This window comes from Hemiscyllium ocellatum, chromosome 1, assembly GCF_020745735.1.
Source record: "Hemiscyllium ocellatum isolate sHemOce1 chromosome 1, sHemOce1.pat.X.cur, whole genome shotgun sequence".
NCBI lineage: Eukaryota > Metazoa > Chordata > Chondrichthyes > Orectolobiformes > Hemiscylliidae > Hemiscyllium > Hemiscyllium ocellatum.
Genome location: NC_083401.1, coordinates 121238490 through 121366824, shown reverse-complemented (window position 1 = coordinate 121366824; position 128335 = coordinate 121238490). Strand labels below are relative to the sequence as shown.

Here is a 128335-nt window from a genome sequence, read left to right as displayed (position 1 = left end):
CAAGATTGGGTATTCCTTATACAATGCAGGCAAGACAGAAAGTACACCAAGACGTATGAAAGGGAATCATCAGATAGAGGATTGGGAAATGTACACACTTGTTTAAAAAAGGCTTTAAAGCTAAGCCCAGTTGTGGCCCTGTCAGTTTAACATTGGTAGTGGGGGAAGTTCTGAAAATGATCATTCAGCACTTAATAATACTGTACCTGGGTAAATAATAAATTCATGCTGACTTTCCTTATGAGCAGAATGGGTTGAACTAAGTTGCTTGGAGATTTTTTTTGTTTGCAGAAATTCAACACAGCAAGTGTTAATGTGATGTACATGGACAGTTGAAGTGCTGGACAACAGGCTTATAGACAAAGTTAGAGTTCAGGAGAAAGCATAGGTAATTGTGGATAATGGTTAATTTTTTTTGATCTAGAGAAAGGTTTGTAATGCTTATAGGATTGTGAATGAGAGAGAGACAGAGATTTAAAGTAATTGCAAAAGCAGCAATGTGACAAAGGAAAACTCCGAAGCAGCAAATGATTAAGATCATGAATGGAAATGTGGAGGAGGCATTTGAGAGGAAATTGGATTATCTGAAAAGGAAGAAAATTCAGGGCAACAGAGAAAAATAGAATGGCACAAGGTGAATTGTTCTCTTAAACAGCCAACAGACATGACCTTCTTTTACACTTTGTGATTCTGTAAATACCATTTAGGAATCTGCTTCCTGTATCTAAATTGGCTTGCAGAAATGGCTTCACCACAGTCCCAATAGTTGCAAAAATGTTAATATCCATAAAGTTGAAAAACCTTCCCTCAACACCGACCTGCTCAAGTCCTTCTATCTTATCCACCATTACATCAGCCAAAGCAAGGCTCCATATTCTCAACTCTCACTTCTTCTCATCCGAAACTCATCTCTTGGCTAACATCTTGTAAGCTGATTCTTTGGCTCAGTATTTCTGTGGAATGTCTTACTACATTGAAGGGGCTATACAAACCATTGGTAAATGCAAGCATGCAACCTAAGTTTTTCAAAGACTGTTTGCTATGCTAGAATATAGCTTGATGAATAAAAAATATGAATTAGTTGTTGAAGACTTTCACAAGTCAATGAAGCATATTTATGGAATAGTCGTTCATAAACTAAGGCTGAATGGAATGGCAGTTTTAAAGAAAATTAGCTGTATTCATACAGGCAGAGTTTTTGCTGCAGTTTGCATCATTTATATTTTATGTAAATAGACATTTGAGCACTTATACTTGGCATTAATGTCATGTTGGTAGAAAACCAGGTTGCTGTTTAGTTACTAAATTATGTGTAATGTTTTGCAAAAACGTACTAAAATCTCATGCAGAATATTCCTCTGCTTTTGTCCGGGTTTAGCAGCTGTTTTTCTTCTGTTTATTCTTTCACAGGCCATGCCCTTCAACATTAAATCTAGCATTTATCATCAATCACTAGCTGCTCTTCAAATGAGTGGCTTGCTAGACCATTTCAGACAGCAGTTAGGAGTCAACCACAATGCTGTCTTTCTGGTTTATATACAAGCCAGACCAGGGAAGGACAGGAAATTTGCTTCCCTAAATGGTGCTAATTAACCAGACAGGTTCTTACAGCATTTGGCGACAGTTCCCATGGTGACCATAACGGAGACTAGTTTTTAGTTCCAGATTTATTAATTGATTTTCATTCCAACACGGACATGGTGAAAGTTGAACCCACATTACCAGTGTTTAGCTGGGCCTTTGGATTACTAACCCAGTGACATGACCTGGGAACCATTAACTGAGGGATGGAAGAGGGGGAAAAGAATGGAAGTTTATTTGTTCTTTTGAGAGTTTTGCTTAAGTTTCAGTGAGAGATTGGAGAATGTTACAGAAATTGATATCTGTACTTTAACACAAATGACAATAAAATAGATCTTCTGGTTTTAGGCAGATTGAAACCAATGTCTCAAATACACATAGCTGGTTCATTTGCAAATGAAAGGTATTGAATAATCAAAGTACCTTGAAAATAATGTTTTTGCACATCTATCACAGATGGTGGCACCCTTCTCAAAAGCTCATACTCTTGTGCCTTAATTGCACTTGAAATAGCAAAAAGGGAGTGCGGCAAACTAAAACTGGTCATCAGAATTTTAATGGATCGAAGTGAAATAAAATGTGTTAATCCATGGACTCTCAAGCGGGGATGCATGAAGTTCTATATAAAAGCCTGGTTACCCCCAAAAATCCAGGAATGAATATAACCGATTATTTCAGGAAATCAGGGAAGTGCAAACCTAATTTTGTGGTATTGTGTATGTGAAATTAAACAAAGAAAAATTAGTTGCAGACAAACATATAAATAAAATCTGATGTACTGGCACTATTTGGTTAGCAAAAATTAAGGAAAAGTGCATGCAAAATTGCTGATTGACAACTGCACCAAAAGTTACCCTGGAGAAGCTTAGGAAAGGACAAATAAATGAACCATCATTAAAAACAGCTAAAATTAAGATCACTGAGCTGTAATTTATTTGACTTCAAGCGGGATTATTCTGATCAAAACTTGCGCGGCCCAGTGGTTAACCCTGCTGCTCACAACACCAGGGACCTGCGTTTGATTCCCGCCTTGGGTGACTATCTGTGTGGTGCTTGCACATTCTCCTTGTGTCTGTGTGGGTTTCTTCCAGGTGCTCTGGTTTCCTTCCACAGTCCAAAGATGTGCAGGTCTGGTGAACTGGCCATGCTAAATTGCTGATAGTGTTAGATGCATTAAATCAGGGGTAAATATAGGGTAAGGGAATAGGTCTGGGTGGTTTACGCTTTGGAGGGTTGGTATGGACTTGTTGGGCCGAAGGGCCCGTTTTCATAGTGTAGGGAATCTAATCTCTAATTTGGCATTAAGAGGTGGATGGATGTTAAATGGTAGTAATGTAAGCCACAAAAACATTAGTTCTGACAGTTGGAATGATAATGTGAAAACTATCCACAGTGAAGATGGCTTATACAAAATGCTCCTCCTTAAACATTAGACAGTCAATTTAAAAAAGGTTTCAGGCTTGTTTTATTTCATCAGATATTACTTACAGAATCAAACATCTTAGAAAATGACATTTAAAATAAGATACTTGCTAAAATATATAAAAATATTTTGCAGTGCACACAAATATTCATCAAATATTTCACTTCAGGAATTTATTTTGGTAAAAGTATTAAGTACACTGAAAGTAGCACCAAGATAAAACAAGATAGCAGATTTTCTTCAGAAGCTTTCACAGTTTAAAGGTGTACCCAAGTGGCCCAAAAAGAGAAAATCAGTTCGTAAAAAGCACAGCACAGCACAGCTTCCATGTCAAGTAAAACGATTGTTATTTTCTTGCCCTAGAAAAATTAACACTCCTTTCATAAGCACAAGAAAATTAAATAAGTGATACAAGAAAGATAAAGTCAACCTTTCTTCACTTTGAGTCTATTTTCATCATTTGAGTCAATTTATATTTTCCTGAAACTCTGTTCCAATAATGATAGTTAATGAAATTAAGGTGATAATGTCTGTTAAAATACAGATGAAGCTCTTTAGAATTTAAATTTGCCATTATTAGTTTTCACATAACAACCTATGCGTGATAAAAACTAAAAATAAAGTCATTGATTTTAAATGTTAACACCACCTCACTCCACAGATGCTGCCAAACCACCTGACTATTTTCAACATGTTATTTTTATTTTGGATTTCCAGCAGCTACAGTATTTTGCTTTCCTGGTTATGGTACATAATCTTACATCATATATGCTACCATCAATTATGCAATTTTAACAAATTACAATAATAAGCCAAAATTATGAATCTATATGGGTTGAAATACTGAGTATTGTTAGTAAAACATCCAATGTTTGACATTAGGGAGATATGACAGTTAACGTGGTATTTCTAGTGGGGAAATTCTAGCTTTAAAATTTTGTAACCACCATCTAATCAGAATAAAGGAAACAAATCACACCCATAATGGGTTTAACTCACATTATCTTGATGGCCTCACCATTCCAATTCTCAAACTCTGCTGTCTTTGCATGCAATCTTTTTCAGGAAGAAATTCTTGATCCTAACAACTCTAGAAAAAACTAATTTCTGTCACCTTACAATTTAAAAACTCTCAGGAGGAGTAATTCTTTCTCTATCAATTTTACCAAAATGCACACTCAAGAACTTTTATTAGGTCATCTTCAAACTTTTATGTTCTGAGGAGAACAATCCTAACTTGTCCATTTTCTCAGCATAATTGAATTTCTTAGTCTTTGGCCTATAAATATTTCCTGAATCCTGATGCCCAGAATTGGCCGCAGTATTCCAAATAAGAATACATCAGCGATTTATAAATCTTTTCCCTTGGCCTTTATATTTTATTCTTGTAGTCATAAATCCAAATAATCCATTTGCTTTATTAGCCATTTTAACTTTATCTTCCTCACCTTTATGATTTACAAAGTACATGTATCTGAGTGGCAATGGCGTAGTGATATTATCACTGGACTGTTAAATTAATGTTCTGGGGACCTGGGTTTGAATCCAGTCACTGAACTCAACTAAAGAAAGAGAATCTGGAATGAAGTCTAATGGTGACCATGAGTCCATTATCAAATGTTGGAAAAAAGCATCTGATTCACTTATGTCATTTAGGAAAGGAAACTGCCATCCTTACCTGGTCTGGCCTACATGTGACTCCAAACCTACTGCAACATGGTTGACTCTTAACTGCCCTCAGGGCAATTAGGGACAAGCAATAGATGCTGGCCTAGCAATGCCCTCATCCTGTAGATGAATTTAAAAAATGCACGCAAACATCTGAGCTCATCTACATGTGACAAATTGCTGAATTGATAGAAATTTAGCTAGAAAAATGGCTAAGAAAAGAAAAAAAAGGGCAGGGTTATAAAATAATTATATTGGAGCTATGTAGAAAGCAGTATTCCAAAGACCAGTGCTGCAGCCACTGTAATTCACATTTTACATTAATACATTGGCATTAAAATATTAAAACTAAGATTATATCAAACAGGTATTACTTTTTTTTCCCCATATATAATCCAAGACATCAGAAGATTTATGAATGGACAGTTAAGTGGCAAATGAACATTAACAATGATAAATACAAGATGCACACTGGTAAAAGTAGAATTAACAACCACACGTTGAAGTGCATGGGGTTGAACAATGAAGGAATCTAGGGGTGTTGATGAATGAATTCTTAAAAGCAACATGGGTGAACTAAGAGGAAAAGATTACTCTAGCACTTCTGGCTTCAGATGTTTTGAATTTTAATTTAAATATGCTAAAATGTGTATAGAACCCAAGTAAGGCCTTTCTTGAAGTACTATGCAGAATTCTGATCTCCATTTGACCAGAGTGCCAGAGAAAGTGCAAAAACGAATGATAAGGTTGGCACCAGAATGCAATGGCAGCCCTGGAGAAAAATTGAACAGGTCAGGGCTTTAGAAAATACTGAGGTGATCTGGCAGACAGCTTTAAAATTTTGACTGGATTAGACAAGGTAGACTGGAGGGAATATTTCTAATTGTGGGAGAATCCAAAGCTAAGGTAAAATTACAAAACTGTAACTGTTATATGGAGTAATAAGACAACATTTCTTTACTCAATAGTTAGAAAGTGAAACTTGGTCCTACAAGTAATTATGGGAAATAGCTTTTAAAAGGAAATGGAGATGAGGATGAATTTCATGAGGGTGGTGAATCTGTGGAATCATTACCAAAGAAGGCTGTAGTGGCCAAAACATAGAGTGCCTTTAAGGCAGAGATGGATGGATTCTTCATTAGTAAGGGGTATCAGGGCTACAGGGAGAAGGCAATGGAATGGGCTGAAAAACACATTCATGACTGAATAGCACAGCAGACCCAGTGAGCTTAATGGCCTATATCTGCTCCTACATTTTATGGCCTTATTAGGCTTGATTCCCGGGATGGCAGGATTGATGTATGGAGAGACTGAATCAATTAGGACTAGATTTACTGCAGTTTAGAAGAATGAGGGACCATCTCATGAAAACCAATGAAATGCTAACAGGTCTGGACAGGATAAACACAGCAAAGATCTTCCCAACGATCAGAGAGTCCAAAACCAAAGGTCATAATCTAGGGACCATTTCAGACTGAGATGAGAAGTTTCTTTATCTAGAATGGTAAGCCTATAGACTTATCAGACACAAAGCGGCTGAGGCCAAAATGTTGAATGTTTTCAAAGGGTTAGAAGTGATTCTCGAGTCCAAAAGGATCAAAGGGTAAGGGGAGAAAGCAGGAACAAAGGACAGTGACAAAAAGATCAGCCATGATTATATTAAGTTGCAGCGCTAACTTGAAGGACCAAATGGCCTTCCTGCTCTTATCCTCATATATACAAGTACGGAGGATATCAACAACTTGTTAGGAAGTAATAAAATGATTTCATATATCCCATATTTTCAGAAACCAAGTGTCCCTATTGACACAAGCAGGTTCATCATTAATTAATTGACCTGTAAGATACCATTCATTTTGGATTTACAGACCAATTGGATGGTTGATTGGTCACAAATACAAAGGACCTACAGTCATGAGTATGCCACTAAACTCAATAATCGTAACACAGGTCAGAATAATCCAATTTTCATGTGTGTTTAAATACTATTACAACTGACCTAAATCATCCTGGGATTTGGGAGAAGGGGTAAATATCATCTGATTATCTTCAGTGACTTTGATGTTAAGGAATAGATTCATATTGCTTTGCACAACCCACATCTTGATCGTGATCATGCTTTACCATTCAATCAAAACTTAAACAGACAAGGCACTTGAGAGAACGTGAACTGTATCCTTACAGGGGTTTCAATATCCTCAAAAGGAGAGATGATCAAGAGGAATGAGGATAAGATCTCTCAGAAGACCTCTTAAAAAGAAAAATATTGACGGCATTAAGGATATTCATGCTAGTGAAATTTGTAGGAGAAAAAGATTGATTAAATATTAATGGGAGTTGAATTTGGGAAGCTTAACCAGTTAAGCTCGTCATCAAACACTCTTGCATTCTGAATGTTCATAATCAATAAAAGAGTGTGCAAGTGGAATATCCAGTTTTCTGGGAACATTAACTGAATAAGAAATCAAAATGACCTGTAGAAAGTGACAATTCAGAAAAGCATTCAGAATTTTACAAAATCAAGCAATTAAACAAATACATGACAAACTGCATTTAAAGCAAAGCGGGTGACTAGCAGATTTTTTGATATTTGACCAAAATATTTGGATATATTAAACACTAACATTTTTCAGATTGGGTGTCAGATCATTTGTTGCATTGGATAGACAAATTTATTATGGCTTCTATATAAAGCACAAATGAAATAGTGTGCGCGTTGTGAGTAGCTTTCAGGATCTGAAACCACAATGAAGATAGCTCCAAGTCTAAATAAAAACATTTATGAGCCCCATTCGTTTTTATCTGGGATGGGCATGGCATTTACGTAAGTGTAGAGGAAATTGTAAGTGCAATTGTAAGAATGGAGGATTTAACTTGCCAAAATTATATCTTCCTGTTAGTGATTTATTTGATATCACATGGAAGCTGGAGATCTCCAAGAGGGCAGTGAGAGAGAATGGAAATTTTATATACACGATTAAGAATTACAAAAAGAAATACTTAAAGTCTTAACTAAAAGTGTAGAATTGGTTTCACATTGTGGAAGGAGGCAAACTACTTGGGTCGTCGGGATAGACCTAAACAACTGTACTCTGGATAGTTTTGTTTGGTGTACAATACAGCTGGCCTTTTTTAAAAAAGGATTTATTCTCTGTCATAGAAGTGTACAGTAGCTCACAAAAATGAAGCATATAGAATATATGAGTGCATAAATATATCACAGTAAATATACTTGCCAAAGAGGGAGTGCAAAGGTTCAGACTGATTCCTGGGTGGCAGGTTAGTTGATGGAGGAGAGATTGAGTTAACTAGATTCATATTCGAAGGAATTCAGAAGAATATGATGGGACCCATTGAAATAAATAAAATTCTGTCAGGGCTGCACAAGCTGAATACAGTAATGTTTGCCCTTTTTCTTTGATGGTGGGATATAGAACAAGGGGTCACAACCTCAGGATATGGGATAGACCATTTAAAACTGAAGAGGAGAAATTTGTTTACTCAAACTGCTGAACCTGTGGAATTCTCCATTAGCCTATTGAGGCTAAGTCACTGAATATATTTAAGAAAGAAGTAGGTAGATTTCTAGATATTTGACAAGGAGGGGTATGGGGAGATTGTTGAATCACATTGAGATAGTCAGCTATGATCATATTAAATGGCAGATAGAATGGCTGATTCTGCTCCTTTATCTTTTCAGAAATTAGATCAAGAAACCTATAATTTAATTTCACAAAGATACAAGATTATAGAAAGTTGTGAACAGAAAAAAAGATAATGCAACAAGTTTTTTTTTCATTTTACAACCCAAAAAATGCATTATAGTTAAGATAATGTTGTACAACAATTTAGGATTTCAAAACATAATTAGTTGACAGGGCAGCAAATAAGCAAGATGCACATGGCTGTAAAAATAGAAATTCTACTAGACACATGCTGCACTCCAAGTAATCACATTCAAAATAGTAACACATTAGCACAGGGCACTTCTATCCAGACTTGGTAATCTGGAAGCAAAAACACAAGTTTTATTTTCCCTGAGTTAAATGTCACTGAGGAAGTGTGCTTGGAAAAATATGCTGTACGTTGTATTTGGATCACGATACTATAATTGCCAGTTTCTCAGGTCCATGACCAAATAATTACTGACAACTTGCAACCAAAGTCTACACTTATTATATGAATGGACACCTCCATTCCCAAAAATGTTTAGACTTGACCATCGCTTAAATGTTTGAGGTAGTTTTTACTCCTGTTTCAATAGCTGTTTCCATGAAAGCACAATTTAAACGGTTTAAAATTTTGAAAGTTCACCAAATCATACTAAGGATACAAAAAAATTACAATGTAATATACATCGAAAGTGAATAAAGTATAAAGTGAGTACAATAACTGAAGTGCCTTGGTTTTCAAAAGCATGGACAATGAAAATACGTCATGCTCCATTTCTCTTCCAAAAACATCATATAAACCCTTACTGCATTGTAACCTTCAAATGTGCTGTGCTTGGTGCAAATAAACTTCAAACAGAGAAGCTCTTAAAAAAAAAAGATGAATACTTAGACAATTAATGCTTTTGTTGTAAAGTACATCGAGATCTAGTAGCAACCTAAGAGGAATGTTAAATTGTAGATTTAACAGATTCTTACAAAACAAAATAAGAGTAAGAATTTTTTCTCTAAAAATGTATTAGTGCAACCTCTGATATCTACAACATTGTTCACACAGCTTCAGGTTTTGGCTACAAAGCAGCAAATACAAATGTTATTGCTACATACATTCAACCTGAATCAATAGGCTGAATATTAAGGCACTAATGTGATGCTGAGTGAGATAAGAAAGCCTTCTTAAAATTCTCAATTTATAAGATGTGCCAAGTCTTGGTAGAAACTGATGCATTGTTTTATTGTGATCCATTGTTACGGTCTAATCCTGCATCAACTTGAGTTTCCTATATGAAAAAATTGAAAAAAATTAACTTTCAATATATCTGCACATAAATCTTCCTATGCTATTTAACATTTCAAGCCTAACAAAGAGAATTTTATTCTTTAAACAGGGTTGACATTAACATGGTTAATCAAGAACCTCAGATGGGAAATAAGGATTTTTAAATAATAAATTGTACCATGATTTCACCATACTCAGCAACTCAGTACAAATAATTATCCATTTGCTTAATCTGACTAGAAAACCAAAAAGATGTGACAAAACGCAAAGAATTAGATTTTCTCTGACAACAAATTACTTTCTTTAAAAAAAGTTTTCAAATGCTTGATTTGTTAACTCGCTTAGTGATACTGTTTAATGAACCTGACAATTGATTTCTTTTGTTATACACTCTCAATTAGTTTCCAATTAAACTACAGAGAGGATGTATGTTTGTCACCTTAATGGATATCAACCATTAAACACCATCATTGTTAAGCTGGTCTAAGCATAAGGACCTGATAGGTACCTATTTATAAAGTTAAGAATCACATATCTGTTTTCAGAGTCTTCACAAATTGTTCTGCCTGCTGCCTTTAAGGACTTGTGTATGCAGAATCCAGCTCTGTTATTATAGCCAATTAAAATACTTGTACTACTTAAAACGTTAATTTCTGTGCCCCAGTATAAGGAAAAGCTAATAGGAATAAAGGTTGAAAAGACACCTGGACATGATGGTCTGCTTCCCATGGTCTTAATATAAGTTGCTACATCTTTTGCAATCTTCCAGAATTCCCTAAAATATGGAAAGGTTCCAACGGACTGGCAAATTGAAAATGTAACACCACTTCCAAAGACGTGCAGGTCAGGTGAACTGGTCACACTAAATTGTCCATAGTTGTTAGGAGCATTAGGCAGAAGGGGGGGGGGGGGGTTACTCTTTGGAGGGTCGGTGTGGACTTGTTGGGCCGAAGAGCCTGTTTCCACACTGTAGGGAATCTAATTTAATCTAATCTATCACAGAATGCGGGGACAGAAAACATGGAAGTATAGGCCAGTTAGTTTAAATCTAACACTGGGAAAATGGTGGAATCCAATATTTAAGGAACTAGTAGCAGAACACTGAGAAATACATCAAACCATAATGACTCTGCCTAGTTTTATGAAAAGGAAAGCAGATTTGACAAATTTCAGGATGTCAGCAGGATGAATAAGGGAAAATTAGTAGGTTATGTCTTTGGATTTCCAAAAGGCATTTGGTAAGGTGTCATTTAAAAGCTTACTGCTCAAGGATAGAACCCATGGCATTGGGGGATAATGTGAGCATAAACTGAGGATTGGCTAATTCACAGAAAAATATTCAGATTCACTGGACTCATTCCTTGTTGAGCCTTTATTCATTGGAGTTAAGAATGAGAGATGACCTTATTGAAACAAAATTTTGAGGGGACTTTTGGACGTCTGCACAATGTTTGCTCATGTGAGGGACACTAAAACTAGGACACAGTTTAAGAAAAGTCTTACTTTTAAAGTCAGAGACAAGCAGCTCTCTCCAGGAAGTCTACTAGTTTGTGGAATTTTCAGGCTCACAAACCATAAGCAGTGGTGTGAAATATGGATTAGTCCTGGAACTCCAACTAAATACAATCTAAATTTATAACTTGAATAAAGCAACCAAGTATATTGCAGCCAAAGTTTGTTAACAATGTAAAGATAGTAAGGAAAACAGGCTGTGAGGCAGAGTCGAAATACTAGTTGCTCCTTATTCACATCAATCACTCCCTACGATGGATTCACATTAAAACTCCTGAGGTAAAAAAGGTTAATTTAAACTCTTATTTGATTTTGTGCTTACATTGATACAACTAGTATACGCAGTTCTCATATAAAGTACGTTTCAGCAGCGCGATTTGGTTATGATGTTGTTGAAGAATTAGGGAACGGTATTCGAGAATGCCTCTAATCGCAATAGTGAGCTTCCAACGGTGATCGTTTCTCATGCTTCGTTCTGCACATGCCGATGTCAGTTGCCATTAGAGCATGAGAGAGGTACAGTACTATACATTTAGCTTGCTTTTTGAGATCAAGTTGCTCAATGATTGTTCACTGCTCTTCCCTTGAGACAAGAACATTTTTTCATAAATCCTGGCTGACTACATTACACTTATACATACCATTTGCCTCTCTAATTTGTTTTTGAACCTTTATATCACACAATCTATTCCTTGATTATCTTTTTTTGCAAAAATGGAGGGGCACAGTGACAAGAATGTTAGCAAGTGTCCTGGTGATAAAATTGAGAGTGGTGAATGCAAAAGAAAGGTTATAATACTGAAAGAGAAGCGTGCTTTGAGCATAAGGAGAACATGCGATATAGCTTGCTTAACAGGAATGAGGGGTCTTCCTTATGCACCATTTGAGGCAACGCTGAAAAGATTAAAACAAGCTGCATTGCTGGAACAAATCTGAGTGCCAGCAAATTTGAGAGATCATGACCAAAGGAACTTGGAGATGGAGAGGTACTTTGCGTCAGTCTTCACAGTGGAAGACATGAGTAATATCCCAACAATTAAAGGGAGTCAGGGGGCTGAGTTGAGTATGGTTGCCATTACAAAAAAGAAAGTGCTAGAAAAGCTAAAAAGGTCTAAAAATTGATAAATCTCCTGGCCCCAATGGGATACACCCTAGAGTTCTGAGAGAGGTGACTGAGGAAATAGCAGAGGCATTGGTTGAGATCTTTCAAAAGTCACTGGAGTCAGGAAAAGTTCCATGATTGAAAGATCGCTGTTGTAACCTCCTTGTTCAAGAAAGGATCAAGACAAAAGACTCGGTTGCTTGTAAAATTCTAGAATCCATCATTAAGGACGAGGTTTCTAAATTCTTGGAAGAGCAGAGTCTGATTAGAACAAGTCAACATGGATTTAGTAAGAGGAGGTCATGTCTGACAAACCTGTTGGAATTCTTTGAAGTGGTGACAAGTAGGTTAGACCAGGGAAACCCAGTGGATGTGGTCTATCTAGACTTCCAAAAGGCCTTTGATAAGGTGCCACACAGGAGACTGCTGAGCAAGGTGAGGGCCCATGGTGTTCGAGGTGAGCTACTGGTATGGATTGAGGATTGGCTGTCTGACAGAAGGCAGAGAGTTGGGATAAAAGGTTCTTTTTTGGAATGGCAGCCGGTGACAAGCGGTGCCCCGCAGGGTTCAGTGTTGGGGCCGCAGCTGTTCACATTATATATCAATGATCTGGATGAAGGGACTGGGGGCAGTCTAGTGAAGTTTGTCGATGATACGAAGTTCGGTGGACAGGCAGGTAGTACTGAGGAAGTGGGGAGGCTGCAGAAGGTTCTAGACAGTTTGGGAGAGTGGTCCAGGAAATGGCTGGTGGAATTCAACGTGAGCAAATGCGAGGTCTTGCACTTTGGAAAAAAGAATGAAAGCATAGACTACTTTCTAAACGGTGAGAAAATTCATAAAGCCAAAGTACAAAGGGATCTGGGAGTGCTAGTCAAGGATTCTCTGAAAGTAAACATGCAGGTTGAGTCCGTGATTAAGAAAGCGAATGCAATGTTGTCACTTATCTCAAGAGGGTTGGAATATAAAAGCACCATTGTGCTACTGAGACTTTATAAAGCTCTGGTTAGGTCCCATTTGGAGTAGTGTGTCCAGTTTTGGTCCCCACACCTCAGGAAGGACATACTGGCATTGGAACTTGTCCAGCGGAGATTCACACGGATGATCCCTGGAATGGTTGGTCTAACATACAAGGAACGGATGAGCATCCTGGGATTGTATTCATTGGAGTTTAGAAGATTAAGGGGAGACTTAATAGAAACTTACAAGATAATACATGGCTTGGAAAGGGTGGACGCCAGGAAATTGTTTCCGTTAGGCGAGGAGAGTAGGACCTGTGGACACAGCCTTTAGAATTAGAGGGGGTCAATTCAGAACAGAAATGCGGAGACATTTCTTCAGCCAGAGAGTGGTGGGCCTGTGGAATTCATTGCCGCAGAATGCAGTGGAGGCCGGGACGCTGAACGTCTTCAACGCAGAGATTGATAGATTCTTGATGTCATGAGGAATTAAGGGCTATGGGGAGAATGCTGGTAAGTGGAGTTGAAATGCCCATCAGCCATGATTGAATGGCGGAGTGGACTCGATGGGCTGAATGGCCTTACTTCCACGCATGTCTTATGGTTTAGGTTTTTAAGTGTCTGGATAGAAAATCAAACAAAAGTGATCTGGGTCAACCTTTCTTATCATAAAAGAGAAAGCCTTACCCTTTTATGAAGATCTAAAGAAAAACACTCGAAATCGTGCAGATACGTGTGGTTTGCTGGTTTTAAGAACTGTGATGCATCCCATATGTAAAGTTAATTGGTCAACCTGCCTGTGCAGACAAGGTGCATGTGCTGGCATTTCGACCCATAGTTAAAACAAAACTGTTGAAGGTGGCTACACCTTAGATCAAATCTTCAATCTGGATGAGACAGGTTGATACTGGAAGCAAATGCCAGCAAGAACCTACATTTCTGACAATGAAGCACATCCTCCAGATTTCAAGGTGGCAAAGGATCATATGACTGTGCTGGTGGTGCCAATGTCAGTCGAGAATTGAAGCTTAAGCCTGTGGTGGCGTACCAATTGGAGAGTCTCGAAGGGATACCTTAAGTCTACTCTAGGCGTCTACTTCAGGTCAAGTAAAAAAAGGTTGGATGAGGAGGCAAATTTTTTCTGACCATACTGTTGATGTTTTTGAAGATGGTTTTAGACAGTACTGCAAGCAAAAAAAAAAATTGGATTTCAAGGCTCTCCTCATCCTGGATAATGTGCCAAACCATCCTGCCACTACTGGTGAACTTTCTGAAAACATCAAAGTGCTATTTCTATCTCCAAACACAACCTCCAAACATTGGACCAGGGTGCAATATCAGCTTTTAAAGTTTATTATTTAAGGTGCACATTCAAGAGGCTTATTGCAGCTGACGGGGATAATATGGTCAGTGTTCTTCAATTTTGGATGAGCTTTAACATTAAGGATATAACTGACATTGTGGAGACTTGGAGTGAAGCCAGTAAGGACTGCTAGCATGCAGCTTGGAGACAGCTTCTCCTGGATTTTTTTTCAAGATTTTAAAAGAAGTGAATGGTCAGAGGAGCTCCCAAAAATCAAACAGCAAAGCATTGCCCTTTCAAAGCAAGTTGGCTTTGAAGAAGTGGAAAGGGAGGATATTGGAGAGCTGCTAGAGTACCACTGTGAAGACTGTTGCTGACAGGGGTGGAGTGGAAGCTGGAGATGAAGACAATGAAATCCAGGATGCAGCACCACAAGAGCTTTCCACTTCTCTTTTGTCTTATATCCGGAGGGAAATTGAGAGGCAGTTGCAGCTCTTAGAAGATAATGATTACAAAGCAGAACACTGCACGGTAGCAGTTCATTCAATAAAATATCATTTGGCATCCTATGAACACAGGGGAGGTGATGGCCTGGTAGTATTATCACTCGCCTATTAATCCAGAAACCCAGAATAATGTTCTGGGGGCCTGTGTTCAAATCTTGCCACGGCAGATGTTGAAATTTGAATTCAATATATTTAAAAAATCTGGAATTCAAAGGTCAACTGATGACCATGAAACCATTGTCATTGTTGGAAAAACCCATCTGGTTCACTTCTGGCCTTCGGGGAAAGAAATCTGCCATCCTTACCTGGTCTGGCCTACATGCGACTCCAGAGCTACAGCAATATAGTTGACTCTCAACAGACCTCTGAAATAGCCTAGCAAGCCACTCAGCTGTATCAAATCACTAAAAAGTCACAAAGAAATGAAACCAGACAGAGTACCTGGCATCGACCTTGGAACGGGAAAAGACAATGGCACAAACAACCCTGTCAACCATGCAAAGTCCTCTTTACCAATATCTGGGGGTTAGTGCCGAAATTGGGAGAGCTCTCTTACAGACTAGTCAAGCAACAGCCTGACAGTCATTCTTACAGAATCATACCTTACAGATAATGCCCCAGACACCACCAAATATGCCTGGATATGTCCTGAACCACTGGCAGGACAGACCCAGCAGAGGTGGCAACAGTGATATACAGTCAGGAGGGAGTAGCCCTCGAGGTCTTTGATATCGACTCTGTCCCCATGAAGTCTCACAGCTTCAGGTTAAACATGGGCAAGAAAACCTCTTAATGGTTACCATGTACCATGCTCCTTCGGATGAATCAGTACTCCTCCATGTTGAGCAACACTTGGAGGAAGCACCGAGTGTGGCAAGGGTACAAAATGTACTCTGTGTGGGGGATTTCAATGTCCACTACCAAGAGTGGCTTGGGAGCAGCATTACTATCAAGCTGGTCAGGTCCTAACTGCTAAACTGGGTCTGCGGCAGGTGATGAAGGAACCAAGAGGAAAAAACATACTTGACCTCATCCTTACTGATCTGCTGGCTGAAGAAGCATCTGTCCTTATGGAGACAAAGTCCCACCATCACATTTAGAATAACCTCTATTGTGTTGTATGGCACCTTCACAGTGCTAAATGGACAGACCTCGAACCAATGAAGCAGCTCAAGATATCCATGAAGTGCTGTGGGCCATCAAAAGCAGAAATGTACTCCAGCACAATCTGTAACCTCATGGCCTGGCATATCCCCCATTCAACCATTACCATCAAGCCAGGGGATCAACCTTGGTTCAATGGAGAGTGCAGGAGGGCAAGCCACAAGCAGCATCAGGCATCCCCTAAAAATGAGGTGTCAACCTAGTAAAGCTACCAAACAGGAAGACTTGTGTGCCAAATGGCATAAACAGCAAGTGATAGACAGAGCTAAGCAATAGCACAACCAACCGATCAGATCTAAGTTCAATGGTCTTTCCACATCCAGTCGTGAATGGTAGAGGACAATTAAACAGCTCATGAGAGGAGGCAGCTCCACAAATATCTCCATCCTCAAAAATGGAGGAGCCCAGCACATCAGTGCAAAAGATAAGACTGATGCATTTGCAACAATCTTTAGTCAGAAATGCTGAGTGGATGATCCATCTCAGCATAAAGAAAGATGGTTGCGGAAGGTCAGTCATCTCCGCTCCAGGACCTCTCCACAGGAGTCCCTTGGGGTAGTGTCCTAGGCCCAACAATCTTCAGCTGCTTTGTCAATGACCTTCCCTCTGTCTTAAGGTTAGAGGTGGGGATGTTCACTGATGACTGCAGTGTTCAGCATCATTCGCGACTGCTCAGATACTGAAGCAGTCCGTGCTCAAATGCAACAAGATCTGAACAATAGCCAGGCTTGGGCTGACAACTGGCAAGTAACATTTGTGCCACAAATGCCAGACAATGACCATCAGTAAGAGATACTCTAATCACTACCCCTTGATATTCAACAGTTTTACCACCATTAAACCCAGACTGTCAACATCCTTGGGGTTACTATTGACCAGAAACTCAACTGGACTCACCACAAACACAGTGGCTACAAGATCAGGTCAGAGACTAGGGATACTGCGGCGAGTAACAACTTCTGATACTCCAAAGTCTATCCAGCTTTTGGGTGACTTTTGAACGATCGTAAGTGGCCTGCCCCTAATTGTCCCAGTAATTTTGCTTTCCATATTCTCTACTACCTTCATTTAAAAAAAACGAAAATAGCAGAGGGTTGGAAAACTAAGCGGGCAGACAGAAGAGAGAGAATCAAGGGCAAAAAAGACAATGAGAATGGGAAAGAAGTGAGGGGCAGAGAATTCAAGGACAACAATCAAACAGGACCACGGTTCAAAATAACATGGCTCAGAATGTTAAAAAGATTAACTTTGGTGCATTTGCAATAAAGTGGATTAATCAAGTTGCACAAATGAATAAAAACACATATGATATAGCTGAGTATATGCAGATGTAGTGAGGGAGACCAGAGATGGAAACCGAATAATCAAGGACGTTAATACTTTTTTTTTAGGAAGGACAACAGAGGGGTTGTGGTGGTAGAATGTCATTAAGGCAATAGTGAGGAAGCATATTAGCACTGGTGAAGTGGAATTTATATGGAGAGAAATTAGAAGCACCAAGGGGTAGAAAATGATAGTGAGAGATGCTTATAGACACCACATTTGTGGTAATGTTGGGGTAGGCATGAAACAGTAACTTCGAAATATAAGCAAATTAACAACTGTAATGGGCAACTTCAATCTGCATTTATACTGAGCAAATAAAATCAGTAACAATTTCTCACAGGAGGAATTCCTATAGTGCATATAGGATGATTTTCTGGATCGATATGTTGAGGAACTTACTAGACAACGGTTATCTTGGATTGGGTAGCGTCAAAGGAATAGTTGGTAATCTGAGAGAGGACCCTTGGGGAACAATGACCATAATAGGATAGAATTCTTCATTAAGATGGATTCTGATACTAGGTTTCTGAATCTAAATAAAGGAAACTACAATGGTTTGAGGTGCAAGCTGGCTATGATAAATTGGGAAAGTCATTGAAAGGGGGGACCAGTGGCTGGACAATGGCAAACATTTGAACAGTGCATGGAGGAACTGCAACAATTGTTCATTCCTATTTGGCATAAAATAGAAGGGAAAGGTGGCCCAACTACAGCTAACAAGGGATATTAGAGACAGGATTAGACCCAAAGAAAATAGGAGATCTGAGGATTGGGAGCAATTCATATTTCAAAGGGATTGATTAAAAAGGGGAAAATAGAGTAAAGAACAAGCTACTGGGGAACATATAGAAGATTTTACAATCATTTTGTAAGTATGTGAAGAGAAAAATATTAGTTAAAATGGATGTAGGTCCCTTAGAGGCAAAGGAATATAATGGGGAAACAAAGATGCAGATGAATTGAATACATATATTGGTACGGTCTTCATAAAACATAGCATCACAGTTGCTCAGTGGTTAACACTGCTCATAGTGCCAGGGACTTGGGTTTAATTCTATCCTCGAGAAACTGTCTGTGTGGAGCTTGCACATTCTCCCAGTGTCTGTGTGGGTTTCCTCAGTGCTCCTGTTTCCTCCCACAGTCCAAAGATGTGCAGGTTAGGTGGATTGGTCATGCTACGTTGCCGAAGTGTCAAGGGATGTGCAAGTTAGGTGCATTAGCCATGAGAAATGCAGGATTAGGGTATAGGGTTAGCAGAGGTGGGTTTGGATGGGATGCTCTTCGATGGGCTGAACAGCCTGCTTCTGCACTTTAGAGATTCTATAATTCTGAGACATAAAAAAATGTTGGTGAATGCAGGGTCTAGCGACAGGGAAGAATCAGTTTGGATCAGTATCAGGAGGAAAAATGTTGGGTAAATTGAATTAATTAAATCCCTAGGGCCCAATAATCTATACTTCAGAAAGCTTAAGGAAGTGGACTCCAAAATAGTGGATGTATGGTAGTCATCCTTCAAGATGCGAAAGACTTTCTAACAGTTCCTATGGATTGGCAGGTAAGCCCACTATTTCAGAAGTTTAAAAACACTATTCTGGAATTCTTAGACTGATTAGCCTGACAATGGTAGCAGGGTAGTGCTAGAATCCATTATAAAATATTTATGAGCAGGGCACATGGAAAACAGCTACAGTATTGAACAGGACAATAATTTATGGAAAGGGAAATCATGCTTGACCAATCTCCTGCAAATTTTCAAGGATGTCAAGTTGATAAAGGGGAGTGAGTGAATATGGTTTGCTTAGACTTTCAGAAGTCTTTGATGAGGTCCCATACGAGAGATTAACATATGGGAATCGTGATAATGTACTGACATGGATACAGAATTAGTTGGCAGACAGGTAATAAGAATAAATGGATTATTTTCTGAGTTGTAGTCAGTGAGTAGAGGATACTGCAGAGAACAGTGCTTGGCCCCCAGCTATTCACGATGTAGGTTAACAATTTAGATGAGGGAACTAAATGTAATACCTCCAGGTTTGCAGATGACACAAAACTAACTGAAAGGGTGAACTGTTGAGAAGGATGTAGAGATGCTTTAGTGCGATTGGGACAAGTTGGGTGAGTAGGTAAGTGCACTGGAGGTGAAGTAGAACATGAACAAATATTTATCCACATGGTAATAAAAACAAGACAACAGATTATCCAATTAACCATAAACTGAGAGGGAAATGTGCAATGAGACCCAGGTGTCCTTGTACATTAGTTGCTGAAAGTAAGCACGCAGATGCAGCAGGCAGAGAAGGCACATGGTATATTGGCCTTTGTAGCAAGAAGGATTTCAGTACAGGAGGATTGACTTGCTAGAAAATTTCATAGGCCTTGGTGTGCCCACACAGAGTGCAGTTTTGGTCTCCTTACCTGGGGAAGGATGCTCTAGCTACAGAGGGACTAAGTCCTGAGATGGCAGGACTGACTTACACAGAGGAGGACTGGATTGGTTTGATTGTTGGCAAAAACAAATCCTTAATTTTGAAGTGTCAATTGCATCAAATATACATTTCAAGACACCTTTTCCATGAAATTGAGAGTTGATTTAAGACCTCTCTTTTACATAAAAAAGTATCTCAATGACTGAGTAGCTGGGAGCCGAGCACTTATTTCTGCAGTAACCTCTCATCACTGGCTGCAACTCACAAAAGCCTCATGCATTGCAAATTATATTTTATGATCTTGTCTCAGTATAATTTTCTGTAGATATAAAACCACACCAACTAACCAAGTGTAACCATTTAAAATTTAACAATTTGAGACCCCAATGAAGTTACACAAATACATTATCATGCTGTAGAGGAATATTGACACTAAATGCCAGCGCCCCCACCCCCATTGGTTTTCCAACAAGTTCATTATTGTTTCATTTCTTTTAATAAGTTTTGATCAAGGGCTGTTCATCTTGGGACTAGAAAACAATAAAAGGCCATTTAGCACTAGCAGGTCACCAATCAATATCATTTGGGATTTAAAGCTACCTCTGCTAATGGCTTTGACAGATTTCTGTACTCAATTTCAATTATAAAATTAAGCAATAATTGCCATTCATGGAAAATACAAATTTAATACTGAATAAAGTATTATGTCCTAATTTCACTCCTGCAGGGCCTTCCTTTAATTTTTAGAACTCAACTCCTCTGTCTAGATTCTCCTACTTGGAAGAAATAGTTCCTTTCAATCTACCCTACTAGTCGCTCATAATAACTTGAAAAATTTGATCAAATCAGCCCTTACATTTTTAATTAATTGAATAAAACCTTAGTTTGTTGAATCTCACTTTGCAGCATGACGCCTAGCATCCAGGTATCATTCCATAACATTCAATTCCCATATCAATACATTTCTAAGATGCGGTGCTGGACTTGTTGCGACCTCCAGGTCAGATTTAATAAGTGCTGAGATATATATTAGGGGCAGGTTACAATTTAATACAGCCAAATGCAGAGTAAAATTGACTTTGCTTATTCAAAAAAAAGTGTGCGCAATATCTACATAGGACCAGGGTGATTTTTTTTTGCTTCCGTGTTTCCCATGACAGCTAACCTATGGTCTTAGAGATATCACAAAGTACTGCCAGTTTTGGCTCTATGTTCACTAAAAACTGTCTTAAGACTGTTCATTGCTATTGAATTAGAAGTCAGAAGATTTTCATCACATCCTGAACAGGATTTTAAAATCCAGAAGTCAAGTCATATCTAACCCACTCCAGCCCATACTATACAGAAACTTACAACTTTAGCCATCTACTCTGACAGGAAATTTCAAACAAGTGAATAATGTTTGCTGAGATTATTTAATATAAATAGACATGGCTTCATTGGCCTCACTGGCCATACAGAAAAATGCATGTGCACAGAATAATGGCAAAGTGCCAGTGGATAAAAAAAATTACATCTTTAGATACAATAGTTTTATTGAACTAGCTTTTCATTTTACTCCACTGAATCAGAGTCATAACTTCAGACTTCAATAAATAACAAAAAAGCAGAGGGAGAATGGCCGAGGTTTTAATCTTTCTGCAACACTGAATTATTGAAAAATGGATTAACCTTACCTATTTGAAATGGTAATTGATTATATGGTAGTCTTTGTTTAACAGACGACCGTCTCAACCTCTTCACTGTCGCGGCAGTTGTGCTCACACCTTGGCATCTTTTCCTTTTTCCAGCATTACTCCTCATGATGTCTGCATTTTCCTTTTGTGAATTATTTTCATTGACTAGATTACTGTTGCTAATCAATGAAGGGAAGTGATCGCTGTCAACTTGACAGGGCTTTGACCACTTGCTAGAAAAGTGCTGAACTTTTTTAGATGGCGAACCGTCTAATCCATTCTCATTACTTGTCCTTTCTTTGTGCTTTCTCTTTCCTTTCAGTTCACATAAATTAGGACCTGTAGAGTTTAAGCTTTGCGTTTCAAATGCATTAACTTCATGAACATTTAGTTGACTGCATGATTCATTTTTTTCTTCAGTGTACCTCTGAAGGTTACTTGCGCCTTTAGTATCAGATGATCTATTTTTGGACTGCTGCCAGACATTGTAATTTCTTAAATGGCTGTGTTCCAGAGAGTTTATCTTCCTTAGAAACACTCTACACTCTTTAAAATTCCCCAGTTTCCAGTTTACATTTTGGCAAGTGTTTGTTTGCATTCCTTCCAGAAAAGATTCTTCTTGTTCTGAATGTTTTGCTATGGATTCAAATTTTTCAGTTAGTTTGCATTTGGAACAGTTTGTTGAATTTATGTTCTGTATGGTGGCACAGTCAGATAAACCAACATCGATGCTATTTCTAGGTTTAAGTTTATCTTTGTTTTCGTTTTCCTTTCCACTGGACAGTAATACTGGCTCTCCTTCAGGTGGAAAGCTATTGATTTCAAGCTCAGTTTTTTTGCTATTGTTGCTGACTGTTTTCGTAGAGTTTGGTTTTAGATTTTGGCATTGTGGATTTCCATTTACACATTTCCATTGTTCATACTGAACTCTATGATGGTGTGACAATTCTTTGTGACTTGAATATTGTGATTTACAAAGTCGTAAAAGCTTTCTTCTGGCTTTACAGACTTTTAAATTGGACATTCTGCTTGACAGAGTGAAGTGCGTTCTTAGTCTTACAGGAGATTCTAGTGCAAATTTTTTAAGGTGCTTTTTTAAATGCTCTGCCTGAGGACTTGGACAAGCATCAACTTGACTTCCTGCTGTTAAAATTCCTTGAGCATTCAGAACTTCAATAGGATCACGTGCATTTTCTTTTCTTACAATAGATAAGGAATGAGTTTCTGTTGTTTGCATAAACCATGTACAAATTTTATCCATATTACAATTTTCTTGAAACAACATTTGGATTGGAGAAACTTGAACATGCTTATTATCACCCACAATCACCACAGATTTGGTTGTTCTTTCTAACTGAATTGGATATTTTCTTTTGTCAGAAGCATTCAATTCTGCAGGATCAACAGGAAGCCAACCACGGTTTACCTGTTCAAATTGCATGTCAAGTTCCTCTTGCAAAGTTTGTTTTGAAGTGGAGGTGTGCCACCATTTCAGTGAAGTGTTCGGTAAAAAAATTGGATCTGCTGATAGTTCCGAACTACAGCCAAATTCAGCTACTTCATTTGTAGTTTCCTCTTTTTTATTCCCTAATGTAACATTTGAGATGGCGTTTTCAGATACCATAGTAACATCCAAATTTCTGATTTTAGCAAGTTCATTCCCTGCTTTGTTTAAAAGCAGTTTCCGAGATTTGTGTACCAAAGCACTACTTTGAGAAAACGAACTGGAGCTTGCAAAGGAATGCAGGAAGTGTAGAGATGGTTTTCTGAGTCTCACAGATTGCCTCAAGGGTAGGACAGATTTTGCTTTCTTGTCACCAAGGCTTTCCTTTGAACTTGTTTCACAATCATTTTGGATTCTTGCAGATGATTCACCATCTTTGGTTGATGCATCTACAAATAATTTATTTGAAGGTGAAGGCTCTTGGACCAATGGAGGTAACACACAATTAATACTAACTTTTCTTTCCTGAGGTGATACTGTATCAACAGTTACTGATATACCTGAAATTTTCACTTTTGCAGGGCGCCCAGGCTTTCGCTGTCCACTATTAAAGGTTTTAACAGTAGTCAACTTACTGCTTGGACAAATAGCATTGCCACTGGTATGAAGTGAAACAGTTTTATCTTTAATGGGTCTCACTAAATCAAACTGATTTTCACCTTGGATCAAAGATGATGCAGAACTAGGAGGTTTATCGTCAAATCCCTCTGCAGGATCCTGCACCATTTCTTCTATTTGTTTCTCATAAGTTTGTTTTAAATCACTTTCAGTAGCATTAACTACAATTTTATCATTCTCAGACACAAATCTTTTGAACCGTCTTGATCTTCCATAGACAACAGTAATTCTAATATTGCGGTTATCATCTGTGGAAGATAAATGTACTGTACTGTCTTTTTCACTATCTGGAGCTTCAGCTGTACATTCAACAGGTTCTGACAGTTCTACTTTAGGTTTAGGTGGTCTGCCCTTTGGCCTTTTTATCTGTTTTTCCACAGGTGGCCCGAGTTTTTTGGGACGACCAGGTTTACGTTTTAGAATAGATTCATCCATTTCCTTTGAAGTCACTGACATTTCTATTACTTGATCGGTAATTTCAACTTCAGCATTTCTTATATAACTATTTGAATAAAAAGCAGAACTATTACAACTATAGGTATCCATTTCAAGATTGCAATTTACTTCCTCACAGGCTGAAGAACTTTCTGAACAACTCTGCAAACATTCTGCTGCATTACCACTTTCAGCTGCTGAATTTGGGAAACATTCCACTATATCATCATTTTTTGGACAAGGATTCTGAAAATATTCTGCCGTATTACTACTTTCAGCAGCTGACAAATTACTTTCCTCTGGTGTCTTAAGGAAAACATTCTCAAGATCAAGGTTTGAAATACAGCTGGTTGTATCGAGCTTAGAAGAGTCTACAGATGTCAGTGTATATTTAATTCCTTTTTCACTGCTTATCTTAGAGAGAAACATTAGTTTTATGGGACTGCTGTAGCTACTTGGACAAATATGGCCAGTTTTGTTCACAGAACCAGTATTCTCAAGAACTGAGCATTCACATGTTGCATGCTGTAGATTATCAGGCTTGCCAAATTCCTCTGCAGAGTCTTTTTGCTGCAATGGAGAAATTACACTTAGGTAGTCACTGCCAAGTGATTTAGACTCTAGTATATTTGTGGCTGCAGATTGAGGTGAACTGGACAGTAAATTGTTAACTGCATTCTCCAAAATTCCATGCTTGTCCACAAATTTGGAATTATCCTTAGTGCAAAAGTTAATACAAATATCAGATTGTGCAGGGCCATTACATTCCATGGAACAAACTGCTTCCACTGGGTCAGCATTCAACACAGTAGTTGTCTTTTGCTTTTCATTATTGCATTGATCCACAAGTTCATTTGGTTGTTGTGATGCATGATGTACCACCTCAGGTAAATTAGGTTCATTTCCATGATTTTCATTGCTTATGCTATTTATGCCTTTCAGAAGTTCAGGTTGACTAGAAGTTGATAGTTCTAAACTTTCAGTCACTTCATACACAATTATATTGCCCTGTCCATTAAGTAGCTCTTGCGTCATGGGGCTGTCAGCGTTAGACATCGTACAAGGGTTACTCGCACAGTCCAGATCAGGTTTTTTTGTCTTAATAGGTTTACGCTGGGGATTTTCTGAAAAACAAGCAGCATAAAACATTTTTCTAGGCTCAGTAATGTATATAGAAAACCTTTCTGGAGGCAGAATATTTCGTTTGGCCCTGCCAATATTTGACCTACAATCTATCTTCTCAGAATTTTGTAAGACCAGAGGCACATCTGTACAACCAGGTCCAACCATTGAGTTGTCAGTGCTATCCCTGGGAGTCTCGACATCCATTTCAGTTACCTCAAGAATGTTTAACATATCTAAGTCTGAACTCTCTGATGAATTTAAGCATTCTACCACATCTCTCGATTCACCCAAAACACTATTTTCAGATAAGTTCTTAACTTCAGTTTTGTACTGATCAGGCAAACTACTAGGATGTTTATTTATGTTGTTCGCATTTTGCGAATCTTCACTAATGGATGAATATTCTCTGGCTAGTGAATTTGCATCTCTAATGCTGCTCTTTGCCAGCCGCTTTCCAAATTTTTCAGGTGATTTCTTACTTGAAAAAAGCTGGTCAAAATTTGCAAGGTCTCTCTTTATTTGCACTGTTTGACGTCGAGATAATGCAGAATCTGGAGAGTTATGCAGAGCAATTAATGTTTCTTGACGTTTCCGAAAACGGGTTTGAATTATTCTGTTTTCCTCATGCTGTCTAAGTAATTCCATTAGGCTATAATCACTGACCTTTGCTTTGTGTAGTAAAGTGGTGGCAATTTCTCTCAACTTAAAACTACCATTACTGCCTTGATAAGAGTCATTGTTGAAAAGATTGGCCAAAATCTGGCCATCATCAGTTGCTTCTATTGTTTTCAATTTTTCATTTATTCGTTCCATTACCTCCTGAAACGAAGCAGAATTTCCACCTTTTTCCAGATCATTCTCAGAGTCTGGTGATCTACTAATTTCACTAGCTGCCACAAATTCATCCTTTCTTTCCTCGATTGTTTCTGCAAATTTTAGCTTCGCTGGAGTTTGGCTTGAGACTGCTGAGTCACAATCATTTTCCTCTTCTGGTGAAAGAGAGGGTGGGTGAGTAATAATAAGTTCAATACTGTTAGCATCCAAAGCTGAAGCAGTTTTGCACATTTCATCAATTTCAAACTCATCAGTTCTTACTGGTGATAAAGGTGGAGGGGATGGGCTTCGTGGCTTACTATAATCCGTGACATTACTTGGGAGGGTTGAAGACTCTATTGTTTCTATGTTGCAAGTCTCTCCATCTGGAGGCTCACTGCAAGCTTGAATGGTAGTTCCTTCAGCATAAGTGCATCCAGACAAATGTTTATAAGACCCAGTACAAATCTTGTAGATATTGCTTCTGTTACACTGTTTGCAAACTCCATTACTTATTATTGTGAGATAGCCATGAGTATCTTTTTTGCATGATAAACAATGTAGGTTTTTCAAGCAGCAAGAAACCCATGGAAAAGGAACTTGCTGTACAGTTCGCAAGGTGCAATTTTCACACCATCTGAATCTGTTACAATTACATAATCCCTCACTACTTTTATTTTCATTGAACTCAGATGAGGAATTTTTAAACTCTGCAATTCTTTGATCTCTGTATTGCACATTGGAAGTGTCTTTCTCTTGGATTAGACACTTAAGCATTGTAGTAAGAAGTTTCCGATGATTAGGGCATAAAGTAGATAAAATTTCATTTAATGTTCCATGATTTATGCAACCAGTTTTCTCAGTAGAGTTGGACACCACTCCTGCATCAGTTTCCTTCTTAAAACTGCAAAAATAAATAAAACACATGATTACAATATTTCTTCTAGCAAGGTTACAATTAATAATGACGACTAAGCTGTTTAAATACATCACTAAAAACATTACACTGGAACCTCAAATGTTCAATATTAGCTCCTTGAAGTAGACATGCCCATTCGTAAAAAGAAAGTTTGTATTTGACATGATACTATGCCAAAATCTTTACATATACAGATAGACACATCCTGCAAAAAAAAAACAAATATCACAACTATAGCATTTTTCACAGATATTAGTTATTTGCACACAAAGGGGACATTATTGCCAGTTATATGAAGTTGTCATGCATAATTAGATTTAAGAACAAGGTCAAACTGGACAAATTCTCAGAATAGGTTCATTGGTTGAGTTATTTAACGAACAAAAATACACTACTGAATTATTGAGTAAGCGTTTCTCAACATGATACCTGACATGCATTACGCATGACTACTGGACATGAAATTAAGTTACTAGATCATTCTAAACAAATTTACAATATTACATTAATTTTCAAGGTTATAATGATTTGCCAGACCTGCTTCCATTTTTGCGTATGTTTGTACAAAGATGTGATCCGTGCAAATTGTTAACCAAGTTATTCTGCAGCATAGTAAAGATTAAAAAAAGATGAAACTCGAAAAATGCCTGACAAATACCAACGCAGATTAAAGTAGTACTCAATTTTCAGGCAAATTAGATCACATCCTTTCTGGAAACAAAGCATTATTTTTAAATAACTTTTAGCCTTTATAAAATAGATATTTGAGAGCAATGATGAACATAGGTGACCGGCATCTTTGTGTAAATTTTCTTGGACTTAATCTGTTAGAATTTACTGAACTGTACCTGAGATTAGTAAAAACAAGAGTTTTATATCTCAGAGAAGCCAACAAACTTCTGTTTCTATGATCTGACTGGTAACAGTTTATATTAGCCAATTCATCTCACTGTTGACTGCTGATGGAATTACCACGAGACAATAGAGAATTTCTTTTCAAACAACTGTCTTCTAGGATGTTCAACATGATTCTTCTGAGAACTGTAGTATTAAATTACAATTAATTCAATGTATGCTGGGAAATAGATTTTTTAAAAAATTCCTACTTAACATCAGTGCAGCTGAAACAATGACCTGGATAAACTTATAGCTTTAATTCCCAGTACACCTTAATCAACCTCAGAAAAATTCATGTCGCCTTCTGACCCGTCCATTAAATGTGACATTTCTGTTCTCAGCCCCATTTCTTCACGTTTAACTTGCATTCCTAATTTAGATCCAAGCTATGAGCAGATGGACAGTAGCAGTTCAAGGTAGCAGTTCACCACCACCTTCTCAAGGACAACTAGAGATGGGCAATAAATGCTGGCTTACCAGCGAGACCCATGTCTCATGAGTGAGTTTTAAAAAAAGTATCAAAATATAAAATTTATTATAAATAAAACTATTAAACTTTCAATTTGCAGCCTTGCGGTTTGACGGAAGGAGATCGATAGAAGTACCTCAGTCGCGTGCTATTTTGAAAGACAAAGCTATGTATTACACAATTCTAATGTGACCTAACTCCATATCTTTAATACTTTACACAAACACACACATGCAACAATGCATCTCTATGAATGGTTTAATCTACCTGCATGCAAATATGTGCACTGAGATAAATCTATTAGTGTTAGTTAATTGGCAATAAATCAGAACCATTGCCTGTTAAAAACAATTACTATAATACATTAATATACCCTTTCAAGAATCAGGTCAAAATTATGGGGGAAAATGGTCTAGAGTGATACCTTTTGGCATGTTGTACTGAATAAAAATCATACTTTATTTGAGATTGTAATACATGATTGGAAACCCCAAAGAAAGTTTAATCAGAAACACAACAGCTTCTCATTGTTCTGAACCACCAGTTGTGTGGACATTTATTCAATAGATTCAAGCAACTTTCATAATTATTTCACAGTAGAAGAAAATTAGAAGATACATTTGGCTCAGTAAAACAATTATTACTGTTTATAATGTTTGTAATGTAACTGAATACTTCTGAAATGCAGAAATTACTTTCTCCTAAGAATTCTGGTTGGAAAAGTTGCAATGCAATTGGAATCTTATCTTTCAATTTGATATATATTATCCATCCATCTTATTTCTCCACTTGGCTTTGAAGATTCCAACTGCAGTCAGTGGGCTACGTTCAAATTACTTTTTGATTTTGAGAAGCAAAGTTTAATGATTTAAAAATTTGATTTGATTCACTGCTCAATAACTTACTGTGATTAACCATTCAAAATATAGTCATTGACGCTACTTGGAATTTTCAAACTTATTGCTAAGACATTAATAAAGCAATATAAAAGCCACCCTTGTCACTGAAACACACCAATTTCACAGATTTACAAAACTCATTATACAAATACTTCCCGTTAAGCTATTCAATATTAAATATATTTCAAAAGTCAGAATCACAATTGGTGTTGCTGCTCCTATGTATCTGCTGCCCTGGTCCTTCTAGATGGTAGTGCATCTCGAAGATGGTACGTATTGCTACTACTCTGTCAACAAACAAACAAATAATCAAGCAGGCTGGTTTGCCCTGAATGACGTCAAACTTTGAATGTTATTGGAATTGTCCCCATCCAAGTAAGGGGAGGGGGGGGGAACATTCCATCACTGGCCTTACAAATGGTAACATGACAAAGAGTCAGGAGAGGAGTTACTTGCTGCAGGATTCTTTGACTTATTTTTGTAGCCATACTACTTATAGGCATAGTCCAGTTCAATTTCTACCCAGTGGTAGCCCCCAATACATTAATCATGGGGGTACAGTGACAGTAACGGCAACTGAATGTCATTTGATAATGACTCTTGTTGGAGATGATCATTGCCTGGTACCTTTGTGACACTTGCCATTTGTCAGCCCAACGGTGGATACTGTCCAGGTCTTGTTGCATTTGGATATGGACTGTTTCAGTTTCTAATTAGTGAATGTGCAATATTTAGCAATCAACATCCCCACTTCTGCTCTTATGATGGAGAGAAGGTCATTGAAACAGTGAAATGACAGAGCTTCAACAACCACAACCATTTCTCTTCACTTGCTAGGGCTCACACACAGTCAAGTGTGGCGTCGATGTTCAGGCCAGCCTCGCACTCACCTCAAGTTCAGCTCTTTCGTCCATGATTGAATCAAGGCTGTAAAAAGGTCAAGAACTGAGTGACCCTGGTGGAACCCAAACTGAACATCAAATATTATCAGCAAGTACTGCTTGATAGCACTGTTGATGACACATCCCATTTTACTGGTGATAAAAAAATAGATGGGATGGCAATCGGCCAGGTTTGGATTGGTCTTATTTTTCGTGTACTCCATGTAACAAATGTTCCATATACTCAACAATGTACAGTCGTAATTGTACCTAAACAGCTTGTCTAGGGTCACAGCTCGATCTAGAGCACAAATCTTGAGGACTATTTCCAGAATGTTGTCGGGGCCTATACTCTGCAGTATCCTGTGCCCTGATATTGCATGGAGTAAATCATATTGGCTAGAGACTGGCATCTGTGATAGAAGACCTCTGAAGAGAGCCACTTTTGACCGAAGATTGATACAAATACTTTGCACTTGTCTTTTGCACTGAAAATCACCTAGCATGTTGTTCAATTGTCCACTACTATTCACAACTGGACATGGCAGGACTTATCTGTAGTTTGTGAAACTGCTTAGCTGTGTCTATCACTGACTGCTTATGCTTTTTGACATGATGTAGCCCTCATTTGCAGCTTCACCACATTGACATCCCACTTTTAGGTATGCCTGGTGTTGCTCCTGACATGCCTGCCTGAAATTTTCACTGATCCAAGGTTAATACCCTGGGTTGATGGCATTGACAGAATGGGGATATGCTGGGCCATGAGGTTGCAGATCATGTTAGGAATTCAATTTGATCACTGCTAATGACCCACATGCTTCTTGGGCACTCAATCTTGAGTTGCTACGTGTTTGAAGTTTATCCCATTTAGCAGGGTGATAGTGCCACCCAACACACCAATGCGTGTGCTCACAGTGTGAAGACAGAACTTCCTCTTCACAAGGGCTATATACAGTGGTCACACTCGCTGATACTATCACAAGTAGGTGCTGTAGATTAGTGAGGAAGACAACAAGTATCCTTTGCTTGTTCCCTCACAACCTGCCACAGATCCAGCTCTGCCCTTTAAGGTGCTAACTCAACTTGAGTGGCTTAGCTGAACCACTCATGACAGATACTGAAGTGCGCCACCTCAACTACATTCTGTGCCGTGCAATCCTCAGTGCTTCCTCCAAACGGTGCTCAATATGAAGGAGTACTGATGTATTAGTCAAGGGAGGGCAGTATATGATAATTTACATATTCTCTTGCCCATGCTCGACATCAGACAGCCCTCCTGACTGTGCTGCCATCTCTCCTGGGTCTAATCATTGCAGTAGGACAGAATACACCCAGAAACAGCAACAATGTTGTTTGGAACATTATGTATAAAGTATGATACTATGAGTATGATTACATCAGGCTGTTACTTGTCCCAGTCTGAGACCGTTTTCTCAATTTTGGCACGGGCGCTGAGATGTTACAGAGGAGGAACATGAAGCACCGATAAGGCTGTATTTGTTATTGTTGGTAATGGTGTCATACTTCATGCCAAGTGGTCTGTCTGGTTTCATTCCTTTTTTCTTTCCTAATGTTGATACAACTGAATGGTTTGTTAGGACATTTGAGGGCAGTTAAGAGCTAATCATATTGCTGTGCGTCAGGAGTTGCACATAAGCTCGACTATGTAAGAATGGGGATTTCCTTCCTCAAAAGGACACTAGTGAATCAGATGGATTTTTTTAAAAAATGACGACTAACAATGGTTTCACCCTCAGCATTAGACTTTTAATTCCAGATTTTTATTGGTTTCAAATTTAAAAGGGGTGGTATCAATGTCTTTGTAATAAGGCTCAATAATGAACTTATGGAGGGATTAAACTAAACTAGTATAGAATGAAAATGGTTTAAGAAACACTGCAAGGAATACAAAGGCAGAAATACAATGCATGTATCTAAGTGCACAAAATGTGATGAATAAAGTTGATAAACTATGAACAACAATAGCCACTATGAAAACAACAGAATTGTGATTTAAATATGGTGAGAAGTGGACACTAGAATATATAATGTTCAGTAAAGATAAAGAAGGAAAAGGTGTGGGGTGGCAATACTGATTAGAGAACATATTGAAGTGTCGGCAAGAGGGAATATCCTAAAGGGGCTAGGAAGATTCATTTGCATAAAGTTAAGAAATAAAAAGGATTCTGTTCATCTTAGAGCAAGGGAAATAGAGGAATAATTCTGCATCGCAAGTAAAGATACACCATGAGTATAGTGTGGTGATACTGGAGCATTTAGATAACCCAAATATAATTTAGGTACTTTTGATCAAGGACAAAAAAGGTAAGGAAAGCAAAATACAGGAAATAGAAATGGGGTAGACAACATATCCAGTTTAGCTTGTTCGACCATTTCACATAATCTTGGGCTTCAACTCCATTTTCCTGCCCATACTTCATACCCTTTGATTCCATGAGGCAAAAGTGTCTACCTCAGCCTTGTGAAAGCCACTAATTTTTCTGAATTCGAGAAGAGAACAAATTTACTCAATTTTGCATCACTAGACAGCTCCCTCATCTCAAGGATTAATTTACTAATTAGTGAAGCCAGGCTTTGATCATAATGTCAATGGAAAATATGAAACAATAAGAGCGAGCTGTAGATGTTGCATGTCAGGGGAATTCTTTGTGATTCTTCAAGGTCAAATACATACAACACACTGAGAAGGGAGGTACAAGCTGACAACTTTTGTGGACAAGATAGTTAAGCAAAAGACTATCCCCACTTGCTCGTGGCACAAGGACAGACTCTCAAATTTAAGATTCTGGGCAAGAGATGCAGAGAGGCAAGAGATAGAACTCTTTGCATAATGAAAGAAAAATCACAAAACTTTCTCACCACCAGGGTGGTGAAGGCGGAGAATGATTTCAGAAGGAAACTGAATGAGTACTTGAAGGAAATAAGCTTGCAGGGCTAGAGTTATAGAATGGAGGAATATGACAGAATGGAAAATTCCATGCAGAGTCAGCACAGATGGGCCCATTGGCTGCCTTGTGTGATGCAATGATTATGATCGGTTAACACCTTGAAGTAAATTAACAGCAGTGTTTTCAACAAGGATGGCTGAGCATATTGCAACTGTACTTTTTCCACATGGTTCTTGTTCCACAGGCAGCCTAAGAAGATGCAATAGAAACAAGTGAGCAATTATACTGAATCTGAAAAGAAGGCTAGTTCAGGCATTAGACCATTCCTTCCCACTAGAAATAAAGACATAATACTTCCACTGTTCATGCATTCTTCATTTCACTTGTACTGATTTTTTACCACTACTCTACAATGCAAGTCACATTGAAGTGGTGGCCCTCTTCATCTGGTAACTGCGCCTTGAACTGCTTTCTATATATGAACTCACAGGTAAGGTCCTAGAGAAAATGCCAGTGCCCATTATTAAGAATGGAACAGCAGGATAATTATACAAGCTTAACACAATCAAAACAGAGCCAACATGGATTTTGAGAATAGGGAACTGGTACATGTAGTGCATTTGAATTGCCAGAAGGCATTCAATAAAGTACAACAATGAAAAGCGTTTGCAGAAGATAGGAGCTCATAGTATTGGGGGTGGGGAAGAATGGAATCGATTACCATGGATTAAGGATTGATTAACACAAAGATGATAGATTTGGGAATAATGGATCTGTAACTAGTGGAATCCCACAAGAATCAGTCCTACTGCCTCAATTATTTAATATCTATATTAATGAATTGGTGGACAGCCAGATGGCAAACTATCCAAATTTGCTGCTGATAGAGAAAAAAAATGTCGGTAGGAGAACATGTGATGAGAACATCAGAAATTTGAAAGGGGATCTAGATAAGTTGAGTGCGTGCATAAACTTAGCAGACGGAGTTTAATGTAGAAATGTGAGAAGTCGTGCACTTTGATAGGAAGAATCAAAAGCCAGACTTATTTAAATGGCAAGCATTGCTTTAAAAAGTGCAGCGCAGAGGGATGTGTGTTTTATGCATGGAACACAAGTTAGCATTTGGCTACAGCAAGTAACTAAATTGGAATTTTGGCCTTCACTGCTCAGGGGTTTGATTTTAATAACAGGCAGATCTGTTAAAATGCAGAGGGTGTTGATGATGCCTAATTAAAAGTTTTAGTCCCTGTATTTAAAGAAATATAAAGCTGTTCAAAACAGGTTGACTAAGCTGATCCCTGAGATGAAGGGGTTGACTTTTCAAGAACGACTGAACAGCTTAGGCTTTTATTCATTATGGCCGTTGAGAAGATGCTTCCACGAGTGGGAGAATTTTGAACTCAAGGACATAGTATTAAGTGAATGTCTCCTTATTTGGTTACTGAGATGCAAAGGAATTTCTTCTCCCAGAGGATAATGAATGCCTAGAATTCTCTATTGGAGAACGCTGTGGAGGATATATTATAGCATTTAAAAAAAGACAGACTTTTGAAATATTTGAGTTGAGGCCTAGGGCAGGTAGGTTTGATATTGTCAAGTGGCAGCACAGAGCTGTGGAGCTGAATGGCTCCTGCTGCACCAATATCTTACTACCTTAAGCCTGTACATGACTGATCTGAGTGCTCCACAGTCTTGCCCATCACTAATGGCCTTTTAATCACTTGCATATCAAAAGTCTATCCACTTTTGAGTTAAAAAAATTTAAAGCCAGTGATTCCCCCAACTTCTGGAGGAAGAATTCCAAGCACACAATGCTCAAAATAAACGGTCATTGGGTCTTAAAAGGTCAAGCACTTATTTTTAAACATTTAATCCTAGCCCTTCATTTTTCCATAAGAGGAATCATTACCGCATTCTCTTGTATGTCTCAATTCATTTATCTTGTACTCTTCAAAATGCCAGCAGATACATACCTACTGTGAACAACCGTTCCTCAGCAGACAACCCACACATTTCATGTATTAGTCTGGTAAACCTCATCCGACCTGCTTCGAATGCATGTATAGTTTTCCTTAAACTAAGAATCCAACATTATATATGATACCTCAAACTTGTCTCACTGGTGCCTAATTTAAATAACGCATAAACTCCTTACTTTTGTATTCAATTCCCCTGAAGAAACAATAACACAATTACCTTTGCTAATAATTTGCGGTATCTGAATGGCAACCTTTTGCAATTCATCCAACTGCATTTCAGAGTTCTGCAAACTCACTTTTTTAATATATTATTCAGCCTGTCAAAATGGACAATTTCACTATACTCTATTTTCCAGATCTTTGCCCACTCAAAAAAAACCTATAAAAAACCTTTTGCAGCCTCTTTATACCCTCAACTTCTTAGCTATCTGTGCATTATCAACAAAGTTATCAATCATATTCTTAGTTCCCTAAACCAGGTCACATATGAAATTACAAAACGTTGAGGCTGCAGCACAGATTCTGGTGGCATGTTACACATTATATTTTACCACCCAGAAAATGACTTATGCTGACTAGTAGCAGCCAATTCTTTATCCATGCCATTTCATTATAACCGTAAAACATGAGTTTTTATTTTCCACAATAATCTTTGCTGGGGCACCTTATCATAAGGTTCAGGAAATCTAAAGGCAATGTATCCATCAGTTCCCAACTATCCATGATTCACTTCTTTAAGTTGGTTGAAAGCTTGATGATAATCATCACTTTATTTTTCACTTTCTGTCGAGCCAACTCTTTGTTGAGTTTAAAATCTATAGAAACTCCTGCCATCTGTTAATATTTCTAGCTAGCTTGTATTATCTTTTCTCTCCTCACTAGTAATATTTTGGCTTTTTAAAAAATATTGTCCAATCTTCAGACCTGGGCCTAAAGTTCTAGTTACAAAATTGAGACACACCAAATGTAATATAAAGCATTTTTAAGAGTTGGGAATAAAGCTAGTTTTGTGGACAGATATTCATTTAAATGGTTATGTAAAACACAGAATTAGGCAAGTTGCAGTAAGATGCATTTTACACATAAACACAGGGTTTTCCCATTTATTAGTTTTCAGACATGCAGGATATTTGCACACAGACTTCACATTTTTGCTCAAATAACCAAAGTAAATACTAGTTGTATTTACCAAGATCATTGTATCGAGTTTCATCCCCTCTAGATTTACTTAGGATTTTCATGCTCATCAATAATTCCATTTCATGCTATCCCCTACGTGGCACTGCAGGCAAGTTCTTAACAAGTTGCTTGTGCAACATCAGTTCAATGATCCATATTGTCCATCCTCCAATAAAAAAAATCCTCTTTTCAGGTATTATGCACAAGATCCTCAAGCAACACCAATATGAAGCAAACTTCCCCCTCCTAATCTCACCCTGTCTGGAAATGTCCATCAATTTTTTTTTGTCAGCAAATGCTCGTAGTATCTACATCAATAAATCCCAAGCTCAAACTAGTGAACAATTTTTTGAAAAAAAAAATTTTGTCCAACTGTTTTCACTTTGATCAGGATGTTTTCTTGTTTAAATCATCTCAACTCTCAGGGACCTCAACCGTTCAACTGAAATCCATTTCTGTAATATTAGCTATTTTGGCTTCTTTCCCAATATCCTATGGATTTATAGCTCATTTAATTCTAGTATCAGTTTGCTAACAAAGGTTACATCATTTGCAGCTAAAAGACCTCCCACCAACTAAACAATTACATCAAATTTCTCTTTCTCAGATCATGGTTCCAAATACTAAACCTGACACCTCTGCAACAAACTCATTTTCTCAAGAAATTTCCTCCCTGGTTTTACATATCCCAACTACAGAGTCAGCTACCTAAGTTACAAAAACAGCTGACCAATTTCTCCTATACAACTTCTCTATTTTTCACTTTAAGGCATTTCCAACAACTACATCTATATATCTGATACTTTATGTTCAACAATTTTGACCTCTTTCAAATAATTTCTTTTCAAACTTGCACATTTAAATTTACACACATTTTAGATTTTTATTTCTCTTTCACCCCAATTAACTACATACCTTTAACACTAGGCCTCCACCTACATCTGTTCCTTTGCCTCTGTCAACCATAGTAGCTGCATTTTCCAACCCTTTTCTTTTTTGAAGAGTCATTAATTCACACTTGAAATGTGAACTTCTCTCTACACAAATGCTGCCAGCTGAATTTACCCAACTATGTGCTCATTTCAGACTTCCAGTTTCTGTAGTGTTTTGCTTTATAAAAATTGTTCTACCCGGAGGAAGTTATCAATTGCCACTAAAGCCAGATACAATTTTAATTAGGCTCCCAACACTGTTATAACAAGTTCAAGTCAGGTCTTTGTTCTCACCTGTTTATGCTATTGGTCAGTGTTAGAATACCTTGTAATCTTCACAGTTTTAATAGCCTTTATATTCCCTTTTTCTGGTCACCTTTGAGTTTATCTTTCATCCTATTCGTCTCTACTGATGAGATCATTTTTCGGTAAACTACATGACCTGGACCCCCTACAGACTCTTTCCTTCCCTCCTCCACTTACAGTAGGTCATTCACATTTGGATAATTTTCAATGTTCCACCACCCTCACGAGTAGTGTTCTGCCTTTGACACTTTTCCCATGCAGCATTAACTGCCATTCACCACATCCAATGTCATGCTCGACAGTAAATCCTTCTTCTATATGAGCCAATTCATGTAGCTTCTCCAACCTAGTACCTCCATTTACAGCTCATTTGCAGTAAGGAAACCAAACGCAGATTTGGTGACACTTTAGTCTGCAGATTAAATCTGGACTGCTACCCCAATTCCTCATTCAACTCCTTTTTCCATGCTTTTGGATTACTGTAGTGTTCTGGCTAAACCGAGGTTTCAGCCAGTTTCATATTTTTCTCTTGCAGCCTTTCTCGCAGAAATCAACTCTAAAAACAGTGACTTCCTTTTGGTGTAATATATTTTTACTATCTCACTGAAATAACCGTTACAAATCAACCAGTTATCATTACTTTCCAGTTTTTAAACACCAACTCCTGTTTGGATCAGTATCTTCCAAACCCCCAACCCCACCATTATTCTTCCTTACTATATATTCCCAACATTTAATTTTTCATCCATATTTATATCAAGAATTCGGTTCTGTAATGACAAATGTTATCAGCACAAAAATTACAAGAATGAAACTGAGAAAATATTAAATTGAACGCTGTATTATCTCAGGTATGTATAAAGTGCACAATGACTCTACTTGATTAGAATAACATTGTAGAATGAATTAAAGCTTGCATATGCATGCAAAAATTCTCCTGTCCAAATCAATATAAAATTGCATCCAAAAGCAAATCTATCTTTAAATCTTACCGCATAGTGGCTGCCTCCTAATCAGGGATGCATCTTCTCAGCAATTCCCTTGCCACCAAGCTGCTGAAAGCAATGAAATAGTGCAGGGTTTGGGGAAAGGGGAGGGAATGTCGAGGAAAGAGTAAGAAAGAGAACGGGGAGAAGAGAAGAATGTCAGGAACAGAGGTGAACGCGAAAAGTTCTTTGTTTTACTACTCAACCTCATGCTAAGTGATGGTCTCTTGATCAGAAGCTGTGTCTCTAAACTGTCAGTTACTTGCATAAATACTTCAGAAACCTATTACAATGCTCTGTAAGGAGAAGTCCTTAGTTAATGTTGAAATTATGCAATTTGGTTACACTTAAACAAAAAAGGAAAAAAACTAAACAAGTCCTCAAAAAATGACTGATCAATTAAAATAAAATCAAATCAGCACAAGTTAAAGGCATCAGATCAGATTTAAATACATTTATAAAATCAATGTTTGCAATGAGACCTTAGAAAGACAGATCAGGAGCAATATAGCTGTTGGCCCTTTGAAAATTATCTGCAAAGGAAGGAAATTACAAAAGTATAGATTCACTGGCTAGTTCTAAATCTTTTAAAGATCATTGAATCTGTTTATCATCTTTTCAGGTGTAAAAGAATGTAAATTTTAAGTAACTATATATTTGTTTTATAGTCATGCTGCTTCTCACTCTTTAGCTAATTATCTTCAGAGTCCTCTGGTTGCCAACTTTCAGCCATAAAGATCAGTTTCTCATTAGTTGTCAAAATCTTTCATGACTCTGAACATCACTTTCCAATTTCCCATTGACCCTCTCTGCTCTGAGATCCTTAATTTCCAGTATCTCCATGTAATTTAAGCCCCTTATGTCTGGTGTAACCGTAACAGATGACAATAGTGGAGATATTGTCCCCAGCACATTTTTAACTACATTTTTAAAAAAAAACTGGTGGTTTTGTAACTTCTATGCCTCAATTTTAATGTTAAGAATCACATACACGTCTCCTGTGCTTTCTCAATTTATCTTGGCACCTTCAAGGACGTATGTACATACACTTCTAGACTCTCAACATTGCTTTAAAATTGTACCATTTAGTTTACATGGCCCTTCTGCATTCCTCCGACCAAGATGGGTCACTTAACATTCCCCATACATTTATGTCTACCTGATTCAGTTTTCATCTTCACAGCTTCAAAGTTTACAGATGCAAAAGAAAACTCTAGAAGTATACTAGCAAAAAGCAGTGGTCCAAATACTAACACCATTGCACAATTTCTTCTAGTTTGCCTGCCATCTATTCATTAAACTTTCACTTTCTGCCCCTCACCAATTCTATAATCATGCAATTCCTGCCACTTTAATCCCTAGGGCTTTAAATGAGTCTACTATGCAGAACTTTGTCAGATAATATTTGAAGCTCCACATAAAAGGTCAACTCAAATAACTTAATCAGCTTAGTCAAATAAAATTTGCCTTTCTCAGAACTCTTGCATGGGACTAGGGCATTGTTGAGACATCTGTTGTCCTTTCCCAACTATTACAAATAGGACATTTCAGAGGATTCACGAGGACATTTCAGAAGGTACTTAGGAGTCGACCAAATTATAATAGGTCTGGAGTCTGAACTAGGCTATAAGCCTACAGCAAATTTTCCTTCTAGGAGAACATTAGTAACCCAGATGGATTTTTACAACAACCAATGATGGCTTGCTTTCAGTTTTTTAAAAATCAAATTTATTCATTAACCAACATAAAATTCCACTCGTAGCCACAGTGATTCGATTTATTTGATTTAAATCATATTCCACTAGTTGCCAAGTGGGATTTGAGGTTATACCCACTGAGCATTTGCCTGCACTACTTGATTATCCAAGTTGCCACAGCTACACAGTACCATTGCAGTCCTCTATCATTAGACAAGAGATGACTGGTGTGGGTTTTATTTGAGGGTCACTATGCCTTGGGCAAGGGGGAAGAATGCACAACCTTCGTGGCAACATCAACTATCCAGCCAACAGACCAATTGGCTAATTTTTTTAAAAAAATGAATTCGTGGGATGTAGACAACACTGGCCAGGCCAGTAGTTATTTCAACTATGAGTCTGGAGTCACACGTAGGCCAGATCGGGTACAGATAGCAGATTTTCTGGTTTATGTAAGTGAACCAGATGGATTTTTCTACAATCAACAATTTCATGGTCATCATTAGATTCTTAATGTTATTGAATTCAAATTCCACCATCTGCCATGGCCAGGATTCAAACACAGGTCCCCAGAAAATTACCTGGGTCTCTGAATTAATAGTCTAGAGTGTGGTGCTGGAAAAGCACAGCAGGTCAGACAGCATCGAGGAGCAGGAGAATTGATGTTCCTGATGAAAGGCCTTTGCCCAAAACGCCAATTCTCCTGCTCCTCTGATGATGCCTGAACTGCTGCGCTTTACCAGCAACACAGACTCGACTCTGATCTCCAGCATCTGCAGTCCTCACTTTCACCTTTCTAAATTAATAGTCTAGTGATCGCCTCTTCTGGTATATTTACAGCATCCTGCTCGGTAGAAGTTAGATAAAAAGTACAGGATACTTGCAACAATTAATTTTACCATCACACTATTTACATTTAAAAAGGAAAATAAAGAACTGAAGTTATGTATTAATCAATTCTCACAAATACATCATTTTTTTAAAAGGGGTATTGCCCAGTGCTGCTTGTATTCAGTTTGGCTTCCTAATGATTTTAACCAGCTGATATTTATCAAAAAATCCCCAAATGACATCTCAAAAATGCATCAATGTTTTGAACAACACAATTTGATTGGGATCAGATATTTATAAAACCATAAATTGTAAAAAAAAAGGAGGATGACGTGCAATCCACTGTGACTGAACCTCAACTTCACTTTATTGGCTTTCCACATAACTCTCTATTCTCTTACAAATTAAAAATCTGTGTTTTCAGTATACTTAGCAATGTAGCCTTAAAAGCCCTTAAGCTGAAACAAATTTCACAGATTTGCTACCCTCAGAAGAAATCCCGCCCCTGCATTTCAATCTATACAACCCATTTTTCTGTAATTATACTTTCTGTCAGAGATTCTCCACAAGAAGAATGATCCTTACATACCTACCCTTAAGACCCCAAGAAATGCTTCAATAACGTTACTTCTCATTCTTCTAAATTCCAATGAGTACAGGCCCAACCTACTCAACATCTCAAAGATAGGTCCTATATATTTATTCCACTGAATGAACCTTCTCTGGACTGCCTCCAATGTCAGTATATCTTTTCTTAGATAAGGGGCTCAAAACTGTACATAGTATTCCAGCAATGATCCAACTAATGGTATGTAGTTTTAGCAAAATCTCCCTCGTTTATACACCCATTCCCTTTGCAATAAAGGCTAACATTCCATTTGCCTTCCCTATTATCAGCTGAACTTGGTTGCCAGCTTTTTGAGATTCAGGAACAAACTCCAAAATCCCTCTGTTCCTTAGCTTTCTGCAGTCTTTCTTCACTTACTGCTCCTTTATTTATCCTGCCAAAGTGCTAAACCTCACATTGTTCCACATATTACAGCTGCCAAACATCTGTCCTCTTGCTTGATCTATATCTCTCTGCAGACTTGAGAAATCCTTGCAGATTATTTTTAAACCTCAATGCCTTTCCTATTCGGCTTCTCTGAAAAACTGATACGATTGAACAAATGCTAGACCTTCCCCGCCTTCTCATAAGTCATAATTTAAATCTACAGAATAGTGTAGTAGAGGGATACAGAGTGTTAAATACTGCCTTTTATTTAATTCTTTTATGAAATATTTCAGAGGAAATCCGACCTTTATATACTAGTGTCTTTTTTCTGCTCCAGCATATATGCAAGCTCACTGCCGTGTCCTTGCTACTTCCCTGACATTCATCAATTTTGCACAGATCAGGATTAAAACCTTACCAATAATTTAGTTTACCCAGTTCACTTGTTCAATACGTCTAGTAAGACAGCACCAAACTTCCAAGTAGATGCACCACTAACAACTTTGACAGGTCACTGTTTCTTAAAGTCTTGGTTGTGTCAACATCTGGAAGATCTTAATTCAGCAAACTGTTTCTCATCTGCCTTTTTCAAATTTTCCTCAAAGGCCTATTCACTTATTTGATACCATGTTCTGCAAATCCACCAGTATAGCTTTATATTGGGGCCACAGTTGTTCACTTTATATATTAATGATCTGGATTAAAGTGACTGAGGGCATTCTGGCGAAGTTTGCCGATGATACAAAGTTAGCCAGACAGGCAGATAGTGGAGGTGGGGAGGCTGCAAAAAGATTTATACAGTTTAGGAGAGTGGTCAGGAAATGGCTGATGAAATTCAACATGAGCAAATGTGAGGTCTTGCACTTTGGAAAAAAGAATACAGGCATGGACTATTTTCTAAACGGTCAGAAAATTCATAAAGCCAAAAGTACAAAGGGATCTGGGAGTGCTAGTCCAGGATTCTCTAAAGGTTGACTTGCAGGTTGAGTCAGTGATTAAGAAAACAAATGTAATGCTGTCATTTATCTCAAGAGGGTTGGAATGAAAAAGCATTGTGCTTTTGAGTTTTTATAAAGCTCTAGTTAGGTCCCATTAGAATACGGTGTCTAATTTTGGGCCCTGCACCTCAGGAAAGACATACTGGCACTGGAGAGTGTCCAGCGAACATTGACACAGATGATTCCCTGGAATGGTAGGCCCAACATACGATGAACAGCTGAGAATCCTGGGATTGTATTCAACCATCAAGTTTAGACCGTTGAGGGGAGATCTCATAGAAACTTACAAGATGATGCATGGCTTAGAAAAGGTGGACGTTGGGAATTTGTTTGTTAGCGGGGACCCGTGGGCACAGCTTTAGAATTAGAGGGGGTCAATTTAGAATGTAAAAGAGGAAATATTTCTTCAGCCAGAGAGTGGTGGGCCTGTGAAATTCATTGCCATTGAGCACAGTGGAGGCTGGGATGTTAAAACGTCTTCAAGGCAGAGATTGGCAAATTCTTGATCTCACAAGGAATTATGGGAAGAGTGCAAGTAAGTGGAGTTGAAATGCCCATCAGTCATGATTAAATGGCGGAGTGGACTTAATGGGCCGAATGGCCTTACTTTCACTCCTCTGTCTGATGGTCTTATATTCTAAAAGTACAAAAGAGTAAAGGGCTTCCTAAATTGTGGTCAGTAAGTTCCAAGGCAGAAATGATAGATGTGAAGCTTGGATTGATTACTGATGGCTGAAAGGCTGCTTTAAACGATTGGACTTTTTAAAAAAAAGGTTGGTGGGCATGGTCTAATCAACTGTTTCTAAATCTCATTTGCTGAGACAAAAACACAGCTGATCATTAATTCCACTTTCTTGCCTACTCCCCTCATCTGTGGACTCCGTCACCAATCAAAATCAAACACTCACTGGCAGATTTATAGCATCCTGTTCAAATTGCTTTCCTACCTATTGTTGTATTGTCAACACATTTAGCCACAATACAGTCAGCCAGCCCATCTCTTCAGGTGAGGCATTAATAAATATCATAAATAGTTGAGGCTCTAGCACTGATCCCTGTGGCATTCCACTAGTTACATTTCAGCAACATCACACTAATCCAGGGTTTGAATTAGCACCTGTACTTGACGGAGACATGCTCTTCTCTCAAATTATGTTGCAAACATTACATCCAAAATAACAAAGGTAATTGCCAGGACAATGGGGAAATATTCTTCTATATTTTCCAAAGTACTATTATGGGACCTTTTACATGAATCGTGAAGAGCAGACCCCAATTTCACATCCTATCCAAAAGGCTTCACTTTGAATGGTTCCTCACTCCCACACTTGACTGGAGAGGCAGTCAATTTTTCTACTCGAGCCTGAGAGAGTGGGATTTGAACATAACCTTGGACCAAGGTGACAATGCAACCAAATCTAACCACAGCTGACATACTATACTATCAATGGCTGTAAAACAAGAGTAGGCGTTCGCAAAACAAAAAAGTGGAATATTATGGGAGAAGAAAAACTATGGACAGTCACAGAAAATCTGACCCATTTCCATGAATACTTTTCAAAAAAATTTAACAATTCAACTTACCCTCCAGCCGACCGCTACCATGACATAGCTTATTTTTAGACAAATATACCAAAATCTACATGAGGTATGTTTAACTGTTATTTAATTATATTAGAGTTGACAGAAGAGGAGAAAGACTAGTTAAAAGGTGAATATCTGCACAGATTTTCTCAATAGGTGAGTATGCAATTTTGTCAAAAACCAAAAAAATTGCCTTGTACTGACACAACCAAATTGACTCATCCATCTTATCTGCTACTGTGTAATGAAAAATTCTGAATTTATATTGTGGAAATTCCTAATGTCTTAAAGATGACGCATAGATTCAAATGGCTTGTCTACTTTTCACTTCAAGTAAATTTTCTGCAGAAATTTTTTTGCAATCCTGATAACTTTGCTACAAATCCTTGTAAACTGCCCAAGCCGTCTTTTCTAGAATTCCACCAAATTTTCTGTAGCATAACAGGAGGATCTCTATGGAAATTATAACCCTCATCTCTAGAGGAAATAGAAACAACTTTTGCAAAAACAATAATTAACAGGTTTCTATGCTAAGGGGAATAGAAATGTACAGATTACTAATAAAAACGTGCACACACATTGGCAACATATTCATAGCACAGTGAAAAGACTTTGATATAGGGGTATTTTACTAGTAAAGCTCTAATCATTGGAAGCTAGCTCCAACTACTTGTTTCTTTCTTCTTAGCTATTTACTAAGATTTAGAATAATGGAGTACCAGTCCATATAACTTTACCATCTGCTATGCACAAAAAAAAGACAACTTCACCATATTTTAGTTTTCAATTTTATGTGCAAAAGCATCAAAGTGCTTTACTACAAATTACAACCTATAAACACAATAATTAAAACAGCTGAAATCTGTACAGATTGAGGATTAAACAACACATCATAAGAAAACAGAATCACAGTAAATGTTTAACACCACAAGACACATTGTCCGGATAACATTTGCTTTCATTAGAAAATATTGTAATAAATAATTCATGAATATAGTGCAATTGATTTATGCATAAATATAACTAATCATCTAAAATCAGTTTTACATTAACCAATTTTTAAAATCAAGGCAGCCACACAGTTTAGCTAGATTACTGTGATAATGGAAATACTGTACTGCAATTTGAAAACAAAAGTGATAATCTGTACTTTGTAAACTAAAAATCATTTTTACTAAACATAATATACAATATAAAATTTCCCCATTATTTACCAGAAAATGGTTTAAACATTACTGAGCAGTAATTCTAAAAACAGAGGCACTGTTTTGTAATACAAAATTTTTCCAGAAACATTCTTAAGTACTAAAGTTGGTTGTCACGATATTAAATATGAAGAAAAATTCCAATTAAAAATGGATAGTGGAACGATAGTTCAATAATGTCTCAGAAATCAGCCTTATCATTAAAAGGCAAAAGTTGTGTTATTTACAAAAGACTCAGTTCCTACAAAATTAAAAACACAAAGCAAAATTTTCCCCCAATTAGAAGCTTATTTCAATTTATGTTAGTGATCCTCTAAAACCGGTTTTCCCTATTTTTGGTTGGTACATTCTATATAATTAACCCAAAACTGATTTACTCACTACATATTTTCTAAATTTGTCAACTTTTGTTCTGCAAAACCACTGCAATGTTTGACTTAAAAAAAAATATTTTTCTGTTGCACACGCCAAGTTTACTATTGGTCCTAATGTAAAAGTAGCAAGAGATGAACAGAAATGACGACCATATTTTACATGACTACCATAATATCGTGACATCCTTAGTACTATGTCAGGGCTTGCTCAGCATTTTAACTTTAGCTCATACTGTGGGCAAATACTAAAAATTACTGATTGAATTACACCAACTTTCTTTTTATGGCAGATTAGCAAAATGTTGATTCATTTATACTGCAAATTTAGTAGCCAACAGAGCAAGCCCAATCATTTTTTTCATATTATATGACACTTGAAAGAGAAAAGCTAATTTCATCTGATCCTTAGAATTCTGAACAAAATTTTTCAACTTTGTTTCTAAAAACTTCAGTATGAACTACAAAGGCAAGACCTTCAACACAGATTCACACAAAGTTTAAAAATAACTGCCCTATTCAAGTCACAAAATTAGAAAACTGGATCAGTAACACAAGAAAATCCTAAAACTGTTCAAAGCTTTTCTTTCTTACCAAATTATGTTGAGATCCTGAATTCAAAAGCTACTTTCTATTAAATCCACCTCATAATACAACTGCTGAATTTGGTACTTACAAAATGATAATGCATACAAACATTGAAATGGATGGATTGCCTTTGTAAAACTTGAAAATTAACTGAACTTCATGCTCCGAATGAAAATGTATATGCACACAAAAACTGAAATGATTGGATTACCTTTATAAAGTAGAAGAAAAGCAACTGCTGAATTTGGTACTCAATCTATATGGATAGAAAAACTGAAACGGTTGGAACATCTTTGTGAAACTTGAATTACCAAGCCTTTGATGAACACTTAGCAGCAGGTAAGTTTACAGTGAGTAAATTTCGGTCTTGGGAGTGTGAGAAATGGCAAATTTGTGACAATGTACTATATAATTTATTTTATTAAATACAGACTAAGAGCAACAAAACATACTATTCTCAGGCTTCTTCAGTGCATCTTATGCATCATGCTCTATACAGTGCTCTATCAATTTGTTAGTCATTCCTTTCGCACTAGTCTATTTCTCAATTATTAATGTGTGCACTTTTAATTTTCAGATATCACAAAACTGGAGCAATGTTTAGGAATTTGCTACATTCCCAACCCCCATGCTGGAGATGCATGAAATTTTAGTTTTTCTGTCCACAAATTATAGGTATCCAAAAATTGGCAAAGAATTAAATCTATAGAATAAAATAATTGCCGGGAAGGTGGGGGGGTGGAACTGCTCAAATTTTTCATGTGCAGAAAGATTACATTTCATCTCCCATCATAGGGTTGCAAATTTTGTTTGTTTTTTGCATCAATAATTGGGGTGCTCGTGCGTGTGCACCTGCTATGTGTGAGGGCAGAATTTCCTGCAGAGTGGACAGGAAGGAGGGAAAGCAAAGTCTTCATGGTAATTTGTGAAGCCACTCAGTGGAAAGCAGGAGATTCAACAGTAGACACTATTTGCTTAAGTATCATATTACAAGTGGATTGGGGAGATTACTGGGTTGGGAAAATAGTAGACGCAAATAAATAAATAAATAAATATTCCGCCAGGACAGATTAAGTACAGAATTTCACAGCTCCGAAAACACACTATGCTTTAACCAGTCAACTTCTGTTGACACCCTCTAAAATTTGCATTTTAAATTTGTGAAATGAATGCCTGCATTACTCAATAATTTGACATGTACATCTGAATTGTGTAACGCATACAAAATAGCCAGGACTTAAACATAGCACATTCTGCACTGTACTTTTAAATAAATCAGTAGGTTGATTTCATACTTTAGAATTGAATTTTGTCACCTACTTTAGGTAGTAAGACTGGTCAGTTTATTTGAATTCCTGACATGAGCTCAGGGAGCCAATCCTATAAAATAATGCTGCATGTGACTATTATTTGTCTTACAACTGAATAATTGAAAACACCTATGTGGCATTTTCCTTACTAGACATCAACTTATCTAATCACAATTAGTTTTATTCTACAAGAGCATTAAGATGAGAACTAGCACATGCGACTGTACTAAGCATATTCCTTTTTAGGTACAGTCCAATCCCTGCTTGAAACTATGCTTTGCCTGAAGGCCAAAGGGTGGTTTTACAATACTATTTGAATTAACATTTACTGTATAGTGAAATCCATCTGAGTTGCATCCCTTTTTAAGAGGATTTATGTAGACTTGTTGCTACTTTTGGAGCTGCTTGTCCCTGAATTTGTCATATTGAACAACCCAGTGTCTGTTAATCTGAGCTTCTTCTTCGGTGGTGTCTTCAGTGTCCCAGATCTTTCTTTTACTTTGTATTCTAAAGTGCTGTGAGGTACTCCATAAATTCCTTGTGCTTTAGAGACACTCATTTTCCCACTCATTACCATCGTAATAGCTTCTTCCAAAATGTCATGATCATACTGCCGATAACGACCCCGTTTCTTCCTTGGCTGTTTACTGTCTTTCAGACTAATATGATCCTGACTATCATTTTCAGATGTCACATCAACTGTGCCATTCTTTACATTAAGACATAATGGAGGAAGGTCTCCATGCAGTAGGTAGGAATCAACACTAGAATGAGTCAACGGTAAGGAACATTCAATTTTACTCTGCTTGGGCAGGATAGTTTTGAGTTTTTGAAGAGCTGATCCTTCCAGCAGTGAGGAGGTTTTTGATACCTGGTACATAACATCAAAGAGACCGCAGCCGTCAGGCTGGGACTTGGGCACAGAGCTTGCTCGTACCTGAGGGATTTTTAACTGAACAAAAGAACTACTGACACTTTCATTATGAAGACTGCCATCTTTTTCTTTTAGCTGTGTAACCATTCTTTGCAGGGTTAATTGATGGAGGTAACTGGAAGCAGTGGGGAATTTCAACTCTGAGGATTCAACATGAGTAAGTTTTCGGTGCTCACTGCATTGATCAGGACTACGTTCTGCCTGAGCTCTAGCCCATAATGCAACTTTCTGTAGAAGAGCATTAGGTTCCCCAAAGGTCTTCGAGACACAGCTTTCTCTGGTATCTCTGGTTTTACTTTTCAGTGGAGCTGCTCCTCCTGATAAGGCTTCCAAATGGAGAAGTAAAGTCTGGTGAGGTATTCCATAAAGTATGGCTGCTTTGTTCATGTCCAATGCCCCTGACTGAATGTCTTTCAAGGCCTTTGAAAGCAAACCATCTGCAAATTCAGCACTTCGTTTCACATGCTCCTCAGTGTTTATCTGTAGTCTCCTAGGATGGATGGAATGAAACGATGGTAAGCTGACGCAAGAGACTGGCACACAGCTATGGAAGGGAAGGGTCCACTCCTTTATTACAGGCTTGCTTGGGTAACATCACTGCTTCTCTCATTGTTTAAGTCTTTGAGTTCTGGCTGTTATTGCTTAAAATTACAAAAGGTTACAGTTCTGGTAGGGCAGGGTAAATGTTTGATTGCACTTTTAAAGTGGCCATGGCAAGAGCTTTATGTTACAGTTCAATATTTGTGTTAAATGTTTCTTGCAGTTGTTATCCCGTGATAGTTGCTTGCAAAACAAAAAGGAACAACTTTCACAGTTTGAGCTTCAATTATTTTCCTTTCCAATTTACGGTATTAAAATGGCATTAAGTCCTCAAGCTTGTGTTAGTAGAAATGTGACGTTACCGCTAAACAAGTAATAAAAGAGTCAACCCTCTTTTTTTTTCCAGGCAGGGTACTGCAATCACAACAAGCTAAGAACATTTTCCAAAACATTGCACAAAACATAAAGCACAGGCCACATTAATACCGCACAGTAACAATTCACAGTGACAATCCAAATGTGACATATTAGTGCTAATATTAATTTTAAACACATCTAAGCTAAACAGGTAAAGGTGCAAAATTTGTTTTTGGACAACTGCTATTTATTAATCAACTTAAATAAATTAAATAAAAAGCAGGCACTGAATAAAGAGCATGATTCATTTTACAATTTTAATAATGTATACGAAACTCTTTACAATTGTCCCTGCCTTAACACAAATGACCTCGAAATACAATTTTCATAGTTTCTTTGAAAGTAACTTGAAGTGCCAGAAGTGTCAATTTCAGTTAAATACAAAGTAGATTACTTGTGTATGAATACTACTCAATTCAAGAAAATTTGACAAGATTCTATACTATTCACATCTATGTAAACCCAATTTTAATTATGGTGTAATCTGAAATATTCTGAATTGATTACATGCACATTAGACTAATATTCATCACTTTGTTTGAGTATTGCTGAAAATAATAAATTTTGTTGAAATTTTGTCCTGCTGAGTGCTAGACAACTCACAGGAAATACCAATGGAAAAGGGAAAAACATTTGTAATGTATGAGAAAAGTGTAATCTGATCGGTTTACAAATAGACTCAAAATTTGATACAGACATTGCTACAGGGAATGCACCACTTAAGAGGACTGACAAAACTGCGAAACTGTGATTATATTTTAAATCAGCTAGGTTAAAACATTTCTTTTTAAATTTTCTATTTTGTTCCAAGCAAAAACTAAGAAATATGTTTTTTCAGCAATCCTCAAAATTATGTGCTACCAAATGACTATTTCTAACATCTGTTATCTGGTAAAATGTAGGTGACTCTTGTGAATTAACATTTAGTTTATTGAAAACCCAACAGCCTTACCCTTTTAGAATGCATTCTGAAGAGAAAAAAACTTAAATTTTCAAAGTTTTAAGTTACACAATAATATTTATAAGCAATTAAGACATACCAAGATGCGTTTCCATACTCCGTTCATGTTCCTAAACATACCATTTGTCCTTCAAGTGTTAGCATCTAAATTTAGTTTTAATAACGAATTATACATATTTATTTTAAAAGATCAAACTTGGGAGCTTTAATCCAACCCCACCTTCTAACTTTCATGAGGGACAATGTAAAACATTTTCCATACTAAATAAAAACAAAGAACTACAGATGTAAATCAGAAACAAAAACAAAATGCTGGAAAAGCTCAGTAGGACTGGTAACATCTGTGCAGAGAAATCAGAATTAACATTTAGTGTCTGGTTTACTCTGAAGACTCTTCACAGATACTGCTAGACCTGCAGAGCTTTTCTAGCAATTTCTGTTTTTGCGTATGTAAAATGTTACATACTGGCTAATCAAAATGGTTACCTTATATATTAATTCAATTTTAAGGTGATAGAATTTAAACTTGCTTCCTCACACTGACCTGAAAAGTATCATCCTCAATACTAAAAAATTGCTACACAAGAAAGGACACTTCTTGAACTGTTCCAGGATTGTCAGTTGTATGAACTGTCCCTGGAAGTTGTCAATTTAGTGGATCAAAAATGTTACAAACCTACAGTTTGGTTTTCCCTCCTCTCTTCAGGGAAGGAAAATAATTTAAACAGAAACTACGAATTTTGTTTCTTTGACCGCTTTAATATTTTAAATGGGATAATATATTTTAGGGACCACCAATTGAACTGGATTTGCTGTGCTGCAACTAGTGTAAATCAGTAGTAAATTCTCATAAGACAATATGAGCCATAATTACCTGGTACCTGGAGATTTCCTCATGGCTTTGTCAGGTATATGTACTGCAAGACAGCTGTACAGTGTAGGAAGGGCAGATACACAATTTGCAATTAGACAGAGAATTAAGTGCAGGCCTAGCAGTTGTTTAGAAGGGAATATACTGGGTTCTTACTTTTGCTGTAAGTGCTCCCAAGGACCACTGATCGAAATAGAAACATGTTGGGTTACTTTAGCTTTCAAAGCCAACAAAGACTATTTGTATTGGCTCACATACAGAGGGAAATACACAAGTGGTCACTAGAAAACCAATCAGAACTGAAAAAGTCACTGGGAGACCAGAAAAAAAATTACACAAAACTAAATTTATAGAATCTTCCTTCCATGAGCCCTGTACCAATTTAAATTTGTCAATTGAACGAATTACTGTAAATAATTCAAGTGACTTCAAGCATCATAAATGAAGGAAAAATATGTACAACGTCAAGGAACTTGGACATAAAGCAACAAAACTAACTTGCCATCTTTAAATGCTTCGCAAAGTCTTACAGCATCTCAATTTTGTTTTTAAGTTAATGAAGCACTCTTTGAAACATGGCCACTGATGTAATATCAGAAATGCAGCATGAACCAAAGTTCTACAAAGTTAAAAATCTCAAAACACCAGGTTATAGTCCAACAGGTTTACTTGGAAGTACTAGCTTTCAAAGTGCTGCTCCTTCATCAAGCAGCGCTCCTGATGAAGCACTTTACGGCAACCAAACGAAGAAGCAATGCACTGAAAGCTAGTGCTTCCAAATAAATCTGTTGGATTATAACCTGGTGTTGCAAGATTTTTAAACTTAGTCCACCCTAGTCCAACACCGGCACCTCTACATCAAAGTTCTACATACAGCAATGAAATGTATCACCAGTTGATCAGTACTCTTAAGATGTTGGTTAAGGAATACACTCCCTGCAAGGGGTGAATTCCATTCACCCAATTTCTCTATTGCATCTGTTCTGCTCCAGTGCTTCGAAATATCTGTCCTTCTCAACTGAGCATGCTCTTTTGCTGTTGGTAAGATTATTGTCCATGTCTATTCTAGTTGCAGACTTCTATGATTCTATATTTCCTTTTCAGAACAACTATTTTGAAAGATTGGGGGAGTTATGTCCATGCAGTGACCATTATTCCTCAACTAACTTTACAAAAGTAGATTAAAACAAAAGGATTGCAGATTTGGAGATCTGAAACCAAATGAAAACTGGCACTGCTGGAGAAACTCAGAAGGTCTGATAGCATCTGTGGAGAGGAAACAGAGTCAAATCCAGTGACCTTATCATATTGCTTTTTGTGGGCGTTTGCTGTGCACAAATTGGTTGTCAAAGTTTCCAACATTATAACTGTGACTACATTTCAAAAATACTTCATTGGCTGTACTGACCTGCCCTGCGATCATGAAATGTGCTATTGAAAATCTTTTTCTTTCCCTGGTCAACATCCAGGGCATTAAACTTACCTTTCACCGAGATGACTTCTTTATTTATGCTTCATTCAACTTGGCACACTATATTCACTGTTAATGTGATCACTTGGTATTTTTATTTCTCTACACATCATCCACTCTCATCTGTCCTTGCATTTGTATGCATTTCCAATGAAAGTGAACACAAGCTTGATGAACAGCAACTCCTCTTTCAATTAGCTGCTTTACAGCATCCAACCTTAACTCAACTTTAAAGTTCTTATAATCTAAACATTTTTGACAAATGAGGATTGCACCAAACTCAGATTAGATAGTGCTGATGAGCCCACTTAAACACAATAGGTAGGGCTGCTTAGACCAGTAGGTTACCTGGCTTGCTTCTTCCACATTTGCTGCTTATACCAACATTATTTATTTTGCAAGACCTTTCCCTTTGAGATCATGCCTTAAATATTTCTACATTGTCTCGTGGGCACAAATATTACTTTGCACTAGCAGCTAATTTGTCTCATTTAATGAGTCCTGCTTTTGACCAGAGTGTTTTAGTAGCATGGAACAAGGCATTTCAGCTCATCATGTCCACACTGGTCATCAACCATCCATCTGTTCTAATCCCATTTTCCAGCACTTTGCCCATAGACTTACAGCATTTCATGCGTTCAAACAGTTCTTAAATGTTGAAAGAGTTCCTGTCTCTACTACCATTTAGAGAGAGTTCCAGATACCCAGTTTCAACTGGGTGAAAATAAAAGCTCTTACATTCCTTTTAAACCTCCTGCTCCTTCCCTTAAAACTATGTCATCTAGTTATTGACTTCTTGACTAATTCCCATAAAACTCTACAATTCAAGCAGATCCTCCTCAGCCATTTCTGCTCCAAATAGAGAACATTACCCTATATAGTTTCTCTACATAGCTGAATTGCTCCTCTGGCAAATCCTGATGAATTTCATGCGCTGCACCATTTAATACAACATTGACTGAACTCACCTTTGCCTCAGCACTTTCCTGCCTGTTAATTTTTTTAAAAAATCTCTCAATTATTCAGATGCCCACCGCATTGTTGGGTAGTGAGTTGTACACATTCATTACCCTTTAAGGAATTTAACCTCATCTATGCTTTAAATCTGCAATCCCATAGTCTAAAAATATAATCACTCATTCTCTATTTCCCCACAAGGAGAAATATCTATTTCATGTTTGTCAATCCTCTTTAGCATATAACTTACCTCAATTCTATTTCATCCTTCTAAAATCCAGACAATACAGGCATAATCTGCTCAATCTCTCCTCATAAACCAAGCCTTTGATCGCTGGAATAAATCTAATAAATCGTTTCTGAACTCCAGCCAATGAAATTTCATCCTCAAGGACAGGAATCAAAACCATATGCAGTAATCCAGATGTGGTCTCACTTCCTTACTTTTATACTCCACTAATATAGTAATAAATGCCAAAAATTCTATTTGCTGCATTTATTACCTGTTGTACCCAGATATTCATTTTCTGCAATACTCACTCAAGGACACCCAGATCCCTCTGCACCAAACCATTTGAATTTTCTTTCCATTTAGGTAATTCTCACAAAATGGATAACCACACATCTAACCATGTTAAGACTCTGCCAAACTCTGGCTCAAACACCTAAATTATCCAGAGAGAGCCAGAGATGCACAGCACAGACACAGACCCGTAGTCCAACTCATCCATGCTGACCACATATTCTAACCTAATTTAGTCCCACTTGCCAGCTGTTGGCTCATATTCCTTCAAACCCTTTCAATCCATATACCCATCCAGATGCCTTTTAAAGTGTTGCAATTGAACTAGACTCGACCACTTCCTCTGGCAGCTCATTCCATACACATATCACTCTCTGTGTGAAAAAGTTGCCCCTTAGGTCTCTTTTGTATCTTTCACCTCTCACCCTAAACCTATGCCTTCTAGTTCTGGACTCTCCCACCCCAGGGAAAAGCCTTTGTCTACTTATCCTATCCATGCTCATGATTTTATAAACCTCTATAAAGGTCACCCCTCAGCCTCCGACACTCCAGGGAAAACAGCCCCAGCCTATTCAATCTCTCCCTACAGCTCAAATCCTCCAACCCTAGTAACATCCTTGTAATTCTTTTCTGAACCCTTCCAAATTTCACAACATCTTTCCGATAGGAAGGAGACCAGAACTGCACGCAATATTCCAAAAGTGGCCTAACCAATGTCCTTTACAGCTGTAACATGCCCTCTCAACTCTTGTACTCAATACTCTGACCAATAAAGGAAAGCATGCCAAACACCTCCTTCATTATCCTATCTACCTGCGACTCCACTCTTAAGCAGCTATGGACCTGCACTCCAGGGTATCTGTTCAGCAATACTCCCTAGACCTTACCATTAAGTGTATAAGTCCTGATAAGGTTTGCTTTCCCAAAATGCAGCACCTTGCATTTAGCTAAATTAAACTCCATCTGCCACTCCTCAGTCCATTGGCCCATCTGATCAAGATCCCAATAATCTGAGGTATCTTCTTCGCTGTCCACTACATCTCCAATTTTAGTGACATCTGCAAACTTACTAACTATACATGACTTTGTTACATTGTCAAAGAATTCTAGCAAATTAGTCAAACATGATTCACCCTTCCTCAAACCACTGATGACCCTGATGGACTGCATTACGACTTCCCAAGTATCCCACTACTACTTTCGTAATAATGGATTCCGATAATTTCCCAATGATATATGTTAAACCAACTGGTCTACATACTAGTTTCTACATTCGGCCTCTCTGCATTTTTCAATACGGATGTTTCGCTTATATTTTTCTAATTGGCTGGAACCTTGCAAGAACCCAGGGAATTGTGGATTATAATAAAATTATTGATTTACTGTCTCTGCTATTTGTGCCCTGTTAACTCTCTAATCTCATTCTTTAGGGGAACAACATTCACTTCAGCTATATTCTTTTTATATATTTACATAAATCTTTTTTTTATATTTTGCACTAGTTTATTTCATAATTAACCTTTGCTCTATTGCTTTATTCAGAAACTCTTTGTTGATCTTTGAAGTTTCTCAAGTCTCCAGCCTGCCACCGATCTTTGCAAAATGGCAATTTTTTTGCCATTGTGTCATCTTTAACTTGGTTGCTTAGATGCTTTTTACATCCTCTTACAAGTTTTCATCATCTTGATTACGTTTTAGTTGGGAAGAATTAAGTATCGCTATAAGACATGTGCACTATTCATCAACTGTCCTACCGGTTAGCTTTTCTGCATAGTCCAGTTGGGCCAAATCTGTCTTAAGACTATCTTTTTATTATTTCTCATTGCACCCCCTCCCACTTTTCTCTGGCTGTGGACTTGCATAAATATTGCCAATCTAAAACAGTTTCTAGTGCTGATGAAATGTTCTTGACACGTGCTGCACAACCTGAATTTTTTGATTTTGTGAAACGCAAGTGTTTAATAAACTTATTTCTTCAGAAATACCTTCCTTTTAGTCAATATACAATTCCATTTCACAAATTAAGTATTATTCTGCACAAGCGGGTTGACATAACTTTTGAATGGTTTGGTGGAGGAAGACAGAAAGCAAAAAGGAGAGAATTAATCATTTGCCTCCTAAGAGAGCTCCTGTGGAAGGGAATACAGTTGAGATAGAACAATTTTCTTCAACCTGTGCTCCTTTTGAGTTCAGCCAGGTGAAAGAAAAACAACTGACATGCATTACATGGGAACTAGGTTGAGACAGACTAAATTCTACAAAATGAGATGGGAAGGAGGTGGAGGCAGGGCAGGGAGGCAAGAGGGGAGGGGTTGGGAAGGGGGAGGAGAAAGAAAGAGCGAATCAATCTATGGACTGGCAGTTCAGACATCTGCTTAGCATCACCTGCTCAAAAAGACAATTTGGGATAGGTAAGAAATGCTGGGCTAACTAGCAATGCTCACATCCCAGGAATAAATTTTTTTCAAGTCATCTCAGCTGGATTTGAAGTCACAACAGAGGAATGAACAGTGTGTTAATTCAATGCCAGACTCTATTTTAAATGCACCAAAGCACATTTAATATTTTTAAATATGCAAAACCAAAATAGGCATAATTGCATGGACCACAGTCAAGCTTATTCTATGTACATTTTTTCTCTAGTACGAGGGATCATAGTTTGAGACCTCAAAGTATAGAAGTATTCTGATCACACATCATCTTGTGACTGTTGTATACAGTGTTTACGGTTTATTTGAAACATTTAAATTCACTGCTTTGAAGAGTGAACAGAATAATAAAATTATATAGGCTGCAGCTGACCATAGTCTAATGCAATGAAAGGATGCCATGATCAGCTAATTCTCAAATCAAAAAGGGAAAGAGATGAACAAGGTACAAAGATAAACAAACAGACTAAAACTGCAGAAATTCACCAACGTTCCTTCAAGATCATCTTCCGATCCACAACCACAACCATCCAGAAGGACTAATGGGAATACCAAGTTCCATTCAAAAGCCATTCAACATCCTGACTTTCAAATATATCACCATTCCTTTCACTGACTAGGTCAAAATCCTGGAACTACTTCCTCAACAGCATGGATCTACTTACACTATATATGTCTACATATCTCAAAGTGGCAGCTTACCATCATATTAACAAGGGCAACTGGGATGGGCAAAAGCTGACTCTCGCACCTTGAATAAACAAAACAAAATCTCAGCACTGGTTATTATACCCAATGAATTCTGGGTCCAAGATAGGTAAACCCAGCCTAGTCAGAAGGCACATTAAAGAACTATGAAAGAATTCCTCTTGATGGTTTTTAACATATTTTCTTACATTTGACCAATGGCCTAAATTTAAAGTCTTGTGAACACAGGAAGCCCTCTGGCTCAGTGAATGTAATTTTTTGAAAAGCTAGGCCATTGCCAGCTAGTCCCTTTTCTAAACAAAGAAAAGACAGTATACAACAAAAGCACTTACCAATAAAGGTATGGTAGTGATGTCTATAGTTGAGGACGTGCAGCACAGTTCTTTGAGATTTGTAGAAGACAGTCAATCTAACAAATTGATAACTTTCAGAATTATTTAAGCTTTGGGTAAATAGGCTTGTGTGTTCAGATATGAATAATGGCTCTGAAGAACAAATCAAATTGCATTTGTATGTAAATGGTCCAAACGTGCTTAACATTTTAAAATAAAGGTATAGAAACAGGAGCAGGACATTGAGTCAAGCCTATTTTGTCACTCAATGCAATATTGTTTATTCTACAATCTAACACCAAATTCTCACTTTTGTCTTGGATTGCTTTAGACTTTTATTCATTACAGATAACGCCAAGCTTAAATTTAAAATTAGCAATCAACCCACTGACATCAACTGTTTACAGAACAGTGGGCCAAACCTTTACTGCCTTTTGTACACAGTATTTTCTAATGCCACTCCTGAAAACCTGGCATTATAATTTGTAGACTACACTCTGGGTTCCTGAAAGCTTCCCCTGCAACCATAGGAAATTCTCTCCCTCCATCTATTCCGCCTGTTTTGCTTAATATCATGAAAACTCCCAAATAATCCTTAACTTCATAAATTCCAGGGTCTACAAGCCTTCATTTGTAATCTCTCAATTTAACATTAGGAATTCAGATATCATTCTGGTAAATCTAGTTGTATCCGTGCAAGGGCTAGATCTAAAGTATCCATTTGTAGTTTAACCAGAGGTTCATATAGCTGAAGCAAAATTCTGCTCCCTTGTATTCCAATCCTCCAGTTTGAAAAGCCACAATTCTTCGTTTTTTTGATTAATTTCCAAACGTGTTCATGACATTTTAATGATCAATGTAACCATCACTACCACCAAAGCATAGAGACAGACAATAATGCATGCCATCTACCTGTACATGGTTCAGAAGCAAATCCTTGAACAACGCCTTGCAAACCAGTAACCACTATCACCTACAAGGACAAGAGCAGGTGCTTGGGAGCATCAACTGTACATTCCCCTCCTGAATTGGAACTTGAATCACCATTCCTTGAAAATCCTGGAACTCTCTTCATAACAGTGATCTGCACCACATGGACTGCAGCAGCTTCAGAATGAAGCTCATGGTTTCTAAGACTATTAGAGACATGTAATATATACTGGCCTAGCTAGTGACCACCACATTCCAACAGCAAACTTAAAAGAAAGCAACTACAAGAGATAGCTACAGAAACACTAGTCATTTGAACTCTATGTGATATCTCAGTTTGAAATTTAGTTGGGTACAATTATATTTTGTGTAAACATCCATGTCCGCCCCTTGTTGCACAATCAATTGACGTGTCAGGAATGTGGGAGCAGCAGCTACAGGGATTTAGATATTGAACAAAAGGAGGGCTTGCAAATGATTGCAAGTCTTTTATACAGTAATTACCAATCCTGGAAATTCAGAAAATACCAGAGTATTCCAATGTTTTTGTACACACCATAATAACTTTGCTCAGGAGACACCTTTCTAATAGTTCCTACTTATGACATTCTGCAGACTTCCTTGTAAAATGCTCAAAATCTTTGTCTTGAGGAACCATCCAAGAGGAAGGATAAGCCTTTTCCAATGGCTCGAGTTGCATATAGTTTTGTTGATGAATATTTGCACCCATTTCTTATTATTTAAGGATGCTGAAGCCGTTTCATCAATTGACTTGGTACCAATGTTTGCTAACATCCATTTAAGCTCTGATGCAAGGTCATCAATCTGATAAGTTAATTCTCTGTCCACAGATCCTATTAGACCTGAATATTTCCTTTTATTTCACCCTCCTGGAAGCAACTTTGTCCCCAATGTCCCCCCTTCTGCAATCTAGAAATATTGCTATGAATCTGTCAAAATTTTGTCTGATGCAGTTGTATTTATAAGTCTTGAAATTCTGCCTCTTATACGGCCCATTCGGGTCACTGTGATATACAATAGGTATGAATACAATTATACTGGCACAAAGCACGTGCAAATTCAGCCATCGTGAAACTGAAGATAACCTTCATAGATTAATTGCAAGACAGTGGTCAGGTTTAATAATAGTTTATAAAAATAAAGTGGTCAGGACAGATAATTCGAGGAACAAGCAACTTAAAATAAATAGCAAAAAATTTAAAAACAAAATTCAATATATAAAAATGGAGAGAAAAACCAAGGGAAAGAAAACTATTACAAACTAATAAAAAATCTACTTATGTTGCATTATAACTCTTAGGGTAACCATCTAATTGTAATGGAAGTTAAGATGATAGAAATATGTACATACTGTTCCAAAGTAATAAAAAAATAACTCAGCTTTAATGCTTGACACTTCTGGCACTGTAAAAGAACGCTGTAGGATTACGCAGTTTTGTATCGTTACAATTCTTCCATTAGTGTGAAAGACCCATAAATGGCTTTTAGCATGTATTTCTTTTTCAGTAAGAAAAATCTCTGCAGCAGACTACCAGTTATAGAATGATTGATTATACGGGTGCCTTTAACCATTGACCCATGACAGATAACCCGGGCAATATATGATTACTACAGAAAGCAATGATTTTTTAATAGTCATGGCACTTGTATATACTGACACTATACTTTGCATTTCTTTGGACATACAAAACAAAGATTTAATAGCATTTACATTTGTTAGTTAGAAATAAAAATTCTCAATGCTGTTTTAAAAATTGTAAGTTAAAATGTCAAACCTATCACTTGAACTATTTTCAATAATTATTTCTTGGGTAGCAAAGTTAGGAAGCATATTAATGCACAACATGCGATCATATTTCTCACTTTATACTTGCAGGTAGCTTTTAATTTTTTTTTGAGATATCGAATGTCTCAGAAATTAAAGCTTCAACTAACTTTTAGCAGTGCAAATGAAATATTTGCAGATTCAAGAAAACTGTGCTCATTAGAACTGGTGTAGATATTAAGCCTGTGATTAATCTATTCAAACTCATTTAATCAAAATATTAGATGTGCAAACTAAGATTTGACTAAAATCGACAATCCCATACCTATCAATCTGATTGGATAAACTTTCAGCTTCCATTGAACTTCTAATTGACAAGTAAGAAGCATTCCAAAAATGAAAGTTTTCAGTAGTGCAATAGCATTTTTGCAAGTCTATGTTGAAATGATCAATGCAGAAAATCTTCCTAAACCCCAATAATCAGATATGGTAAGGTTAAATGTAACCAGACATGAAGAACTGATCATGCAGAAAATTATTTCTGTCCAATTAGAAGAATATTTTTCTACTTTTGTATTGGAGAGATTTTAGGTAGATTATCTAACACACATTGACCAGACAGAATGCTTCCATACATTTTCAGCATTTTCATTTCCAACACAATCTTATTTCAAGTGCAAATGACAAGTATAAATAGAACCCACAACTGATGAGTCATGTCAATAAATTGATTATTGTGGGCTGCTTACCAATCTAAAATTTTAAAAATTTTAACAAGCTTAAGGTACTTAAAAATTAGTGAACTACCTTTCAAAAACTAGAACTGTAAATGAAAAATCAAACAACAGTATCCTAAGCAGAATCATATAGTGCAACTATGGCAAGAAAGGTTTACATTTAATATTTTAAAAAAACTATATTATGACAAACATAAACCCTTTGGGATTGCAATTCTTCACTTATACTTACCCTGATAATTTGATAGTGGTTGAGGCAGGACTAGATCCAGTTGATATGGTGGAATTTATGCTGTTCTTCTTTGTTGATAGATCGAGCACTCCATCTACTAACAGAAAATTTCATTCAAGTTTCCCTCAAAAAAAAATCCTTTTCAGACAACTGACTTTTAATAAGTAACATTTTGCTTTCCATTAAATAAGGCAAAATCATGAAATTCTGGTCCGGCGATATTAAGAACTGGGCATTTTTATTTCAAATTTCTAAACTTGGCTTTTCAATATTTATATCAAGAACTAATCTAAGGACCTCACATTTTATTTTGTCCAGCATAGATAAGAATGAGCTGGACACTTGACTTTAAATTTTTACCTGGCAAGTTTTAATCCCATACTAGTGACTGCTCATGAAAACAAAATTAAGGAAATCGCTTAAATTGTTACAGCCAAAACATCCAACAGGTTCATAGAAATCCTAATATACAGAAAGGGAGGATATTGCCAGTATAAGAAGTAAACAACTCCCTTCTGTTAAAAGGAACTGTCTAAACAAATACAGAAGAGACCACCACAATTGTTCTTGATTCTATTCAAGAGCTCTTTTTTAAAAAATCATTTGTGGGAAATGGGCATCACTGACTATCCTTTGAGGTGGTGGTGAGCTGCCTTCTTGAACCACTGCAGTCCACATATTGTAGGCCAACCTGCAGTACCCTTGACAGGAATTCCAGCATTTTAACCCAGTAACATTGAAGGAATGGCAATATACTTTCAAGTCAGGATGGTGAGTGGTTTGGAGGGTTTTTTTTTGCAGGTGGTGTATTCCCATGTACCTGCACCCTCGTCCTACTGGATGAAATGGTCATAGGTTGAGAAGGTACTGTCTGAGGATCTTTGGATGAATTTCCCAGTGCATCTAGTAGATGGTATGCACCACTGCTACTAAGCAGTGATGATAAAGGGACTCTTATGCTTATGGAAGCCAATTAGGCCGGCTGCTTTGCCTGGATAGTGTCAAGCTTCCTGAGGTTGTTGAAGTTGCCCTCATCCAGGCAAGTGAGGATTATTCCATCATATTCTGCACTTGCATCTTGTAGATGGTGAACTGGCTTTGGCGAGTCCAGTTGAGTTTCTGATCAATGATAATACTAAGATGTTGATAGTGGGGAATTCAGTGATGGCAACACCATTGAATGTCAGGGGTTATGGTCTGATTGACTCTTATAGAGAGTATCATTGGCTGGCATGTATGAGGTGTGAATATTACTTGCCACTTGTCAGCCCAAGCCTATATTTATCTAGGTCTTGTTGCATTTAAGACAGAAGTGAGGACTGCAGATCCTGTAAACCAGAGTTTAGATTAGAGTGGCGCTGGAAAAGCACAGCAGGTCAGGCAGCATCTGAGGTGCAGGAAAATCGACGTTTCGGGCAAAAGCCCTTCATCAGGAACATGTTGCATTTGAACATGCTTCAGTATCCAAGGAGTTGTGAATGGTGTTGAACATTGCATGAAAATTTATGGGGAGGGGGTCCCCACTTTTGACCTCGTGATGGAATGACAGTCATTGATGAAGCAGTTGAAGATGGCTGTGCTTAGGAAACTACCCTGGAGGAACTCCTGTTGAAATATCGTCAAAACACATGACGACGTCAAACAACCACAACCTTCTTCCTAAGTACCAGGTGACTAACCGGCGGAAAATTTGCCCTGATACCTTTTGCTTCCAGTTTTGCTAGGGCTCATTCTTGTATTCAACTCTTTGCCCGTGTTTGAACCAAGGCAGTAATAAGGTCAGGGATGGCATTGTAGAACCCAAACTGGGTGTCCCTGCTAAGGTTACTGCTGAGCAGCTCTGTCGATGACACCTTTGACCATTTTACTGATGATTGAGAGTAGACAATTGGGACGGTATTTGGCTGCGTTCCTTTCACTGTGCGTGCACAGGGCACCCTACAGCAATTTTTCACATTGTTGAGTAGATGCCAATATAGTGTTATTGCTTGGCTAGGAGTGCAGCAAGTCCCAGAGCGCAATCTTCAGTACTATTGACGAATGTCATCAAGGCCCGTAGCCTTTGCAGCCTCCAGCTCTTCCCACTGTTTCTGGACATGATGTGGAATGAATCAAATTGCCTGGATGCTGGTGACCACTGGAGAAAGCAGAGATGAATAATCCACTTCATACTTCTGGCCAAAGACTGCCGCAATTTCTCCAGGCTGATCTTTTTCATTGATCGTTGGGCTCTTCCATCATTGAGAATGGGCAGTCTCCTCCCCCCCCCCCCCCCCCCCCTCTGCTGATACTGTCATGGACAGATGCATTTTAGCTGGCAGGTCAGTAAGAATGAGGTCAAGCATGTTTTTCCCTGTTGTTGGTTCCCTTATCACCTGCTGCAGACCCAATCTAGCAGCAATGTCCTTTAGAATCTGACCAGCTCCATCTGTAGCATTGCTGCCAAGCCATTCTTGGTGGAGGACACTGAAATCCCCCAACCCAAGGTACATTTTGCATCTTTGCCACCCTCAGTGCGTTCTCTAAGAGGTATTCAACATGGAGGCATAGGGAGTCATCAGCAAGGGAGGATGCTATGTGGTAATCAGGTTTGTTTGCCTGTTTAACCTGAAGCCAGAGACTTCATGGGTTCTAGAATCAATGTTGACGGTTCCCTAGAGCAACTCCCTTCTGAATGTATCACACTGTATTGCCACCTCTGCCGAGCCTGCCTTGTCACAGGACATGATATATCCATGGATGGTGATGGTGGTGTCTGGAACATATCAATTATGTCAGCCTGTTGCTTGACTCATGAGAGACAACTCTTTCAATTTTCGCACTAATCCCCAGATAATCATAAGGAGGACTTTGCAGGTTGGACAGGGATGTTTCTGCCACTGACTTTTCTGGTGCCTAGGTCAATATCAGGTGATCCATCCAGTTTCATTTATTTGTTGAGACTCCACAGCAACTGCTAAAATCAAGTGGCTTGCTGGGGTATTTCAGAGGGCAGGTATAAATCAACCATATTGCTGTGGGTCTGGTGTCACATGTAGGCCAGACCAGGTGAAGATAGTAGATTTCTTTCCCTTAAAGACATTAGTGAACCAGATGGATTTTTCTAACAATTGACAATGGTCTCATGGTTATCAATAGTTTCTTAATTCAAGATATTTTTCAAAATTGAATTCAAGTTTCACCTTCCCACCTTGGCGGGATACTAACCGGATCACCAGAACATTAACTGAGTGTCTAGATTAATAATCTAGTGATCCAAGAGGGGCACTGGCTTCCCTATTTAAGGATAGGCCTGTTGAAAACACAGTAAACTTCGTGCAGAGTCAGGAAGGAGTGATTTCATCAAGAGTGAGAGACAGTCCGACAGAGTATACAGTCCTGGGAATTTGGAGGTAATATAGGAAGTTGGCGCAGAGGGGAAGAGATGCTTTTTGCTTTCTTCGGCTTGTAACTTATAATTGTTTTATTAGACAGAATAAAATGAAGCCCAGGATCAGAGGCCCAACACGAAAAAGATACAGATAAACCGCAATTTTACAGATTGAAATTGGCAGATACAATGCTGTGGGTATCAGAGGCACATGGTTGTAAGGGGATCAGGACTTGGAACTAAATATCCATAGATATATGCTTTGAAGAGAGGACAGCAGATTGACGGGGGCTGGGATTGCCTGATTAGGAAGCAATTAAATTAAATCAATAAGTGATATAAAGTCAAAGTGTAGAATCTGTGTGGGTACAGTTTAGATTAGATTAGATTACTTACATTGCAGTTGAGAAACTGCAAAGGCAAAAAGACCTTGATGGGAATTGTAGACAGGTCTCCTAGCAGAAGTCAGGATTTGAAGAAAATAAATCAGGAAATGGAAAAGGCACTTAAGAAAAGCACCATTGCAGTAAACACGGGGAATTTCAACTTGTAGGCAGACTGGGAAAATCAGATTGGTAGTAGATCTCAAGAAAAGGAATTCATGGAAGAGTTTTGGACCAGTTTGTGGTAGAGCCCACTAAGGAACAGATAATACTGAATTTGGTGATGTGAAATGCGGCAGACTTGGGGATCTTAAGGTGCAGGAATCCCTAGGAGGCAGTAACAATAATATGGAATTTACCCTATAGTTTGAGGGGAAGAAGCTAGAATCAAGTGTAACAGTATTATAATTGAGTAAAGGCAACTACAAAGACATGAGGAAAGAGCTGGCCAGTGTTGATTCAAAGGCGAGCCTAGCTGAGAAGACAGTGAGCTGCAATGGTAGATGTTTCTGGGGTAATGAGGAGGTATGGCAGAGGTTCATGCCAAAGGTGACAACGCATATCAAATGGAGGATGAGCCAATCATGGCTGACTAGGGAAGTCAGGGACAACATAAAAGCAAAAGAAAATGGATATAATGGGATGAAGATTAGTGGAAAGCCAACAGATAATTAAATAAAAAAGATGGGGGGGGTGAAAAAAAAAATGAAATATGATAGTAAGGTAGGTTGTAACATAAAAGGTGGTTTTAAAAAGTATTTTATGTATATTTATATGAAAGGTAAAAGAAAGGCAAGAGTGGAGAATGGACAACTAGAAAATGGAGAACACCACCAGACAAGTTGTCATGGGGAACAAAGAAATGATGGAGGAAGTGAATAGGTACTTTGCATCAGTTTTCACAGTGAAGACACCAGCAGCATATCAGAACTTTGAGTGAGTCAGGGAGCAGGGATGAATACAGTGGTCATCATTAAGGAGAAGGAACTAGGGAAGCCTAAAAGTCTTAAGGTGGATAAACTTACTTGGAGCACATGGACCATCCCCAGAGTTCTGAAGCAGATTGTGGAGGCATTGGTGGCGATCTTTGAGAAATCACAAGTCAGAAAGTGTCCCAGATGACTAGAAAATGGCTAACATAACAAGGGAGGGAGGCAGAAGACAGGAAGCTTTAGGTCATTTAGCCTGATCTCAGGCCTGCAAAATTTGAGGCCATTGTTAACAATGAGATTGCAAAGTATTTCAAAGTGCATGGTAAAAGAGACCTGAGTTAGCATGGCTTCATCAAGGGGAGGTCATGCCCGACAAATCTGTTAAAATTCTTTGAGGTAGTAAGCAAGTTAGAAAGAGGAGTATCAGTAGATGCTTTGGATATTTGCATTTCCAGGAGTCTTGCGACAAGGTGGCACACTGGATACTGCTAAATAACTAAGAGCCCATGGTGTTATGGACAAGGTAAGAGTATGGACAGGAAATCAGGTGACTGACAAAGCAGAAAGTAGGGTAAAAAAATCTTAATCAAGATGGTAACTAATAACTTAAGGGGTTCCATAAAAGTCCACGTCAGGACCCCAACTATTCATGAAACACAAAAGGACATTAGATTCTTTAGTTCAGGAGTGTCTCAAGTTTAACATGCAAGTTCTTCAAATTAGGAAGTTATGAAGGCAAATGCAATATTAGCATTCATTTCAAATAGGTTAGAATACAAGAGCTGAGGTGTACTATTGAGGCTGTATAATGCCACTTTTCGAACATTAAGAGCAGTTTTGGCTCTCTTATCTAGGAAGGATGTGCTGGCATGTGTTTCCAGAGGAAGCTTACAAGAATGATTCTGGAGATGAAGAGCTTGTCACCTGAGTGGTTGAGGATTCTGGGTCTGTACTTGGAATTCAGAAGGACAAGGGTGGAAATCTAATTGAAACTTGGAGAATACTAAAAGGTCTGGATATAGTGGATGTACACAAGATGTTGCGACAAGTAGGAAACAGTATGACCCAAGGGCACAGCTGGAGTGAAAGAACAACCCTTTAGAACTCAGATGAGGAAGAATTACTCCACCAGGAGATGGCTAATCTGTGGAACTCACTGCTGCAGATGGTTGTGGGGGCCCAACTATTCAATGTTTTTAAGATAGTGATAGATAGATTCTTGACTGGTTATGGGATCGGAGGTTTTGGCACAGAGGGTGGAGTTGAGTAGCATTACCAGCCATGATTGAATGGCGGTGCAACCTCAACAGGCTGATTGGCTTAACTCTGCATTGTACTATATATTATGGTCTTATGATTCCAAACAATAGGAGCAAATCATAAAAAAGAAAAATTCATGATCCAGAAGGCCATTCAATCACCTGACTCCACCAGCCTAACCTCAGATTTTGATCTGCATTCTTCTAGGTTACACACTTCACAACTAGTTTAAGCAAAGTTTGACTCCTTAGCTGTAAGCCTATTCTCCAGCATTATGTCCTCAACACTAATCAGTTAAAAATTTACATCTCCCTATGTGTCCTTTGAATTATTTTCTTTGGATCAATCTCTCCTCAATCAGGTTTGGACTTGAGCATGGCAGGGGATAACGTTTTTATTAAAAAAGGACCAAAAATAAGAGGCGGCTGTTGAGCTATTTCTTTTGGTAACTTACAGTAATAGAGTCACTTACAGAAAGATAAAAACATAATCCCGAAGGATGAATTATATTAATTGATTTATACACCATTCACCAAAGTTGAAAAGGCAATGTAAAAGCAACATATAAAAAGAATTAGAGAATGGATTAATAAAACATTCAACTACTGTTATAAATTGGACAGAGCAGAAGGAAAAAGGAAATGGGGGTTCCTACAATATTTATGCAAGTATTTTCTAAGACAATTTATAAGAAAACTAAAGATAGGACTTAGTAATGGGGAGCGAAGGTGTGAAAAGTAAACATTGGGAACATCAGGCAAAAAAGTGACCGTAATCTAAAATGCTTTAAGATAATGATAGAAAAGGGCAAGTATGAGAAAACTGTTAAGTTAATCCTGGAGAAAGGTTATGAGAACACGGGGGGGGGGAAAAAAAAAAACTGACAGCAGCATTAGCATACAGGGAGCATTTAAAATAGCCTTCATTGTGTAAGAGAAATATATTCCATTAAAGAACTAAACAAATGAGAATCCACAGATAAAGATATAATTTAATAAATGAAAGTGAAGAAAAAAGCATACATTGAGTACACAGTTAACAAAGGGGTGGGTAATAAAACAGAATACAGAATACAGAGATTAGCAGCAAACAGGAACTACGAAATTAAAATGGTCAAGGAACAAAAAGAAACGGCAAAATATTAGTTTAAAAAGATAAGAATGGCAAGACTTAAAAAAGGACAGAACAATATCATAGTAAAGATAGAGAACCCAGAGATATTAAACAATTGTTTTGCATTAGTATTTGCCAGGAAAATTAAAACAGGTAGATATGATATTGTTTGTTTCATCATTCAAGAAAATTAACAGGTTTTAATACAGAGTAAATACAGAAAATGCATTCTCTTGGGAAGAGGAGTATAATTCAAGGCCATCAGTACAAGATGTTCACCAACAAATCCAATCGAGACCTCAAAAGAAAATCCAAAAGGCAAGAATGTGGAATTCTACCACAGGGAGTGGTGAAAACAAATAAGCAGCATATGGTGAAAAGGAAAAGACTCTCAAATGCAGCCAACATGCAGTCATGGATTGGCTGGATTGAATTATTCTTGAGCCATATATCCCATTTGCAAGAACTGGATGACATCCCTGTAAATCTTTCCTTAATACAATGGCAATAGCAGATTTGTTACCCATCAAGTTTGGTTTTGCTATTACCAAACATGCTTACATGCAATCGAACAGGCAGCTGGATGAAGAAATATAATGTAGTGTATAAAATACCATGCAAGGACTGCACAAAACACTATATAGGACAAACAGGAAGACAGCTAACAATCCGCATACATGAACACCAACTAGCCACGAAACGACACGACCAGCTATCCCTAGTAGCCACACACTCAGACAACAAGCAACATGAATTCGACCGGGAAAACACTACTATCATAGGGCAAGCCAGACAGAGAACAGCCAGGGAATTCCTAGAGGCATGGCATTCATCCACAAACTCCATCAACAAACACATCGACCTGGACCCAATATACCAACCACTACAGCGGACAGCTGAAACTGACAACTGGAAGCGGCAAGGACAGACCACTATAAATACTGGAAGAAACATCAAAGAAGCGCTTCGCAGGAGGCTCCAAAGCACTGATGATGTCTCCTAGCCAGGGGACGAAACGTTTGCAGCAAAAACTTCCAGCTCGGCGAACAGAACCACTACAACAAGCATCCGAGCTACAAATCTTCGCACAAACTTTGAATGAAGAAATATGGAGGGGAATCAATAATCTTAGCAGTTTAGAAAGAAGCATTCACGGAAGATGTCCTAAGCTTTGTAAGATTTACCTCCAGAACGATTCAGTCACAGTCACTATGGTTTAATTCTGGTAAACATTCAAGGCTTAGCACAAAGCATCAAAATAAACAGCAACTATTTAAAAATTGGTGTTTTTAAATCCTCATTCCCAACAAGACTTCCCGCCTCAGGTGACTGACTGTGTGGAGTTTGCACATTCTCCCCGTGTCTGCGTGGGTTTCCTCCGGGTGCTCCGGTTTCCTCCCACAGTCCAAAGATGTGCAGGTCAGGTGAATTGGCCATGCTAAATTGCCCATAGTGTTAGGGAAAAGGGGTAAATATAGGGGAATGGGTGGGTTGCGCTTCGGCGGGTTGGTGTGGACTTGTTGGGCCGAAGGGCCTGTTTCCACACTGTAGGTAATCTAATATAATCTAAAAGACTTCAACAGTTCCCCAAAAGTACGGCCATGAAACCCCAGTAGTAATATATGCCATCCATTGCCAGAGGCACAATGAAGGGAAGGCACAGATTGAGGTTTACAATTTTCATCTACAGCACTTTGATATAACAATCATAATTTCTTTAATTGTGCTGCTACCTGAACTTAATATAAATTCTCAATGAAAAAAAAAGTCAGATGTACAGCACAGAATCTTCAGTCCAAATCCTCCATGCCCACCAGATATCCTAATCTAATCTAGTCCCATTTGCCAGCACTTGACCCAAATCCCTCTAAACCCTTCCAATTCATGTAATCATCCAGTTGCCTTTTAAATGTTGTAATTGCACCAGCCTCGACCACTTCCCCTGGCAGCTCATTCCACACATGCACCACCCTTTGCGTGAAAACTTGTCTCCTTAGGTCCCTTTTAAATCTCTCCCCTCTCACCCTAAACCTATGCCCTCTAGTTCTGGACTCCCCCACTTCAGGGGAAAGATTTTGTCTATTTACCCTATCCAAGCCCCTCAATTTTATAAAGGTCTAGCCACTGACATTCCAGAGAAAACAGCCACAGCCTATTCAGCCTCTCTTTACAGCTCAAAACCTGCAATCCTGGCAACATCCTTGTAAATATTTTCTAAACCCTTTCAAGTTTTACAACGTCCTACTGATAGAAGGGAGACCAGAACTGCACACAATATTCCAACAGTGGCCTAACCAACGTCCTGTACAGCCACATCACGGCCTCCAAACTCCTGTACTCAACACTCTGACCAATAAAGGAAAGCATATCAAGCACCTTCTTCACTATCCTATCTACTTGCGGCTCTATTTTCAAGGAGCTATGAACCTGCACTCCAAGGTCTCTTGGTTCAACAACACTCCCTAGGACCTTACCATTATGTGTATAAATCCTGCTAAGATTTGCTTTTCCAAAATGCAGCACCTCGCATTTATCTAAATTAAACCATCTGCCACTTCTCAGCCCAATAGCCAATCTGATCAACATCCCGTTGTAATCTGAGGTAACCTTCCATATCTCCAATTTTGGTGTCATCTGCAAACGTACTAACTATACCTCTTATGCTCACATCCAAATCATTTACATAAATGACAAAAAAAGCTTACTCAGCACCGACCCCTGTGGCACATCACTGATCACAGATATCCAGTTTGAAAAGCAACACATCTGTCTTCGACCTTTGAGCCAGATCTAGTTACCCTCACCTCCTGCTCTCCTGGGCAAAGGTTTTAAACTATCAAAGCCAAAAATGGCTTAATTACCTACATCGAAACTACTCCAGTGCACACTCACCTCACTGGCTCATTATTTCTCACATCAAACAAACAATTGCATCTCTCAATTCTGGTAAAACAAAATAGTCTCAAAAGAAAGGACATATGCCAAGATAGAGAATTCAATGATTGGACCCCAAATTAGGAAAACACCTTCTCAAATAACTTCCACCTTAGTGCTTTAAAATCTGTGGACAAACATGGTTTAATGAGCGAGAGTCAGCATTGATTTCAGGAAGGGAAATCATGATGAATTGATTTGTTGGACTCCTTTAGATGCAGCAAGACTGGGTGACGAACATTACATTGCTGATATAGTGTAGATGGATTTCCGAAAGATATTCAATACAATGCCACATAACCGCCTTGTGAGAATAAAGCAACACAGTATAAAATCGGCTGAGTGATAGGAAAAGATAATTGTTAATGGATGTTTTTCAGGCTGGAACAATGTTTACAGGGTTAGCCTTGGGAACCTTGCTTTTCCTGATTTATATTAAATGTTCTCAACCCTGGACTGTAGGAAACCATTTCAAAAATCGGATGATTCAAACTTGACAGCTCCGTAAACTGAGGAGCAAAGTGCAGAACTTCAAAAGTAGACGGACAAGTTTCTGGAGTGGGTGATTAGGTAGCAAATGAAGTTCAATGCAGAGAAATGAGATGTACATTCTGGTACAAAGAACATTTCAACAGTATTAAAAAAAGGGTGCTACTCTAAAGGGTATATAATAGCAGAAAGACCTGGGGGTACTGGTGCATAGGTCAAGGTGGCAGGACAAGTGGAAAATGTAGTTAAAGCATTCAGTATCCCAGGGATTAAATAGTGGCTGAGAATATAACACCAGGTGGATTTGGCAGAAACTGTATAAAACACTAATTAGCAGCAGTACTGTGTAGTGTTTGGGCCCTATGCTTTAGAAAGGACTCAAATGCATTCAAGCAAGCACAGAACAGGTTTACATGAAAAGCTCCATACAGATGGGAGAAATTGGGACGGATTTCCACAGAGACTAGAATGCTTAGGGCAAACTTCATTCAAGTTTCAATGTCATGATTGATCTGGAGACAGTAGACAGGGATAAATTTTTGCCATTTGCACAAATTGATAAAGAGGGCACAGATTTGAATTGATTTACAAAGTAAGTAAATGAGAAAGGAAACATATTCACGCAAGTGGTTTGGTTCTGCAATGCTTTGGCTGGAAATATAATGGAGCCAGTTTCAATCAAGCATTAAAGATGCATCAGATGTTTATCTAAATAGGAATAACACGCAGGGCTCAAGAAAAGGCAATAAGTCACAACGCTCATTTGGAAAACAAGTATGGTCACGATGGGCCATATGCTCTTTTGCACTTAATTCTGGGATTGTTGTTTCCCCATTCCTTTTTCCATGTGATGGCTGACCAGAAATTAGCAACAGGTTACCATTCGCTAATTCTGACCACGTGAGACAAATTGTCATGCTGTGGGAGATATACCGAATATCTTTGAGGGCTACAAAACAACACAACCATATTGCACTTAACCTGGGCAAATAAATCCTAAACAACTGAAAAAGTAATGTTCAAGTGGATAAGATTAAAACTGAAAATGTTAGTTGCCATGTTCTTTTCAAGTCACTTTCTCTGTAGGTTTTTTGGTTGTAATGCACTAAAATTCAGCCAATAAGAAAGCATGACAAACTTAATACGAAACAAGCTATAGGAGGTATTTCACATAGAGATCAAGGTTACACAAAATTCAACGTTTTTTAACACAAGTTGGATCAATGTTCAGCTGATCTGTATAGTATAGAATTAAAACTACAATCTGCATCTTCAGTTGTGGTCTAAAATAGTATTACTGAAGAGCCAGCCTATGATACAAATTTGACTTATAGGAACTAACTGCATTTTATGTTCCGAGATGGCTATCACTTGTGCCGTAACCTGTAGTACAGGTTACATTTACTAGTCAATCTCAGGTAATTTCAAGTTTCAGTTCCATAATCTCTTCAGCTTTTGGCATTCACAATGGGGCTTTTGAGAAAGGATTTTAATGATGTGTCTGTCTGTCTATAGTAGTCTTTTAGACTTTCAGTGCATCATTCAAAGATAAGCCAGATGCATCAAATTAAATTTAGAAAACTTATACAATTTATATATTAGGAATAAAATATAAATGGTCACTGCATAAAAACAGGTAATAGTCAAAGCAGACCTCTGTTGCTTTTAAAACTCGGTCTTCCAAAGTATCTCATAACATGTTCATAACAATTATTCCAGAAGGAAAACATCCCTCCAGTAAACAAAACCAAATTCTCTAACACTCAAAGCTCAGGGTCTGAGATGGTTATGGTGAACATCCTGTTTACGTTAATCTGGATGTATAAATAGTTCTCTTCGTGCAGTACTCCTCCTTGCATCAAAGGAATAAAGAACTAGAACAGGGTCAAATTTCAGAGAGAAATTGTAAACAAAGACATTAGTTATTTATACTACAGGTGAAAATATTTCTTTGAGAGAGAATTCCATTAGACATCTTCCTTGATTATTTCACCTCTGTAGTTATTCCGTTCGTCTATGGTCACGGATTAGAAGTTTTAAAAAGGTACCAACTGAGAGCCTTAACCAATGACAAGTTCCTGTGTCCACTTCACCATTTATCAACGGTTCCTCTATACAATATGCTTATGAGTCAGTGAATGATGAAAATGTGCTAAAATATTTCAATAGAAATAATATGCCTAGGATTAAGAATAGTCATCCAATTGAGCTACCTTGGTCCGAACACAATGGGGAGGAAAATTGGATATAGACAAACCCATTTTTGTTTATTTTCATAGTTTGATTGATTATGGATTGTGACAGTTAATTGGTATTTGGAAAGGGTGGCAGAGGGGGTACAGAGAAGGGAAATTGTTTAAATTCTCAGTCAGCATGTTCCTTGACTACCTAAATTGTGGGCATGCACTTCGAATTGATAGAATGCAAATCAGTGACACAGTATCACTCGGAGATGCAATGAATTCAGATCTAGCTATAAAATGAATACTAATAATTTGGTGGTGGCTTACACCAAAAAAATGGTGAACATTTAGGGTAACCTGCTAAATTATCCTTTGCCCCCAAATAACGTTTAGCTCAAGGATTTCTTTCATAAATGTACACTCAATGAATTCTGAACTTCTATTCAACAGGAAAGGAATGAGATTACCTTGTTGAAAACTTTTCTGATGACTTTTATTCACAGTGAGGTCGAGGGGTCCTTCCTGCTCCTGGTGAAAGCTCTGGGTTTGCTTGGCAGGTGGATCATTTGAGACTGAAATAGATTCATCAGTTGATCCAGTCTGAGCTTCATGAGCGTGATTACTTCTGGATATATATTCAATTGCAAATTGACGAATCATTCTTTTCATTATTTCCTGAGCAACTAGAGGAATGTTGCGATCACAGTTCTGAGGAAGATCTAAAAGAATTACATTTACATATTAATGGAAATATAATTGAACATCAACAGTTTGGTATATAATAAAGGCATATAATACAGAATTAAATTTCTCTTGATCCATACATTAGCTGAACTCGAATAAATTTCTTCTAAACACTGGCTGAAAATAATGGCACAAATACAGATTTCCAACAAAGATGGAGGTATTTTAAGCACAATTGATTTGTAAAGACATAGGTTTAGGCCATTTAGGATGGGTCTGCTCCATCAGTCAGTCATAGCTGATGACGTTTCTCAACTCCATTCTCCTGCCTTTGCCCAGGAACCTTTGATCCCTTACTAATCTAGAACCTACCTCACCCTAAATACGCTCCATGACTTTGCCTCCATAAGCCTCCTGTAGCAACAAGTTCCACAGGTTCACCAGCCTCTAGAAAAACAAATCCCTCATTTCAGTTCTAAGGGCTCATCCCTTCACCGAGAGGCTTTGTCCTCAGATCCTAATCTCTCCTACTGGTGGAAACATCTTTGCCACATCCACTCTATCTGGGCCTCTCCACATCCTGTAAGTTTCGAGCACTCCCCTCATCTTTCTAAATTCCACAGAGTACAGACCCAAAGTCCTCAATTGCTCCTTATAAGACAAGTCCTTCACCTCCAAGATCATTCTTGTAAACCTCCTCTGGACCCCCTTCAACACCAGCACATTTTTCCTTAGATAAGGGTCACAAAACTGCTCACAATATCCTAAATGTGGTCTGACCAGAGCTTTACACAGCCTCACGAGTACATCTCTGCTCTTGTATTCTAGTCCTCTCCAAACGAATGCTAACATTGCAGTTGCCTTCCTAACTGCCTACTGAATCTCCATGTTAACAGAATCCTGAACTAGGAGTCCCGAGTCCTTCTGTGTTCCAGACTGCTGAAGCCTTTCCTCATTTATAGTAATCTACACTTCGATTCTTCCTCCTAAAGTGCCAACCTTACACTTTCCCATATTGCATTCCATCTGCCACTTTTTTGCCCACTCTCCTAAACCTATCCAAGTCCTTTTGCAGCTTCACCACCATCTTTTCTTCCACCAGCGTCATCTCAGAACTTATCCACGATGTCCTCAACTCCTTCATCGAGACTGTCTGTATAATCTGATTAGTTGTGGTCCCAACACTGGCTCCTGCAGAACTCTAGTTGTCATTGGCTGTCATCCTGAAAAAGACTTATCTTGACACACTGCCTTCTGCCAGTCCTTTATCCATGCTTGTACCTTGCCCCTAACATCATGGGCTCTTACCTTATTTGCCAGCCTTCTATGTACCACTTGTCAAAGCCCATTTGGAGGCAAACGTGTTGATCTTATCTTACACTAAATGCTATAATTATCTAAACCACATCTCTTAACCTTCTAATGGTCACTGACCTAACATTTTTTCATGTAAAGGTTAGTTTTTGTGGGTTATTTCTTGGATTTTGACTAGTTTTCTGAAGGCTGCAGAGAAATGAGAACATTGGTTACTAATATTCCTTATGATAACCTGTTTTTTTGAAAACAGGCCATCTAACCTCTAGGTCTGAGGCAATATTTTTCAATCTTATTTCTCCAAGCCTGAAACCTCAGATTCTTAGATCACAAGAAAAGTTACCTCTTTGCATGTCAAGCAGAACAATTTCCAATGGCATGCCTCCTTAACCATTCACCAGTTCAGCTTTTGAAAATGGAGGATGAAAAGAATGTGGAGATAATACAGTGAGGCATCATAATAGGTAACTGAAGTCACATGTTATCTCCCAGAGAGTTTACCATGCCTGAAGGTCATACGAGGACCTGTTGGAGAAGAATGTCTGGTCACATGTGAAATTCTGCAAAAAGCCTCAAATGAGGTTTCCCATTATGTCATCAATGGGTATGCAGAATACCATGGTTCTGGATTGCTCTGATCATTCCACTCTTTGCAAAAATCAGCGGAGGAACTCCAAGTGCCTGCAAATTGGCAGCCAATTTCATCTAGTATGACATCACCTCCACAGCAATTTTCACAATTTTGTTGGTTTCTCTGGTAACTATGCTAGGAATACATCATACGATAATATCGCAATACTTACTTGTGAAATTAAGCTACCATCATGGTAAAAATTGTTTTTCCTCATTGCAGTTCAGAGTTTAAAGTCACAAATGAAAAGATATGGTCATTAACATTCGCAATTTCACCCCAACTTGATGATTCAAATAAATACATCGATGCTGACAAGCATACATCACCTGCAGCCAACCTGCACATCACAGGGTTTAGGTAACTGGGCATATGCAGAAAACAGGTGGTAGTCAGGGCAATTTGAGGTCCAAAAATAAAGAAAATGTGCTGTGCTACATGCCTGAAAGAGTGGCAAGGATTGTTGTGGTCTGCAGTGTCTATGAAGAGCACATTTTGAGATAATAGAAGGGCTCAGTCTGAAGATGCCAGAAAAGGAGTCCTTTAATTTAGAGGATATTAACTCCATGCTTCAGAGCCAAACAAGTGAAGAAAATCAGATGACAGTTCCCAGGAGAATTGCTCAGCAACTGATTTCCCCACTTTGAGAATCCCCACCAGTGGCATCAGCAACTCTCAGTGTGGACTGGCCCGACTGGCAAAGTGGTCACAAAGAGTCAAGACCAGCCATGAAAAAAAGAATGAAACTTTATTTACCATTGTCACATAAATTGCAACTTGAAGCTCAAACATGCGAATCTTCGAACAGAAGTGATATTTCAGAATCATCTATAGTGCTGAACAATGAAAACAAGTGACCCATCAAAGTTCTAGCATTTAGGCCAACATGTAATCAAGTACCCTCAATGGAATGTTAGCAAGAGAATATCAAAGATGCAGCTATAATAGAAAATCAATTAAATATCAAACTGAAGTATTCCAACTTCATAAACAAATGCCTGTATACATTGCTTTAGCGTTTCTTCATCCTTAAAAACTGTTTTTGAAAATTCTGATGAGATCATTGTCATAGGGAGATTGACTGCTTAATGCTGGGTGAAGGGGTATGGGGCTGAACAAACTCTTGACACAGTAGCTTGCTCTTGGGGTTGAGCCACAGCTGGCTGCATTTTTGGGAGGGAGTTTCCTAGAAGCTCATTCTCATTTGCCTCATGCCAGGTTGAAGGAATCTGAAGTAGAGGTTGCATGTTGCAATTGAGTGCCCGTCATCCCACCTGCACTATATACTTAAAGCTGCAAACATTATTGAACTGACAAGTTCCATGGCTGCAGTCTAAATTTAAGGAGCGCTGTTGTCAGAAATACCAGTGGAGCCACCATAATAGCCATGAAGGATGCGAATATCTTGTCCTGTCATTGTGTGAACTGCTGAAAATGATTGGCAACAGAGCACAAACAGCACGAAATACTTGCGGTGATCCAAATATATCTATGTTAAGGGGCAAACCTATTAAATCTAGTTTCCACAACACTTTACTCCTTAGCAATTATGACTTCACACCAAAGTGGATACATCACCCCAAACCTAGTACTCCTTAGTCTCCCAAATTGTCAAGAGGCAGCCAGGTAGCTTACGATGTTGTGTCTTTGTTGATTGTTTAAGTGCCTGGATCTGCACTGCTGCCTGGACCAGGAGAGTGTGGTGCTGAGGTTATGGTTTTGGGTAAGGGATGGCAAAGTAGCAGCATTTAAATGTTAGGAAGGTATATGCTCACTCACTCTCTCTAAGATCTAATCAAAATCTACATAAAGATGCACAGCCTTTTCACCATTCCCCCCTAGAGTTGCTCTTTTTCCTCCACCCCATCTTCCCCTTTCTTCTGTTTCATTTCCTCATACAACTCCCTCTTCCTGGATTGGCTTTTCTGACCTGTGGAAAAAAAAAAGAGAATTAAGTTAGAATAATTAAGCACCTCCCTCCTAAAGGAATATATTTCTCTATTCCAAATATATGAAACTGTATTTTTGGTTTAAAACAAATTGAAGCCACAAGACAAGTCCTGAAGAAGTTTGAACCCACCTCATTATTGCTCCATGTCAACAGCCATAGCTTGAAACTCAGATGACGACTCACGAGATGAAGGGCCCTTTCCACATGGGATAGCACAGTTCTCAGATACAAAGTTCCCTATCCAGTGATTTTTTTTTCTCCCAAGCAGTGTGCCAAATCACCCTGCAAAGACAACGAGAATATACATAAGCAATACACTTTTGACTTGCTGAGAGAAAAGAGATAGAAATTTTAGGTATTGTCTCAGTTGCAAGGTAAATGGGGAATTCAGCATGTATGTATAATGAAGTTCTCCCTTTGCAGGTTGTTATTTGATAGGCAACAGGTACAATACTGCAAAATAGACATTTCAGTTAAAGAGGCAGGTCAACGCCAGGCATTGCCCTAGAGTAAATGGACAGAGATAGCATTACAGATATTGTTTGGAATCTGTATTTTAAAGATCGGTCATCTGGCAATACTGAAAAGACAACATTTGATTACTTCTCAACCAACATTTGAAAACCGACGCCCACGTCTGATCTTTGAAAGGGAGATGATAAGTGTCTTACCTCTCCAGCCCTGATCACCACAGATGAATTGTTTAACAACATTATTCAGGAATCTGACAGTGGGATGGGTAGATCACAGAAATTCAGAAGGTCTTCATCCAGGCACCTGGACTAAATTTATAGGGAGAAGCAACTTGACTGCCTAAAGCAGCCAGCCCCTCCCCAGTTTAATTTATTCCAAAGGCACCTAGCAGATCTCTTGTAAGGAAATGGCTAGCCATCTTCTTACTGGATTTCACTGCAAAGAGAGAGACATAGTTAAGACATGGGAAATAACATTTCAAGTAATTTTTAACTGAAATAGACTGAAAGAGGGAATCCTGTTCCACTTACCACAATTCCCAAGACTCACCTTTGGTCTTGATCAGATATGATCCTGATATGGTGCCGCCCATGCTTCCCAGGGCCCACAGCTAGTTACACCTCTTCTAAGGTTGTTGCTTCATACGCCACATGCGCCAATAAGATTCACTGGAAATTGCACTGCAAGTTGCTGCATTGTGAACAGTGTAAAGACTGGCATAAATTTTGGCTGAAATTGCCATTTATGCCAATCCAGAGAATTCCAGGCCTACAAAGCCATTAAAATGACAATTTATATAACCACTAGATGGAGCTGAGACATCTTTATGTAAAGATTTAATTTTAAAATCAGACAACAAAGATACTGCATAGAATATATAAACTGGGGGTCCAAAACTATGATGCATAATCTCTTGGGCAAAAAACAGTGTGAATTAGGAATTCTGTTTCATCCATCATTATAACTCAGCCCATATTAACTTTACACATTGCCATATATTTCAATCAATAATCAACATAGTTAGCTTAACATAGTATTTAAAATTAAAACTGAACCTTCATTAAGCCTTAATATGAAGATCAGGAAAAGCATTATACCTTTTTTGTGAAAGATAGCATTAAGAAACTTGTCTGCTTGGCATTCAAGTTGTTCAGTGTGGGACTGCCCCTGAGATAAAGATTCCTCAGTAGATATCAGTGTTGTAGGCACACTCACAGATGAGATATGGTCCTAGAAATAGTTATGAATCGTACAGAGAAATATTTGAAGAAAATCCAAAGTAGCAAAAAAACTTATTTAAAATATTGAGCTCACAATACAGGTACAATATCTCAAATCCAGCAAAATGAAGACCCCAAAGCTATGCCAGATGTTATGCTAGCAAATTGGTGGGCATTTCAGTCAAGTCAGGTGGGTTCAAATGACCTTTTACGCATGCCAAATGGTGGCACACAAAGTAGGTAATCAAAAAAAAACTGCATAAGTGCAAAGCCTGTTCAAACTGCCCAGCTAACTTTTATGTATTACTTAATTAAAATTGATATATAGAAAACTTTTTTAAAGAAATGTCCGACGTTTACACAACTAGATTTGAGACATTAGCTGTACTGAAAACAGGTGCTAATGATCAACACTTTATTAAATGGCACCTATGACACCAGAACTAAGCTGGTTAATCCAAGATTCCAGCTAATCAAGAGGTCCACAAAATCAATGTAAAAACACACAATAGGTTAAGGATAAAGAATGTGGGGGGAGAAGAGGGGGAGGAGAAAGAGAGGAGAGAGAGAATACACATTACTATTTTATTTATAGCATTAATCACAAATAATGCAACTTTTCCTTAAATAAAACTTACAAGCAGAGCACGTTCTCACTCGCACCCTCAACTGTCTACTCTAGCATCATAGCAGAACCCAGTATTTGATTAGAGATTAACTCAAAATTGAATTAACTTGATATTTCACATGGCCATTCAATTTAACATGTATATTTACACTGAAGTAAACAGATTAAAAATAATAATAGGCCTGAATAATACAGTAAACTTTGCTGTAATTGATGTAATTTTTGCCATTTGATAGTACTACTTACAAAACTTAAAGATCGCTAATTCTCAGAATAGGACAAATTAACAATATATTCATACCTAATAATATTTTTCATCTTATGTTATGGCACCTCTCTCATTCTAGACTGATTGGTCTGTCAGTTTTTTAGTTCATATATTTGTTACTAGATTGATGATCATCCAGTCCTTTGAAGATTTGCCAATAGAAGTGTAAGAATATTTGAAAGATTGCGAACCAAAGCTCTCATTATTTTCTCTTTGACTTAGTGTGCATTCTACGATGCACACTATCATGGCGTTTTGGTTTTTCTACTTTTGAGCTTCAATCTTTCAATTCTACTTCTTTACCTATCTTAATGCTCCACACCTAACCTTTTTCAACCTACATTGCCATGACCATAGTCGATGCAAGCTTAACATCACCAATATTTCTGGTTCCCCACATCCAAATAATTCTACATCCTTTAAAATGTTTCATTTTATACATTTTTCTTGTTTCTCGTATGGACTTGGTGCTTGATCATACCTCCTTTCAAAGCTGGCTTTATCTTCTAATTTTTATATTTAGCTTTTTTAAAAATCTTTTGCTAAAAGTTCTTTACTTACCCAAAACACTTATCTTTATTGAAACACCTTTGCTAATGAAAAGGTCTATCTATTCTAACTCACATTTGCATCTTTAACATTGGAAATCAACTAGTGCAATACCACCAGGATCAATCCTAGCATCTCAATTATTCATTATCTATACTAATGATTTGGAGGAGACAGCACAGCATAACGCATCCAAATTTGCTGTTGAGACAAAACTAGGTGGAAGCGCATACGAGGATGAGAACATGGGGAACTTTCAAGGGGATATAGTGGAGTATGCAGGCAAAAACCTGGCAGATGGAGTTTAAAGTGAGGTTGTGCACGTTTGTAGAAAAAAAACTCAAAGGCAGACTACCGTTCATATGGAAATCGGTCCCAAAAGAGTGCAGTGTAGAAGGGCCTGGGTGCTCATATTCATGGAAAAGAGTTAGCATGTAGGTGCAAGTAAGTAATTAAGGTGGCAAATGAAATTTTAGTCTTCTTTGCCAGAAATTTGCAGTTTAACAATAGGGCAGTCTTATTAAATCTTTACAGGGTGTGGTGAGGTTGGACTTGGAGTGCAGTGTAATGTTTTGGTCTCCATATTTGATTTCATTTGTTGTCAGATGTACTGAAGTACACTGAAAAGCTTTGCTTACTAGCAGTCCAGGCAGATTATAGTAAACAAGGATGCACAAAAAATTTAGACAGTGGCATATACGTAACAATGCACAAAGTATTTGAGAGATATTGACGTTAGCAAGATCACCACTGAGGTTAGAGTGTGTCCATTGAACTGTCTAATAACGGTCAGGAAGAAACTGTCCCTGAACCTATTGGTGCATGTTCAGGCTTCTGTATCTTCTGCCTGACCGAAGAGACTGGAGATTACCAAGGTGCGAAGGGTCTATGCTGGCAGCCATTCCACAGCAGCAAGCCTTGTAAATGGATCCAAGGATGGAAGGTTGGCTCCCATGATGCCTGAGCTGTACACACCATCCTCTATAGTTTCCTACGAACCTGGGCAGAGCAGCTGCCATACCAGGCCATTATGCATCAGGGCAATTTGCTTTCAATTGTGCATCTGGAGAACTTGGTGAGGGTCCTTATGGACATGCCAAATTTTCTAAAGTCATCTGTGGAAGATGTGCCTTCTTGACTGTTGCATCCTGATTTAAGAAAGGGTACACTGGCATTGGAGGTTATCCAAAATAGATTCACTAAGCTGATTCCTGGGATGACCGGTTTGAATCATCAAGAATGACAACACAGGTTAGGCCTTTATTTAGTACAGTTTAGGGGAATGAGGGTGATTTTATTGAAATATTCAAGATTGAGCCGGTTTGACAAGGTAGATGTTGTGACGATATTTCCATTAGCCAAGGAATATCAAACTAGGGGAGGGAATATGGGAGAACTCATTTAAAACCGAGTTTAAGGTTATTGAATGTCTGTAATTCTCCAACCTAGGCTAGTTCACAAAGTACTTAAAGAGGTAGATTGACATTTCAAAAAAATCTATGAGCTGACAGCTATGTTAATCTGACATGAAAGAGGAGTTGAGGCTGGAGCAGATCAACAGTGATCTTGTTGAACAGCAAACAAACTTATGGGGCTGAATGGCCGACACATTTATGTTCTTGTTGAAAGTTTCCCATTCTGTTAATTTTAGTTATGCTTATTTAGAATAGTTCCTTTCTCGTTGCAATTGGGCTCTTCAGTCAAATGACCTGTCATTAACTGGGTCCTCTCATTTTCAACTTTTAAGTTAGACTTAGTTATTTTGTGGTTATTATTTCTTAAATGTTTCCCACAGTCCCTACATTTCCCAGACTAGGCTCAGCATTCTTTTTTTTTTGAGTGGACTAATAGTGCACTTGCTGTACAAGGATGCAAATTCTTCTCTTTCTTTACCACACCTATGTAAATAGAGTCATAGAACTGTACAGCGCAGAAACAGACCCTTTGGTCCAACTTGCCCATGCCGACCAGATATCCTAAATTAATCTAGTCCCGTTTACCAGCACTTGGCCCATTTCCCTCTAAACCCTTATAATTCATAACCATCCAGGTACTTTTTAAATGTTGTAATTGCACCATACTCCACTACCACCTCTGGCAGTTCATTCCATACATGTACCATTCTCTGCATGAGAAAGTTGCCTCTTAAGTTCACTTTTAAATCTTTGCCTTCTCACTTTAAACCTATGCCTCCAGTTTTGGACGACTCCACCTTGAGGAAAAGACGTTGGCTATTCACCCTACCCACCCCCTCATGATTTTATAAACCTCTGTAAAAGGTCATACTACAGCATCTGACCCTGTAGAGAAAATAGCCCTTATCTATTCAGCCTCTCCTGTAGTTCAAACCCTCCAGCCTTGGCAACTTGCTCATAAATCTCTTCTGAACCCGTTCAAGTTTCACAACATTCTTCCTATAGCAGGGAGGCCAGAACTGAACACAGTATTGCAAAAGTGACCTCACTAATGCACTGTACAACCACAACATGACTTCCCAACTCCTATACTCAATACACTAATCATGCATACTAAACACCACTTTTACTATCTTGTCTACCTGCAACTCACTTTCAAGGAACTTTTAACCTGCCCTCTAAGCTCGCTTTGTTCTGCAACACTCCCCAGGGCCCCAAATGTCCTGCCCTAGCAAAACGTAGCACCTCACATTTATCTAGATTATTCTCCATTTGCCATTCCTTGGCCCATCGGCTTATTCGATCAAGGTTCTGCTGCATTCTGAGGTAACCTCCTTCAATGTGCACTACAACACCAATTTTGGTGTCATCTGCAAATTTACTAACCATACTTCTTATATTCACATCCAAATCATTTACATAAATGACAAAAAGCATCTGACTCAGCACCCATCTTTGCAAGACACCACTGGTCACAGGCCTCTAGTCTGAAAAGCAACCTTCCGCTGCACCTCCATCTTTTAGCTCATTTTGTATCCAAATACCTACTTCTCCATGTATTGCATGTGATCTAACCTTGTTAACCAGTCCACCATGTGGAACCCTGTTGAACACTTGTCCAACTCCTCCTTCATCAATCCTTGGTCACTTTTTCAAAAAACTCAAGCAAGTTCGTGAAACACGATTTTCCATGTACAAAACAATGTAAACTTCCCTAACCATTCCTTGCCCTTCCCTCAATTTTAAGGTGCATTATGAAATAAGTTTCAGATTCACAATTATACAGATAGATTGATGATGTTCCTACACAAAATGTCAGGAAAAAAGGGTGTAAACGTTACTTCTAGTTTACCTTTCTGCAAGACTGAAGGCAACTTTAAGGCAAAAGTAGTGAGATTAAGTTAAACTCAAATACTGAAAAATAACAGTTGCAATCATTGAAACCAGTTCGCTCATGAGTATCTGTATCTAAAATTAGAATCCGCAGTCAACTACCTTTAACATTATATATGTTCACCAGATCCCATTCAGGTCATGGTTGAGGCAACATAATATCAACTTCTAGTATTCAAAATCGAGTTCTGATGCTTGTATTAAATCAACAAAGAAATGATGGATGCTGTTACTATTAAGATCAGCAAGTAGAAGTGAGAAAAGGTAAAGCATTGTGTGTGTATTAAAAAGTATTGAAGTAGTCAAAAATTAGGAGTATTTTTAAATTCTGGACGTTCACAATTCAAGAATATTAACCGATGTTCATACAGCATGCCATAAACTGGACCAGTTTTGGAATGATCACCAAATAAAAGTCCAGAACAATTTAGGATTGAGTTATTCACCCCTTCGGGCCTGCTCCACCATTTGACAATACCAGTTTGTGGTCTCAACTCTGCTTTCCTGTCTGCCCGTCACATTGCCCTCAACTCTCTTGCCCGAAAAATCCACTCAACATGGTCATAAGTGAATGCAATAACTCAACCTCCAAGGAGAAGGATCTAAAGAGACTATAAAAGATTAGGTTAAGCAAGTGGCATTGATCTAGCAATGTGGAAAAATGTGCAATTACTCATTTCAAGAACAAAAAAAATGCACATTATTCAAATGGTGGGAGATTACAGAGTTCTGATTTAAGGAGGATCCAGTTTGCTTGGTACATGAATCATAAAAGCCTAGCATGCAGGTACAACAAATAATCAGGAAAAGGTAACAATGTTATCACTTCTTGCAAAGGAATTTGAATACAGAAGTAGGGAGGCTATGCTTTGGTTATACAAGACAGTGGTGAGACCACATCTGGAATACATTGTTTAAAATTGGTCATCTTGATTAAGAGGATGTAAAATGATGGAAATAATTCAGAGAAGGCTTACCAGACTCATAATTGAAATGGATGGGCTGTCTTATGAGGAAATGGAAGACGGAAAGGGGTTTATATCCATGAGGCTAGGAGAATCATAGCTGACAATCAAAAATTTAGATCCTAAAAGAGAACGTCACCTCCTACAAGGATCTAGAAGTAGTGGTTGCTACTTTAAAAAAAAGTCAGCCATTTAACGAAATGACGAGGTGAAATGTTTCCTCACAGTGACATGAGTCTATGCAACTCTTTGAAGGGAGGTGTGGATAGATTCTTTAAAGCTAAAGGGTGAAAGGTTACCAGGAGTTGGCAGGAACGTGGATTTGTGGTTATAACCAGATTGGCCATGACCTTATTAAATGGTGGAATAGGCTAGAGAAGCTGAATGACCTGTTGTTTACTCACATGATCTGAGGAAGAGAATTCCAAAAGACCAACAATCCTCAGCAAGATGAGAGAAAAGACCTCTTACTCTTAAACTGTATCCTAGCTCTATTCTCCCAAGAGGAAACAATCACTCGGCATCCATCTTATCAATAACCCTCAATATCATATTTCAATGTATTGTTTCTTCTGAATATCAGAGCCTACACAGAACATGCTCAACTTTTTTCTAATAATTTCTTCATGCTGAAGTTTAACTACTTGTCGTACAATAATATCCTTTCTTTTCCCGCACAATCCTGTGCATCTATAGTAAACGATCCTTGTGTTAATATTAAACTTCTCTTGAAATAAACAGACTATTTGTCTCATCAATTATATCTGCCTTCTAAAGTTTCAGTGATTCACGTAGCAAGACACCCAATTTTTTTGTACTAGTGAATTCTACAATCTATTTAGATCATCTAATGTTTTCATTTTTTGTGCTGAAATGGACAGGTTCACATTTTCCAATTATACTCCAATTTTGAGTTTTTTGGTCCATTTGTTTATCCACGTAGTTGTGTACATGCTGTCATAGCTGTTGCACTTACCTTTACTTTTTCTCTCCTTATGTGGCAAAATGAACAGTTTTCATTCATAGACCAGTCAGTCACTTCTTCGGGTTCACAGTCTTCAAACAAAACAAGTACAAAAATATTTTACTGACTCACCAGAAAGCAAATATATTCTGTTAGTTTTTTGGTAATAACAGAAACAATCATTGAGTCAACAAAAACAAAAGAGTCCTGCAGCATTATTATCCTGGACATTATGTCACTTAAATATACTTATGTTAGGTTTTCAGAAACCTCTCCACCTTTCACATCCTATCAAGTCTCTCAAAATCATATACAGTCTCAGTCAGTCAGTATGGAGCCAGAAACTTTTGTCCAACTCATCCATGCCAACTGGACATCCCAATCTAAACTAGTCCCATTTGCCAGCATTTGACCTATATCCCTCCAAATAATTCCTATTCATATACCCATGCATATGCCTTTTAAAATACTGTAATCATACTTGCCCCCACCACTTCCCTCTGGCAATTTGTTCTGTAAATGCACTAATCTCTGCATGAAAAAGTTATCCCTCAGTTATCCTTTTTAAATCTTTCCCCTCACTTTAAACCTACACCTTCTACTTTTAGAAGCCCCCAATCTGGAAAAAGACCTTGGCTATTCACCCTATCAATGCCCCTCATGGATTTTATAAAACTCATCCTCCGCCACTCCAAGGGAAAAAAGCCCTCGCCTATTCACAGTGCCTCACTATAACTCAAAACACTCCAGTCCTACCAACATTCTTGTAAATATTTCCTACACCATCTCAAGTTTAACAATATCCATTCTAAAGGGGACCAGAACTGCACAGTACTCTAAACGTGCCCTCACTGATGCCCTATACAGCCGCCACATGATGTCCTAACTCCTACACTCAATAATGTGCCCAATGAGAAAACACTTTCACCACTCTGCTCACTTGCAACTTCATTTTCAAGGAACTATACACTTGAAACCCTATGTCTTTGTTTGGCAACATCCCCCAGGGCCTTACTATTAAAGTCCTGCCCTGGTTTGCCTTACCAAAATGCAACACCTCACATTTAACTAAATTAAACTTCATCTGCGACTCTTTGGCCTATCTGATCATGGTCCCATCGTACTCAGAGATATTCCTTTTCACTGTTACATAGGTCTGCTACATCACCTATTTGGTGTCAAATACATTCTTACTAACCACGTTTCCTATATTCATAGCCAAATCTTTTACATAAAAATGACAAAAAACAATGGACCCAGCACCAATTCTTGTGGCACACCACCAGACACAGGCCTCCAGTCCGAAAAGCATCTCTCTATCACCACCCTATCTCCTACCTTCAAGCCAATTGTGTGTGCAATCGGTTAGCTCCCCTAACGTGATCTAATGTTACTAACCAGTCTACTAAGCAGAGTGTTGAACACTTACTGAAGTCCACATAGACATCTACTACTTTGCTTTTAATCTTTGCCAACACTTTAAAAAATTCATTCTAGTTAGTGAGACACGATTTACCATGTAAAAAGTCACTGCATATACAAAGGTTGAAACTCATCAACTGCCTTTTAGCCAAAACATGTTGTTATTCACTCATTAAATGGCAAACTGAATTTGACATATCATTTTAAATACTGGGTTCCTTGTAACTAGGTACAATGCATCAAGCAGACAGTACAAGTTGTATGTGCACTGAAGTCTAAATATAGACAGAGCAAATCCTGAATATTAAATGAAAATGGCATATATAACTCAACTTTTGAAAGATTGAGATTGCAAACATCAACTTCTTTGACAAAGTAATCCTCAGACTACAAAGGAACAAGCAGATGATATTTCTGAATAAAAAACTTTCTTGGCTTTTGCACTACATATGTGGGATAACCTTCTAGTCAGCAAAGCCATTGGGAGTGCAGTTAGGCATGTTAGATTTTAAGTGACTATGACAAACAGATTTTCTTTAAGAATGCCAGTTTTCTAGTGGCAAGGTGTACAATTAAAGATTTTTTTAAAAAAAAGTCCAATAAATTCACTTTTCCATAAGCATTAAGGCATGTATGTACAAATTATCACTGATTTCCAGAAGTAACACTTGCCACATATTTGTTTACAAAACACCTTCCAAGAACAGATCTCTGGGGCTAATTGTTGGTGGACAATTCAATGAACCAAAGACCACATTAAAATGTTCATATGCACCTAATGGAAAATACAGGCAATTTCAGCAGAACTGGAATACAGGGAGAACTCGCCTTTTGGATACAGAACTGGCTCAAAGGAAGAAGACAGAGGGTGGTGGTAGAGGGTTATTTTTCAGACTGGAGGCCTGTGACCAGTGGAGTGCCACAAGGATCGGTGCTGGGCCCTCTACTTTTTGTCATTTACATAAATGATTTAGATGCGAGCATAAGAGGTACAGTTAGTAAGTTTGCAGATGACACCAAAATTTGAGGTGTAGTGGACAGCGAAGAGGGTTACCTCAGATTACAACAGGATCTGAACCAGATGGGCCAATGGACTAAGAAGTGGCAGATGGAGTTTAATTCAGATAAATACGAGGTGCTGCATTTTGGGAAAGCAAATCTTAGCAGGACATGTATACTTAATGGTAAGGTCCTAGGGAGTGTTGCTGCACAAAGAAACCTTGGAGTGCAGGCTCATAGCTCCTTGAAAATGGAGTCGCAGGTAGATAGGATAGTGAAGACGACGTTTGGTATGCTTTCCTTTATTGATCAGAGTATTGAGTACAGGAGTTGGGAGGTCATGTTGTGGCTGGACAGGACATTGGTTAGGTCACTGTTGGAATATTGTGTGCAATTCTGGTCTCCTTCCTATCGGAAAGGTGTTCTGAAACTTGAAAGGGTTCAGAAAAGATTTACAAGGATGTTGCCAGGGTTGGAGGATTTGAGCTACAGGGAGAGGCTGAACAGGCTGTGGCTGTTTTCCCTGGAGCGTCGGAGACTGAGGGGTGACCTTATAAAGGTTTACAATATTATGAGGGGCAAGGATAGGATAAATAGACAAAGTTTTTTCCCTGGAGTCGGGGAGTCCAGAACTAGAGGGCATAGGTTTAAGGTGAGAGGAGAAAGATATAAAAGAGACCGAAGAGGCAACGTCTTCACACAGAGGGTGGTATGTGTATGGAATGAGCTGCCAGTGGAATGGCGGAGGCTGATACAATTGCAACATTTAAGAGGCATATGAATAGGAAGGGTTTGGAGGGATATGGGCCAGGTGCTGGCCCATATCTGGACTAGATTGGGTTGGGATATCTGGTCAGCATGGACAGGTTGGACTGAAGGGTCTGTTTCCATGCTGTACATCTCTATGACTCTAATATCACAAAAAATGTTTTAAATGGCAACCTTGTAGGTGCTTTTAAGATTAGTCAATAAGAGTGTAAGATTTGTTTATAGAATGCCTTTAATGTAATAAAAACATCCAAGACAGTTGGACAGGAGAATTAAAAACAAACATTTGACACCATGTCTCCATGAAATAAATCTGGGTGTTTGGCCAAAGAGGTAGGTTAAAGTGCACCCAAAAGGAGGAAGGAAAGGTAGAGATGCAGCCAGGCTTAAGGAAGGAATTACAACATTTAGAACCATAGCTACTAAATAAAAGTAATAACGGTACAGCAACAGAATCAAAAGCTCCAGTACCTATAATCAGATGTGTGCAGATAGGAAGTAGTAAGGTATTGGGAGGGATTTCAAGGAGAATTTTAAAATCAAGGCATGGTTTAACACAGTGAATGCAGATCAGCAAGCACAGCATGATGGCTGTATGAGGTCTAGTGCGAGTAAGCACATGGGCAGGGTTTTGGTGATCTTAAATTAGGAGTAGAATGTAGGCTATTTGACAAAGAGTGCTTCTGTGAGGATAATCAAGTTATGGTAACAAAAACATGGATGAAGGTCTCTGTAGATGAGCAGAGGCAAGGGTCAAGTAAGGTAACACTATGGAAATGGATACAGGAAATCTGAATGATGCCAAATATTAAAATTAATAGAAACTTATCTAAGTCTGAAATATAAGGTTATAAAAATGTTGGTCTGGTCTCAGGCGGTTGTCAGGCACAGGGACAGGGAAAGAGTGGGTAACCCAAACCAAACTAAATGTCTTAGAATCATACAGCACAGAAACAGATCTTTTGATCCAATTCATCCATGCCAACCAGGTTTGCCAAACTAAATTATTTCCATTTACCTGCATTTAGCTCATGTCCCTCTAAACCTTTCCTACCCATATATGTGGGAGAAAGTGAAGACTCCACATGCTGGAGATCAGAGTCAAAACGTCTGGTGCTGGTAAAGCACAGCTAGTCAGGCAGCATCCGAGGAGGGGAGTCGATGTTTTGAGCATAAGAGCTTATGCTCAAAACGTCAAGTCTCCTGCTCCTCTTACGCTGCCTGACCGACTGTGCTTTTCCAGCACTGCACTTTTGGACTCTATCCATATACCTGCCCAAAATGTCTTTTAAGTGTTCTAATTGTAGTTGCCACTACCACTTCCTTGGGCACTTCATTCTATATATGCACTACCCTCTGTGTAATAAAAGTTTTCTCCGAACATTGCAGTTGCTGGGGGCCAGGTGAGGGAGAGGTTTGAGGGTGAATCCATGGAGAGTTAGAAGGGCTCAGGCAGAGTTCAGCTGACAAGCGTCAGGAGTCTGGGAATCGGATCAGGTCTAACAGGAGGGTGCTCAGACATCTATGCGGTGTCCAAACCAAGCCAGAGGTGGGGAGTCAATAACACTCGGGGCTCAGTTTAACCATGGCCCAGTTTGCCTCTAATGTTTCCTGGGTAACTTAAGCTCATTCAGAATCCACCAACTTTAACTCTCAGTTGTAGGCACTTGGGGTCCCAGATGCTGTGTAATTGCCCTCTGGAACTTGAATTCACAGGGCAATGCCCAGGATAAAGTCAAGTCTGGACTTGCATATTATCCCAATGTGAGAGTCCAGTCTGTAACTATCTTGCCATCACAAGAGTTGGGCCTGTGTTTCCCTATATTAATTCTGAATTTGTCCCCTTCAGTATTCCAAATATTGAACTGGTCTTTAAAAAAAAAAGTAGACCATCTAAACAAAGTCAACCAGAAGTACAAGAAAATTTAGTCTTAACAAAACAATTTTTCACCCTAAATGTTAATCCAGACTTTAAAATTCATTCAATTAAACCTATACTGCAGCAATGGATGACCTCAAAAACAAAGTACACCATGCATCAGCTCCAACTAAAGCGGGATGGATACCTGCTGGAACTATCAACTATTATCTTTGTTTATGAGCAACCCATTGACATGTGTGTGCAAATGTACCTAAAGTTTCAACAAGCACCAACAAAGCTGAACATATTGACCCATTATGGGATAATAGAGGTCCTATTTGAGTAAAAGAGAAGACTAAGCCGGCAAGTGAAACTTCTGCCTGGAAACAGTACAAGTAAAGCAAGTATGTATTTCATGGGCAATGCACTATTAAAAGCTTCAAGTGGAGATGATGATTGTCATTGCTGGTAGAAAAGAAGTCCAACTGAATTTGGAGGAATGTTATGCTGCACGTGTTTAAAGCTCCAATTAAACTGTATTTGCGATATTGTGCAGAGTGATTCATCTCAGGAATGACGCACTAGTCTTGGGAAGGAAATATCTCCAATTGACCAGAATGACTCGTGGGATTACGAAGGTTACATACAAAAGGTAACAGTAGTATTGTGGTACACCGTACCAAGAAATCCGAAGGCTCTGATTTTAACTCAATTAGTTAACACGTTTGGAATAAAAAGTGAGCCTCAGTAAATGGTCACCATAAACAACCAAAATATCATAAAAACCCACGCGGCTCATTCCTGCCTCTTGTGAAAAGAAATGTGTCATTCTTCTTACATCTGATTCCAGATGTACAGTGATAGGGTGAATCTTAAATCATCATCTGAAGTAGACTATGAATCTACTCACTTGTGTCAAACAATTCCAAAAGAATCAAAATAGATATGAGATTAGAAAGGCCACTCATATCAATCTCGAATACAGAAAGGAAAAAAAGACTCTACTGCCCAGTCGAATCTTCAAATACCTTCTCAATACCATGAGGGGTGTCAGAATTGGAACAGCAGTCCCAGACTATCCAGCAGCAGACTGACATGAATAACGCATGGCAGCCCATGTTCTAGACCTTCAAACACCAATCTTCAGTATGTTCTATCCCATCAACAGGTCAGACCAGACGTGGCAGCACAGTGCTGGACATGGTCCTTTACAGTCTTCAGTGACTCCAAATCACACAAAGGGCATCAGTGCAAACTTGGGGTAGGGGGCTATCCCTCAGCTAAAGAATCAGTGTTCCTTCCTGTTGAAACAATATTTGACCCAGATAGGAAAGTTCATGATATCCATAAGCAGTGCTTTCACACCTGTACTTATCAAACTGGCAAATCCTAAGGATCTACAACACGTAGGAAAACAGATAAAACACACCATACCAAACCCTGACAATGTCACAGATGCGCCTACCCCGATAGCTGATTAGTGAAAGTGATTACCTTTGTGGAGACAAAATCATTGAATTTGAGTGATGCGTGCCTGCAACATGGTGTTAGACTCAAAAAGTTAAGCATTTTAAAACCTAGCATCTATGATACATTCTGGCCATCAATATCAGACACAAAAAACTGTATTCAACCATAAACCGCAACCTGCAATTTCATAGTCCAGCATATCCCTCACTCTGCCAGTACCATCAAGCCAAATTGCCAAATCAATTTCAATGAGGACAATATGACGACAGCAGCACCAGCTCTACCTAGAAATTAGCTATATCAATCCAATGAAGCTATACTAAAGGACTATGTACATGCTCAGCAATGGAAGGAACATGCAATGGACAAAGCAAAGCAATCTAACAACCACAAGATCAAAATTCTGCAGTTATGAATGATGGCAGAAATTAGCCAAGTAGAAGACCACTCTGCATGTCAACACAAGTAGTTTCTGACAGATAATTGCAAATACTTCCAACTCCTCTGGCATGACATTCCAGGCACTTAACACCCTCTGTATTAAAGAAAACTTGCCTCTTGTCTCCTTTAAACTCTCTCTTTTCCCTTAAGCCTATATTCCCTAGTATTTGACATTTCTACCCTGGGAAAAAAAAACACCATCGATCCATGCCTCAGAAGTTTTACAACATTCAATCAGGCAGCTCTTAGCCTGAGAGTTTATTGAAAACAAATCAAATTTGTCCCATCTCTCCTCATAGCTAATATCCTCAAAACCAGAGAGCATTCTGGTAAACCCTTTCTGTACCCTTTCCAAAGTCTCCAATCCTTTCAGTAGTGTGGCGACCAGAACTGTGTGCAATATTCAAAACTTGGCCAAACTAAAGTTTGCATAGCTTCAACATGACTTGCCAATTTTATCCTCCATGCCCTGACCAACGAAGGCAAACATGCCATACTCCTCCTCAAGTGAGTGGATAAGGTGGTCAGGTAACAGTAGACTTGTACGCTTAGATCTCTCCTAAGGGTTCTGCCATTTACTGTATGCTTCCCTCCTGCATTAAACCTTCCATAATGCATCACCTTATCTGCATAGATTAAAGTCCATCTGCCATTTTTCTGCCCAAGTCTCTGGCCCTACTTCCTGCTGCATCACCTGACAATCATCCTCACTCTCCACAATTCCTCCAATCTTTGCATAATCCATAAACTTACTAATCAAACCTATATTCGCCTCCACATCATTTGTATGTATTACAAACAGAGGTCCCAGTACTAATTCTCATGGAACACCACTGGTCACTGATCTCCTGTCAGAAAAATACCCTTCCCACTGCTACAGTATGACCACGCCAGTCCTGTATCCACCTCACTAGTTCACCACTGATCACATATGACTTCACATTCTGTGTCAACTTGACATGTCAAAAGGTCTTGCTAAAGTCCATGAAGACATCAATGACCCTGCCTTCAAACATCATGTTACTTCCTCAAAAACCTCAAATCAATTTTTGAAAAACACAACCTCCCCAGCACAAAGCCATATCGACTATTGCTATTAAATCTATATTTTTCTAGATGTGAGTAATGAATGAACAAAATTATAAAAAATGATTTTCAATCCATTCAGTCTCTAAACTAGATATCTAGAACCTCTTACTTTCTAATGTGCAGAGGCTTCTAGTCCAACAATGCTTCAATTATAAAAGTTTAACTTGGGCCATTCCCAATTTCCTCCAGTTCAACTCCCTCTGATCTCTGACTGTGGCCTCTGGCACATCTGTCACTCTTTTCAGCTGTCTAGGCCATGCGCTGTGGAATTCCCTTATTAAACCTCCTTCTCCTGTCCTTATTTTTATGATACTAAAAATCTACATTTCTGGCCAAGTTTAATGTCACCTGGCTGAACATTTATTCTAGCACTGGAGAGTTAGAAGAAGCTACTTCAATGCAAAACATCCAGTTTGCAAAACATCCTGAACTGAAGTGTTTAGCTAGAAATCTACTCTGGGTATAGAAAGGTAAAAAATCCAAAGTCTCAGCTGCAAGAGTCAAAGAAAACACTTTGCAGCTCACAGGATTGACAGTGAAAAACAGTCAAATTAACCTACAAATGTAATGGGTAAGGAAAATTTCTCTTTTGTTATTAACTATGAACTGGTGGTATTGGTGAGTAGATGGGATTTTGTTTACCAGGTAATTAAAGTCAGTTAAAAACTGTTATATACACAGAACATGGCTTAATTTATTTCTTCTGTGGAATAAACTTGCCTTATTGTTGAAACCAGCGCTGAAAATGTGTTGCTGGAAAAGCGCAGCAGGTCAGGCAGCATCCAAGGAACAGGAAATTCGACGTTTCGGGCATAAGCCCTTCATCAGGAATGAGGAAAGTGTGTCCAGCAGGCTAAGATAAAAGGTAGGGAGGAGGGACTTGGGGGAGGGGCGATGGAGATGTGATAGGTGGAAGGAGGTCAAGGTGAGGGTGCTAGGCCGGAGTGGTCAGGAAAAAGATTGCAGGTTAGGAAGGCGGTGCTGAGTTCGAGGGATTCGACTGAGACAAGGTGGGGGAGGGGAAAATGAGGAAACTGGAGAAATCTGAGTTCATCCCTTGTGGTTGGAGGGTTCCCAGGCGGAAGACGAGGCGCTCTTCCTCCAACCGTCGTGTTGTTATGGTCTGGCGATGGAGGAGTCCAAGGACCTGCATGTCCTTGGTGGAGTGGGAGGGGGAGTTGAAGTGTTGAGCCACAGGGTGGTTTTCCAGCAATACATTTTCAGCTCTGATCTCCAGCATCTGCAGACCTCACTTTCTCCTCCTTATTGTTGAAACCAAACTTGCAGCCTTGTTCGTGGTTGCTTATGTGTCAGTAAAAGACTGCCACATTTAAAAAAAAATCTATGAAGCCTGATGTCATTCTGGAATCTGACTTTTCCAGTGGTAACATCAGCTAGGATCACAACATAAGTAGAAATGATTTGACAATTCCAAAATAGATTGATGCAATTATTTTGTTTCATAACCTAGTCATGAGTCTCCGACTTGCAGTCAGTTTATCTGGAAGCATTTGAAAATCTGGAAACCTTTAACAAACTGGAAAGTTGCTGTCATGCAAAGTTAAAGACAAGTAGGGGAAAATTGTTGAAATAAATACAAGGCTTCTAAGAGGCAGAGTACAAAATTCAGGAACTTTCAACTTTTCCTGTATTTAAAAATATATTGAAGAGCCTGGGCACTACAGAAAATAAAATAGCTGGTGTTTTGGTGGTAGGACAGAATATATGAGGCTTTAAAACTCAGTACAGGGCCAACAGAACCCCTATATTACACATATGTATTCCATATAGTCTGGTTTAATAAACAGTCCAAGGGCAGTGGAGTTGCTGATATGGCCTGACAATGGTAATTTTAAACTTTTGATGAAGTGAAGAATTACTGTAGGACAATACCTCAAAGTCTCCACAAGAAGATGAAGTATGAGATTGTAGGTTTCTGAATTTTAGAAAACGTGTTCATTTCTTCAACTGGCAGATTTTGGACTCTCCTAGCTTTGCATACCTTGTGTCAATTTCTTGCCAAACACTGCTGGTTTGGAAGAAATCAACTTGACCAGGAGCAGGTAGGTGGGGTTAGTTTAGTTTGGAATTATATTCGCCACAGACTGGTTGGATCAGAAGGTCTGTTTCTGTGCTACGTGACACTATGAAGCCTGTTCACTAAGGGAACTTATTCCCTTAACTGCTCTGAACAGACTTCTTTTTCTCGGAGAGAATTTTCTTGCAATCACTTAAGTAACCAAAAAATGTACAGAAATCTTTGGTACTTGGTGGCATTAATTACCTATATGTCTTCCAACTCCAAATGCATGATCGAGCCAAAGTCTAATCTTTAATCCTTCTGTGAGCTTGCATCATCCTTTTTATGGAATCTCCTCCAGATGCCCTGTTATGTCAACTCCAACTCTGTGCCTTTTCCCTTCCCACCCCCAGCCTTCTATTATTCTAATGAAGTAGTCAGCTAGGTTTTACAAACCTCTCCACCTTTCAAATCCTATTAAGTCTTTCGGAGTCATATAAAGTCAGAGTCACACTGCACAGAAACAGATCCTTCCGTCAAACTCATCCACGCCAATCAGACATCCCAATCTGACTTAGTCCCATTTGCCAGCATTTAGCCTATATCCCTCTAAACACTTTCAATTCATGTACCCATCCAGGTGCCTTTTAAATATTGTAATGGAATCCACTCCCACCACTTCCTCTGGCAGTTCATTCCATACACACACCATTCTCTGCAAGAAAACATTACCCCTCAGGTCCTTTTAGATTTTTCCCCTCTCACCTTCAACCTATGCCCTCTAAATTTAGATTCCCCCACCCTAGGAAAAAGACCTTGGATATTCACCCTATCCATCCCATGATTTTATAACATCTAAGGTCACTACTCAGGCTGCAAGGAAATAAGACCCAGCTGATTCAGCTTCTCCATATTGTTCAAAGCCTCAGTTCCAGTAACATCTTTGTAAATCTTTTTTGCACTGTCTCAAGTTTAACAAAAACCCTATAGAAGGGCAACCAGAATTGTACACAGTATTCTAAAAGTGGACTCATTAATATCCTGAAAAACAACATGACATCCCAACTCATTGCATTGACCAATGAAGACAAGAATGCCAAATGCCTTCTTCAAAAGATGGCGGGGATTTCTGGCAGCTTTTGCAACTGAATGAGAACGCATTCCAAAAACAAAATGATTTTCATCTGTTAAGCAAGGGCTAACTCAAGAACTAGCCACACAAAAGCTTTCAGGCATATGAAGTAATTTGCCTAACTGGTATATCCCAAATATCAACAACATAAATCTCTCAAATTATATTGCATCAGTACAGTCCTGGTGCTTGCCACTATTTACATGGATGAATGCAGGAAGGTTGAGCTTCATTTCTAAATTTCTACAAGGATTTACAAACCACAGCCAGATTTCTTTCTCCCCCCAAGGATCTTGTAATGCAGGAGAAAATCAACTCACTGCTGCAACACTCCAGTGTCATGGGGTAGAATTACCTTATTAATTCCAGAATATTTTGATTCTAGTTATGTGTTCACTGCTTAAGTCTCCCCAAACTGGTAGCAATAGTGGACAGTCATTGGTTACAGAGTCTTACTCATGAAATCTTAGCATTTGCAAGTTTTATTTCTTCCTTTCATAAAGTAATAACTATACAAATGCAGCTCATTGCCATCTCAGCAGTTAACAACTGACTTAATTGATCAGACTGCTATTATTCAGTACCACTCAACATTGCACTTTTAAGTATACCAAATGCTAAAGGTTAACTGTTTTTAAAATTTAGTAAAAAATTCTAAACGAATGATGCAGAATTATGGTGAGTTATGTAAAATTCCTATATACAGCAGAAAGTTATTACACCCCCCCCCCCCCCCCCCCCCCCCCAAATGCACACATTTTGGGAAACTGTGGGAATATGCATCAGTATATAAATTGTTTTGCGTCAAGAAATTCAATTGCATCAGATAAATTTCAGGGAAAAGGAGATGGGAAGTTTAAGGACTGAAGCAATCAGTCCATATCAAATGCAGCAAAACTTGGACAATATCCACAGCTAGGCTGAAAAGTAGCAATATTTATGCCATACAAATGCTACGCAATGACCACTAAGAGGCACTCTCATAATTGGCCTTTGACATTCAATAGCAATACCATCACTGAAACTCCAGTGTTAAAAAGGGTGGGCCGTGGAGCGGAAGGATAATATTGATCAGAAACTGAACTTGGACTAGCTAAATAAATATAGTAACAAGATCACATCAGAGGCTAACGACATTGCAGTGAGTAACTTCCGTCCCCCAACTCCCCAGATCCTGTCCACCACCTACAAGGTACAAGTCAGGAGTGTGATGGAATACTCTCCACTTTTCTGTATGATGCAGCTCCAAAATGCTGGTCACCATTCAGGACAAAGCAAATGGCTTGACTGGCACTAAAGGATCCATTCTCTCCACAAAGAGCAGAAGTGTGTTTCTATAGAAATTCACCAAAACTCATGACCACTACCACCTGGAATGATCAACATAGCACATACACTAGTAGGTGCAAGCTCCCTCCAAGCTGGTCTCACAACATAGGACAATACAGGCCTTCAGGCCATTATACCTGCACTGACTATTCCATTCTAAACCAATACTATCTGCCTGCACATGGCCCATATCCATCTCACCCCTTCCTTTTCATATGTCTAAGTGCCTCTTAAAACATTGCTATCAAAAGTTTCCACCACCTCTCATGACAACACACTCCAGGTACCTACCACCCTCTAAAAGATGTGCAAGGCACTTTTTTATTTAAAATTTCCCCTCTCATTTTAAATCCATGCCCACATAGTATTTAACATTCCTATCCTGGCAAAAAAAAACTGACTAGCCATCTTATCCATGCCTCTCAATTTTACATACTTACATCAGGTTGCACCTCTGCCTCTAACATTCTAGCGGAGACAACTAAAGTTTGTCTAATGTCTTCTTATAACTAATACAGTCCAATCCAGGCAATCCTGGTAACGCTTTGAATCTTTCCCAAGGCCTACATATCCTTCTGCAGACAATACCCCAAATGCGACTTAACCAAGTTTTATGTAGCTACAATGTGATTGGTTAGCTTTTATACTCAATGCTCCGACTGACAAAGGCAAGCATACAGTGTCGCCATTCCTTCAATGTCACTGGGTCAAACTCCTGGAATTGTCTCCCTAGGTGCCTTATGGATTTACTTACAGCAGAGGGTCAAACTGGCAGCTGCTCACCACCTCCCCAAAGGCCAGTAGCAATGGCCAACAAATGCTGGCCCAGCCAGTGACGCTCACATCCCAGGAGTGAATAAAACAAAACTGATAGCAAAAGGATGGAAATAATTACACAAAATGTGAATCTAGTTTTTAGAAAGACTAATTCAACTGTATGTTTAATATTCAACTGTATATTATAACTGCCAGTACATTGAAAAAGGAGGTATTATGTTAGACTTAGCATATTATCCTTTTTATGGATAGTTAGCAAATAGTACATGGAGAAAGCAAAACATGCTATCAGTTGGATGCATGTAAACTAGAATTAGATGTTTGCGCATTTTCCAAAAAGGTAAGTTCTAATAAAGTCAGTAAGTTAATTGAAGCTCAAGCCTCTAAAGTTACAGATGGCACTTAAAAACAACCAAATTAGCAAGGGCAGGGTTGTCGGGACGGGAGGAGAAATCAGCTTGAAATTTTTAAATTCTTAAAAATTAACTGAAACCTGCAACTATGTTTTCACTCAAACCCATGAAAACAACTAAAATTCAATTACAGCATAAATCACAATTTAAAATTTACATTTAATAACTAAATTTGTTCCGATGGTCATATTCAAAAAACATTTTACCATCAAATAAACTGAGGTCTCTGAGTAACCTTGGTCCATAAAGCCCTTCCAAGATGCTTTCGAATCCTGTAATCAAAATGTTAATATGTTAGCTCACAAAGCAAAAGAATACATTGACACAAAGTGTTAAATGAACTTTATCACAACCAAGATTCCATCAATACTCTCAACATCATGTCTGAACACAATTTAACATTTTTCTGCAAGTATAGTTAGTGCTTCAACTAAAACTGTATTGTTCTTACAGTGCTGCTTGTGGTGCCAGCAACTGACAGGTGAGGTGCAGGAGCGAACTTCAAGCACTCATGCAGTGTGGGTAGTGCAAGCAGCTGATTTGTGCTTGCAGAGAGTCGAAAGACTCAAGGTTCTAGATTACATAATAAAGACCAACACTGAAGAGAGCTGCACCGTCAGATCTGCTGCGTTTGGAAGAGACTTATAGGGTGGATGTCAAAATTTGATTACAATGAGCTATGTGAATATTGTCATAGTCAAAATTTATCCTTTATTCAAGATGACCAAAGGAAAATCATTCAAGCAATCTCATTTGCCTATGACTTGATGCATATAAAGTGGCCTCTACATTTACCTATTAAAAAAATATGACTACAGTTCAAAGAAGTGATCTGTTCATCTTGAAGTGCTTTGGGATGCTTGGAAGTCTTTACAAATAACTCTTCCTGAGGTAAGTTCTAAAATTCTAAAACTTGTAATTCACCAGCTTAATATCCACAGTTGAACCATAACAGCTGCTGCAGCTAAAATGCAATTTTACCACATTAAAGAGAGGTCTTTGAGTTACATAAAGTTCTGATAATGTAAGTAAAATTGTGTATATATGCTCTTCAAAGTCAAACAATTTAATCACTTCAGTCCAAAAAGTTGACTGTACACATACATGCTGGAAGCTTTCAGAAGACAGGATCATTTCACAAAAATAACTGTTGGTCCTGTAAGGGAATCTGAAGCTGGCAACCAGCACTAAAATGAAGAGTGCTCTCTAGAGTACCTTCCCAATCCCGTGGAATCAAAGCCAATGTAAGAGGTTGAAATTCATTTAGGTGGAAGTGCTAAGGGGCGCTGGAAGTGTGGAAGAAACCAGGGTAATAAAACCTCCACAATAGGGTAAAGATAGTTACATGGGAAGGTGTTGCCATCCATAGCCTGTTTTCAGAAATCTAAAGTGCTTCTTCAATAGGACAATATTTTGGAGAGAGATAAAGCCAGATGATTGATAGCAGAGTTCAAAGTGGAAGTGGAATATGAGATAGTTGGGATTGCCATTGGCAAGGAAGTAGTGACGGGGCTTGCTTGACTTTAGTGGTCACTCAACACATGCCAAAGGAGTTAGAATGCACATTAGTAGACTCATATTTTTACTAATCTACAATTTAATTGACTGAGTCACTTGAAGGTAGCCAAAAAGGACAAAAACAAAACAGTTTTGATTTTTATAATGATGGTTTAACAACAAATTGTTCTATTGCAAATTTGGGTATTCGCATAGGGAAGTACCTAACACTACAGCAACATTTCTTTTGAAAAATGTCTTTCCACGGATATTAAACTATGTATAGTTAAACAAAGGTAGAAACTGACACTGCACTTGTTAACTGAACAAGATTTTTCTTAAAAAACTTTAGAAGATTTAACTCTTCGATCCTGCCCATTACAACTAGAGCATTGGAAAAGATACCAATGATCTCAACGCACTGTACTTTAGAAGAGAGTCACAGCTATCTAAAGAGTTATATTCAAAAGTGCATTTGGATGTGTTATGATTAGGACTGAGCTCAACTATTCACATTTACACAAGATGATAGTAATGCATATCTGGTTATTGTCTATTATACCAAAAGCATGATCAACAAACATTAAATTTGAATATACAATTAACTAACTGAAAATGAATTAATAGACTGTAGCATTACACCTTCCAAAAACCTGGACAACATTGTGCCTGCAAGGTCCAGTTCCACCTTCTACCAGTTTTTTGAATCCTCCATATGCTAAATTATCAGAACAGCTTGTCTGACATCTAATATTGGACGAGCAGAAATTTCCACAGTTTACCAGGTGGGGGACAGAAAAAGAAAGTTTACAGGTGGATCCACTAAAGAGCCACATGTAGATGCAAAGTAGGATGGAGTGAAGGATAGATTTTTAAGGATACTAGAAATAATTGTGCAGGAACAGAAAGAGAAGCCAAGCTATGCTCTGACTTCAATTAAATAAGTGCCAAAGAACGTGCGCAGTTGCACCCAGCTGATCGACAGTAGAAAGGCACTGGAGCACACTGGACCACTAGAAAATCAGAGTGAACAAAGTGACAGTCATCCTGTTCACAATGAATGGAAATGAGCAGCACTTAAATATGAACTATTAAGACTGGGAACTGCTGAGCCTCACTGGCAAGAGAACAAAACAGGGAACAGACAGACCAACTGTGAGCCATATTTTTACTTGGTAGGATGTGAGGGGATATTTTGCCTTTAAGAGATGTATTCTGTCCTGTTTTTCTTGCAAGGGAGTGTTGTCACAGTGGTGGCAACATATCTCCTTCAGACAGGAGTTGGTAAATAGCTGAGTTATCTGTGGATGTTTCTTTTTAAAGCAAGACAAGAGAATCATGTGTAGGTGGGGGTCAGGCTCACAAACCCAAAGGAACTTTAAAAGCTAGTTGATGGTTTTCACTGCTGCTCAACTGAAGTTTTAGACAGACAGGCTTCTTCCTAAAAAATCTGAAGAGGAGATTGTTTCTTTTGGTTTTCTTTCTACTAGACAGGAGAGATAGCATGCGAGACTGATAACCATGTTTATGGGATGCTATCTATACTAGAACAGTTGATTAGTGGTTAAATAATAACTTTATTGAAATATGTAACAAGATAATGTATGTCAATTCTTCTTTTGTAAGAATAAAACGTGTTGATTAAAGCTTAGTGGTGGACGAATCAAAACATGTATGGAACAAAGCACCTTACACATGCCTTTTTAGAAAAATCTAAAATATAACGTCTAGGCTATCTCTGTAATATACTTGGGGAGGGGGTGGGATCTGGCCTAGTTCATAATAGGATTTTCTTTTTAAAGCCAGAATCAAAAAATGTCAAACAGATACAGATGCCAGGTTAAAATTAAAAAGACAAAAAACTGTAAAGCCCAAACGATGAGTCAAGGCTGCACAACAACCAATATCAATACAGCACTGCTGCTATAAGAAAACATAGTTAACTGCTTTTGAATCATTAAAAAAGGTTAGCATGGAGGATAAAGCAATAAGTAAGGCATTAACGAGATCTAGAATTCAACAAAGTATTTTGGAATTTGGAACTCACCCAGATGTGCAGTGGTCTGGCATTACATGGTGGCAACTGACCTAGACAGACAGTATGCCTGGGTTCCAGTGAGGAACACTTTTGGTGAAAGCTGCTTGCATGTTGGAGTTAGCTACCAGTTTGTTTACCAAGATCTATGCCAAAGTGGTGTATTGCTCTATGTTTTTAAACACGTGTTGTAGCATTTAATTCCAAGGGGTTTCTCCACCCTGAATAACACCCATATTCTGAAGTATTTGGACAGCCTCCGTCCACGCTGTGGAAAGAGAATAATATCCCTACTTTAAAACTCACCTTCCACCACAGCTTTGGAAGACCTGATCAACATAATTTCCCATGTTATCTAATGTTTAACGCATAGACAAAATTCCTAATGATCAAAATAAATTTTACTTGCAATAGTTAATTGCAATGATTTTGTGGCCCATTGCATGTAGCTAAAGACCATCACGGTTAGTGCTAGCTGCACACAGCAAGCATTACAATGAACAGATGGCACAAAGTTAGCATACATGCCTGTATTGGGCAAATTGCTGAAGAGGATTTTGAGAGACAGGATTTATGATTACTTGGAAAACCATAGTTTGATTAAAGATAGCATGACTTTGAGGGGGGCGGGTCATGCCTCACAAACCTGACTGAATTCAGAGGGTGCGACAAAACTCATTAATGAAGGTAGAGCAGTGGATATAGTGCATGTGGATTTTAACAAGGTGTTTGATAAGGTTTCCCATGGTAGGCTCATTCAGAAAGCAAGGGATACAGGGAAATCTGGCTGCCTGCATACAGAACTGGCTGGCCCACAGAAGACAGGTGGTGGTAGATGGAAAATATTCAGCCTGGAGCTTGGTTATCAGTAATGTTCCACAGGCATCGGTTCTGGGACCTCTCCTCTTTATGATTCTTATAAATGAGGAAAATTAAGTGGAAGGGTTGGTTAGTAAATTTGCCTGTAACATGAGAGCTGGAGGAGTGGTGGATAGTGTGGAGGGCTGTTGTAGGTTGCAACGGGACATTGACAGGGTGCAGAACTGGGCCGCTAAGTGGCAGATGGAGTTCATCTGAGAAAAGTGTGAAGAGATTAATTTTGGAAGGTTGAATTTGAATGCAGAATATAGGGCTAAAGGCAAGATTCTTGGCAGTATGGAGGAGTAGAGGGATTTGGGATCCATGTCCATAGACCCCTCCAAGCTGACAGTTGTTAAGAAGGCATATAGTATGTAGGCTTTCATTATCAGGGGATTGAAGTTAAGAGGCAGGAAGTTATTCTGCAGCTCTTTAGAGGCCTGTTTGGATGACACTTGAAATATTTTATTCAGTTCTGGTAGCCTCTTATAGGAAGAATGTGGAAGCTTTAGAGAAGGTGCAGAGGAGATTTACCTGGATGCTGCCTGCTATTTAGGGCATATCTTATGAAGAAAGGTTGAGGAAGTTAGGGCTTTTCGTATTGGAGCAAAGAAGGATGAGGTGACTTGATAGAGGTGTATAAGATGATGAGAGGCATAGATAGAGTGGATAGTCAGAGACTTTTTTCCATGACGGAAATGGCTATCACGAGGGGGTATAATTTTAAAGGTGCCTTGAAGGAGGTTGAGAGGAGATGTCAGAGATCGGTTCTTTACACAGAGTGGTGGATTGTGGAATGCACTGCCAGTGTGGTAGCAGAGTCAGATAGATTAGGGACATTTAAACGACTCTTGGATAGGTACTTGGAAGGGTATCTGGTTAGTTTGATCTCAGTAGGATAAAAGGTGTGCACAACATAAGTCATAAGAGTGGAAGTAAGGCCATTCGGCCCATCAAGTCCACTCCGCCATTCATTCATGGCTGATGGGCATTTCAACTCCACTTACCAGCATTCTCCCTGAAGCCCTTAATTCCTTGTGACATCAAGAATCTATCAATCTCTGCCTTGAAGACATTTAGCATCCAGGCCTCCACTGCATTCTGCGGCAATGAATTCCACAGGCCCACCACTCTGGCTGAAGAAATGTCTCCGCATTTCTGTTCTGAATTGACCCACTCTAATTCTAAGGCTGTGTTCACGGGTCCTAGTCTCCTCGCCTACGGAAACAATTTCCTAGCGTCCACCCTTTCCAAGCCATGTATTATCTTGTAAGTTTCTATTAAGTCTCCCCTTAATCTTCTAAACTCCAACGAATACAATCCCAGGATCCAGCCGTTCCTCGTATGTTAGACCAACTATTCCAGGGATCATATCAGTGTGAATCTCTGCTGGACACGTTCCAGTGCCAGTATGTTCTTCCTGAGGTGTGGGGACCAAAACTGGACACAGTACTCCAAATCGGGCCTAAACAGAGCTTTATAAAGTCTCAGTAGCACAACATCTAGGGCTGAAGGACCTGTACTGTGCTCTACAGTTCTATGTAGAATGTCAGTGTTCAAGGGATTTCCAATTCAGTTTCCAAAGGGCAAAGCCAAACAATGTTTTAGCACAGATTGAAAAACAAAGCCAGGAATTAGAAACTATAATTTAGAGAAAAGCTATGCCATAATGGGATTATTTTCATTGAAAGAAAGAAAATCAAGATAGGTTTTTCAAAGAGACAATGAAAAGAATGTTTACTTTAGATAAACTGGGATAAGACATCAACCCTTTGAAATGGTCACCAAAAGGGTTGATGTTTAAGAAAAATATGTTGAACATAAATGTACAAGATGCAGACCAGATGCGCTTTTGAGGGTAAATTGCAGAAATATTTTTGACAGAGAACCATTTTCTGTACTGTGAAGTCACAAGTTTGACAAATGAGGTGATTTAAAAAGGTGATATTTCTAAATACTAATTTTTGATTACATTGGTAACCAAGATTCTTGATTAGAAGTTTCTTCCACACTAAACATGGGTATGCAACCTCAAAGTGTAGCTAGTTTATAAGCAAACAATCACTTTTTGTCTGTTTTCACAAATGTGACTCATTATTTTTCAAATAATAAATACAAGCATTTCTCAGTTCTGCTTGTCTAACTAACGTGTGAAGCCAAAAAGAAAAATAGTAAGCTTGATAAGATTTTACCTTTTTTCCTGCAAAGGAATACCAAGATAAAGTTAAGACAGAGAAAATAGAATGTTATTTGGTATTAAAAAGAATGGGTAGTGATCTATTTAACCGTACAAAGCTCTTGGATAGCTTGACAAGATATAGGCAGGAAGAATTATTCCCTTGGGTGGGCCAAGGATATCTAGAACCAGGGTATACTGTCTCATAAGGGGCAGATCATTTAGGAAAGAGATGAGAAATTTCTTTAGAGGTTGGAGAATCTTTGGGATATTCTGCCCAGAGGTTAAGTGATTGAGTACATTCAAAACTTAGATTAAAGTGATTTCTCAATAATAAAAACATTAAGGAATTTAGAGATAGTGCAGAAAGAAATTGTACTCATGTAGAAGATTAACTAAGGTCTCAATGAATGGCACAGTAGGCTTGAACGAGTAGATGGTCTACTCCTATCAGTGTTCTAATTCATTCTTGGAAATGCAGTGATCACTCGCATTCACTGTGGAGTCCCACTTGTTGAGAACATTGCGATAGGCCTTGCTTTTAATCACTCACCTGTGACTTTATTTTATGGATACTAATGAAACATAATGAGTTCCGGCCTCAAAACACGTGTTCATCATAAATCACATTTAGAATGCCTGAACTCGAAGGGTTCTTATGGCTCAGAGGTGGTATCCCCACCTGAGAGAGGAGGCCCAGTATCAAGCCCCAATCACTTCTCAGGTGCGTAATAATATCTCTAAACAGGTTGATTAAAAATATTTATTTTAATTCAGGGAGGGTTCTTGTGATACAGTGATAGTGTCCCTACCACTGAGTTTAGAAGGTAGGCCTCAATTCCTACCTGTTCCACAAGTGTTTCATAACATTTGAAGATATTGATGAGAAAAGTCTTATCCTATCTCAGGTAGCAGAAGGACGACTTCCCATGATTTTCTTTGGTTTTTCAAAACGTTATTTGCAACTTGACCATGACAAAGTAAGCTAATAAACGTAGGACATTGCAGGAAAGCAGGTTGGATTCAAAAAAATAAAAAGCCCTTGGACCACAGATCATCCTCAATTCAAAGTTGCTTAAATTCCTACATCACCAAAATTAAGAAACTTGTTTGGTTATCTGCATGTTCAGACTGCTTCGACTAATTTATTGGCTACTTCAGCTATCAAAACGAGACAAATTTATCATTCTTTTGTTGTAGTTTGGAGTACCTTGTGTACACATTTCTCAGGATAATTTAAAACTAACTAGCTAAAAAATATTCCAAATATCCCAAGAATGCAAAATTATTTTCTACACAAACTACATTTTGCTTGTACTGAATAGCTTGGCTTTAAAATCAAGTGCACCAATTCAATGCTAAAAATGTATTTCCAATATTAGACTATAACATACATGACAAAAAGAACAGCACAATTTTATTAAAAGCAACTTTCATAAATTTTGAACAAATTGCTATGATGTTTATCTCATACAAAGTACAAAATTATTTATTTTCCACTTTGTAGCGATCTTCCAATCAGAATATTGTATAGGGGTACCTACGCTGGTACCCGTTTTTGTGAATCTGAAGAGGAAGTTCGCTTTTATGAAAAACGATAATACTTTTTCCCATATAAATCATACACCACCGCTTTACGCTATTTTTGGCTTATGAAAGGTTCCCTGGAAATGTTCTACTTTCGGATATCGAGGGATGCCTATACCCAATTTCAAAGTGATATAATTTGGATCAATATGAAAGCCAAGACTGACAGTTAATATTACAGAAAATAAATCACAAGTATCCACCCGTGTAACTGGAGGTGATAAAAAGGACAGTTTCACTGAGACAGATGATGCTTGGATGACAAGTAGGTAGTGATAAAGTAGCCAAGTTGCACCAACATATGTAAATTCTCACAATCCCATGTTTAATACTCAGGACAAAGGGATTTTGTCATGGAAGCAAAAAACTACTTGAACGACCACAAAGGCCAATTTATAGTATCTCAGAACATGAGAATTTTTGGGCCATCATTATTCTTTGGAAGACTGCCAACTGGTCACACTCCTCCTCCGCCAGAGACCTGTACATGTTTCCTTTTCAAGCAAATGTTCAACTATTTTTAAAGTTAATATATTTTAAAATAATACATTTTAAATCTTAGCATGTTACACAATTTTTTTTTGTCAATTATCTTAGATCAGTCTCCTCTGGTTACCAAGGTGCCTGCAAATAACGAGGGCAAGATAAATCCAGACGTATCCTCCCCAATCCCTCTGGAAAAGCACAAATTTAGTTTAGAGGGTTATACTGATGGCACATATCATTTGGAACAGACTATTTATAGAACATCTACACACAGCTAGGAATTTTTCAGCTCTCAGGTTCCACAGCAAATAAACCAGCAATCAACCAGTGCATCAAGAAATCTTCAATTCTGAGAGAATTGAACTGCCGAACACCAGAACCACTTTCCACACCACTTTTGGGAAGAAACACTAAATAGGGTGGAACACCCTGTTCTGAGCCCAGTAGTGAGGCCCAGTCAGTCATCAAACCTGGCCACGGAAGACTTATGCTTTAGTGTCTCTTTCAAGGTTGCTTCACAGCCTTTTAACACTGGGGACTAAGAGAAGGTTGACTGAAAACTCAGTGACCAGTAGCTATCAAATGTTATATCTGATGTCTGTTCAAAAAATACACTCCTGAACTACAGCCTGCCTGGGCCCAATTCTGCTCCTCAGCTCCAACTTCAGCTAGCCAAAGACCCTCTATCTGTATTTTGGTTATTTTACTCAAAGTCCAAAAGCTTAAGCTGCTCAGATGAAATAATGCAGTGGTAAATAAAACAAAAATACAATTTACAAAGTACTTCAGAGATACCAGTGCTCATTTTTATGATGTATTGTGAGAAACTGCATCACAAACATTAGTAATTGCATACCAATGAATCAAGCTGCTTTCGTAAGCATCTGGAGTGGAATTAATTTTCAAGTCTCAAAATAGGTCTTACTGGAAAATAAATGAAATCAGTACTTTAAATTATTTCTTTCCTTTATATACATCAATCCTGGTTCTTTTCAGAACATTATTCAATGTATTAACATCCACCATGTGAGAAAATCAAATGAGGCGAGAAGCTTAGAATGGAATAGAACAGAGGTGGACTGGAATGTGCGACAGAAGTACCTGTGCTTTTTTCATGCCAACTTACAACTGGAGGAAACTATATCTTGTCCAAACCGACTTGTCATTAAATGTTCAAAAAGTAGAGGTCATACAAGAATGGAGTGGTAAAGCATGGGGGCATCAGCTCTGCATTAGAATGCTGGTCCTGTGTCTCTATATGATATTGTGAATTGGTAGTGTGTAGGAAGATGAGGAAGCTAAACAAACATTTTTGATGCAACACCACAGGCTCAGAAAAAGAAGTCATTACTAGAAATACCCCAGTTAAAAAAAACTATAAAGCAGTAAGATGCTTACAGGAAAAGGTCAGGTTGGAATACCGTACTCTGCTGCAGCAGAAGCTAAAAAAAAGAGGACTTGTGGAGTTAAAGGGAGGCAAGAACACTGATAAATGTATTAATGAAATGTGATTAAGGCCATTCACTCAGTAACAGGAAAAGCTGACTGCAGACAAACAAGGACTTATGGGAAAGTGGAGTAGAAAAAGAATGCAGAAAAGGTTCACAGATTATTAAAAAAGGGTCAGATGGTGCACGTCTTTAAAAGAATATTAATAAAAATTTGAAAAAGGAGGACAGTATTAAAAGGAGAGGAAACAATTTTAATTGCAAAAGTATGGGTCAATAGGTTTAGGCATTTACACTGTTCAAATAAAATTCTTTACACGTTTTCAGTGGTGTGGAGCCAACATACTACAAAGGGATATCCCAGTGCTAACATGCAGGGCATTTTTTTTTTGATCAACAGTCAAGAAATGGAAATGCATAACTGCTATAACTTAGTGTTATAGACCATGAGTTGGAAATTAATTTAGGCTGGGTAACTCCTTCTTTGGCACAGACTTGAGCTGTGGTCTGCCTAGCAGGGATTAAAAAAAAATCTACACAATCCATGTCAACAAAGAGAAGATGGTTAGGGGGTGGGATAACAATGGGCATCAGGGACTGGCTACATTTATCAGTGCCCACTGCCTACTGACTCAAAGGGAGCATCAGAACATATGTTCAGGAGACAATTACAGATCATTACAGCTATGAGGGGCTTGATGAGATAGCAACTCAAGCTCTGCAAGTGGAAGGAAGCTAGATCAGAAAAAGACCAACTGTAAAGGTGCGCTGAAATGTACAGATCTAGCTGCTAATACTAAAATAATGCTATTTGCTATATTAGCAGAATCAAATATTTGTTTTCACAATGCTTACTCAACAGTTATCTATTATAGGTACCAACACATTCCGTTTTACATCCTGCGAAGGGAATGGAGACAAATCCTGACACTTCCAGTTCTTGGAGTCTTTTTCTTACCTTCCAAACACCAGTAATTCATTCTCATCAGTGCACATCAGCACGAGGTAGTTTACATGTACCATGTGTCAGTTGACTAAATGAATACTACACATTTTAAGACTCAGCCAAACTTTGAACTTTAGTAGCAGTCATGATTGAGCATTCAGAGCCAAAAAACAATCATTGCACTTATACAGAATTGTCTGACTGCTATTGAGCAACATAGGTCACATTAAGTACCTTGGCTATTTCAGCTCCTCACACAAAGTACCTATTTGCAGGCACATCTGTGGATACAAAATTAATACAATGCCAAAGTAGCCATTCATCTGAGGACTTCAGAGGAAAAGTAATCCAGCATAGAAACAGGCCCTTTAGCCCAAATTGGGCCATTTTGATCATGGTGCCCATTCAGCTAATTCTAATTCCACACATTTGGTCCATACACCTTTACATCCATTCATGAACTTACCCAAATGTTTATAAATTGTTATTTGTAACTGTATCAACTACTTTCTCCAGGAGCCCACTCCATATATGCACTACTCTGTGCATGAAGGGGGTCTTAGGTTTATGATGAGAAGGGAAAAGATTTAAAATGGACCTATGTCCTCTAGTTTCAATTCCTCATCCATGGAAAAGAGACAATATACATTCATTCCTATCTATGCCCCTCATGATTTTACATACCTCAATAAGGTCACCCCTCATTCTCCTACATGCCAAGGAATAAAATCCTACCCAACCTCCATCAAAAACTCAGGCTTCCTAGTCCTAACAACATTCTCATAAATCACCTTTGCATGTTTTCCTGTTGAATTATGTCTTTCCCATAACAGGGTGACCAAAACTGTACACAATACTCCAAGTGTGGCCTCACCAAAGACTTATATAACTGTAACATTTCCCAATGCCGATACTCAATGCCTTTACCGATGAGGGCCAGCATGCTAAATATCTTCTTCACAACTCTGTCTACTTGTAACACTGCTTTCAAATGACTACTTAGTTGTATGGTTAGGTCCCTCTGTTCTCCAATACTCGTCAGGACCTTGCCATTTACTAAGTCCTACCCTGGTTTGACTTTCCAAAGTGCAACACCTCATATCTGGATTGAATTGAATTTGCCTATCCTCAGCCTATTTCCCCACCTGATCAAGATCCTTTTGTAATTTTTGGTAACCTCTCTCGCAATCAACGATTCCTCCTAATTTTGAATCATCCACAAATTTACTAATCATGCCTTGTACATTCACATCCAGATCGTTTATGCAAATAAATAACAAAGGGCCCAGCACTAACCTGTGGAGTCACAGGCTTCCAATCTAGGAAACAACCTTCATCCATCACCCTCTGCTTTCCACCATTGAACCAATTTTGAATCCAATTAGGTAGCTCTCCCTGGATCCCATACTACCTAACCTGCATGACTTGCACTTCAAACCAGAAGTCTTTTTCCTTCCTTTACCATGCCCCTGGCTATCCTGAATAGTGGATGTACTTTCGATGGCTAGTGTATTTTCCCCTTACTTCTCAATTGCTCCTCTCTTATTCAGAGTCCCACCCTCCTGTCAAACTAGTTTAAACCCTCCAGGTAACACTAGTAAGTCTCCCTGCAAGGATATTGATCCCCCTGTGTTTCAAGTCATCTCTACCCTTGAAGAACATATCCTCTTCTAATCCAAGAACTGAAAACCCTGTCCGCTACACCAGCTCCTCAGCCATACATTCATCTGTCCTATCTATTTCTATTCTATTCTCACGGGCACGTGACAATGGGAGTAATCCAGAGCTCATTACCCTCGAGGTCCTGCTTTTTAACTTCTTACCTAATGCTATAAACCCATTTCACACTATTCCATCCTTCTATCTACCTCTGTCATCTGGACCGATGTGCAAAATGATCTCCAGCTGTTCATCCTCCTGCTTCAGAATGTTCAGCAACGACTCAGACATCCTCAACCCTGGCACCCAAGAGAAAATACATGAATCCTGGTGTCTCTTCTGCTGCCACAAAATCTCCTGTCTGCCCACATCACAACAGACAGTATTTTAGACTTTTCCCTCTGAGTGTAAGAGCCGGTAACAGTGCAACTGAATGAACTGCTGCTGCTAGCCCCTGAAAGGCCAAAGTATACCTATTTTTGAAGGGAATAGCCAAAGGGATAAAACTACTTGATCAGTAAGCATGCCACAAACAATTTCCCAATTCACGTGTACTTTGCAAGCTCTAGAAGGCATCTATTAATTTAACAGGCTTGTAACACATTTCAGGATGAAGTTTAAAAATGCAAACATAACCAAAGAACAAAGAACAAGCACCACAATCCACCTTTATAATTCACAATTAACTTCACACAAAAACCTCTTCCCAATAGCAACACAATTTCAAGCTACTGAAGACAAAAAGTTGTTTGGTAATCAAACCAGTAAAGCAGCTGGAGAACAGGATAGAGACCTTGTCCCAGAAGGAAACTAGTGAACCAGATGGGTTTTTCCTAACAAATCATGAGACTCTTAATTCCAAATTTTTATTGAATTCAAAATTCCACCATCTTCCATGGCAGGATTTACATCTGGGTGCTCAGAACATTACTGGGGTCTCTGTTTTAATAGCCAAACAATAATACCATGGAGCCAAGACCTCCCACAATGGAATGGCCAATTGTACACCAAACGAATTAAAGAGAGCAAAAATGTGAAGTCATCTACTTCAGAAATAAAATGAATATGTTCCCTAAATGGTGAAAAATGGAGGATAAGATCACAGTTCTTTAATACCATGGGCAGCTAATTTGAAATGGTTTGTTCAATGTTGGCCTTTAAAGTTGCTTGTGATAGTACCAGTGTTGGACTGGGTAAACAAATTCACATGACGCCAGGTTGTAGTCCAACAGGTTTATTTGAACTGATGCTTTTGGAGCACAGCTCATTCGTCAGGTGAAGCGAAGAGAAGCACATGGGCACACAATTTACAGGCAGAGAGATCAAAAGATCACATAAATGGAGAGAGAAAAGTGTGTGGACAGGCTGAATAATAAGGCTCTGCAGGTGATCAAAATTGTCAAATGGTGAGAGTAGAGTTAACAGTTGAGTAGCAAGTGAAAGGATGACCTATAATCTGATTAATTGAAGAGAGAGACAATTACAAAAAATTAAAAATAAGAGTGCTAGAATGACTGGAATAAAAAACATATGAGTTGCATGGCAAAGGTCGACCCAAAGTAATAAGCAATCCAAAACTGTACAAACTAATTAAGGTAGAAAGATCATAAGTTATCAAGGTAATAGTTTTAAAAACAGGAGTCAGGAAGATTTTACAGATACAGAAAACATGGTGAGGTTACACGTAGCGTGACATGAACCCAAGGTCATGGATGATGCTGTGTTCAAGGGTACGGAACTTGACTTTCAGTTAGTATTACTCAACGGCCAAAAACAACGAATGGTGGATGCGATTCTGCGTTGCTGTGTATCTTGAAGGCTGCCTTGAGGACGCTTACCTGAAGATCGTAAGCTGAATGTTATTGACTGCTGAAGTGCTTCCCGACTGTGAGGAAACATTCCTGTCTTGCGAATTGTTGCACAGTGTCCATGCATGCTTGGATGTCAGACACTTGATCACTGGCAGAGACTTCTTATTCAACCCGCTGACACTCCACTCGCACCACTGCATGATTTTTTGACCTCACTGCCGAGAAAGGGCAGCACAGTGGCTCTGTGGTTAGCACTGCTGCCTCTCAGCGCCAGGGATCCAGGTTTGATTCCAGTCCTGGGTGACTGTGTGGAGTTTGCACGTTCTCCCTGTGTCTGCTTGGATTTTCTCTCGGTACTCCAGTGTCCACCCACAATCCAAAGATGTGCAGGTGAACTGGCCATTTTAAATTGCCCATAGTGTTCAGGGATGTACAGATTAGGAGCATTAGTCAGGGTAAATGCACAGTAATCGGGTAGGGGAATGGGTCTGGGTGGAATACTCTTCGTAGGGTCAGTGTGGACTTGTTGGGCTGAATTGCGTGCTTTTGTACTCTAGGGATTCTATAAATACTGTACCTGCAAGGCATTCTTCACTTCATCAGATGAAAGAACGCCGCCTAAAAGCTTGTGATTTCAAATAAATCTATTGGATTATGACCTGGTGCCATATGACTTTTCACTTTATACTTGTGACAGTAAAAGTTGTTTCAACTACAGAGCATATAACAGACTATTGTTGATGTACTATGGATAATTCTGGATCGCACACCTTACAAGGGTAAACTGCCCTTGGAGAATGTGGTTTGACAGAACAATACTTGAACTCCAGGGGTCAAGTCTGGAGAGGTCATACAAAATCAAGTTGCACTTCCTGGAAGTTTAAGTAGGGATTTTTACTTAAGATACTCCGAGAAACAGACAGGGCATATTGCCATTAGCCAGGAGTTGTCATGTGAAAACTTTGGAGGGTTAGTGGACTCTAAATGTTGAATCTGCTTTCTCTCCGCAGATGCTGCCAGACTTGCTAAGGTTTTCTGAAATTTGTTTTTGTTTCAGATTTGCAGCTTCCACCGTTCTTTATTTTTGGCCATTGAGTAATACTAACTGAACGATTCTGCTCCATGGTTTTTCTTCTTAAAAATGGTGGATTCACAATGGCAGGTGTGGGTAGGATATAGGATGAGGCTGGGTCAGAGACTCAATGTGGACTATTTGGACTGAGTCACCTGCTTCCACACTGTAGGGAAGTTAGGAATACTATATCACTCCCATATCAGCCCATCATGGTAAATCCCACTCTGATACTGCACACTTCCTTTTTACTCTTAATTTTAACTTACGGCCACAGAATGGCGCACTAATGTACTGGTTTAAGAAATTTCTACTTAATGGACTTCATATTTGAAGTGAAGCATTAGCCAACTTCCCTGCCTAGTTAAATTGAGCAGCATTTCAACATTTCATGCTGAAGGCTGTCTCTTTGCAGTCAGCCATTTTCTTTGATCAATCTTCGATCTGCATCTTATAGGCCCATTTTTCTATTATTTTCATGTTAATCAGTTATCTGCCTCTTGATTAGCAAGGAAAAGCAATTTTTTTTCCTTTTGTCAAACTAGATACATACAGATTTAGGATACCTTAGATGCATTCTTAAAATACATTCCTGATTTTTTTTAAACAAAAGCACTTGAGTATAGAAGTAAAGAGGTTTTATTACAATTGTAAAGAGCCTTTTTTTAGATTAGATTAGACTTACAGTGTGGAAACAGGCCCTTCGGCCCAACAAGTCCACACCGACCCGCCGAAGCGCAACCCACCCACACCCCTACATTTACCCCTTACCTAACACTACGGGCAATTTAGCTTGGCCAATTCACCTGACCCGCACATCTTTGTGACTGTGGGAGGAAACCGGAGCGCCCAGAGGAAACCCACGCAGACACGAGGAGAACGTGCAAACTCCACACAGTCAGTCGCCTGAGTCGGGAATTGAACCCGGGTCTACAGGCGCTGTGAGGCAGCAGTGCTAACCACTGTGCCACCGAGCCTTGTTGAAACCACAACTAGGGAAGTGTGCAGTTCCCCTACCCATCAAAAGGTATCACTATCAAAGTGTGCACTGAAAATTCACCAAATTCATGAAATACAGAAAACAAGGAAAATATGAGTAAGGATTCAATAGACTAGGTTCATATTCTTTAGAATTCAGAAGAACGAAAGGTGATCGGATTCATAGGGTTTAGCACAACAGATGCAGAAAATACGTTTCCCCTGGCTACAGGGTCTACAACCAGGGAACAGAGTTTCAGAATAAGGGGCAGGTCTTTTAAAACTGAGATGAGAAGAAATTTCTTCACTTAACAGGTTTGGACTTCTCCGCCCCAAAAGGTTCGTGGACACCCTGCTGCTGAGTGTGTTGAAGATTTAGCTATAGATTTCTACATTATGAACATAGACTTTGAGATACATATAAAATTGTCACCTGGTATAAAGGTGAAAGATGCCCTATAACATGAGATAAATAAATTAGGAATACATTCTCAGGAAATTTAAATAAAATGATATGCTACTGAAACATACAAATTGTTCAAAGGTTTGGCAGGATAGGCAGAAGTGGGAAGGTCTTGAAATCAGCTATCTTGTAATGGTCACCTTTGCCACTGCAACTGCAGAGGGTGCACTCACCTTGGAATTGTAGTGTCTATAACATTAGTGCTAGTGACACCACAGGTAACTGCTTGCATTAAACAATTAAACTAAAAGGGCTCATTTTAAATGAACCAATGATTCTGAATCAATTCTGGGTCACAATTTTCACAATGCTCCACTCCCAACACTTGGCCACCCCATTTGAGACCTCCCTGGTCATTCCAATAAAAAAACTCTGACACTTTTATAAATGCCTAATATCGAAATGCAGACCAACTTCCTATTCAAGATGCATGTTGATAGAAGTCAGTGGTATAAGCTCCTGTTCCAGTCTCATGCAGGAAACATGGCTCTGAATTTAAAATTATAATGTTAAAAAAAAAAATCACACCAGGTCATGGTCCAACAGGTTTATTTGGAAGGATCTGATGGACTATAATCTGGTGTTGATAGATTTTTAACTTTGTACAACCCAGCCCAACACCCGCACCTCCAAATCACAAAATTACAACAGTTTTTTAAAAAGATGCCACAAAAACAAGGGATGTTGTATCTATAGCAATAGAAGAACAACAGTAGCCTATTCAGGTGGTCCTATCAGTAAAGACTAAATCTTGGCTAATATGTATCTTAATTTACATGTACTGGTTCAACAGTCCTCGAGACCTTTGTTTATCAAAAAAGCTACCATCATAGGTTTTACCCAACTGCTGCACTTCACAGTCGGTATGATAACCTCTGTACTATGTGGTGAACTAGTAATCTGGGGGTATAAAGGCTAACTTAAACTACATGAGTTTGTTATTATGAATAGCCACAGTAAGCAACAATTAAAAATCTCAGATTGCTGTGAAAACCCAAATTAGCTGCAAACATCCTTTTGAGAAGGTCTATACGTAGCTTCAGGTCCACAACATTCTGGTAACTCTAAACTACTCCCAAACAGTCCAGCAAGATAGAGAATTTATTCTTATTCTTTGTAATGGTTTGATATTGAACCGGTCACCTAGTTTGTACCTATGCACCAGCCTCAGAAAAAAAAGGCATAACCAGTTTAGTCAATCCTTCAATATCTTCCAGATCAACAGCTGAGAACAACGCATAACATAGCTGGGAGAACACTTCCGGATTAGTCATTTAACAGTGTTACCTATATCCTAAATTCCATTACCATTCCCAATTAACAACAATGCTAAAAAACAAACAAACTCACAGCCAACCACTTTAGTGACAGTCTTGGTAGGAAGTAGAACTCTCAAAAGTAGACGGGTAGGGATTAAGGAGAGAATTCCAGCGTATAGGCCAAGACAGTTGAATGCAAGGTTGCCAATGGTCAAAGATTAAAAATCAGGAATCAAGAAACCAGAACTCAAACGTCACAGACATTCCAGAGGATTGTGGTGTCACAGAAAGTTAAAGATTAGCCAGAGTCTTTTTGGGGACAAATGCCCATTTTGAAATAGAGGATACCATCGAGTAATTTGTGTTGTTATCACAATCGTCAAAAAGTATGGCGCTGCAAAAGCACAACATCCAAGCAGGAGAATTGACATTTCAGGCATAAGCCCTTCATCAGGAATGATTCTCCTGCTCCTTTGATGCTGCTTGACTTGCTGTGCTTTTCCAGCACCACACTTTTCAACTCTGGCCTCCAGCATCCGCAGTCCTCACTTTTGCCTGTTGTTATCACCAAGTTAAAATTGTATATATATTACAACTTAAGTCAGTCAGTCAATTAAGAGATGGTACGAGCCATCACTAGCATGATTGCATTCTACCACAAGGAACATTTTCTAAACTTCTACTGGTGTGACGTACTGAATTCCTCAAATTTGGTGTAATCCCAAATAGGTAGCTTCAGTGGTGAGGAGGGCAGGGACTGTCTACTGCATAAAAGAGGCATGGGTTCAGATGTCACCATTCTGTTTAAAGTGCAACATTCTTTTAAACAAGGCATAATACATACATTTTCACAGACTCCTTTTTAAAAGAAAAACAGTCACCAGCAGTCAGTCACAGCTCCATTGTGATATCTGGCCTATGGTTTGTAGGTAGCCCTGATCTAGCCTCATGGTTTGGCATATTCCTGATTAAGCACCAACGTCAGGCAACTAGCCCTGCTTCAATGCAGAAGAGTATACCAGAATTAACACCAGATATAATTTAAAATGAAGTGTCAAATCTGATTAAGTTATAGCGCAGAACTTCATGTAAGCTAAACAGCACATCATAGCATATGCTAGGTCAGAGGTGGGGAACCTTTTCATGTTGGAAGGCCGCATTATGTTAGTTGTAATCTAATAAGGCCACATTCAAGAAACTTCAATTATATATTCTTCAAAATTCACATTATTTTGTAAAAATCTAACTACTATGTATTAACTTAAAAAAAAGAAAATTTTAATTCTAAAGTTAACTCTCTGGTATTTAAATACATTCATTTTAATCTTAAAATAAAAATAATAAAGAATGTAATAACAAAAAAATAAAGATTTGTTCTGCAAAATTTGGATTCATTCAAAGGCCACACACAATGACAAGAGAAGGCTGCAGGTTCCCCACCCCTGTGCTAGGTAATCCTATTACTAACAGACCAAAGTTTTGCAATCTTACTACATGCAATCATGAAAAGGTTGAGGGCGATTAAACAGAAGGCATCCCCATTCTCAGAGTGATGGCAGAGGCCATCATGCGAGTACAAGACACGGCTAAAAACATTCACAGCAATCCTTAGCCAGAACAGCCAAGTTTGATACACCTCCCTTCCTGAAGTCGTTGCAACCACAGATGCAAGTCTTCAGCCGATGTAATTATTTTCACCGACTACCAAAAATTATTGAAAGTATTAATATACTAAAGGCTATGGGCCCTAACAAGTGCTCATTCCCATTTGCAATTTCTCACTTGACTTTATAGATGGCAAGTGCACATCATGCAGACAAACAATGATCACTCTCCAAAAAAAGTTTAAATTATCTTCCTGTAACATTCAAAAGGTATCACTGTTAATTCCAGGATTATAAATGTCAGCCTCCCAAAAATTTCAATTCACTCAACCATATTTCAAGAAATGGACAGGGCACTGAATACTGCAAAGTCGATTGGTCCTGACAAGAAACCTGCAATAGTGCTGAAGACGTGCCCAACCAAACGACGTGCATACAGCTATAAACTAGCATCTACCTGACAATATGGAAAATTGACAGCTACTTCCTGTACACAATTAAGCATGACAAATTTAAACCAGCAAATTACCACCCATCATGTCTACTCTCAATCAACAGGAAAAATACCACCAATACTATCACGCAACAGTTGCTTTGCAACAACTTGCTCACTGACGCTTACTTTGCATTCCAGGTGACCCCTTCAGCTCCTGTCCTCATTACAGCCTTGCTCAAACATGTACTAAAAAATTCTGATTTTCAGAGCTGAGATTAACTGCGTTTGACTTCGAATGATGCTCTAGCAAAATTCAAGCCAATAAGAATCAGGGAAAATTCTTTGCTGGCCGGAGACAAAGGAAAATAACTGAGGTTGTTTGAGGGTGACTCAGTTCCAGGACATCCTTGCAGGTGTTCCCCAGATTACTGTCCTTGGCCCAACCATCTTCACGTGCTTCAATGACATTCCATACTTCATAAGGTTAAAATTTGGATGTTCACTGACAATTGTAAAACTTTCAGCACCATTTGCAAAATCTCAAAGCTGAAAAACAACATGTCAAACTGCAGCAATACCTGGACTGACAAGTATTATTCTCCCAGAAAAGTGTTAAAGAGAAACTAAATCATCCCATAACATTCAACTGCATTACCATCATCAAATTCTCCACTATCAACATCCTAGACATTGCCATTGATCAGAAACTGAACTCGTCATATAAATCCTGAGGCTACAAGAACAGATCAGACCCGAGGAATCTTACAGCAGGTAACTCATCTTCTGAATCCTAAACCATGTAAGCCATTTACAACACACGTCAGCAGTATGATGAACTATTCCCCATGGCTGAATGCAGTTTTAACACTACAAGTTGCTTGAAATCAAATAGGGAAAACAGCCTGCTTAATTGGCACCATGTCCACAATCATTCACTTTCTCCGCATTATATCCAGTAGTAGCAACGTGGACCACCTATAAGGCACACTGCAAAACTTCATCTATGCTCCCAAGATAGCACCTTCCAAATGCATGACCACTACCAAAATCAAGTACAAGTCTAAAATCGCACAACACTAGGTTAGTGTCCAACAGGTTTATTTGGAAGCACTAGCTTTCGGAGCATTTCATCATGTGGTTGGAGTCCAACACTGGCATCTCCAAATCAAGTACAAGTCAGCAGATAAGAAAACACCACCATCTGCAAGATCCCCATTCCCAGCGATGTTCAACTCTGGCGTAAAAATAAATTTTCATTTATTCAATATCACTGGTTTACAACCCTTAAGCTCCTTAGGGTTATGCAGTAAGTACCAGACCAACCAGCAATACTTACACCCCATAAATGAATCGATAGTCACAGCGTAAAAACTTATCTTTGGCAAATGCTTGTAATCTAACAGTCTTCAACCATAAGGTACTGTTATGAGTAAGCCACAGCAAAATACTTAAAAACTGACAGAACAATGTGTTTTAACAGTAAATGGATGACAAAATCAAGTTAGGAGGAATTGCAACTTAGGTAGTGTCAGGTGGGATAACCTCAAAAAAGGTAGATTTGTCAACTTAAGTTGCTTCATTCCTGGAGGGTACTAAGAAGGGAAGCAATCACAGATAGGGAAGCATGCCCAAAACGAATAATTACAGATGATATACATGGGATGGTAAATTATGGTATTACTGAAAAGTCAAGAAAACAGGGGAATGAATGATGGTATGGATAATTCAAAAATTCATCCCAGGAGAGTAGTGATGACTGAAAGCAAACAGTAATAAGCACTTAACTTTGCAGTTTCACTGATGACACTTAACACAGCTTAAACACACACAAAGTCGAAGGAAGCAGAGTCACTCAGAACAATTAGGTACAGCTAATAGTGGCTGCAAGTTATCCCAAATAAATAAACTGCTGCAAAATGTGTCCGCTAGGCATGTGCACTTAAAGCCCAGCATGCTTCCCTGAGGGAGTTAAAAGTCAACTAAATCTACAAATCTGTGCCATTGCCATGGTTAGCAGAATGGTATCAAGGAACATCATTAACAGTATAGCACTTGGTTGTGTCATATGTTAGGAGTTCCCAGCATCTAGAAGGTATTCTAAATGAGAAAAAAAATTCAGGAAGATACAGAGGCAACTAAAATACTACTGATAAACAACCCAAGATCCCTTCACTGGAAATTTTCTACTCCCCTACTCTCCAATCCACCACTCCCACACCAGGTTTAGAAATCCAACTCTGAGCTAGAACAAATCTGCAGTACTGGTTACATTCAATAGCAAATCTTATTAGTTGGTAGCTCCACTGCAAAACCTAAGATTCTTCCAACCCAGCTCAAGGTAATCTGCTGGTTAAAGATCAGAAATGAGTAATGTAATGATCCCAGACTGCCTCTGATGGTGTGCATTTTCGTTGGATTACCTCGAGCAGTGTTCCTACTCACATGGGTACAATTCTAAAAGCTAAAGTTTGAGGGATGTTACTCAACTTAGGCATTTAAAATTAGACATCAAGCATTAGGTACGTGTAGATTTTGCATTCAATTACAGGGGCGGATTTTGGATTCTCATCAGCCCGAAATAAACGTTACAAAATGTGATAACGGATCTGGCATACACAATCAACCGCCAAGCTTTCCTTGGACAAAAGCAGTTAATAGAAATCAAAGAGATGACACTGGATGCCAGAGTGATTCAACTGACAAAAGGTTTCAATAGAAAGAACCCTCACCGCGAAGCCTACTGACGCGACTCGATGCGCTAAAAATCAAGAGCCAAAAGGTGCGTAGCGAAATGGCTGTGCAGATGCAGCGGCCTCTCTACGTTCCGGGGAGCTGAGGGCCGTCGCTGCTGCTTTGTGGAGAAAACACCGTCAGGCACAGAGTGCAGAGAGATACACCTCTCTCGCATCTCAGATCGAAAAGAAAACACAGCCGTCTGCACGAATGAGGAAACTCGCGTAAAACACAAGAAGAACAGTAAGAAAAAAGGGGAGGGGGGGGGGAAAGAGAAGAACAGATAAGAAAAAAGTTTGCCAAGGAAAAACAAAGTTTAATTAGTGGGCCGGGAAGACGCGGCGATGCTGCAGAACCTCCCCACCCCCGTTGTGTGTGTGTGTGATGGTCCTGTCAATGCTGTGGAGTGAGCCCCAGGGACAGCGGGCTGTGAGGCGGAAGTCGGAGCTGGGTCACTCTCGCGCGGGGGGGGGGGGGGGGGGATGACGTGAGCGGTTTTTGTTTGTTCCTCCGCGGCCGTTACTCTCCGCCGCCGCCACTCCCCCCCCCCCCCCCCCCCCCCCACACACACACAGATGGAGATGGACAAGAGGCTCCAAGCCCCTCCACCGGGATCACCATGGCAGCCAACTCACAACCCAAACTTCCTCATGTAACCGCCACGCCACCAACCGTCACTTTTCACAAATTTCCTCCCTCCCCCCCCCCACCACCTCCTCAGCGGATTATTAAAATAAAACCCCGAGCCGCTCCGCTCGCGCCCAAACAGGACCACAACAACAACAACAACAACAACAAACAAAATTAAAAATCCGACAAGCCCAGCCGCTTTTTCCACCTCGTGTGCGCGTTTATAATCACACAAATAAGACGACACGTAACGTTTGAGAGACGGACCTAACTGAAGAAAGCTTGAGCCGCCGCCGTCCCGCGGAGCGGAGGGGCGTACGGGAGGGTGCTGCGGGACAGCCGCCGGAACGGCGAGAGGAGGTTCTCGGAGTCAAGACAAAAGAAAATGGAGCCAGGGACCTCCGGAGGAGCAACTTCAGGGCCAATTCGCGGGGACGGTGCTGGCAGTCGCCGACTCGCCCAAGTGGCACCGAGCCACGGCACGAGCGCTACGGGCGGCTCCCGGGGGCGGAGAGGCCGTCCTTACCTACACAGTGTATGAGTTTGTACCGCCACGAATCCAGTTCCCGCCGAAAACCTCTTCTCTCCGCCGTACATCTAGGGCTACCGCACTGACTCGCCATTCTGCCCTAGCCCGGGTGTGTGCGTCTGACGTCACCGCGCCCTATTTACATCGCACGTCGTGCGTGCGCCGTGATTGACGGCTGTCACTGCCTGGGGCGGCGCGAGGCTGCAGCACACTGGGCTGTTGCAGCGTCCGCTCCCTCTCACCGGGGAGTGGAGAAAGGGGGAGGCGGCACCCGAGTTGGGGTTGTGGGGCACGGACAAAGGAGCTGCCTTGCACTCTCTACTTTGCAATCTTTTTGCATTGGTACTCATTTCAAAGCATTTAATCGCCGCGTTAATGTACTTTGTTTTGCAAAAGGCAAAGTGGTTTGTCGTATACTATTTTAAAACCCTTCTTTACGTGAAGTTTGGTCGCTTGTCTGAAATATGAACACCAATCTTTCACCTCAATTTCAGTTCCGCTCCTTTACATTTGAAGAGTGTTTAACAAGTCGAACGAATGGTTTAGGTGACTTAATCTCTACTTTTAAATCTGGTACAAAATGCAAAGAGAGACTGGCCCGTTCCACCCAACCACCAAGTTCGAATACAGCTTTCCTTGTAAATGTTGCATTGAGCACTTAGTATCTTAAATAAAGGAGTAATTGTTGAAACAGCATCATCGCGCTATTGCCATAGAAATTTATCTTAGTCTTGTTGTCAAGCAATGTGTCATTATTACAGATATGAAATAAATTCTACGAGATCATAATCTAAGCAGCATTAAATAATTTTATTGCCATGAGCGAGAGGCACAGGATTACTCCAGGCTAATAAAGTTGTAATCAGTCTCATGATTGGAAATCTAATATCGTGTTTTACTGGAGGCAAAAAAAACGCTATATTTCTTCAAAGTGATTAAACATTATGAGACAACAAAACAAAATGACACAATTAAGGACGGGAAAAATACAAAGCAGGCGCTTTTCAGATCTCACAATGACGTAGCAGCTATGAAAACAGTCAGTTGTCAATGGCCACACTTGTAACAAAAGACTATTTCGAATATCAAATCCCGACAATAGAGGCAGACTCTCTGAAACAATATGACTGCCCACTTTCGTTTTTCACCTCACACCAGCGTGTCTGCCTGCAAAGTGCATTTACATTAGCGATAAATTGATCACAGTCGACTGAATAATGTTCACCCAAAACCTGAAGAAGTGTATTTTCTCCTCAGGTGCTCACTGACCTATTGTTTATTATCAATTATTGCTTTTGTTTTCGATTTATAGTGTTTACAATTTTTCACTTTTTGTTTACAAACATATGTACGCACAGAGGGAGAGTGCAACGCCAGCAATTGAACTTTCAGTTTTATTGACTTCATTGGACTTTTAAGAATATAATTGTGGGTTTGATTAATACTTTAATGGTGACCATTTTGACCACCATCAAACAAAGACACATACACAAACAATTGACTGCACCCGTGTAAAATGATGGTCCCAGAGAATGCATATATTTAAAAAAATATATAAATTCATAAAACTATTAAATCTACATATACATTTCAGTTTACATTTCTGTTTGTATAAGTATCAAACATTTGCCACAAACATTTCAATTCCTCTTCTTGAATTTTTGTGCCCCATCAAGTAGATAAAAATAACATAGCATCAGAAAGAAAATGCTCACCCTTAGTTTTGTTTTACATTTCTGTATATCAAAAGATTGGTTTTCAAAGGAACATTTTCATGTCTCTAGTAAGAAACAGTTGGACAATAATATCTTTGAAAATAAATCAAACAGAGTGCTCTTGTTTTTAGTTATGATCTAGATGAATAACACCATTACCAGAAAATGCAGCAAGATGTTTGCCTTATTGCTGAGTTTGTCACAGATGCAAATTCAAAGATGATATCTTATTGTGGAAAAGAAACAGTTGAAAGAGAAAGGAAAATAAATAACAAACATTTACAACCTTGAAATTTAAACTCTGGCTTGATAACCCATCCTTATTTTTGAATATGTTCTTCTATTTCTTTTTCTAAGGTCCTTGGAATCAAACACAATTATGATTTGATCGAAAACAATTGAATGTGAGAAAGCAATTTTAACTATTACCTACTAATAGCACAAAATATGGTATTTCTTCCTGCAAAAAGCAAAAGGGAATGGAGATGGGACAAGAAAAGAAATGGTGGATTCTTTTGCTCTTGTTGGTGCTGAGTTTGGAGATGTAGGAACATGCAGTTAAGTGGGATGGTGAGATATCTGAACTACCCCTTCTGCCTGCATCAAACTATTCCATTTCTTAAATTGATTTTACCCAAGGTTACTGACTGCAGTTTTCAGGCTTGAGCTTTTTCCGCTACAGGTGTTGAAGTGATGTTAACTGAATGCATTTAACAATGTATTCAGTCATGTTTGTGGTCCTGGGTCAATAGGTTAGTATTTCACATCTACATTCAGTGTTACCAAAGAAGAGGTTTTTGTACTAAGGAAATCAGAGCATTGAAAATTTTAGGACTTGCATTCAATATGAGTTCACATGAAAGGACATTTAAAGCATGTCAAACAATATAGAAACTGAGAAGGAGAGCGAAAGAATGATAAATAAAATACAAAAGAAGATGACACAGGCAGTTATAGAAATATTGACATATACATCACCCATTAACAATTTCGAGGAATATAATTAGTGTTTATACATATTGGAAAAACTATTTGCAGTTTATAACTGCTTCTAGTTACTCTTAATCTTTATTCTTCACCTTCCTATTAAATAGGGCACGGCAGGCATGCCTGATGTGATGGGTCTAATTTCCAGTGAGTATTTAGTTTAGAGCTATGCAATATATGTGGGTAGTCCTTCTTATGTTCAAGAATATCGTTGCTGTATACTGTATGT

The 128335-nt window shown here is 38.6% G+C and overlaps 1 protein-coding gene across 7 annotated transcripts; it reads right to left on the bottom strand.

The window, feature by feature from the left end:
• Positions 1 to 9426: 9426 nt before the first annotated feature.
• On the bottom strand, positions 9427 to 125499 carry lcorl (ligand dependent nuclear receptor corepressor-like). 7 transcript variants are annotated; one of them, XM_060825313.1, is made up of 8 exons: positions 125402 to 125499; positions 101404 to 101469; positions 87489 to 87568; positions 80672 to 80804; positions 74988 to 75239; positions 61857 to 61953; positions 21597 to 26995; positions 9427 to 9623 (listed from the first exon to the last, which is right to left on the bottom strand). In XM_060825313.1, exons 1-8 carry the CDS (start codon positions 125496 to 125498, stop codon positions 9610 to 9612), a joined length of 6138 nt encoding a protein of 2045 aa, XP_060681296.1. In that variant the 5' UTR covers position 125499; the 3' UTR covers positions 9427 to 9609. The 7 variants fall into 7 exon arrangements, with proteins under 7 accessions (XP_060681296.1, XP_060681286.1, XP_060681293.1 ...); XM_060825303.1 differs by lacking the exon at positions 9427 to 9623 and having other exon boundaries at positions 21510 to 26995; XM_060825310.1 differs by lacking the exon at positions 9427 to 9623 and having other exon boundaries at positions 21510 to 26995; positions 61857 to 61950.
• Positions 125500 to 128335: the final 2836 nt, after the last annotated feature.

Excerpts from the sequence above, each read along its gene's own strand:
- lcorl (XM_060825303.1), bottom strand. The coding sequence starts at position 125,498 with ATGGCGAGTCAGTGCGGTAGCCCTAGATGTACGGCGGAGAGAAGAGGT. Across the intron at positions 101,470-125,401 it reads CAAACTCATACACTGTGTAG|GATTCGAAAGCATCTTGGAA; the intron begins GTAAGGACGGCC and ends TTTTGATTACAG. Across the intron at positions 26,996-61,856 it reads ACCACTATCAAATTATCAGG|TTTTAAGAAGGAAACTGATG; the intron begins GTAAGTATAAGT and ends TTATTTTTGCAG.